Genomic DNA, 143,264 nt, shown 5'->3' on the forward strand with positions numbered 1-143,264 from the left:
CAGGCCTCCTCCGGACTTCCCGAGGATCTGGGTACCTTCCAAACCTCCCAGCCGCCCATTCTGTGCTCCAACTAGAGCTCAACCGCCACGGGTGCTGAGCTGGGAGCCCTCCAAGGACGAGTCACCTGTTCATCTTTGTGACCCTCAGAATCCGCCGCTGCCCCACGTCACCCCCACGCATGTCCCAGGGAGGAGCAAAGGCCCACAGACTCCCACAGACTCCACAGTCACCCCACTTGGGAAGGGGTGACCCTCGACAGCTGGGCTATGTGGAAGCAACGTGGATCCACAGAGCAGGCTGGGCGTCCTGAGGTCCACAGATGACCCAAGGAGGGGCCGGGATCAGCACTGCTGGGGGCGGAGAGCAGGGACATGGCTGGCTTCATGTCTTCAGTCTGCAGCAGAGTGGAGGTGCCCCCTCCGTGGGGGCTGGTCGACATCAGCCCCCAGAGTCTGACACCCTTAGGGTAGCCCCAGGGGGCTGGGATACATGCAGGGAGCAGGGGAGGGCTGAGGCCCCCAGGGAGCCAGCCAGAGGGAGGACGGTCCTGCGGGGACCAGTGGAGTGCGGATGGTGGAGCTCAATCCCAGGATAAGGGACGGCTCTGCCAGGCCGGGCAGAACCCTTCTAGCAGGACCCCCAGGGACAACGAAGGGGAGCTGGAGACGGACCCTGACCGCCGCATGTGGGCCCAGGGCTGGGACTTGATGCAGGCAGCAGAGATGTGAAGGAGTGGAGACTATTGTGCTGTTTTGGTTGTTTTAGGTGCAGGGGATACAAGCTGTAACGTTAGTGTCAGGGACACAACACAGTGGTGCAACAAGTGTGCATGTTACACTGCGGTCACATGAGCATGGCTGCCATCTTATCACCACTTCACTTCACTGTGACAACAGCACTGACTGTGTTCCCGTGCTGTGCCGTTCCCTCCTGGGACTTATTCATCCCATTCCTGGAAACCGGACTTCCCTCTCCCCATTGTCCATCCCTCTCTTCCCTCCCCTCCACAACCACCAGTCTGTTCTCTGTACTCAGGGCTCTGTTTCTCCTCTTGTTTTGCGTTTGAGATACCACAAAATCTTAAAGTATTTCTTCTCGGATTGACTATGTCACTTAACATAATACCTCCTTAGCTCCATCCATGTCCTTGCAAATGACAAGATTTCATTCCAGAATTGATGGCTGAGTAATATTCTGCTCTGTATATACCACACCTTCATTATCCATTCATCCATCAGTGGACACTTGCCTTGCTTCCCTACCCTGGCTACTGTAGATAACGCTGCCATGAACATCGGGGTGCAAGTTATCTTTTTGAATTAGTGTTGTCATTTGCTTTAGGTAAATACCTAGTAGCACAATTGCTGGATCATCAGATAGCTCTATTTTTAACACCTTAAGGAACCTCCATACTGTTTTCCAGAATGCCTACACCAGCTTGCATTCCCACCAACAATGTAGGAGGGATCCCCTTTCTCTGCATCCTTGCCAACATCTGTCGTTTCCTGACTTGTTAATTTTAGGCATTCTGTCTGGTGGGAGGTACTCTCTCTCTGTGGTATTGATTTGTACTTCCCTGATGCTGAGCGATGTTGAAAATTTTTTCATGTGTGTGTTGACCATTTGGACGTCTTCTTTGGAGAAATGTCTGTTCATGTTTTCTGCCCATATCTTGACTGTATTATTTATTCTTTGGGTGTTGTATGAGTTCTTCATATACTTTGGATATTAACCCCAGAGACTGAGACTTGAACAAAGGCATGACTGAGAGCAGATCGGTATCTCAGCCCCTTCACACCCAGGCAGTGGACGCACTTCCACTGAGCCCTCAGGAGGCAGAAAGACCATCAGAAATGCCTCCCGGACCCCAGCTGCACCAGGATCTGCAAGATGGTTTGTGAAAGGCAGACCCACAGACTAGGCACTCTCTGGGTGGGTGGGGGAAGGGCTGTCCTCCTGGAAAGCTCTCCAAACAGCTCTGAGCAGCCAGTCTGGCTCCTGAGAGGGCCAGTAGTTGAGGTATGTGGAGTCTCAAGGCTGCAGGAGAAGTTACTGCATGAATTCAGATGCATGAATTCAGATATCAAAGGGACTGCGGCTGAGGGGAGGGGAAGGGGTTAAGAGAGGCGTCGAGGACAGCTGCCAGGTTTGAGCGCTGAGCCTGCACACAGAGAGAGGGGACGTGGTGAAGACCGGCCTGGGGACCAGTCCCAGTGTAGCAGGTAGATACGATGAGTCTAAGACCTCAGGACACCGAGGCCAGGTGGGGGAGACCAGCTGGAGAGCCAAGTTGAAGCCATGATGTCCTGAGCTGCATGAATGCACAAAGGTGGCAGCTGAAGGCGCAGCTGGACAGCCTCCTGGGAACAAACACAGAGAGAGGATGACACATGCCTCAGACAGAAGCGGGCACTAGGGGCATGAGAACACAAGATGGCCTGAGCAAGGCTGCAGAGGCAAGGGGAGGCGTCTCAGCCACCAGGGCAGGCGGCTGGGCAAAGGCGCAATATGCAGCCGCTGGCTGCAGAGGAAGGATCCGGGACAGCTACAGGGCTGGACTGGCCTGGGGGAGCCTGCCTCCCCATGTGTCAGGGGGAGGCTGCAGCAAATGTGCACTGCCCATTCATAGTGCTGCATGGGGACAGAAGATCACAGGGCACAAGCCATACCTGCATTCGGGCCAAGGGAGGGACTTTCCTGTTACCATATTAAAAATTGAGAGTGAAAGAGATCTGAACCCATGTCCACACAGCAGGGAGAAAGAAAGACTGCAAATGAGTAGCAGATGGGGAAGCAGGTGTGTGGTGGAGAGAGGATCCAGCCCTACAGGAGGGCCTTGACTTCCACCAAGACAAGAAAGGGTTTTTCAGAACCCCCACTGCGGAAAGGGTGGTCCCCATGGTGTATCCACTAGCTCATGGGTACCTCCCCGGGAGCCATCCCTCCCTCTGCAAAGTATGACCAGGAGCCTCTCTTCCCATCAAGGCACCTGTGCCCAGCTCTCCTAGAGCACCCTTCACCCTGGCAGTGTTGTGCTCTGCCTCACAGCCTCTGCCACTGGGCTGTGAACTCCTGGGGTTGGAGAACCATGTCTTATCCTTCACTTCCAGCATGCCACAGGCGCTGCTAATGCAGGACAGAGAGAGGGAGGGTGAGAGGGAAGGAGGGAAGGATAGAGGGAGGGAGGGAGGATGAATGGGAGGATGGATGGTTGGAGCATGGATGGAGGATGGATGGGTGGGTGGGCGGGTGGGAGGAGGGTGGATGCATGGATAGATGGATGGGTGGATGAATGGATGGAGGATGTTGGATGAGGGGACGGTGGAGGATGGATGGACGGGTAGGTGGATGGATGGGTGGGGGGGATGAGGGGATGGATGGATGGATGGAGGATGGTAGATGGATGAGTAGGGTCGGTGAGAAGACAGATAGATGGTGGATGGGGGGATGATGGACGGGTGGGGTGGTGGGTGGGTGAATGGATGGATGGACAGATCAATGACGGATGGGTGGATGGGGGATGATGGAGGGTGAATGGATGGGTAGGTGGGTAGATGGATGGATGGGGGATAGATGGATGGTGGGAGGATGGATGGATGGATGGATGGTGGACGGATGGATTTCACAGATGAGGGAGGCACTAAGTGCTCTCCCCTAGCAGAGACAGGCTTTCTCCTACACCTTCTTACCCCCTCCCTTCTTCCACCCTGAGTGGACTGAATTCCTTAATTTTTTTACAACCTTCTTCCCATCCATACCTGCACAGAACGCCCCCTCCTCCGCCCTCTGCAACATAGGGCCAGAGGTGGGTCTGGGTTGGGACTGGACTGAGTCATGTGTTTCTCTCTCAAACACACACTCTTTGGGCAGTCACACCCGCTAACAAATGAGCCACAGTGATCATCAATCACAGGCACAAACCCTCAGCTTGTCACACCCCCTGCCCCAGGCAGAGAGCTATTCTCCAAGAGAGGAGAGATAACCCTCTCAGGTGAGTGCTGAGCCTCTGTGGGTGCCAGCCCTGGATCCATCAGAATGACTCCTGTTCTCACAATAAATAGGACAACTATGCTGTGAGGACAGAGGAATTTCCTCAGGGACCCAGCTCTGTGCTCTCCTTACTTATTCCTTCCCTGCCCCCCTCCCCTGCCTACGAGGGACCACAGTTAGCTTGTGTATCCCTGCATCCAGACAGTCCGAGACTCAAGATGCCACTGGCCAGGCCCAAACAGACAGGAGTGAAGAGCCAGCTGTCAGAAAGTAGGGTGGTGCGGCACCTGGGTGGCTCAGTGGATTAAAGCCTCTGCCTTCAGCTCGGGTCATGATCCCAGAGTCCTGGGACTGAGCCCTGCATCGGGCTCTCTGCTCTGCAGAGAGCCTGCTTCCCCATCTCTCTCTGCCTGCCTCTCTGCCTACTTGTGATCTCTGTCTTGTCAAATAAATTTAAAAGAAAGAAAGAAAGAAAGAAAGAAAGAATGAACGAAAGAAAGAAAGGAAGGAAGAAAGAAAGAAAGGGGGATGGTGTAAGAAGAGCCCTCGGTTCACTCTGGACACCTCATCCCATCAAGCAAGGCCACCATCTTCCATGTCTTGCCAGAGCTCCATATGCCACTCTTCAAAGTACCCTGGAGGGTCAGTGACAGTCCCCAGCCTCAGCCACATCTCCACAGGCTGCTCTGGCATTTCCTGTAACATGGGGATCCATCCACCAGACGCACACCCATGCGGGGGTAGTTGGCCTGCTCAGAGGGTCTGGCTCTGGGAACCTGCCCACCTGGGCTCCAAATTCTGCTTTACAATCCAGCAGCCACATCTTAGGAAGGAAACAGTGTTCACAGGATGATTTCTAATGTTTCTTTTGGGGGACGTGGAAGGAAAAGGGAAGATCCCATTTTAGTAAGTCCCGGAGAGAGTATCCCCTAACAGTTCCTCCTAAATTCAATCCAGAACACAACACGTATGTACAAGAGACATTTCATATATGTCAACTTTACTGGGCCTGGGGTACCCAGACATTTGGTCCCACAGTATTCTCGGTGTGTCTGCGGGGTGCTTCCGGATGAGATCACCACTGGAGTCAGTAGACTGAGTAAAGCAGACTGCCCTCCCTGACACGAGTGGGCCTCATCCAATCTTGTGACCTGAATAGAAGTAAAGATTGAGTAAGAAAGACTTCTTTCTCTCTGTCTGCATACTCGGGCTGACACATCAGTCCTCCTGCCTTCAGACTCAGACACAGGCTGGAGCGCACATCAGCAGCCCTCCTGGGCCTCCGGCTCACCAAGCGGAACTTGGACTTCCCATCCTGCATCCCTGTGTCAGCCGGTCCCTGGTTGTGTGCGTGTGCGTGTGTGCATGTGTGCGAGAGAAGGAGCTAGTGCTCCTCCTTGGCCCTGTGTTCTCTGGCGAGCCCAGACACATGCAGTCTTCCTAAAGATACACAGGCAAAGACATGAATGCCAGCCGTCCCCACACCCCAGGAGACACTATTTCTCTCTGGACCCAAGTTCTGGGAAGCAGCCTGCAGGGTGGGGCAGCGCTGGGTGCCTGGGTCTGCAAGCCCATCCCAGAATCCCAGCCTGGGACACCCTCCTAGACCCTGGCATCTGTGACCGCCCGAGAGGTCAGAGCTAGGACTGTAACTTGGGTTTGGCTTCGGGCAGAAGGTGAGATCTCCTCTTTCCCTTTCCTTCCGACTAAAAGCAGGGGCAGTGACAGGAATGTGGGTTCTTCACCCCAGAGAATGGCGTCCCAACCTGAGGCTCATTAGGAGGTTTTGAGCCCTCAGGTCTGGGGACTTCGGAGTCTGTTGAAACCCACCAGACCGTTTTACTGTGAGCAACATAAGAGTCGCTGGAAAGAATCATAAAAATAAAAGCGGTGTGAAAAGCAATCTTTGGGCTTATGATAACTGAAAAGTCCTATTCGAGGAAGGAAGACTGTATCAAATGCAGCCAAATCAATATAGAAGTCGGGGTGGTTTCCATTTCTCTGTACACTGCTGGGTGAGTCTTTGGAGGAAGGAACAGAGTAGAGACAGAGAAATTGACTGTGTATGCACTGACTTGGGGAGAGGGTGTTGGGGCGGGTAAGAAAAGGGCATTCCTGCCAAGGTGAAGCTCACATGTCTGCACATCTGAGCCATATTCCGGAGCCCCCCACACTCACAGTCTGCCCCACGGGTGGGCATGGGACCACCGACAGGCCGGGGTCTAAGCCCTGCCGCACCCTGGAGAGGACGCTGGAGGTGGGGGGTCCAGTACGGTCACTGGGGCCATCTGGCCTGGGGCTCACAGCCACCCCCACTGCTGCCCCAGCAGGCCTTTCATGCAGCGGGGTCACACATCGTCACGGCTTTGCAAGCGCTTCAAGGGAAAGGACAATTTGTCAACGCTTTGGTGTCTCCATACCTGTTCAGAAAGGACTGAGCAAACAGCTGTGGGGAAGGGTTCATCACCACACAGAAAAGTATCCTCGTGGTTCCCCCACCCTGACACCTCCTGGTGCACCGTCTCAGGGAGATGGGGCTGGGGAACCTTTTGCGTGACCTGACACATGCCAACTTGGGGAGCCGGCCATGGAGACCCCACTGACAACAGTACAGTATGGACGACCTGGGTGGTGAGAGCCTCAGGAGAGGTCGTAGCTTGGGGCCCAGGGAGAAGCTCCTGACCCAGAAGCAGCCAGGCAAGGCGCCAGACTCCCGCCCTTGGGGGCCCGGAGTAAAGGCAGGGCAGCCCAATGACCATGCGTAAACCAGACAGTCCCTTCAAGCAACACGACGGCTTCCGTCTGGCGGATCCGAACACACCTGGCGCCTCCTGCACAGTTTCTGCTTCTTCTCCTCACCAGTGAGGGGGACATAGTCTCTGAGATGCTAATGAGTGCGACGGGGCTGTGTCTCAGCCAGGGAGGAGCCCTTCCTCCTGTCATGTCAGGGGAAGACTCTCAGAATGCCTTTTCTAAGTTTAAAGACCCTGGAAACTTAGGCACCTGGCTTGTGGAGCCAACATGAAGCCACTAGGCAGGTCCTCAGGGCCTGCGGGATAGGGATGCCTCCAACCACCTCCGTACCACCACAGACGCCCACTTGGGCTTACCTCTGCCGCAGAAATCCCATCTCCATGTGGCCTTTACTGATTATTCCAATGCAGGTGGGTATGGAGAGCCTGCCTTATTCCAGAAGCCACCAGAGCAGGGGGTGTGTCTAAAACAAGGCATTACCAATGACAAGAGCCACAGAGACAATGCTGAGGCAATGACGTCAGGCAAAACCTAACCAGCAAATCCATCAACCTTCAACACCAAATTTCTCAAGCGCAATGCCCTACACAGATGGTGGTCAGGGAACCCGGAACCACGCACTTGCCAGAAGTTTCCAGCCACCTACTTGTTGTGCACACAAGCTGTACAGAGCCAACCAAACACCATCTACACATTTGGGAGGCCCATCCTCGGCAGGGTCATCCTCGGACACTTGGAGGGACCCTCCCCCGCCGCTGATGACAGACATCTTCCACGGAGTGTTGGAAGGACCGAGCAAGGTGGCCCCGGGCTACTGTGGGAGCTGAGCCCACCCTGGGCCTACCACCTTGCCAGAAGTCAGGTGGGACACAGAAGACCCTCACAGGAGTTGGAATGCAGGAAAAACAGCAAATTAAAATTTAACACTGTTAAAATTATAATTAAAATCAATGTGAAAATGGAATTTGCTTTATAAAAATTCACTTATAACCCATATTTCCGCAACAAAATTATTATTAAGTGGTTCTTGACCTTCTGTCTTCCAGTCCAGATGATACCCATGTTTGGCCGAAATTTCAGCTCTTTGTTTTTAAAAGGAAAAGGGAAGGAGAAGAGGAGGGGTTATTATAACCTATATACACACTCATTGGGTCAACATCCAGTGCCAGGCACTGGGGGAAAGCTGCCGACAGGCATTCACTCAACAAACCATGGGAGCCCGCCACCCCCCACCGACCCTGGAAAGTGAGCTTACATCGAGGACTGACTAGAGTTTCTGATCTGCAGGTCACAGACTCACAGCAAGACACAAAATAGATTTTAAGGGTCACAACAGGCACTTTTGGGAAACAAAGTAAAGAGAAAAAAATCAGAGTACATTCCACACAGTAAGGGGGAGAACTCTTTCGTTTTATTAGTTGTTAATCTGCAGTGGAAACTAGATTTGTTTCCACAGTTCACAGGCAAAAAAGGTTTGAAAGACCCTGCTTTAAACATACCCTACCCTGTCATTCTATATGCACACATAAATTTCCTTAAATAACATAGACACTCCAGGTTGTGGAGGGAGGCTGTGCGCTCTGTAGCCTGACCCAGCCATTCTTCTAGCTGTGTGCTCTCGGGTAAGTTAATTCACCTCTCTGCGTCACAGCTCTGCTTCTAGAGCTACTGACAGATAGAAGTAGCATGACAACCAGCACATGGAAAGTTCACAACAAGCATAGATAACATCACTAATATGTTAACGTCATTAATATTCAACCAGTTCCCTCAAGAACAAAAACATCTCACTTCACAAAGGGCAATCGCCAGATTTCCTAGAACCACCTTCATTTCCAAAAATATTCGGGCTCTTTTCTGAACTTGCCCTAGAGATGTCTGCCAATTTTGGCTGTCGAGCGTCAGAAGGACAACAAATACTCCCAGAATGCCGTCCTCAGGAAAGTCAAGAGAGTCACACAAAGCCCTGGAGTTGGCCTTTTGTATCTCATGAGCCAGACTTGGAGCAGAGGGCGGTGGGCAGCACGAGATGGCAGTCAGGCTCCCCGGCGTGGGCACAACGATGGGCATGCTCCTGGGGACCAGCGAGTCAGATGGAAACCAAACAGAACACATGCAGAAAGCACTTGATTCAAGAATGGGTTTGGGACAGATTTTCTGATACCAGATAAAAAATGCAACAAAGGCAATCAAAGCCGTCTAAGTTAATTTTGTCTGTGAATATGGCATATCATCGTGCCACAGTTCAACAAGGCCTCCCTTTACATATTTAACAAACATCTGGAATAAAGGAACACTGATCACTGCTACTATTTATTAAGCTAAAGAGACTTCACTGAAAAAGCAGGATCCCCTGGGGAACACAGCCACAAGGCCAAAAAGCAAGACCAGGCGCGTGACCATGGAGCTGCTTCTGTGTCCCAGCATGGTGCCCTGCTGATCACAGAAGAGTCACACCCACCACATGGTGTGCACACCCACCGCCCGAAGCCCCTGTGGCCTGGGGACATGGCTCCTGCCAGGCCCCAGCCCACACCCGGCACTCCGCAGGGAAGCAACTCTTCCCCTGGAAACCGTGAGAATGCTTCCCCGTTTCAAGAAGTATCCAGAGATGAATACAAAGTCAGCTGTGTCACAGCATCTAAGTAAATGCAGCAAAAGTAAATCTTAATAGCATAATTTAGACTTGATTAAAATGCATAAAGACCACAGATGTGGAAGTCGACGCTCTCTCCATCTGATGCCAAAACTGATATTTTCCCCCTCTTGATTAATTCGCTTGGATTACCCAATTATTCCAAAACCCTCTCACTCGGTTTCAGCTCCTACAAAACCGATAACAGTGCTAATGCCTAACATGCTTTCCACTCCAGTTTCAATACTGCTCCATAAATGTGCGACCAACACGACAGAATTACTCCAGACTGCATCCCAACATGGAGGAAAAGAACAGGCCTTCCTATAGAAAACCACCCATCAGAATAACCCGAGGGCCTCGTCTATCAACCAGAGATGGGGCACTCATACCTCATCCCTGACATAAACCTCGGGGTTATTAGCTGACGGCATCCCACAAACACGTGGATAAATTACAAAGCTGATTAGTAAGTTGAAAATGGCAGGGGGGGGCGCCTGGGTGGCCGTTGGTTAAATGTCTGCCTTGGGCTCAGGTCATGATCCTGGTGTCCTGGGATTGAGTCCCACGTCAGGCTCCCTGCTCCACGGGGAGCCTGGCTCTCCCTCTGCCTGCCCCTCCCTGTGCTCGTGCGTGTGCGTGCTCTCTCTCTGATAAATAAAATATTTAAAAATATTTTGAAAACTACAAAATAATATGTATGTATGTATCAGCTGAAGCTTTTTAACTACACACAATTTACAGAATGTTCTTGCTGGAAGGAATCTTAAAATTCACCCAAAATAATTTCCCTCATTTTATAGCTGAGAAATCTGAGACCAAAAAGTTTAACGGAGTGTGCAGACTCACGCAGCTCTGAATGAGGGGGCCCAGGTCTGCATCTGATCGGGGAGGCCACGGTGCGGCACCCCCAACAATGGGCACCCTGACCAATGAATCTGTACCTCCGGCCACTGCCAAAACTGACCTCCAACACACACATAGGGGTCAAGGCGTTGAATAGAAGGCTCTCCTCTGGGTTAGGATGACAACATGAATTCGTTCCAACAAACTCGCATAGTCTGCCACTCTGTCATTCTTTTCTGACCGTAAGATGCAGGCACATGACCCTTCTGATGCTCTGTCCCTCCATCAGCCACCTCCAAGCATGAAGGGCAAGGCCGGCCTTAAACAGCTTCCTGCCACAGGTCAACAGGGCTGCAGGGTAAAACGAAAACAAGGAGGTGGCAGGGTACACACGCCCTCACTGTCCCACAGGTCCCCACACCCGCGTGTGGACCACTCCTTCCTTTTGCACCTTGCCCTATGCTGTCTACCCTTCCCCAGCTGCCTCTGTCCCAGGGACAGCCGTGGGAACAGGGGCATGTAGGGGCCAGGGAAGCAGGACTGGCATCATGATCAGCTTTGGGGGATGCAGCCTGAGCCCTCCAGGAGGAGCCAGGCCTATGACACGGGCCTGGGCAACCCCAGAAGGCAACGTGGCAGCCGCCAAGGATGGACAACCCAGGGTTCTCCCTGCCAGCACCACGGGAAGCCCGGTGGCTGCCTGGCCCAAGGACCATGGAACGACTGTGGAAGGAGCACCCCAGCCAGGCAGTGAGTGGCTCTGAGGATGTCACATTTAATCTAGAAAAATGCAGGAATCTGCCACATCTGAGCCCTCTGTCTCCCCGCAGAGCCTCATCCCCGGTACAGACGTCTGGGGCAAGAGAGAAGGAGCCGACCCCCACGGCGGCTACTCCAAGATACACCAGACTCAGGTGAAAGGCATCCCCGAGCACAAGAGGTACCCAACCAGTAACTGGTGTTTGCGTCTGAGCCCAACAGACCTTTGACAGGCAGGCTTTTCTGATCTTATTTGTCCTTCATGAAACACAGGAAATCGGGGTTCCCCGTGTGATCTTTCTCATCACACCCCCAACGTCTGGCCGCCGAGTTCTAAACCCATCCACACAAGAGCTCCAGCACCAGGAGTGCCTGAAAGGGAGGGGAGGGCCTCCCTCGGGGCCTGGTGGTGGAGAGACGGAGGGGAACGTCCCGGGTGCATGCAGGAAAAGGCTGTGTCCCACTTCAGGGAGTCCTGGGGTCCTGCAAGGCTCCCCCATCTCTGGGGGCGGGCAGGCCCTGGGTTGGTGCCGTTCCGCAAATGGGGAGGGCAGCAATTCAGATCCGACCTCAGCGGCACCCCGCAACTGTTCCTTCAGCACGGCTGGCCAGCTGTGATGCTCCGGCCTCGCTACAGCAAGCCAGTGTGCTCCCTATCACCCTCCTCCCGGGAACCCTCACATGCCTGCCTGCCCCACAGCACTTCCCCAGGAGCCCCCACACAGCAGGCCCCCAAACCTCCAGCGTCGCTAGTGATCCGTTCACACCACGCAAGGCTCTCAAGATCTTCTGATCATTAAATGTGGGTGATTATGAGACAATTCCCTGCATAGTTAATTTAAAAAACCACAAAATAGCATACACATCATGATCCTTGTTTTTAACATACAAAAAGCACACGTGTGTGTGGAGAAAGACAGATGCCCCATCTGTTCAGGACTGATGAGCAACTTTTATAGTCTTCTTTATGCATTTCTGTGTTTTCCAAATTCTCTATGATGAACGCTTATAATCAAGAAGCCCACGTTATGTTTTAATGAACCCTGGTGGGAAGGGAGTATCGGACTGGGGCGGGTAAGAGCCGGCCCAAGGGGATCTTGGCAAAGTCACTGTCTCAGAGATGGACAGAGTGAAATGGGCTCTCCCGAGGCAGCACATACGAGGACAGGCTCTGTATTGGCGGGTAGTAAATCTACCCAGGTGCCTGCAGACCACATACCTCCCTCGAGTGGTATCCCTAAATCATCTCCCCACTGGGGGAGTGGTGCTGACTCAGCTCCCCGGGCCCCCGCAGGTTTATAGGGAGCGTCCCCCGGCCACGGGCACTGAGATGCCATGGGCGTGATTGACAGGTCTCATTCCGGGATGGGGTCCTGCACGCTGAAAACCGGTGGCCGCAGGCGGGGCAGGCACTGGGAGACCACGAGAGCAAAACAGATGGATGCCGGGGATAAAAGTGCTGTCTGGCCGACATTGAGAATAAACCGTTACATCCTATCCGAATTACTAAATTTCTGAAACTGTGTTATAAATATGCTGTCAGTGGGCTTAGCTGGGGAAGAAAGGAGACGGAGAAGAAACCGGGCTAATGGAACACCACCCCTTCCCAAAACAAACATCAATCTCTCTGATCTCAGCAACACACTACCTTGGAGGATGAAGGGAAATGCTACACATGATGCAGGCTGTTCTGCTCAGCCTGGGGTTGCTAATGAGCAGCTTTGCTTTCAAAAAAATCACACTCACTAAAGGGCATCGAAAGACACCCCGTTCATCACAGATTTCCACCCTCACCCACAGCGTGAAATGTTGCCTTACTGTATTACCGCAGGGATGGTGGGGGTTTGTGAACAGTCCGGGTGGGAACACAGTAATTTCAGATGAACGCAAAGGGGGAAAAAATGCAGCAGGTGTTTGTTGACTCAGAAAGAGCTCGGGGTTTGTTATTATTTTTCTTGCAAAATTTTATAAGCTCCCCAAACCTCTACGATACAGAAGCAAACTAGGCTTTCCTTCCTAGTGCCAAGATGCAGTCCATACTGTTGTCATAGGCCAGACCCCAGAACAAAGTGGGAGGAACTGCACTGAGGATGGGGGTGAACCTAAGGCTTGCACTGTTCCTCTGTGACCGTTGCTAAAACAGCAGCATCTGGGGTCTGGGATTCCGCATCTGGCTAATCTTCCCCCGGCTCACATCACCTGCTCCTTCCACCTCCTTGCTAGTATTCCAAAGACAAGCTGCAGGTGCTTCCCCTACCTGAACGGCATTATTAATTAGAGCTACCAGGCTGAGCAGGCATCCCGTGCTTCATGAACATGATGACTGGTTCGGGTTGGGAATGCCAGTGCTCAGAATAATTCACTCTGGCCATCCCGAAAACACAGCAGGACTATGCTTACATTTCAGGGTTCTTGGGCGCTACAGGCCCCAAAAGCCCTAGCTGGAGCTGCCTGCAAATGAGGTCATCATGATCTCAAAGTTGGAGAGGAAGAAAATGAAGCAGCTGCTGTTTAATTTTTTTATGGAGCCTACAATTGGTCTCATTAGCTGGCAAATAGGACGGGCTGGGCACGAAAGAAGCTCTGGCCTCAAGTCTGCATGCGGAAAACCAATCCACATGCAATCACTCATGGGGCTTAGGGTTGGTGTACCCAGTGGCAGCTACCTGTTCTAGCACCTCAGGGACACGTCTCCTTCAGCAAATTGCATCAGCTTCCAGAGCCTTGTTACTATCTGTAAAAAAGAGAGATCTGGAATTACCTTGCCTGTCTTGAACCTCTGGGGGGTGGCAAGGGGAGCAAAGACCCCTAACTTCTCTGAAAACTCTGAAAGGCTATCCGAATGTAATTTGAGAAGGACCTGGACTGGTAAACTGAGGTCCCAGAACAGTACGGCTAGATGCCTGGGCCCCCAATCACCCTGGTCTGCTCCCCATGTCCCCGGTCCCCGTGTCCCCAGGCGGCTGGAGAGAGGCGGGATGACAGTGTTTCCAGGATCACTGCAACTCAGAAGCACGGTATGTTACCCAGAGGCAGGCGGTGGTAGCCTGCTGACGAGGTCGAGGACCGCCATGAATGTAAAAAACAAAAATATATTTGTGTGCTTGAAAGTTTGAAAGGATTTTACCAATATCTGAGAAAGAGATGGATAGAAGGGAATTACTTTTTGCTGTATACCTGTCTATGATATTTGTTTTTACTACAAGTAAGAATCAGATTGTAAAATAAAGAAAAATGTAAACCTAGAAAAAAATCTCTAAGTGCACAAAAGATATACATAGGAAAATGGATATTTATATTTTCCAGTATGCTTTTTAAAATCTACTATCTAGAATTTTATATCATGAGACATATTATATATATGTAATTTCAATAAAGTAAATTTTCTAAAAAAAAAAAAAAGAGTGCATGCAGAGGGGGCAGAGGGAGAGAAGGAATCTCAAGCAGACTCCATTGAGCGTGGAGCCCAATGCAGAGCTCAATCCAACGACCCCGAGATCATGACCTGAGCCAAAATCAAGAGCTGGACACTGAACAGACTGAGACACCCAGGCACCCCCCAGAGGCAACTTTAGATCCTTATCAGTGACCCTGAGCCAGCATGTCTCACCCTCAAAGTCACCCCACCCTGGACTCTGCAAACTGCTTCTCTGTTCACTAGGTGGCTGGGAGCTGAACTCTGTTGCATGAGCTATGGACACGTATACACTCATTCACATGCAGAGACGATCACACTCACAGGCAGACACACATGATCACATACGTACACACACGACCCACATGCTCACTTGGAGATACACGTGTACATGTACACACATGTCCCCATGCACTAACACACAGACACAAACACACGGGTATGTGCATGTTCACGCTCACACACACATGATCAAAGTCACACACACCGGCACCTACTCAGAGGTCTGTCCAGCTCCACAATACAGACAGGAGGGTGGGTCTTGTGGGCATCCTGAAGGCTGCGGAGGCCCCTCCCTCCAGAGCCCAGGCTTTGTTCCCCCATCTGTGCTGCCTTTAATGCTCTCAGGTTTAAACCCCCTTGGCTGGAGGACAGCTGGACAGTCAGTGCTCACTCTCAGGTGAGTCCTTCTGTCCCGGGTGACCCGTTTGGCCGGGTCAGTGCCCTCCAGGAGACCCACGCCTGCTGCCTTGGGAAGTTGTTCATTTGGGCTTCACGATGGGAGGAAGCTGAACAATCATAAGAATGCGTTTCTGCAAATTTTGGATTTACCTAAAGACACAAGCATGTGCCTATTAGGCATGGGGGAAATTATCAGCGAATGTTTTAAAAGAACCAATAAAAAGGAAAATATCATTGCTCGTTGTTTTTTATGGATCCTAATGTTTCTTTCTTTTTTTATTTTTTTTCTAATGGAAACATCAACAAACTCCCCTCCTAGATGCCGGCCACTAAATGACACAGCCAGCACACGGTAATGCAGGCACGCGGGTACCCGCCTGTCATAATTCATCTTCAAAACTGTAATTGGCCCAACAAAGAGCACAAAATCACTGCAAAGAGCAGATTCAATAAAAAACCGATTTCACTCTCTTTTCCAAAGCAACAAGCCGGGGACGGGAGCTCTTAAGTACATATCAGGTCGCTTCTCCGATTGCCACTCCCACCCCAATTTGATGAATTCTCAGCTATTTACTGAGGACCTACTCCACTGGAATCATTAGTTAGGTACTGGAGGAAAGCAAAGTTTGAGGCAAATTCCCCATGGCCAGGAAGCACAGTCAGGTGGGGAAGGAGATAAGTTACACTGTTATGAAAGCCCCAGAAGAGAGGCAGTGTGGGTGACTCCTGCCAGGGAATCAGGGAGGGCTTTATGGAGGAGGTGGCATTTACAGGTGATGGAGAGGCAGGAAGAGGGTGGGCAGGAGCTCAGACTAGCACGGGGGCAGTTTTAGCGGAGTGCAGGGGGTAGTGCGGGAGCGTGCAGAAAGGCAGGTGGAAGGTCCCTGATTGTGGAAGAAGCAGGTGTTGAAATTTGTAGGTGAAACCTGAGCCCCCTTCCCCTCCTACGGTGTGGTAGGACAGCAACCTGCCCCCTGCCAGGCCCTGGGTGGTCCAGCTCCCTTGGCTGCAGGCCTGCCCCCAGGAGCCCAGAAGGGCAATGCAAAGGACTCAGCCAATGCTGCTAATCAGAGGAGGCGGGGGCGGGGGGGCCTTGGGGGGGCTGTCACTGGGGTCACTGCTCACATGGGGCACAGGCCCCACAGTCAACCCCACAGCAGATGGCTCCCGGTGCTTCCAAGGCAAAAGATTTTGGAGCATTTACTGTTCAGTGATTCTCTCCACCTCTGCTGCTGACATTCCCCTCCTTGAATGTTCGAATGTGCCAGGAAGAGACACTGAAGAGAAATGTTCAGGGGCACAGGAGGGAAATGCTAATGAGAGCCACAAAGCAGAATCCCAGGGAAGGGGAAGTCTCCTGAAGGAGTGGCAACCTGGTTGCTCCCTAACAGGGAAGTCAATTTGGTGACTGGGCAAGAGACTGTCAGAAAAGCGGGGCCCGGGGAACAGAGGCCGGGTGGCAGCCAAGGGTGTTGGGAAGGAGACCCACGCTGGTGCAGGTCTGCTCGCCCGCCGGCCATCCAGACCTCCCAGGGGTATTTGCTAACAGACCGACTGACTGTGGGGAAACTAGGGGTCACAGCTTCTCTGCAGGGGAAGGCAGGTGCTGCTGGGACCTTTCCATCTCGGAGGATCTTGGCAACATGTGGAATGTGTCCCTCAGGAACGCCCCACCTACACCTGTGGCTCTCACCTTTCTGGGGCAGAAACCCGGACTAGGGGGATCTGGGAGACATTTGCCCTTTCCCTCCCCATGCACATTCCACCTGTTGCCCACTCCGTGTGTCCCCTCTGCTTCTCCTGCGTTTCTCTGCTTCCCCTACCCCACCCAACGACCCCATGGATTCCTCTGGGACAGACTGAATCTCCAGTTTGGAGGATTCACTGCCTCATTCTAGATCTTACTTCTCAGCCTTCCCCCAGCCCCATGCCCCTCCCAAGACCCCCAGCCCCTCCCCCCCACCCCACAGCCCTTTTCCCAGGCACCACAGCGCCTCCCCAATCCCCAAAGCCCTTGCCCAGGCACCACAGCCCCACCCCTGGCCCCATGCCCTTCCCAGGCCCTCAGCCCCTCCCCCCACCCCACAGCCCTTCCCCCCAGCCCTTGCCCAGGCACCACAGTCCCTCCACACCACCCTAAAGCCCTTTCCCAGGCACCACAGCCCCTCCCCCATCCCCAGAGCCCCAAGGCCAGGCCCTGCTCCCTCCCTGCCCTTGGGAGGGAAATGCACCATGGTGGTCCACATGGGTGGACCATGTGACCTGTCTGGGCTAATGAGCTATTATTGATGCAATGCCTCCAGAGGCTTGCCACGTCCTTGTGCCCTGGAGTTGGGCAAGCTTTCATTCCTGGGATCCCCCAAGAAGGTTATGCACCAGGCAGAGGCGTCACTTCAGATATGGCCTCTGCAGAAAGCTGAGGAAAAGACCCAAGTCTATTCAGGAGCCTAAAGAATGACCCGCTCGCCCGCCCCAGAATGAGGGTAGCCCAGATCAGCTGTAGCGAGGTGAACCCGCAGAGCCCTGGTCATGAGAGGAAATAGCCTTTGTCTCAAGTCACGGAGGGTCGGATGCTTTGTTACATGGCGTGGCTGCTCTGTTTGCGGGCTGATGCAACCCTGGTCATCCAAGCTCCCCCCCTTCCTCCTTAAGCCCAACTGTCATAGGGATGCTCGCTGTAGCAGGAAAGACTTCCCCATGAGAGAGATTCTGACTTTCTTCCAGAGGCTTATTCCTTAGTTCACGTGCCAACATACGGAGATCCATGCTCAGCCTTAGCAGGGGCGACAAGAGGCAAGAGCGGGGTGGTTCTGCAGGAGGCTGAGACATACGCCCTTTCTTCGAGAGTGAGAGAGCAGGGCCAGAAGCCAGCAATCACATGGCAGGGTACCGGCCAAGTTTCTGACCCAAGAGCAGACCACGGGGAGACAAAGTCATCATTCTGCAGATGCCCGTGTTTCTTCTTAAAGACAAATTATCTCTATTTTTTAAAAAATCCCCAGTAATTACGAGTATCCCTTCTTCTGCACACACCGCATGAGCCAGTGAGGAACTGGAATGCAACACAGCCTTCCCATATGTCAGTACCAGTTACGCCTTCTTTTAAAGCGTGTTCTGTGCATCCTTCTGGAAGGAGGTGAATGAAATGTTCTTGTAAATGGACAAACGATTCACGGGATCATGACTACTTCTCACCAGCTGCATCAATTCTAGGCAGCGATGGGACTTGGTGAGATATTATTTACAACTTGTTAAAAACACTCCTTGAGACACTTCGGGCCTTGTTTGGTCCTGGTGAGCTCAGCTGCACGTGGCTGGGATGGCAGTCGGCCGAAACTGGTCCTCCCGGCACACCCACGCTGCCTGGGCCCAGAGGAACTGCATGCCGGCGTGGGGAGGCTTCTGGAACTCTTTCCTCTGAGAGGGAGGACGGGGAAGCCTGAGACATGCACGGGACTTTACTGGGCCATCAACGAGGCATTCGATCAGGCATCGATCCAAGTGACATTCTGTCTGGTGATGGGGTCACAGCTACACAGGGCAAAGGACAAACACACAGTCCTGCTCTCAGGTTGCCTATGGTCTCACAGAGATACGGTTCCCCGTCTATTAGGTAGTCTTCAGGAAAGAAATGACCTGGCTTGCCTGTCCCTTAATCTCCTCCTCCGTCAAATTATGAAAATGAAAATGGTCATCACATCCCAGGACGGTGGGGACAGCCATGTCAGCCAACACATGTCCACCATACCCCCTTGTTCCCTGAGAGGACCCTGAGCTTGTTGGGGCGGCCATGCTTCCTGATGACGGCTCACCTTCTCAGGCTCCCTGCGGCCACGTGGGCCACGCGCCCCGGTTCCTGTCTGTGAGCACAGATAGAAATTTTGGTGAGCGCATTCCTTTCTGAGTAAAAGGACAAAGTTTCGCGAGAGACGCTGCTCATTTGCCTTCTCTCCAGAAACACCTGAATGGAACCTCTGACCACGTGGGACCAAGGGGACAGTGACGGGCTGGAGGGGCCTTGGGCTCCGGACGTGCTCCTGGGCACCTGTCAGCCGTGTTCTACTTAGTTCCAGACAGCTCTTGCTTCAGCAGCTGTCTCACGGGCGAACGTGCTCTGGACAGTGTGAGCCCACAGACTGCAAGGTGTGCAGAAAGTATTCCTTGGGGCCGCACTGTGTGGTTACAGATGCGGTGAGCACCCAGGACGGTGGCGTGGTGAGCGGGTGCGGACGCCAGATGTTTCACAGGGTCTGCAGTCCCAGCCAGTGCCACGGGCTCTGAGCCTCAGAGGTCTTTCCAGGCGGACCCCTCTGCTCCTCCCAGCTGTCCTGCCCTCCACGGGGCTTCTACATTGGCCGTTCCAGGAGGATCCAAGCCGGAGCCCTGGCTTCCGTCCTGCACGAATCGTCCGCCTCACTTATTTCCAATGGGAGTCTGCTCCCAGCTCACTCCCAGATGAGAACCTCCCGGAGGGACCCCTCACCATCAGTAGCCCTTTGACGTTCCCGTCCTTCGGGCCCGAGTGCCGACACTGCCACGGACATTTCAGCAAGGCCTGGGGAGACACAAAACATACCTCACTTTCAAAAATTCAATCCTAAGAAAAAAAAAAAGAACCATGCAATGTTTGCTTTTTTACTGTGATATATTCTTGTTAACTTCAATATAAAAATGTTTTAACTTCCCTGCTGATGGAAAGAATTAATTGTATTCGAGGAAGATGCTGGGTGTTCAGCCGCAGTTTTGCGCGCCCCCTCAGAGGGCGTTCGGGAGCTCCCTGTCCTGTCGTCCATGGGACGTGGGTGCCCTCCTGTGACCCCTTGTTCCACACACCGTCCCGTCCTCATGGAGCGTCGTACCTCCCTGGCCACTGGCAAACTCCCGGGTGTGCTCCCGTCTGAGAGAGCCCAGCAGGCCGGCTGTGTTAACCGCTTAGGCCTCTGGTCCCACCACACACCTGTCAAGCACAGGGAACATTCTGTTCATCGTGGAAGGCTTCCAGTTACTCGTGTGTGACCAACGATCCCCACACCTAGAGACCCCTCCTCCCGAGGGGGACAGGTGCCCCAGGAGCAAGCGGGCACCAGCTGCCTGGACGTGCCTCGGTACCACAAGCGGGGAGGCGTGAGGACAAAGAGAGCGTCTGAGAACGGATGTGCCGGCCGGTGACGTCCCCACGCACCCTCGCAAGCCGTCTCTGCCCCGCACCCGAGTGTGGAGGTTGAGGCTGGGGCAGGAGGGCAGGGAGGGACCTGCTTGCTGCTGGGAGGGACCCGGCACGGAGGGACCCGTCTCCCGCTCCCCGTCCCTGGTATTTCTTATCCCCAACCCCACACGGGAAACAGAGTGCTTGGTGTTCATTCTGAGCGCAGGTCAGTGGTCTGTACAGGAAACCGGGATGGGCTCTGGTGTTGGCCACATCCCCGCAGAGCCACTTCTGTGTCTCCCACTCTCAGGGGCCCAGCAGAACAAGGGGGGCTCTAGGCGTCTCCCGCAAGCCCCTCCCCTCTGAGCTCTGGAGGGGCAGGCTGCCCTCCGGGATCTGTCCATGGCTGTGGGCTAAGTGTCCGAGGTCTAACAGCCCCTCGTCTGCCATTAAGAGCTCCGTTATGGGAGCCTTCATAGCAGGTGTCATTGAACAGACATTAAGACCCAACTGGCCATGGTTAAGGGGACCATTAGCACATGCCTGATGTTTGCCCTGACAAAGGGTGACCCAGCCAAGCACTCATGTGATAATGGGCTGGGAAACACTCCCTGGGGCGAAGAAACAGGATGGGGGTGCGGGGTGTGCACGCCCTGCCTGGGGCCCTCAGAGCATCTGAGGACTCTAAGTCAGCCTCGCCCTGGCCTCCCTGGGTCTCTGGCGCTCGACCAAGGAGGTGGGGACCGCTGCCTGCCCCACCAGCCAGAGCATGCTCCGGGGAAGCCTGCCTTGTGACGGCAGGACAAAGGGTCACGCTGCCTCAGTTTCCCCTGAGCTGACGGGTCTTTGGGAGCCGAGACCAGCGTCAAAGCGAGCTGAGCTCATTTATGCTTCTGTGGGTCTGAAGGGGGCAGGCCCGTCAGGGCACCGACACCCCACCTCCAGCAGAACTGTGCATCCGCACAGGTGGCCGGCCCCACCAACCCACTCTCCCACCTGCAGCCTTCCATGACCAGGAGGCGGCGCAGTGTGGGGTGCAGATGGGCGCTTTGGGTTCAGGTCTCCCTGGGTTCGACGCCCAGCTCTGCCCCCTGCGAGTCAGGCTCCTCTTTTCTGTTCCCTTGGGGCGCTGCGCATACCATCCCTCTGGCCGCCCAGTTCCCTCTGCTCTGTGTTCATGCCTGCACCTGCTGGAGAGTGGAGAGCCCAGGGTCTCCTGGACCCTGCCACTCCCCAAGGGAGCAGACACCCCCTAAATCACGTTCCATCCATGAAGGTCCTTCCCCTGGGCCACGCCCGATGGCGAGCACAGCCGGAGACTATCCGCAAAGCCACCAACCTGCCCGCTGACCAGACCTTGCGCCCCCACCTGCGTACCCAGCCCCGGCCATGCGCTCAGCTCATTCCTGCCATGCTTTCTGCTCCCAGCGCCCCAGGTACCACTTTCTCCTACCTGCTCCTCCTCCTCCCCTTTCTGAGCCCTTCCCTGCCCCCACCCTGCCTCCTCCCAGGCGGTCCCTCCCCCTGAACCTATGGCTCCCCATAGCCTCTATGTCCCTCAGCCTGTAGGCCCCTTCTGCGGGGCATGTGCCTTCAGGAACCTGCCTCGGGCAGCCAGGTCCTCCTCCTCCTCTCTCTCTGCCATGTGCTGTGGTGACCAGCAGTGTATGTGAACGTGCTCTTGCCAGACTCATCCCAGCCCTAACTGAACGTCAGGTGCACTCTACCCGCCCGCTGAGCCAGTCCCAGGGCTGCGCCCTGCCGAAGGGGTGGGAAGGTCAGCACACCTCGTGCCGGGCCTGTAACCTTGCACACTTAGCCCCCAGCCACGGACAGTCTATACTCCCCCGTGCCTGGAGTGCAGGGTACTCCCACGGGCCGCGGCCAGCCAAGCCCGCAGTGTTTCCTGTGGGTCATCCAGCCCCTCTCACGTGCACAAGTGCCTCCTCTAAGATTTCTCGTTCCCCGTGAGTGGTGGCGCTTTTACTCTTAGGACCGCACTCACTGCGTCAGACATCGCGGTCCGGAAGGGGCTGAACAGTGGCTGCTAGAGAGGCACGTCTGCGTTCGCGACTCTGCAACCTGTGGCGGATACCTTTAACGGGTCTTGCCTAATGTAAATAAACGAAGGATCTCAACATGAGACGGTCCTGGATCATCCCCCAACCCAGACACAAGCGTCCTTTCCAGATACACACACACAGGACAGGACACACGGACACAGAGACAGATGGAGGGACGCAGCCATAACCACGGACCCTGGGGCCACAGCGGCTGTGCAGGGCCAGACAGACCCTGCCTCAGAGCCTGGCCTGAGTGGCTGCTGTGGCCTCGCCTCGCGCATGGACATACGGCCCCCCCGGACACTGATTCCGGATGCCCCACGGACACTTAAGGGGCAGCGGGCAGCTTGTTAGAGTCTCGTGGGTACTGAGGGGCTGAGTCCCAGCCTCCCCGTGAAATGGGGGGGGGGTAGTTGGTAAAAACAACCGTTTGCCGCTTGGGTTGCTGTGGACTTAAGGGTGTAGAAGAATGGACCCATGGACAGCAGGGAGGGCCCACGTGGGACACAGCATGTGCGTGGAAGGCACCTGCTGTAAAAGTCCGTCTGCGGGGTCCCCAGCTCAAGCGCTCTGGTCTCCGGGGTCTCCGGGCTCACACGCTCTGGTCTGAGGGATTCCCCTTCTCATGCACTGTGGTCTGCAGGTTCACCCAGTCTCGTGCTCTTGTCTGTGAGGTCTCCCGCTCATGCACTCTGGTGTGCGGGGTATCCTGGGCTCCCGGTCTCTGGTCTGTAGGGACCCTGGCTCACCCGTACTGATCTGCAGAGTCCTCTGCTCATGAGCCCTGGTCTAGTGGGTCCACTGCTCACATGATCGAGTCTGTAAGGTCTCCGGCTCGTAAGCTCTGGTCCGCGAGGTCTCCCCGACTCTGCACTCTGGTCTGCGGAATTTCCGTGGCTCATGCGCACTGGTCTGTGGGGTCTCCCCCTCACGAACCCTGGTCTGCAGCTCCTCCCTGCCTTGGGCGCTCTGGACTGTGGGGTCCCCTGCTCACGAACCCTGGTCTGTGGGGGTCTCCTGCTAACGCACTCTCATCTGTGGGGTCTCCCCAGCTCTCGTGCTCTAGTCTGGGGGGTCTCCCCAGCTCTACACTCTGGTCTATGGGGTCTCCCCAGCTCATAAGCTCTAGTCGGCAGGGTCTCCCCAGCTCACTCACTCTGGTCTGCGGGGTCTCCCCCTCATGCACTCTGTGTCGACCCCGCCACACAGCATGTGTTTCCCAGCCACCACACTGCTGACACTCCCTGCTGAGAGGCTGTCCTGGGCTCTGTAAGATTTGAGTGGTGTCCTTCCACTGCATTCGCCCCGGCTTGGCTCCCTGTCATGCGGAACGACCCTGGCTCACTCTGGCCCAGGTTGGGAGACACCGCTGCCCTGGTGGAGAATAGCCTACTAGGTGGAGGGGCCAGGACTTCAGAACCTGGTGCTCCTGAGTGCAGTGGGCTTGGGATGCAGGCAGGGGTGCCGGGTGGAGCACTGGAGCCGGCAGAGGGTTAGCAAAGTCCCCGGGGTGGGCAGGCCATGCAGGCGGTACACAGACAGGGACCCGGATCGCCCTGGACAGTGGCACCAGCTGCACGGTGACTGCAGGTGCTTCGTGAAGCTGCGATGTGACGGGAGCCATCTGCCCGTCACGGGGTTGGCTGCCCCGTGGCTGTTCCTGCTGTTCCAGCCAGCTGAGTAAACCCTTAATGGGATGCGGGACAAAACATCTCTTCACGGGGCTGCAAAGCCTCCCAATCAACTCTTCAAATAAGAGTCACACGCCCAGGATGGGGGTGGGAGTGTGCAGTGTGATTTGGAGCAGTGTCTCTGCCAGGGCTGAGATTTCTGTCGTGGTGATAGAGGTTCCTAAAGACCAGGGTCCCCCCGGCCTGGGATGACGATACTGGCTGTTGACAGACAAAGCTGAATTGGAAAAAGAGAGACCACGCTTGGGGAATGTCACTTCATTTTCCTTTCCTGTGACTGCGGTCCAATCCACGACGGTGCCAGCCCCTCCCCGCGGAGCTCCAGGGTGGCCCTTTCCCCCTCACCTGTCCTCTGCCTAGAAACTGAGGGGAAGAAGCACGAAGTCCCTCAGACTCTGGAGGTCTGAGCCCATGCGACTCTGCCCTTTGCTGCTGTGTGACTTCAGGCCATGCGAGCCTGGCCCACCTTTCTGAACAGGACAAGGGTGGCCACGATGATACCACGCCTGCTTACTAGTGGCTTATTCCAGAGCCCACAGGAGTCACGATAGCACTCTGAGGGCGTGTTCTTACTACTCCCATCTTACAAAAGAGAGAGAGGCTTCGAGAGGTCAGACAGTTTGCCAAGGCCAAGCACCTCATCAGGGCCACCCTGTGTGGTTGTTCCGGTTGTGTACTGCAAAAAGGAGCTCCACCTAGGGCGACAGTTACACTGCCGATGAATGCTGACGTCCAAGACAGCATGAAGAGGGCACAGGGCTCCCAGCGTGGCACTGGGCATGTCCGAGAACGATTTCCTTCACGACCCACCCACACGCCCATGCCCGGATCCCCATGCAGGAGCACAGGAGCTCACGCTCCCTCTTGGCCTGACACCTGCTGTGGAGCAGACCCTGAGTCGGCTCTGGCTGCCTGGCTGGAGGATGGAGCAGGTGCATGCTGGTGTCCATGAGACTGGGAGCCCAAGGGAACAGCAGGTGGACGTGGGGCACCAAGCAGGACCCTGCCCAAGGACCAGGACCACAAACACTGCTCTCTAGCAGTCGGGAGGGTAGACATCCCAAGGCAACCTTGCTGGCTGGACCCAGGAATCACAGGGCTAGCCTCCCTGGCCTGACCTGTTTCATGCCTTTTCCAACCTGCCCTTCTGCGCCCCAGGATCTCAGGATGGCCCAAAGACAGAAGGGAGCCTCACATGAGGCCTGTCCTCCAGGGCCCGGGTGGGTCCCACCTGCTTGCTCAGTGAGGAGCATGGGAGGGGCGTCAGCTCTCACCAGGCCTCGAGATTTCTGTAGGTGGATGTGTCCCTAAATGTTCCCTGACTCCTGCCCAACATGTTCCTCTGGTGCTTCAGCAACCCCTCCGAACCGCCCTCCAGCAAGCATGTCGGGCTCCAACTGCAGCACGATGTGCGAGTTCTCCACACACCATGCTGCACCACACGGGACGGGGACTTCATGCCAGCGGCCTCTGTCAGTACTGTGCACGACCCACTCTTCCCTTTGCACGACTGCCACTGATGATGAAGTCCTTGAGACTGTGCTAGGGTCACCTCCACCAGGAAGCCCTCTCTGATTACTCAGGAGTCGCCCTGAAGATTCTCACCCTCTCTATGTCAAATGACAGTCCTCAGCTCCGTGGCCTGTGCCCAGGTGCCTGCACTCCCCTCTGTCATGACGTGTACCACTCTTGGGTGCTCACCTTCTCCACCAGACTTTGATCTTTTCCACGCTGTGGACTCTATCAGCAGGGACTTGACCAACTGAGAAAAGCTTTCTCAAGGTCTGGTGTGGACCATAGCCAGGGACTCACAAGTCCTTGTGACTCTGCTAAGTCGGGAGCTCCTCACCAGGCCACCGCCAGCAATGTCCGAGGCTCCCCATCCCCCGCACCTCTGGCCCCCCTTCTGGTCCTGAGCTTATCTGGGACAGGGCAGCTCCTCACAGACGTGCTCTCAAACCCTCCAGCAGGCGCCGAGTGCTACCCATTCTTCCCAGGGATACCGTGAGCGTTCCTGTGCCAGGACGGAGCATGCGAGAATCTGATGTGACACGCTCGCCATCCTCAGAGAAGGTTCTGACCAGTGAGGAATGGGCCGCAAGGCAAACCACTGGAACAAGACGTGTTTGCATTGGGTCGAGCAAAGCGCTGTGCAACGCGGTCCTGAGACGGGCTGGCCCTACATGGAGGAGAAGGGGTTGGCTCTGGCCGAGAACAGCGCACGCGAGTTTGGTCCCAAACTGCACAGCACCAGAGCGCCTGACCAGCCCTCCATGCGTCACGCAGGATGCAGGGAAGAGGGATATCCAGAAGAGCCCAGCCCTGGAAGAAAGGCATCTTCACCGCCTGGACAAGGGACCTAGAATTTGCCCTGCATGCGACAGGTGCCAGGACAGTCCCGTACTTCATAGAGACACCACCTTCTTGGGACCTGAGCCAGCGCCCCAGCAGCTGATGCCTTGCTGGCTCTGAGCTCCTCCGGCAGCAGAAAGGACAGACAACCAGGAAGGCCCAGGAGGTGGGAGACCGGGGGCAGCTGTCCTTCTGATGGGGATGTCCTCTTCTTGGCCAGAACCTTCTGCAGCCCTCAAAGCAGAAGCTCATCAAGGATCAGACAGAGTGACCGGGCCATGGACACCTCCTGGATCCTGGGAGCATGCTCAGGTCCGGGCGAGATGGCGCAGAGGTCAGAGAGAACATGGCCTCACTGGGTCGAGGATGCGGCCCTTCCTTCCAAGGAAGCCTCGGTCTCCACATCCAAACCATCTGAACAGCTTCCCAGGCTTGTGGTCGGGATGCAGCCCTCGAGCACGGAGGGAGGGACGAAGGAATCAGATGCTGCCAGGCCTCTCCCCCAGCACCATGCACGCCATCCCCAGGACCGACCGGGGAGCCCCAGGCCAGGGCAAGCTCCTGCCCTGGACATGAGGACCTGGGCCCAGCCCTGGGGAAGCAGGACGGAGAGGAAGACTACGTTCTTGGTGCTGGTCCTGCCGGCCTGCTGGTCATCCCCTCAGGACCAAGGGGCAAGAAAGAGCAAAAGACAGAGTTCTCATCCCCAGGGATTCTCAGTCCACACAGCAAGAAAGACCCAAAGGAGCACCCCAGCTCATGGCCCCAAAGCCACTGGAATGTCACAGTGTCTAGCCCCTCCTTGGTTCTCCTGCACGAGTGGGAGACACAGCTCCTCTGAGAGACCCCCGCGTCCATGGCGATGCTCCCTTCCCGCATCCATGGCGACGCTCCCTTGCCTGTGATCCTCCACACCCGTCTGAGCTGGGCCTGCAGCCCAAACCATGCAAAGATCAGCTTTTTCTCAAAACAAGGAGTTCCCTGAGGCCGGTGGCTTTGTCAAGCCCCAGGCATGGCCTGCAGCAGGTGCACGGTCCCTAGTCCTGAACTGCAGAAACACGTGCCATTAGGCCACCGTAGAAGCTCATGCGGTGGGTGCGCCACCTGCCCTAGATCCTTCCAAGCTGCTCTCTGAGATGCAGGACCTTAGCACCTGGATGAGCAAAGATCACTGACAGTCTTTGCCCAATGGAGGACCCTCCTTTCTCAGGGAAGTAGGTCCTTGGTGGCCAGTCACATCCCCTGGTCAAACCATGGGGCAACCGCTCCCTGAGCACAGCTGATGCACCCCCACCCCCACCAGGCACCCTGGAGTGTAGGACATGTACGGGCTGGGGCGAGCCTCCAGCGCTGGAGGCCAGTGGGTGACCAGCACACAAAGGCTCTGGGGGCATCCAGGAGTGGGCAGCCCACAAGAACCATTCCCCCGGTCTCATGGAAACTGTCCACGTGGCGGAGAACCTCGTGAGGCCAGCCCGTGATGGTCCGCCAGCGAAGGAATTAGTTTAAGTCTGATGTCTGCTCTTCATTCCAGGAGACGGAAACTGGGACCGCACGGTGGAAAGCTATTTCTGAACACTCAGAGTGGATGGTGGCTTCCAGTCCACTGCCATCCACGTCACCCTGAGGTCACGGTCAGCACCGAGACGCACTGCTCACAGCCCGTCTCCCTCTTGAACTAGAGGCAGGCTCTCATGCCTCTAACGGGTTTCCCGCGGCCACCGGGAAAAGTCACCACACGCTCTCTTGTAGCTCTGGAGTCACGAGGTCTAAATTCGGGGCCGTGCTCCCCAGGCAAGTGTGTTCTCTTGTCTCCGAGGAGTCCAGACACAACTGTGCCCTTGCCCCTTGGGCCCTCCTCCACCTCCAGCAGCGCCTGCAATCCTCTACCTGCTTCCCTCGCTCCCGGTCTGTCTCTTCCACACACAAGCCCACACACAGCAACATATACACGTGTGCACACACATGCCTCTGCTTCCCTTGTCTCACCTCATCTGAGGCAGACCCACCTGCCCCCACATAGGAAGCTCCTCACACGGAGCTGGTGTGTGGCCCAACAATCCAGGATCACCCCACCCCCAGTGAGAACCTTGAACCAGTCACATCGGCGAAGCCCCTCCTGCAAGGGGATGTCACACATTCCCAGCTTGGGGGCAGCAGGACGTGGCATCTTCTGGAGGCCGGGACCCCACCTGGCCCAAGCCCCGGCCAGCTCCTCAGGTGCAGCTTCTAAAGCCCCTCGGGCCTTGGCCTGACCACCCCCCACCCCAGACAGAAGCCTATCTGTGTGGCTCTGAGCAGTGTGCCACCCCCGCCGCCCGGCCCTCAGTTTCCCGTGTGTGCAGGGCCATGGGCTTCCAGTTCTGCCATCCAGCCGCAAGACCGCTTGGCACATAGGCTGAGCAGGGAGGGCCCGGCCGTTCGCTAGCAGCACGGCAGTGAGGACACCTGTGTCCAGAGAGAGAAGCCGCTCACCCAGGACCCAGTCATGGAACGTGAAGAAGTCCCTCAGCTTGCGTGTTCTAATTGAATCAGCACAGATTTAACTCGGGTGTGACGTTCAGAACATGACCCATAAAAACATCCACCAGTGCTGCTCTACGGGGCCTCCCGGAGGAAAGATGCCCTCGGGGGGTTCAGGAAAGGGCCACCTGGCTGGGGCTGTTAGCCGGAGGCTGGGAAGGGCTGGCGGGAAGCGTGTGAGGAAGGATCTACGACAGGCCAGAAGATGTCACCCTCCCACCTGGACGTCCCGAAGCAGAGGACGGGGTGTAGCGAGGGTGACCAAGCTGGCCACGGGTCCGAGGCTCAGTGTTCTTGGCTCCAAGATGCCTGTGCCCCTCAGCATGGCTCTGAGATGGGTTGAAGGCAAACCCCTCGTGCTGATCGGCCAGCAACAACCTCCAACGACAAGTGTCCACTAGACCTCCTGACCTCCGTCTGACCAGCCTTCGCCCAACCCCAGAAACACTCTTACTGGTTCCCACTCTGCTAGTGAGGAAAAAGCCCTCCTAATAAAAGCTCCTCACTAATAACAAGAATCCTCTCTTGTGGAAATTTGGCACACATTCTTCAACAACAAAAAGGAAAACAGGATGTATGCTTTGCAGCACTTACCAGCCCTGAGAAGGAGACGTGGTAGACTCTGACTCATTTTTCCAACCACGCTGGGGAACGGAGATGCTGTCAATGTGAGCGTGAAGGAGCTGTGGGGACAGAAGTTAGAGATGAAGTCCGTGAGAGTCTAACAGATGTTATTTTTGGAACTGGATGTGGGGCAGCAGATAGAACCGTCCCTGCTGGGGCTGTGAAGGTCACACCTGTGCTAGGACACCAGGGGCCCCAGTGTCAGAAGCAGAGCTTCCAAGGGCCAGGACCTCCCCATCCCTCACATGGAGGATTTCCTCTAAGAACACCTCCATCCTCACATGAGGGTCCATGTCCACACAGGACGGATGAGAAAGGCTGACACAGAGAGGAGCTTGTGGGAATGGGGACAGAGGTTCAAGCCACCGGCCAAACGTGGCACGTAGCCACCAGGTAAAGCGGCGTGTGGTGCCAGGAAGGTGCCATCAGACGTCCTGGCAGAGAGGATTGGAGAGACCACCTCCCCTGCGGACGCAGGGTGTGGGCAGGAGGCCAGGGTCACCTGTGTACTGGACTTCCAACTCCTGAGGGCTGGCTACAATCTGTCTTGTCCATGCCTCTGTGCCCCATGCAGAGAAACGGGCCCAGCAGAGAGCAGGTCCTCACAACATGGTAGCTGGCTGAAGGAACCATGAATGAGTGAGTTCCTAAGCACACGGCGCTGAACCAGCTCAGAGCTGGGCCCTCGGGACTCCAGCGCACTCTGCTGGGGGATCACCCAAGCCAGGCCGCCTCGAGGACCCCCTCAACCAGCTGCCCTCTACGCAGACTCCTCTGGCTTCTCTGGGACTCCTTTACTCAGCCCTCCCTGATGGCCGGCTGGCCACGAGGTGGGACACAACCCAATGCAGGGGCTCCTGGGGTTCCCCGGACGGCTCCCTCCCAGCCCCGCAGACTTTTGGCCACCAAGCCCTCCTCATTCCACCTTCCATCCTCCTTCTGCCTTACAGCTAGCTCCCTCCGTCTCGGCCGGGCCTGCATCCTGCCCTGCGTCCTGGCCCTCTGGCCAGGGGGCCCGACCCGCCTCTGCTGCACTAACAAGCAAGCCCCATTCCAGAGCCTGTGGTACCATCACTGTCACCCGAGGCAACCACAGTACGGCCACTCTCCCACCACAGGGCCCAGCATTCAGGGAGGGGAAGTCCCGTCTGAGATACTGCGTTTTCACGGTAGAAAGAGAAGCCAAGCCAGGAGTGGAAAAACTCAGTGCCTCCGGGATGGTGCCATAGCTGGTCCCCAAGTGTCTGATGCCCCTCCCTCCATAAGACGGAGTTAAGGGCCCCACTCTAGGTGAGTGGGACTGCGGGCCCGCTGCAGCCAGCAAATGTCTGCCCGGGTTTCCTGGGATCCCTAGGGTGTGGCTGCAGGGTCCCCAGGCAGCGTGCTGGCCTCCACCTGTGCCCACAGGGCTCTATCTCCACCGTCTGGGTGACCTGGACATCCACCACGGGAGGATGGGGTGCAGGGCATTGCCTGAACCCTACACCAGCAACGGGCGCAGAAATGTGTGCAGAGAGGCGGGACAGCAGGCCTGCGGCGAGGTTGGGAAATACGGCTCACCCCCCAGTAGACTGCCGCCTGGGAGTGGAAGACCGGGATCTAGGTGATGCCCGTGTCCCCAGCAGAGGGGGGCTCCCCAACGACCCCTTCAGTCTCCCCTCACAGCACCCCTTCCCCTGCCTCTCACCTCAGGACACACAGTCAACCTGCCAGATCAGGTACATAGACTTATCACAAACCCATGTCAAAGGCAGCACACCTTCCCTGTAAAACCTGCTGTGGCTCCCCGTTCCAGTCGCCCAATGCGGCTCCAGCATCTGGGGGCTAGGAACCAAAGGCTCAGGTCATCTCCCGTGAGTGTGGATTGACGGTGCAGGGACACATGCACAGCGGCCCTCTGCTGGCCGGCAGGGGTCGGGAGCTCTCCTACACGCTGGGCAGACATCCAGCAGGCAGAGCCTGCTGTCTGTCCTCCCCGAGGGCCTCTCTTTGCAGGTGGCCCCTCCCCCCAGCAGCATGGGGGCAGGATTGCAGGGAAGTGGGAGCATGGGATGGACCCTCAGGGGTCAGCCCTGAACAACACAGTGTCACTTCTGGCACATTCTTCACATCCAAAAAGACCGCAGGGCAGTCAAGTGCTACAGGAGGGCATGAGATCTGTCCTCGGTCGGGCAGGAGGAACAGCGTGTGCCTTTGTGGAGGGGGGACTCCCTGGGATCCATGCTGGGATGCTGCATCTCATCACAATCTGAGAACAGGGTGCTCGGTATCCACACACTACAGAGATGACTTGGGTCATCTCAGGAGGGTCTACATAGGGTTGACCCCAAAGTCACACACTCCGGAGGTCTGCCCAGGGAGACTTGGGATGCTGAGACGAGGTCCCATAGGCACAGACCATGAGCAGGTGCAGGGAGAACTCCATGGGGAAGGAGGACCCCCAGGTCTGGGTGGAAACTGACACCTGGCTGCACTGGCTGGTGCGGGCAGACAGACGGACCAGAAGGAGGAACAACTGGTGAGTGATGCCTGGTGCCCACAGGAGGGGAGTCTCTAGAAAGAGCCATCAAGGGCCACAAAGAGCTCAAGGGCACTGAGAACAGATGACTCCACAGTGTCCGTGGGTTGGCACTCCCACATCCTCCCAGGGCAACACCTCCCAGGAGAATTTCGGAGCCATGGGGGCTGGAAGCACACTGCGGCGGGTCAAAGAGGGAGCTGGGAGTGAGGAAAGAGACTCGGTTCTGTCCCGGGCTGGCCGAGGAGGACCGCTGTGGAGGAACCTGTCCTCACACCCCGTGACTCTTGCCGTTCTGGGACGCCAGGAGCTTCATAAGCCTGAGAGCGGCACATCCATGGGCCAAGAAATGTGTGGGCCAAACCTCACAGCCCCTAAGGCCCGCCGCCATGACCCTCGCCCAGGGCACACCTGCCCCGGGCGATGGCCCACAAGCCTCCTGCACTAATCATGCTCCCTAAGGAGGACTCCATGGTCTCAACCGGGGCTGTGACATGCTTGTCTGCACCACAATATCATGCATCCCACAGGAAGAAGGTACAAGAAGCCAGGCAGCCTATGCTGTCCATCGCTCCCCTTGCCATGACAGCCCAGTACTAGGAACTCCACCCTGCCTCTGCAATGGACAGCTCAGGCTCTAGAAACTTCTGGAAGCCTCCAAGGGGCCACTTCAGCCGACGGGGGAAAGCCACCCCTCATGGTATGGAGCCAGCCAGGGTGCTGGCTGGCTCCATGATCTGCATCACCCTTGCATTGGGGAAGAGGCAAGAAGGCACACGGGTGCAGAGAAGGCCTTCTGGAGGTGAGCACGGGACTGGGAAGCTTACTCCTTCAAACCCTCACTCACGCGCAGGCCTAACGATGGCCCTGCTCTCCCAGGAGGTGAACCCTCCAGGGGCTCTAGCAGGAAGACCTCCCCACAGGAGGTACACAAGGCCGGCTGTGACCTACAGGTGCTCGGGGAGGGAGAGCACAAGTGAGGCAGGCCTACCTTGGGAGAGACTCCCCTGCAGGAGACTTGCTTAAATTTCCTGTCTCAGAAATGCAGAAGGACCCCAGACAAAGACGCGCAACCTCCTCCATCTGACTCCCGTGCGCAAGGCAGCCTTCTGATGGCCGCGCGTCGGTGCCTTCTGCTCTAGGAGAAGGAATGAAAGCAGCACTGATGGCAAAGATACCCGGGTTTGATGCACACAGTCCTCATCTCACAGCCAGCCACAATCCGGTAACTCGCAGAGATGCTGCTGTCAGTCTATACACCCAGGGGTGCGTACAAGAACCACAGCCGCACTGGGCCTGCCTGGCCCCCGTCACAGGGTCGTGTCGCCCTCCCCAACCCCGGCTACCTCCGGAACCCGCCACGCAGAGCCAGATGCCTGTCCGGTACTTGGCAGGCCATGGGCTCCGCCGCACTTAGCAAGCTGGATCGTGATTCAGCATCAGGCGCCGGCAGCCTCCACCGGAGCGAGGCAGACGCTTAAAAATAGCAGAGCTGTGGCTGCATCCACCAGTGGGGGGCTGCTAGCCCCCATCCAAGACCAACCTCCCCAGCCCCCCAGAGCAGTGAGCGGGGTTCCCATCAATCCCCCCAAAAATCCAGGGAACCCTGGGCAGGGAGCGGGGTTCCCATCAAGCCCCCCAAGAATGCCAGGGTCCCCTGAGCAATGAGCTCACAGGTCATGAGCTGTGCAGCTGGGATTTGGAGATGGGCTCCAGGCTCTCCCTGAGTCCCACCTCGGCCCAGGGAGCCATTGGTGAATTCCCGGTCTTTAGTCTTCTCTCTGGGCCACAAACACTGATCACAATTACTGCTTCCCAGAAGAAGACTAGAAATCTGCCTTCACAGCACCAATGTGTCTCCCCACCTGTCCCTTTGTCCTCATTCTCATACACCTGCTGGGCTGTTCTACCTGTCGAACACAGATGTCTTGGGACCAAATTCACCATCTTCCTAATAGGAACTCTTCTCCCCGACTTTCCATTCCACATACGGACGCTCGTCACGAGAACTCCGACTACCGCTCCTCCCTTGCTTCATGGCATCTTTTTGGCTTCCTGTCCCCTCCGCCCCAGCCACCGGTGTCCAACACAGCCAGACCATATTCCAGAGCAGCTCTTCCCAGCCTCGGGCCCAGGGCTGAGCTGGGCTGTGCGCCTCCGCGTGGTTCCACCCGGTGCATGGGCCGGGGTCAGCGGCACCCCTAGTGTCTGCCCTCTGGACGCCAATCCCAGTCACGGCAACCGCTGTGTCTCAGACAGCGTCCAACACCTGAGGACAGATATGCTACAAAGCATGGCTCAAACATGCTGCTCCTTCCAGGGTCCCGCAAGGGCTCGCCGAGGGCTTCCCGAGGAGTTCTTGGGAAGGAAACGGTGTTCAGGGTATTATGCTTCTGGTTCGTCATTTCCTTCCTCTGGGGTTTTGGGCTTAACCTCCCTCAGGCTGGCAAGTCCCTCAAAGGCTCTGGGGCTGAGTGCCCCAGCAGGGAGGCCGTGGGGCCACGGGCCAGGATGGGACCCCAGCCCCACCACCCTAGCCCGCCTGTATCCCAATACTGCAGTTTGAGGTCTGAAAATGGAGATGAACACAGTACCTGAGTACGAATTAATATGTGGAAAGCACGTAAACCATGCATAAAGCAGCCAACCACTACACGCTGGCCTATGGCCACCACGTCACCATCGTCATGCTCACCATCCTGGCAATGCTTCGTGTCTCTTACCTACATGTCTCCAAAACACACTCGCAGTTCAGGCCAGAGTGAGGCCCCCCCAAGCAGCACCAAGCCTCACACTTTGCCCAGGGACAGCGCTGCCTTTGTCCCCTGCCCTCCACCCGTGTTTCTACTCCTGGACCCCACGGTGCTGCCTGCACTCAACACAGAACTTCCCCATCACTGCGGCAGGAGACAGAATTACCTCCCGTCAAACTGTGTCCCAACCCCCGGGGGATGGAATCCCAGCTCGAGGTCCCAGGGAAAGCCGGTGACGGTGCCTGGTGCACAGTGAGTCCTTGGTGATTCTCATGGGAATGCTCTTCCCAATACTGTGATAACTCTTCGCAGAGGGGTATCCCAAGGCAGAGCTGGACACTTGTGCTAAGGTATTCTCCTAAAAGTACAGGGTGAGGACAGGTTTCAAACTCTCGGTTCTTATGTGCAAGGTCAGAAGCATGGCAAGACACTCTGCTGGTGTAGTGTGTGCAGAGTTCATTCATTTTCTCCCAGAAATCAGCAATTGCTTCATCACAGTTCAGCCTTGGTATTGGCTTTAATGACTTATCCATGGTCAGGAGAGTGAAACCCCATGGACTGTGCTCGGGACCATGACTTTCCCAACATGACGGGTTCCCCACGACACCTGCTCCCTGGTCTCAGCGTGAACAGGTCTGGCTCGGGAACCGTGTTCACTGGGAGCTGTCATTTCTTCACTCAGGCCTCGGGACCCATCACCCCGTGTGTTGGGAAACCCTGGTAGCGCCACCAACCACATTCCCCACACCCTCAGAAAGGGACCTGCCATGCCAGCTGTGGACAGCTGACTGCCAATGCCCCACAACCCTTCCTCCGGGGGCTGGAACCTCAGGCCCCAGGGGACAGACCTAGCACAGGGACAGATGAGGACACATGGGGCAGACAGATCCTCCACGAGGTCAAGAACAGCTGCATAGTAAAGTATGCAAGAAAGTACCAGCTTATCCGAGTACCCCCCAACCATGAATGTGTCCAAGGGAAATTTAAGAGAGGACAGAGTTGCTCGTGAATGCACAAAGTCTAAAACCCAAGATGTGAGGGAAAGCACCTGCCCAAGGCAGGCTGAAGTGGATTCGTGGAGAATGAGATGCACAGGAGGTACGGATGGCTCGCAGCCACGGAGCTCGCATGCTGGCCCGGACACCGCTGTAAGTGCTTTTCCACATGTGACCTCGTCTAAGCCAGAGAACCCCTGGGAGGTGGCCACCGTTACAGCCCCCACCTATCTGCAGGAAGGCAAGTGACATCACAGGGAAGACCTCAGGGAGAGGAAATCAGGGTCACCATCCTGGCTCCACTGCCAGCCTGCTGGGAGACCCCCAGTCCACCTGCTGAGCGATGATTAATCCGCCCTCCGAGGTCCCTGCAGCATGGGTGCTGGGGGAGCAGGCGGCTGGGCGCAGGCCGGCCGGGCGCCTCAGGGACATCCTGCTCCGCAGCTTACCACGCTCCCTGTGAGCGCCTGCGGACGTTGCCGGCGTATTTCCGGCACTTCCGGCGTCCTGCCCGCACTTCCGGCTGCGCCCATCCCATGCGGCCGGCTGGCCTGGATACTTAAGGCACTTCCGGGCCGGCCCTCTGATGCCCCTAGCGGGTGTGGACTCCCCTGCACTTCCAGCAGTGTGGGGAGGACCGGCTGCTGCTGTGGTCCCGCCTCTTTGTGTTCATAGAAATTTTGTGTTCCATAGAAACACAAAATGTCTGGGACGCCTGAGTGGCTCTGAGGGTTAAGCCTCTGCCTTCAGATCAGGTCATGATCTCAGGGTCCTGGGATCAAGTCCTGCATCAGGCTCTCTGCTCGGAAGCAGGGAGCCTGCTTTCCCCTCTGTCTCTCTGCCTGCCTCTCTGCCTACTTGTCATCCCTCTCTCTCTCTGTCAAATAAATAAGTTAAAAAATGTTAAAAAAAAAAAAAAGAAAAGAAACACAAAATGTCTTTGTGTTCCATAGAAGTTTTAGGACTGTTTCGAGCAGCTCTGTGAAATCTGCTGATGGAATTCTGTTAGGGATTGCATTAAATTTTTTAAGAAGATTTTATTTATTTCTTTAACAGAGAAAAATCACAAGTAGGCATAGAGACAGGCAAAGGGCGGGGGAGGGGGGAATCAGGCTCCCCACTGAGAGAGAGCCTGATGCAGGCCTCGAGAACCCTAAGATCCCGACCTGAGTTAAAGGCAGAGGCTTAACACTGAGCCACTCAGGCACCCTAGACATTTAATGGATCTAACTGACTTCCATATCGAGCAGGTGCTAGGTTCTCGCTTAGTCCAAAGTGCCTAATTTAATTAATTATATAACAAAACATCTTTTGAATCAATAAAGTAAATTCAAATGGTTTTCTGATTCTTGACATTCTGACACTTTGTGGTGTGTAAAGCAGTTAAGTTAAAGTCAGTTTTTTTATTTTTTCTGTCTAATAATGGAGTCACCTAACCTTTCATCCATAGAGTGAAAATTCAGGAAATCTGCCATGATCAGGGAAGGTCTTTGGCAGCCACAGTCTCCCACCTTTCCGTCTTTGCCTGGATGAGCAGCCAGCCAGAAGTTGTTTGGGTCTTTTTCATCTTCATAGGGATCTTGATGAGGATGCCCTTCAATTATCCCTGTGAAGGTTTCTAACCTTTGCCAAACTTCAGCACCTCCAACCACACCATGTAGTTATTTCTTATCCCTACAGCTAAATGAAGCCAACCATATCAATTTTATTCTCAGGGCATTTTTACAGCAATGCCAAGTGCTAGCAAACATAAGAGTCAGCTTTTGAGGCAAAAGAGGGGGAAAAGGTGAATGTCTTTCAGGGAAAAACATTTCCTTGTATAGCCTCATTGACACCAGAGACAAGGACAGAGAAACATGCTTCTGTCAACACGAGTTTAATTGGGTGATATTGATCCCGAGAAAAAGAATGCAAAGGACCCTGCAACAAATCACCCAAAAGGAGGCGGATGTTACTTTCCTGAGACATGTACTCTGTCCTCTTTACTTGCTCAAGCAGCTGCATAAACCAGGGAGAAGAGGTTGACACAAAAATCTTATTTGGAATTGACTGAATTTTGGCAGAAAACATGTCCCAAGATAACTATTTCATGATGGTCTTTGGTTGTCTTGGGGAAAATTTAGTTTCGCTGAGAGGGCCCAAGAATATGTTGATGGTGGAGTGCTTCTTCAGAACTTCAAATTGTGAGAAAGGTAGCTCTTCAAACTTCATTGATTTTATTCATGCTAATTTATTAATTAATGCTGATTTTAGTCAGTAACTTGAAATATCATTTTTCCTCACTGGCTATATGATGGTTAGTTTTATGTGTCAGCTTAGTTGGGGTCTAGGACCCACCTATTTATTCAGGCACAATCCAGGTGGTGCTGTGAAGTTGTTTGGTAGATGTGGTTAATAACAACAATAAGTTGACTTGAAATGAAAGAGATTGTTCTCAATAATGGAGATGGGCTTCATCCAATCAGCCAAAGGGACTTAAGAGCAAAAACTGAGGTTTCTCAAAGAGGAAAGAATTCTGTGGGTCATGACCACAGCATCAAACCCCACCTGAGTCTCCAGAATGATGGCCTATCCTATGGATTTTCATGTGCCAACCCCACATCCCATAAGCCAATCCCTTGACTCTTTTCATTTGGAGAATCCTGATACAGTTGCTATCCAGCATGTTTTTTTAAGAAGTTACCACTACTTACACATAAATGGAATGATAAACCATACTCACAGATTGGAAGAATTAATATTAAAATGTGGATACTACCCAAAGCCATCTAGAGATTCAGTGCAATCCCTATCAAAATACCAATAGTACTTTTGACAGAACTAGATTGAAGTATCCTGAACTTTGTATGGAACCACAAAATACCCCAAATAGCTAAAACAATATGACAAAGAAGAACAAAGCTGAAGGCATCACAGTCCCAGAGTTCAAGATAAATTGCAAAGCCATCATAATCAGGGCAGCATGACCTTGACACAGAAACACACACTCTTTTTTTTTTTAATTTGATTTAATTCTTTCAGTGTTCCAAGATTCATTGTTTATGCACCACACCCAGTGCTCCATGCAATACATGCCATCCTTAATACCCACCACCAGGCTCACTCAACCCCCAACCTCCTCCCCTCCAAAACCTTTAGTTTGTTTCTCAGAGTCCACAGTCTCTCATGGTTTGCCTCCCTCTCCAATTTCCCCCAAATCCATTCTCCTCCCCTTCTCCCAATGTACTCTCTGTTATTCCTTATGCTCCACAAGTAAGTGAATCCATGATAACTGACTCTCTCTGCTTGACTAATTTATTCAGCATAATCTCCTCCAGTCCCATCCATGTTGATAAAAAGTTGGGTATTCATTCTTTCTGATGGAGGCATAATACTCCATAGTGTATGTGTGTGTGTGTGTGTGTGTGTGTGTGTGTGTGAAAGAGACAGAAAGGGATGAAGGCAGAATGGACGTTGCACAGGGATGACAACTCCCGAGGCCGCAGTGAGCCAGGCTGGCACACGGGGACGCGTGGGGCTCTGGCCAAGTACATTTATACGCACACATCTATTTTTGAAGGATAGACCAACAACCTGGTTCAAGACCTCATGATTTCTGTTGCTTTATCCACTGCCCCCAGCTCAGCTGCAGGGAACACAGGCTCCAGAGGCGTCTACTCTCAGTACAAGCGCACAGACATCAGAAAACACAATCCGTACCTTTGAAGAAGCCGCCAGAGCTTTTCCTTTCAAAGCATAAACTCCGTCACAAAGCGAGGCATCCGTTCTGGGCTTGCTGACATGTGTGTGGGGCTGCCTGATGCCAGTGCCAGAGAGGCCTGATCTCAGAAGATGCCCCGCGGCCCATGGAGGACAGGAGGCCCCACATGGCAGAAAGAGCCGCCATAGCCAAAGAGATGGAGCGTCCGGACATGTCATGTCACCCTTGAGGTGTCCATCCGGGCCTGTGAGAGGAGACACAAGCCTGGCCAGGCTCTGCACCATGATGGGGACATGGGGTGCCAGGGGGGCAGTGAGCGGCTCTTGTCCGCCACACATCCCCTGAGGTGGAGAGCTCCACAGGGTCAGCAGCCAGTCTAGAAAGATGAACCCCTTCCTACGTGTTAGTGCTTCCAAATTGTTTGACTCTGCAAGAAAAGGTTATAAAAACATCACACTGCTTGCCCACGAGGCTGCAAAGTGATCAGAACAAGCTAGTTAGGTGACGCACCCTGACGATAACACGCGCGAGCTCTGACAGGACAGGGACCCATGTCGAGGTCCCAGTGCACCCGTTTCCCAGCTATGTCACTTGCTGAGTTTCTGGAACTTTACAAGCCCAGGCTGGCCCATCTGTGAAGTGCGTCAAAACCAGCGCCTGCCTCACAAGGCGCTAAGTGGCTTGCCACATCAACCCTCTGGCCACATGCTAAGCTCTCAGAACCAATGGCATCACTGGTGCTGCTGAGCACCTCCTCCTGACACGTGGGATTCACCTTCCACGCGAGCACCAGAACACCCTGGACGATCCCGAGTGTGCACAGAAGTGTGGGTACTGGGCTCACATGGCCACGCCCAGGTTCTCACTTATTTACTTAATGTGCCTCTGCACAGAATTCCAAGAAGAATGATAACAGTGGCCCTGGAGGGAACACCCAGCATGTGCCACAAGCCTCCCTAAATGTGTGATGTCCATGCTGGATTCTCACGGTGTCAGGAGGAGCGATGACCATCTGCCCCATGTGACAGGTGAGGGAACAGGGCTGACAGAGCTAAGTGATGCACCCCACGGCAAAGCCATCGTGTGGGAACCTACGATGTGAGCCCAACCAGTCAGACGTCAGTCCACGCTCTTGCTCAACATTGCACGCTGCCTCCCGACCCACTTGGGGACCCCATCTCCTGGCTGTTGGTGGGTGTGGAGAAGGCTTGGGGTGGGGACCACAGCCGACGCACTGGTGGGTCCCGGGGAGCCCCAAAACAGGAGGGAACCACTTTCCTGGCACAGCCAACCAGACCCAGGCGCTCAGGGGGCAGATCACCCCTACATTTAAAAGCCCCTGAAGGCTCCATGCTTCCCAGCACCATGCAGTGGATTTCCCTGGGACATCAAGAAAAATCAGACTGTGTGCTAAGAAAGATGGGAAACTGAAGGGGGAACCAGATGACAGAGGGCAAGGGGCAGAGTCCCTGGGGATGACAACGGGTGCCCCGTGACAGCATGACTCCTCCTTTCAAAGACCGCATATGATTCCAGTAAGGCTGAGGAAACAGCAACATCTGATGCATCTGGATAATCTTCCATGAATCCTTGCCTGGTACCCCGAACCATCGTTCAACCTGGCCCCGTTTCTATCAAGTCTCGAAACACAAAAATCCTTCAGTCGGCGCTGTGCCTCTTGGTTCTGAATCACAGTTTTGGCATCTTTGCCCAGTTAGCAGTTCAAGATCCCACGAGTGCTTCCACCAGATACTTTACAGGGAGAGCAGACATGCGAGGATTATTAAACACATACACATGGTGTACATACATGTGTACATGTGCATGTGTACACACACACACATGCACGCAGCCATGCATGCGCACACTCGCACACCAAAACCTCAGAGGAAAGGCCACTGTGGCCTTTGTGGCAGCGGTCACTCTGGCCATAGCCCTTGCTGGCGGAGGACGAGGCTACACTCCAGTTCTATGTTCCAACCTTAGCTACCAGCTACTAACACTAGGGTCTGTTTCATTTGCTCCCTGCAGATCCTCCAGACTCCACAGAAACAGCTCTCAAAGCTTCAAAATGAAGCTTATCGGAAGGTAACCGATTGAAAAACATTTAAACAAAACTTGTCAAAATCTTGAAACAGGCATCTTGGACTGATAGAATCGTAATCATGACACCGTCCACCCAATCTAGTTCTGGCTTTCTGAGCAACGAGACACCCCCAGGCCCAGAGGAGCCCCTTTCCTTATGGCCCAGGCTCACCTCTACCTGCCTGCACTTCTGGACATGGGGGACACCGCATCCCTGCAGGTGAGGGTCCCCAGAGTTAACAGGTGAAAGTACTGGGTGCTCAGTTATATTTGAATTGAGAATTTAACAAATGAGTTAAGTCCCATGCAATATTGAGAGTACGCTCAAATTAAGAAATGATTTGTCATTTATCTGAAATTCAGCTTTTACCAGGCATACCGTGTCTTACCTGACACATGCACTGGAGGCCCAACCCCAGGGACCTGGGACGGGTGGGGGCCGGACTCACGAGAGCATGCCTGCTGCTGTCCCAGGGGCCCCCACTTGCCCTTCCCCCAGCACTGCTTTAGGACGCCCCCCTGGCCTCTTTTGGCTGTCAGCACTCCACACAACCCATGGTCCAGCGGCGTCTTCCCTGCTGCATGCACACCCTTGAAAGAACATCATGTGGTCGTGTCTTGTTTCCAGGAAAAGCTCCAGGGGCCTCCTAACTGGAGCCTGCTTTTGTTTTCCTCTTCCCCCTCGTAGACCCGTCCTGCACGCTGTGCTCAGAGGCCCACATGCAAATCAGTGTGTGTGCGTCAGTCATAATTTCAAGACCCACATGAAACTGAGAGCTGAACCAGTATGCCCACCTTCGCTAGCAGGAAACCCCTCAGACCCCGACCTGCTGCTGTCCCTGGATGCCCTGTCCCCTCACTACTGCGAACCACTGCTCAGGGAAATGACACACATTCGAGGAGAACAGGAAGAAAGGAGCCCTCAGCTCCAGGCTTCCCAGCGTGTGCCAGCCACGGCTCAAGCCCAGCCATAAAATGCACAGGAACAGGGAGAAGCACGGACAACACAATAAAGCAAGGAGAAAATGAATGACGCCATAATACAGTCTGTTTTCATTTCGTGCAGAGAAAATTAATTTTTTAGGACATTTCACTTAACTTGGCAATATTTTACGGTTTAACCTCTGATGCCTGAAGCGCCTCTCTTTCATGCCCTTCAGCCTCAGACGGGGGAAGCCCGTTTTACGACTAGCTGTACGTCCTGCCTCTTGGGGGATGACCAGCCTCATGGCCCAGCTCAGGGCCGTGTGCACTCAAAGGAAGGGGAGTTGCGCTGACCAGGATTCCCAGCTCATCACCTCCCGCAGGAGCACCCGCTGTAACTGTGAGTCACCCTCCTGAAGAGTGGACACATTACTTTCCAGAGCAAGGAACCGGCGTGGGCTGGTCGACCAGATGAGGCTGTGTAGGCACTCGAGGTGCTCGGCCGCCTCCAACTTGTACCCAGGGCAGCAGTGGTAGGAGATGACATCCCCACGGGGAAGGAGGTCTGCAACTCGGAGATGTTCGCGTAGCCATTGGAAGAGGCAAGAGGTCTCAGGCAGCCTGTGGCGAGGAAAAGAGGAGGGATGGTCGCACTTGGTCCCCTCTGCACCAACGAGACCCGCAAAACCCTGGCCCCCTGCCCGCCACCAAGGGCTCTTCAGCCAGACGCCCGTAACCACTTTCCTGTTCGATTCATGTCGCAGAATTTGGCGTCATGCTTGCAAACCACACAGAGAGGCCCAGGGGAAGAGGGAGGAAGTGAGGGGGGTACAGCTGGGATCAGGGAGCACCAGACACACCTCAGAATCATCCGGGAACCTTTAAGCAACACAATCCTGGCTGCGAGCCCTAGGTCTATGCACAGCCAGGGCACCCCGAATTTTTTAAATCTCCCCAGGTGATGCTAACATGCTCCTGGGGGAGAGAAGCACTGAGGTGCTGTGCAGCAAACATACACCCCAACTGTAAGAAAACCTGTTAGAAAACCAGAGAAAGCCAAAATGGGTCCCTAGGATGAAGCAAGTATACGCTCACTAATCCTGAGACGTGCACGCCCCAAAAGCTCCCCCATGCTCCAGATGTCCAGATCTTTCCGCACAATGCCTGAGACCTGGATTCCTCTGCGGTCCCTCCCCACCCCCCTTTACTAGTTTTCCACTCATGTCTCTCCTTGTTCCCCTTCACTCTCTGAACAGCAATATTTTAAATGGGAAATGGTTTATCCATAGCAATCAATACCTGCTTTTCCACCAATTATCACTTATTTATATATGAACAGTAGTTCAGCTGGGAAACATAGGAGTCTGCCCTTTCACAGGGGCACATGAGCAAGCTCTCTCAGAAATCCGGAAGGGACAGCAATCAGCTCCCAAATGCAGCCAGGACTCCCTCCTCCCTCTCCTCCACCAAGGCAGACAGAGCTCCCTCCCCCAGATCCCAAAACACAGAGGGTCAGCCACGGATGGGGACCAAGGCTCTGCATATTCTTTCAGCCAGCTCCCACTTCCCACGGATGCACTCGACTGCATTCCCCTGGAAATCAGACATGGAGATACAAAGCCATCCCCCAGAAGCACCCCTGACGGGACCCTCTGTGCCCAAGCCCGGCCCCCATACACCCGCACAGCAGTGCAGGAACTCAGCACCTCCAGAGGTAAGAGAAAGTGAACTTCCTGACAGACCCGTCCCTCTGCCAGACTAGCCTGTTCCTCAGACATTTCACACTCACAAGGAGGATGGGTGGGGGGCGGGGGGGGGCAAACTGACCCGGCTTCTATCTGACAGCTGACACCTGGTCCCTGTCCACTGAGGGTTCCGACACCATGCACAGGCCCACAAACACGCGCTCAGCTCAGAAGTGCCCTCTCCCTCTCTCTGGCTCGCCCGCGGCCCAAGTGAGGGTAATGGGCCCGCTCATTTTGCCCCATTCGGAGGAGCCTGGCTGCGGGCCGCTGGGCAGCTCCAGGCACCATGGGGCTGTGCATGCACCCTGGGCGCGCCGCGCGCAGGCATCGGAGAAACGCCGGGGGTCCCGGCGGAGGGTGGTCTCCTGTTGGCGCCCACCCCCGCGCCGTGGACCCTGAGGTCACTCACCGCCCGTAAGCTGTGCGGGGCCGAAGCACAGAGCCAGCTGGATCTACAGGACCACGGCCAGCAGCCTGCGAGGGGGCAGCGGCTGCTGCTGCTGCTGCTTCTCCAGAAATCCGTCTCCCGGGCTCCGGTTCATTCCATGATGCATCTTTCGTCCAGGCACCGCACCCGGCTCACAGGCGCCTGCAATCAGGAGCGGACGCGGCGGTGCCTGAGCCTCGGGGCCGCGGGGCAGCGGGGCCTCCCCTCCTCCATCCCCTTCCCTGCGGGAACCCCCCTCCCGGCCCCCACTGGCATCACCACCCACCCCCCTACCCGCCGCGCGCAACCGGCGGCAGCGCCCCGAGGCGCCGCGCGGGTGGACGGCGGGGGAGGGGCGGCCTGGCCGGGATTGCGCCAGAACCTTGGCCACTAAGTCCGAAGCATCCCCGCGTCTCCTGCTGGACCCGCACTTTTGCCGGGGCCTATGCGTTTTCACTCTCGGGCACCTCGCGGCGTGGCAGCGGGTCCCCGCGCGACCTACCCCACCTCCGGGCTCTCGGTCGTGCCCCGAGGTCGCGGGGGTTCCCGGCGCGGCGGACCCTCCCTGGCCCGCGGGCTCCCGCGCTTACCTACGGGGCTTCCCTGGCAGCTTCCTTCCCGCTTCTGCCGCCTCCCTGCGCAGCTCTGACCCGCAACGGTGCGGGACCTCTGCGCCGCCACTGCGCTAGCCAGAGGGAAGCCTCGGCAGCGCCAGACCCCCGCCCGCGCCCCGCCTCCGGCTCCCGCGGCACCGGGACCAATCAGAATCCCGCGCGCCTGCACCTGCCTGCCCCGCGGCCAGGCGGCCTCCAACCCACGCGGCGGGCCCGCGACATGTCAGCCCTCGGTCCCCGCGAAGGTTCCGCGCGTCCCTTTGGGGCCCGAGTGGCGACCGAAGCGGCTGAGACCCTCCCCATCCCAGGGCATCCCAGCGTTTGCCCTTCAGGATCCGCGGGTACTCCGATCCGAGGCCTGTGCCTTGGAACTGCCCTGGCCTCTCCCAGCGTCTGCGCCGCTTGCGCGGGTGTCCCGCGGGGGGCCTGTGCGGGGTGGGGGTGCGATCCTTGCAGCTGAAGAAGCCTGGGTACCCGGGAAAGGGAGGCCTCTGGAGGGGTGGGGCCTCAACCCGAGGGGTTCGGGTGTTGGCTCCCAGTCCTCAGGGGGTAGCCTGAGCCTCCACGTGGTTCTTGGAGCACAACCCGGCACCCGCATAGGGGTGGCCCACTCCCCCGACCCCTTTCTCCTCCGCCCACCGTTCCGCCCGAGGCTGGTCTCCCTCTAGTTGAAGGGTGAACTAAGGAGGTGGTGCAGGCAGGCGGCAATTCACTTCCGGGGCTCCCCGTTTTGCCGCTGCAGTTTGCGCCCTGAAAACCATTTTCCTGATACCAACAGCAAATCATCCCGATTCTATCGGGTTTGGATTTATTTCTGTGTTTAGGCTTTATCAAATTGAGATGGCCGCTTTGCACACCGTAGGTTTGACACTTTGGCACAAGTTAATTCCTGCTAATACGGTCTCACTTTGGGGGTTCTGGAATCTGAGTTGGGCACCATTCCACCTTTCGGAGGTCCTATAACTGACCTCTGCCGTTTGAATATTTACTCCCATTTTTTTCCCCCTCAGTAAGCCATCAAATCAGCAAAGCTGAGAAATAGTTGACCATGCACGTTTTTACCGTAGTAAGAGGTCTACCTGTATGTATATTCTACTGAACTCTGTTCTTCAACCAATGCGCAACCCATTTGTACAGACACCATCAGGATCAAAAGGAACACACACGTTTTTCTGTCCAAACACGGGATCTAGGCTGGAGTCCCCTGACATTTCTAATAAGCGGTCATTCCGCCTCATGGAATACTTCCTGAGGGGGCCTGGTACATTCGCCAACACCTCTCTTAGAAAAGCCTCTCCAGCAAATATAGTTTCTGACCCACACATGATGCAACAGAGAAGTTATTCTGAATAATTTGCTTCTGTTCATGCAACATAAGAAAAACAAACATTAGGGTGGCCACCGCAACACCCCAGCTGTGAGTTTTCTATAGGACCTTTTGTGTTGGTCTGCTAAAACAGCCCTAACCACGTAGCCCTTGCGGGGTCATGACCAAGACAGGTCTATCTTCTCAGTTTTGGAGGCCAGCCACTCAAGATCAAGGTGTCAGCACGTTTGGTTTCTCCTGAGGCCTGTCTCCCCAGCATGAGGGGAGTGGCTTTGTGCCCATGTCACTGACTGACCACAGTGCAGTGGCCCGACTTCAACTCTGCGGTCCCTGTGCTATTTTCCCTTCCATCCCCCAGCCTCTCCCTGCCCACTATGAGACATTTTTCAAAACGTAGTGAATCTCTTTTGGGGGGAAAAATTATGATTTCACTTTCAGTGGCCAGCAGTATTTCCCTCAGGATGTGTTAGTTGAGCACCAGCTGTGAACAGGATGAGAAAGTGATCACAGAACACAAAACTTCTGTGCCCTTTGAGAACTTACGTTCCGGTGAAGGAAGACACAAGAAGCCAACAAAGGAAAGCACTGTGTCTGTCTGGAGCTGTTAAGTGCTGGGCAGAATAATAAATATGTAATATGATAGATATATAATAAATATAAATCATAAATTGGGGAATGGGTGGAGGATGGATGGAGGTGAAGTCCAGGCTAAGTCAGTATAATGAAGCGATCCAGTACACAGTCACTTGGACTGGTTACTCTTCTCTCTCGGCATCTCTGCTCCACAGTCACTCAGGTGCCCGGATACCTTTTGCATCGTTGCTCTGCCCTCCCCCTAAGATAACGTCTTCGTGCATATAGCTGTAGCCGGATCTCTGGCATGTTCAGGTTTCAGCCTGAGGAAAGTGGTCAAGAAGGGAAGCCTAAGGCCAACATTTCCTTCCAGGGGAGTGAGTTACACCAGTCACTCACGGGAACCTGCTCACGAGGCTGTACCTGCTTGCAAGGGAAGTGGAGAAGGTCGTCTTCATCAGGCAACCAGGTGACCAGAAAGAAGAGAGGGGCCTGGTGTGGTCAGGGGGAGCTTCCAGTCCAGCCCATGTTCTTTGTGAGTAAAGATTTGGGATTTTTTTTTAAATAAACAGGGGAGTTGGGGGTACTTTCAAGGGAAGACCTGGAAGAAGTAAAGGAGGGAGCCATACAGTTTTCTGACAGGAAAGAGACACATGCAGGAAACAGGAGGGACATGGGGGGCGGTGGCAGGGAGACCAGAGACGAAGGTCAGAGAAGTCACCTGACCAAGGAGGCCTCTAAGGCCTTGGCCGTGGTCCATCTTTCAATCAGAGTGGCAAGAGAAGCCACGGGAGATCTGCAAGCAGGAGTCTTGAACAAGAAGGGGCCATAAGACCTAATGTCCAGCATCAGGCTGACCGACACTCCCCACCACTCCACGCCCTGTGATCCCTTCTGCCTCCCTCCTGCATCATCTCAGAGCCCCAAGGCTCAACCCTCACCACAAGACACCACCTCCAAGAGATAGAACACCGGTTTTCCAACACCCACCTTCCAACCCTTCATGACTGCACGTGGCACAGACTGTGACAGGGGCTTGCCTGCCCATGCCTCTGACTAGATCATGAGTTCTCAGTGCAAGAACTTTGCTCACCTTCTCACAAAACAAACTGAGGGTTGCTTGGGGGAGAGGGTTTGGGAGAAGGGGGTTGGGATTATGGACATTGGGGAGGGTATGTGCTTCGGTGAGTGCTGTAAAGTGTGTAAACCTGGCGATTCACAGACCTGTACCCCTGGGGATAAAAATATATGTTTATAAAAATTATAAAAAATTAAAAATTAAAAAAAGTAAATAAAGAGACTGTCTTTTTCCATTGGAAAAAAAAAAAAAAAAGAACTGTGCTCACCTGTTTGGTCCACCTGTGGCTGAGTACACAGCTGTGAACCCAGTAGAGAAATCAGAACTTGTCTTCCCGAATTATTTAATTACTATTAGAAGGAAAAAGGACTATGCCAACCAAGCTCTCCCTGACATTGAAAACCAGAGCCTGGAGCCCATTGACCTGCCTTCTCTCTGAGTTTCCTGAATCCTGCACCTCCAGAGAAACGTACATCCAACCACAACCCATGAAAAAGCTCAGAACATGCCAGAACATTAACCTAGCTCTGCATGGAAGCCATGCTTGAATGGAGATCTAGAATTTTCAAAGAACCTGATGCGCCCTCTGAGAGGAGCTACAGCCTGGGGTGGGGAACAGGAGGAGTGCACTCACTTGGCTGCCATGCCAAGTGTCCTATTGGGTACTGATGCATTCCACCAGTGCACTAGGAATGGAGGCTACAGGTGGGGAGAAGATACAGTCTTTGTCTTCAAAAGTCTATAGTCCATGGAGATGCTGACAAATAAATATGCAGTTAGTGTCATGGGACAGATGTAAGACTGGAGGGCACATAGGACCTGTGTGAATAACTTGGAGGGGAGTCAGGAAGGGACTGTTCCCCACTGGCCCGCAGGTACATGGAAAGCACCCAGCATCATGAATCTATCACAGTACGCCAACGATGACAACAGAGATGGCTTCACCCATATCATCACACAGGTTTCAAATATAAGTGTGACCACACTGGGTGTTTGGGGACAACACAGCAAAAAGGGAATTCCCATGTTGCTGCTGTAGCAGCGTACGTTGCTGTGTATTAACCACGTCTTTGTTTTCCGTGTTCCGGCATGTTGACACGGGGCCTTGCTGACCATGGAGAGACAGCCCCTCCCCAAGATTAGTAAACCAGAGCCCACACACCCCACCACCTCCTCTACATGCTCTCACACTCTGGCCACTCCTGGCCTCCCCGCCTCCCAGCCACCTGGGGCTGCCCTGTGTGTCTCTTGAGACTTCCATGACTCCTGTTTCTAGAAAACCATGAGTGGGACAAGCTGCTTCTGCCTGATGGTCATTTCCTCCATCTGTGCATCCAACCACAGTGCACAGCCACAAAGCCTGGGCTCCCTTAAAGCATGCATGCCCCTTGGAGGGCGGCAGGCCAAGCCTCAGCTCCCAGAAGCAGCTCTGGTAGCTAAACAATGAGGCTCACACCTGGGAAGCAGCTGGGATGGGTCCCATTCTTAACTGGTCACATTCATGGCAGGTATTCTATGATGGTGGGAAATTTGGAGCAGCCTGGTGCAGGGGAAGGCACTCGGGGGAGCCCTGCAGCCCCCATCTAAGCATATCTCCCTAATGGACGAGCTGAGACACGACGGGGCCAAGGCCACAGGAGTGGTTTCCTCTCTCCCCGCCAGCCTGGGGCAGTGATGCCCAGCAAGGGAACCTCGGAGGTAAGGTCCACCTCCTCCATGGTGGTCATTCAGGGACATAGGCACAAAGACACTTAACTATCTGAAGTTCGTGGCTTTCAGGAGCCTCTGGTAGTGCTTTCAGAAAGACCTTCAGGGGTTAATTACATTAAAAGTGTTATCTTCCTGACCTTTTTTTCATCTCATCACCTTGCCTTTTCTCCTGTTTTAAGATTCTTCCCTTTAAAGCCACCCTCAGCGCAGCACAAACCAGTTACTCAACGTTCACCCAGCATTCATTCAGCTTCCTTACAAACCTAGCCCTGTAGCACTTACACGTGGCTTCTGCTTATTCGTTCAGCAAATATGTTTTCCGTCCCAGTGCGGAAGATGCTCTCCGGGCCATGGAGAACTAGGACGGAACAAACCAATGATGCTGGTCTTCCTGGAGCGCACATTCCACAGAGGGACACTGCCGTGACTCATCCCCACTCCCCATGCTTCCAGCCCGGAAAGGATGTCCTTCACCTGGGACGTTCCTGATGTTTCAGGACTTTTCTTCTGGAAATGGTTGCCATCTACTGGGAATCTCTAAATTGACAGAGAGCAGGAACAAGGTCTTAATCTTCACATCCATCATGATGCCAAGGGCAACGATTATCCGCTGAATGAAGGAAGGGCGTGTCTTTCCACAGAAACACAACCAGTGTGGCCAAAGCAGGCACTGGACGTGCTTCAGTGAGTGATGGGGACATTTTCTCAGGGGACTTCCTGGCAGAGGACTTTGTAAATATTCACAAAGCCCCCATGTGTAACCCTGCAGTGGACCTGGGACCACCAAGGACAGGGGTGGGTGCAATCATGGGGCTGTCCTCAGTGGGAATGAGAGTTCTCAGTGGGGATGTCCTTCTGGTCAGGGAGGTAAGAGAAGACTTCAAGAAGAAGTCTTGGGACCAAGACTTCAAGAAGAAGCCCCGTTCCTTTGGGGGGGGGGGAACAGTTACTGATGTTGCCCAGAACAGTGGCCATGTAGAGACCCAGATGGATAGACCAAGGTGCCTCTAGCCACCTCCTACTGATAGTAGCCTGGCCGAGACCCTGCCCCAGCTCTCCATGTGGGTGCCCGGGCTGGAACTGGGGGCTAGGGGAGGGCCGAGGGTGCGCACCTACTGATAGTAGCCTGGCCGAGACCCTGCCCCAGCTCTCCATGTGGGTGCCCGGGCTGGAACTGGGGGCTAGTGGAGGGCCGAGGGTGCGCACCCAGCTGCTAACTCCAGCAAAGGGCTCACGTACACGGGCATTATGCTACACGCAGACCCAGTGGACCACCCCGGCCAGATCCCCATGGCACAGCGGTCCCCCTTGTTCAGAGCTTCCTGAAAAACACTTTTCCTTTGAAGTTAAAAACCCCAGGCTCAACTGTAACCAACCAGGGGAGGGAAAGACAGACTTTAAAAACTCCATGCTTTTTTTAAAAGTTTTAACAAACTTAAACTTCAGAAAAACTTCAACAAAATGCCTGTTCTCTTGAGGATGAAAAAGTGACCCCTTACCGGGTACATGATGACATGCAACTCTTCCCCCCACGTTTCTACCAGAAAAACCTCTCCGGATGTTTAGCATTGCAAACTCTTTCCAATAAGATTCCAAAAGTAAGTAACTGTGCCGTTTTGCGTGTCTGGGTCACCATTAGCTCGGAAAGTGCTATTTTGACTCTTTCTTTTCTTCACAAGAATTGGCTAATTACCATCTGCTTTTAATTGCACAAAGGTGACAAATGGGAAAACCATCAAAATCCTGAAGTGCCGCTCCACCGCCAATGCCTAAAATCCTCTCCTGCCCCCCTTGACCACACTGGATTCCACAGCTCTGGTTTGGGTCCTCACTCCATCACCACGGGATGCCCCATCTGTGCCCCCTGTGTAGTACATCCCGTGTGTGCCCGCCGGAGGCCAGCCCCACCTGCGCGGCAGCCGCATGGGGTTGGCAGGGACCACGCTCACAGGGATGCTTCCGCATCCACTCCACCTGCTTACGTGCGGAAGCTCCCACGTGGAAGGTTCGAACCGTGCCTAAATGCTGGTCTCCATGGAAACCCGACTTTCATGGTGCCAGGCTCCTATCCCACTATTTTCTTTTCTTAAAGAAGTTTACAGACTACAGCTTTCATTCTTCGTAGGGCATGAGCCTAAGGTTTCCGCTGACCGCCCGGGGTGCTCACATGAGATTGGTTTTCCTTCACTGTTTGGTGGCTCTTGGATTGTTAGTGCGTCCGTGTCTTGCGTGCGCGCTTGGAGAGTGGCGCTGTGCCATATTTGTAGATACTGTTACTCTGGGGCATCTGTGTTCTTGGGCGAGGTGAAGAAAACATGGGGAGGGCATGAAATACTGAATTTCTGTGAAACTATTCCAAAGCTGCATTTGGAAAATTCATAATTTACCCTCATATCCAGCCAGTGAGAAAAACACCTTGGACCCAGAAATTATCTTCTTAAAAAAGGCGATCTCAAAGGAATGCAATAGAAATATACCATGATATATATTATATATGGGGCAATTTTAAATTTACTAGTAGCCACATTAAAACAAGCAATATGTGAAATTAACTTTGACAATGTATTTTCTTTAATTTAAGAGAGAGAGAAAGAGAGAACAGGCAGGGGAAGTAGCAGGCAGGGAAAGAACCAGATTCCCCACTGAGCAGGGAGACGGATCTGGGGCGCGATCCCAGGACCCTGGGATCATGACTTGAGCCGAAGGCAGAGGCTTAACCATCTGAGCCACCCAGACACCCCAATAATGTATCTTCTTTAGTTCCTTTTTGTGTTTGAAATAGCATCTCGGGGCGCTTGAGGGGCTCCATTTGTGAAGCGTCTGCCTTCAGCTCAGGTTGATCCCAGGATCCTGGGTGGGAGCCTGGCATTGGGCTCCCGGCTCAGCGGGGAGTCTGCTTCCCCCTCTCCCTCTGCCTGCTCATGCTCTCTCTCACTCTTTCTCTCAAATAAATAAATAAAATATTAAAAAAAAATAGCATCTCGGGGTGCCTGGGTGACTCAGTGGGTTAAAGCCTCTGCCTTCGGCTCAGGTCATGATCCCAGGGTCCTAGAATCGAGCCCCGAATAGGGCTCTCTGCTCAGCGGGGAGCCTGCTTTCCCTCTCTCTCTCTCTGCCTGCCTCTCTGCCTACTCATGATCTCTGTCAAATAGATAAATAAAATATTAAAAAAAAAAAGCATCTCAAGTAACCAGTATACAAAAGTGTTGACATATTTGGTCTACTCTCTCACAGTCAGTTTTTGAACTCCAGCATGCATTCTAGAACACTTGACAGTTGGAACCAGCCATAAAGTAGCTCTAAGAGCCAGGAGCGGTGCTCAGAGAGAACTTGAAGTGGCCAGAGCCAGCTTCCCAGGAAGCACGTAGAGCATACTCCCATTTCTGAGAGTAATCTGAATTGTGTGGTCTGAGCACGTTTGCCATATTTTCCAAAACTCCAACAAATGAAAAACAGGGGTCCCAGATCTTTATTTGGCAGAAGGCCCAAATTCTGGGGCATCAGGGAAATGCATTAGGGATTTTCCTGCCAAATAAAAAGAAAGTTGATTGTTTGCAGTATGGAGGAATGCTTGGCAGCTTAGCATTAGGAAAATATCTCTTTCATCTTCCCTGGGGGGCGGGGTGGGCATCAACTCCCCAGGGCTCCATCCAATGCCTGCCCCCTTCTGCTATGCTCCAAGCTCTCTAGCCTCCTTGGCAGCCCTCAGAGGAAATGTGTCTCCTCCCCCACCTCAGTCCAGTCCCTTCCAGGTATTTTATCTGTTGTTCCTCATCTCCAAGACTGTTGCTCCATGGAGCTGGTCACTACCATTCACTCCTGCCCAGGCTTCTCCAGGAGGAATCCACCCTCAGGTCCTGGTCCCTCGACCTCTGACCTGACCCCTCCTGGCCCCCAGCCTCTGTCCAGGCTCACCTTCCTTTTTGCTCACCTGGATCACCGAACCGATCTCCTTGCTCGTCCCTCTCCAATCCTCACTTCTCCCCAGTTTGCCCCCCACACTGCTGCCAGGCTGAGTTGCAAAACATAGACCCACTCAGGTCACTTCTTTCAGCTTCCAGACACTTCTGGACCCCTCCCTGTTGTCTACACAGTAGATTTTCAGCTCTCTCTATAAGTAGAACTCCAGTTCTCCTCAATGAGGTGTTACCAAGAGCCCCAGGCTGTAGAGCAGGTAAAGCGTGAGCTGCTCCGGGGGGCAGAGAGGCAGAGGAGGGGCTGGGACAGAGGCCTCTGGGCTGCAAAGCTGCCCACCGGGCCTGGGGCCCACGGTAGCTGCCGCAATCCTGGAGTGGGAAGCTCTGCTCCCAGCCAGACATGGAGGTCCTCATGGAAGCCAGGCGTGGCCACAGTCCTGATGTCTTCACGTGGTGTCCCGGCTGCCCCTAACTTTCATGCCAACAGCACCTTGCGTGGAACCCTCCTGACTGACAACCCAGATGAACTCATCTTCTGAACTGGGCCTCTCTCTTCTAGGGATTCTGTTAAAGTCACTAACCACTTGTCACGTCTGTGCCCCAGATGTGTTTCTCCTGGCAACGAGGTGGGCAAGGGCTCCAGATGAACTTCTAACCCTGTGCCACGATCAAGTTAAGACTGTGAGCACCAGGAATGCCCACTTGGACCTTCACCCTGTTGCTGGATTAATCAAAATGGGTAAAGAACCCTAAAGGTCTTCAGAGCATCTCCTAGAGGCCAGAGTCGCACCACATGTGAGCCCACCGTCCAAGATGTCACCCAGAACCAAAGGGCCTGACACCCAGAGAAGGAGGCAATGCAGGCACTTGCCCAGGGAAGAGAAAATGCATGTAGCCCTGCCATGCCCGGCTGATGGGTCTGCAGGGGCGCGGCTATGGGACCAACTCTTGTCCCTTAGTGCTTCAGGCCCAGCCAGGGGAGAATGCTGGCACCCACTGCACTCCCGTTCCCCTTCCTCAGTTCAGCCTCCAAGCCCAAGAGATCTGTGAATCCCCCAAGGGTTGGGAACGAGGGAGTTGACCCCCCCATGGCGCCTCTGCAGGCCTGATTCTTGCACTGGGCGGTGACCCAACAGAAGCTGTGCACGTGCACAGGGGTTCCTGCACGCGCGCTCACTCCTCAGGTTCCAGGTTCTAAAGCTGTGTCCTGGCAACAGGCCCCGCATTGTGCTCTAGGCCTTCAGCCGTGACTTGGCAGCTGAAGGAGAGCGCTGCGAGCCTAGTTCGCTATCCTCAGCGTCTGACCTTACCGGACTGCTCTATGGGCAACTCCTGGAGCAGGCCATGCCCCTCCCCCCATCCCCGGGCTCTGCGGGGTCCGCACCTGCCAGGAGGGCTGGTCCGCCCTCACCGGGCTCACTGTGGCCGCAGACAACTCTTGGAGGCCAGGGCTCACCCGGCGGTCCACGCCCCGGGGTCCACTCACAGGCGGTCTTCCAAGTACCCGGCAAGTTGGCATCCGCGCTCCGTCCTAGCAGCTTGGAGAAGGTACTCAGGGACCCTGGCGACCCCGCGCTTTCTTCTGGGGCTTCTTACCTCCTCCTGTAGGTGGGGCTGCCGGCTGAAATCAGTGCTGTCAGATGCCAGATCACAGATGTCCTGCCGCTGCCGCTCCGAGTCCATCGAGGACACGGTCACCCCCTGTCTGCTGCAGAAGCGGGTCATCACTGGGCTGCGGCCCTCAACACCCAGAAATGACCATGGTGACTCCACAGCGGAGCAGGTGTGCAGAAATCCCAGACAGAACGGCAAAGGGACAGCCCAGATAGAGACTCACAGAAAGGACCCTAAAGGCACTGAGGCCCCACAGGGGGCATTTAGGCGCCTGGGGGTCCACGGAGGCCTCTCTCCCTTTGTGCCCAGGCCTGGGCCTCTGCCGAGAGCCGTCCCCCGGAAAGAGAGCTCAGAAGACCCATACAGTAAGAAGTCCCCCAGCTCCCACAGGAGCTCCTGCCCCACTCGAAATGCCATCACCAGTTCTTACAGTTCCACCAGGGGCTGCCACCCGGTCCAGAAAAAGAGGCGTCTGGCCACAAGTCAGGCCTCGCAGCCCCCGAGGTCCCCCAAAAAAGTCAGCCAAGAGAGCCTCTTGTGTCCAGCCAGAGTGCCTGCACTCTGCCAAAAGAACCAGCCGGAAAAGGCTGCCGATACCACCACGGGGCAGAAGGCAGCGCAGAGGAACTATTCATCCCCAGCTGACTGTTCCAGGCCCCGAAAACGCAAGTTTCCTCTGCTGCCACACAGGCGAGGGGAGCCTCTGAGGCTGCCATCACCCCCTGAGCCGGGGTTTCGAGTGACGGTTGAGGACCTGGACCGGGAAAGAAAAGCTGCTCTCCAGCGCATCCAAGATGCTCTTCGAGGGGACACAGAGGCCACCTGCAGCTGTGGCCAAGCTAGCCCATCCAGTGCCTTGGCCCTGCCTGCTGCAGTGGCTGCTCCGCTGCCAGCCTCTGACTCCCAGGTCACCTCCAGGGACTGCTCCAGTTCTTCCCAGCCTCTCCCTTTGGGGTCTCACTCTGGCTGCAGTGGGAGCAACGTTGCATCTACCCAGGCCCCCTCGATGCCGTCCGGGGACATCACAGCCTCAGTCACAGTCCCCCCAGGGCTGCCTGCACTGCCTGGAGGTAGGGGCAACCCGGGATCCACTGCCCAGGCCCCACTCGGGGCTGTTGGTGGGCAGTGGCCCGGAGCCAGCACCCTTCAAATCTCTCCCGTGCATGGACAGCCGGCAGCTCAGGCTCCAGACCCACTCCAGGCCCTGAGCACGGCAGTAGTCCAGCTGTCCTTGGGCAGTGGCACCCAGGTAGGTTATGTGGTTCCCTTACCCACATCTGCCTCCCGGGGGACCCGTGCCAGTGCCCAGCCAGGCTCGGTAACCTCCTCTGCTGTCCTCGCCCCTGGCGCAGCTGCTGCCCCTGGCTTGACAGCGGCCCCCCAGTTGCCCAGCGCTGTGCCCCATGCTGGGCCCAACAACCAGCACCCCGGCCCCCCAACTGGCACCACAATGCCGGCCCCCATCAGCATGGGGCTTTCGGCAGCACCCACAGTTTTGGGGAGAGGAGATTATGTTGCAGGCCTGTGCACCAGATTAGGGGCTCTCTGCATCACAGCAGCAACAAGCAGGGCCCCAAATGGCCCACAGGGCTCCAGGGCAAGCCTGGGCCCAAACACAGGGGGCCGCCCATGCCAGAGCACCTTGTCGGGGACCGCTGGAGCCAGCACGACGAACCAGCCTGTGTCGGGAGCCCCGAGTTTCCCTCCCTTCAGTCACATCCCCAGGAACCTGAGCCGGAAGAGGTCCAGATCGGACGGCTACAGCACTTCCAGCAAGGCCGCCTGCAGGGATGGGAGCATCCTGGCCTTTCCTCCTAGTGGCTCCACGTCTCTGGTCAGCAAGGCCCAGAGCAGCCTTGCCACCAAGACCCCCTCATCCCCTGCCCTGCGACTGATTAAGTGCAAAAGAGCTGCAACATGTAATAATCCATCTTCGGCCACATCACAGTCCACTGCAGCTGCCCCTGGCTTGGCGGTTGCCGCCCAGGTACTTGGCACCGTGTCCCATGCTGGGCCCAAAAGCCAGCACCCCGGCCCCCCAATTGGGACCGCAATGCAGGCCACCATCAGCATGGGGCTTTCGGCAGCACCCCCAGTTTGGGGGAGAGGGGATGATGTTGCCGATCTGTGCTCCAGATTTGGAGCACTCTGCATCTCAGCATCAACGAGCAGGGCCCCAGGTGGCCCGCAGGGCTCCAGGGCAAGCCTGGGCCCGAACACAGGGGGCCGCCCACGCCAGAGCACCCTGTCGGGGACCACGGGAGCCAGCACAATGAACCAGCCTGTGTCGGGAGCCCCGAGTGCTCCTCCTCCTAGTCACATCCCCAGGCACAAGACCAAGGGGAGGTCCAGATCGGAGGGCGGCACTTCCAGCAGGGTTGCCCACGGGGACGGGGGCGTCCTGGCCACTCCTCCTAGCACCATCGCCTTTGTGGTCAGCACGGCCCACACCAGCCTTGCCACCAAGACCCCCTCATCCCCTGCCCAGAGATTGACTAGGTGCAGAAGAGCTTCAGCGGGCAACAAGATATCTTCCTGCACATCCCAGCCGACTGCCGCTGCCCCTGCCTTCACAGCGGCCCCCCAAATGCCCAGCACTGTGTCCCATGCTGGGCCCAACAGCCAGCACCCCGGCCTCCAAACTGACACCACAATGCCGGCCACCATCAGCATGAGGCTTTCGGCAGCGCCCCCAGTTTTGGGGAGAGGGGATGATATTGCCGATCTGTGCTCCAGATTTGGGGCACTCTGCATCTCAGCATCAACGAGCAGGGCCCCAGGTGGCCCGCAGAGCTCCAGGGCAAGCCTGGGCCCGAACACAGGGGGCCGCCCACGCCAGAGCACCCTGTCGGGGACCACGGGAGCCAGCACAATGAACCAGCCTGTGTCGGGAGCCCCGAGTGCTCCTCCTCCTAGTCACATCCCCAGGCACAAGACCAAGGGGAGGTCCAGATCGGAGGGCGGCACTTCCAGCAAGGCTGCCCACGGGGACGGGGGCGTCCTGGCCACTCCTCCTAGCACCACCGCCTTTGTGGTCAGCACGGCCCACACCAGCCTTGCCACCAAGACCCCCTCATCCCCTGCCCAGAGATTGACTAGGTGCAGAAGAGCTTCAGCGGGCAACAAGATATCTTCCTGCACATCCCAGCCGACTGCCGCTGCCCCTGCCTTCACAGCGGCCCCCCAAATGCCCAGCACTGTGTCCCATGCTGGGCCCAACAGCCAGCACACCGGCCCCCAAACTGACACCACAATGCCGGCCACCATCAGCATGGGGCTTTCGGCAGCACCCCCAGTTTTGGGGAGAGGGGATGATGTTGCCGATCTGTGCTCCAGATTTGGGGCACTCTGCATCGCAGAAGCAACGAGCAGGGCCCCAAGTGGCCTGTAGGGCTCCAGGGCAAGCCTGGGCCCGAACACAGGGGGCCGACCACACCAGAGCACCCTGTCGGGGTCCACGGGAGCCAGCACAACGAACCAGCCTCTGTCGGGAGCCCTGAGTGCTCCTCCCTCTAGTCACATCCCCAGGCACCAGACCAAGGAGAGGTCCAGATCGGCCGGCGGCTTTTCCAGCACGGCTGCCCACGGGGACGGGGGCGTCCTGGCCTCTCCTCCTAGCACCACCATTTTTGTGGTCAGCACGGCCCACACCAGCCTTGCCACCAAGAACCCGTCATCCCGTGCCCAGCACCTAAGAGGACGTAAAAGAGCTGCAGCGTGCAAGAAACCATCTTCTCCCCCATCATAGCCCACCTCTTAAGGGCCCAAAGGGAGAGGCTTGGCTGAGCCAATAACTACCTGGAGACATATCTAGTGGTGTACTTCCACCTTCCAACATTGGGAAAACTTCCCAATCCCTGACCTACCATTTTTAAGGAAGGTGGGGGCCTGAAGCCTCGTCTGTGATCCCAGGGGCCATGGGCCTTCGGACAGTACACGGTAATCGGGTCCCTTGGGCCTCCAGTCCCACAGCTCCTGGGACTCCTGCCGCTGCCCACAGATTTCCCCTCCCCTCTCCCCACGTTCCTCTCAGAACCTTTAGGTAGTGTTCATTTCATTAATAAAAGCCTGTTCTAGTTTCTCTGCATAGCTCTCTTGAGTCTCCTCTGTGGGTCATGTGGGCAAAAGTTGGGGGCCGAATGGAGGCTGGCATGGGAAGCCAGACGCCACCGTTTCCAGGTTCCCGTGGCCCAGCGGAGCGGGTAGGGCTGGAAGGACAGACCCTTGAAGAGTGAGAGTAGGTTTTCCGTTTTGGGGATGGGCCTGGGAGAACACTGGCCTGGGGAGGGCAAACTGGGGAGACTCACCCTTGCCTATTGGAAGCGCTGCTCCTCTCTCACTGGGGACTCCACGGAATCTTCTTGCTTCACAGCCCTAGGGCGATGTAAAGACACTCCTGGCCTAGAGTATGGGTCTGGCATCCACGACTGTGGCTCAGGGCAAAGGAGGACAGCTTTGCCTTGAGGGTCTGACAGCTCCCTGAGCGATGAGTGACATCCCACTTCATACAAGCACCAGGCCTCCCTCCGTGCATCTCTTCCCTCTGCCAGGCATTTGGGGGCCCCTTCCGGATGGCACTCAGGAGAAGAATGAGGAAGAAACAAGTCACCTGGGAGAGGGAGGGAGCAAGGACGACGCTGAAAGAACTGTCACCCCCAAAACTCCTCAGTCCCATATTGATTAGATACAAGATCACAGCCAACGAACGAGGAGGTTATACATTAGTCTTGGGTCTTGTAGGTCAACCAGAAGGAATGGGAGTCCTACATCGACCATAGTCTTGCCGGTAAACAGAGTAGGCTGTGCCTGGCCCAGCAGCATGGAATTTTTGGCGGAGAAAAACTCACTCATATGTTTTTAGCTAAGTTTTATCAAGGCCTGAGACAAAATTAAGGAGAAATTATGCCATAAACTAGAAATTCCCAATCTATCAGGGTAGCACACCCATCAAGGACAACACAATTATTAGTAGATCAGAACATTCTGCGGGTACCGCCCATTATCTGTGTTGAATAAATGGAAGATAACAAGAGTCAGGTGGAGCTCTCTACTACTTTGTTGAATCCTTAAAAGGGACACTTGAAAACAGGTGCCAGAAGCAGTAGGAAGCCTGATACCTTCGAAATTCACCAGCGGATAAGAAAGGCAAGCATCCTAACTGCACCCCTCCTCTGTTTCAGTGCATTGCTGCAAGAAAAACTTTAGAAATTTCCTTTGCTTTTTTTGGATAGCCCAGATATCCATTACACACTCCTTGTAAAACCCCTCATCCAAGATCCACTCCACTAAGGAGCACACTCCCAAAGCAAGAGTTAGCTACACTCCCAGTCTAAAATTATTTACTCCCCTAATTGAAATATTTACTGAATCTGAACAACAGTGTAACCACTTTATAGTTGTCATATCCTTTTATGAGGTCAAGAAGAACACAGAATTGCCTAACTAGACGAGAGCCTAGAACAGTATCATCAAAACCAAGTATTCAAGGAAAACACCCACCAACTGTTCAAAAGTACAAGGTCACGAGTATAAAATAAAGGGCAGCTGTCCTAAGACCATATGCTAATGAAGCCATGTCCTGTATTTATTGTACATGGAGTTTGGGGCTTGTCAAAACAAAGCCCTCCTGCCCACCAACCCAGGTTCTTCCTTGTGGCTGATGGCATCTTGTTAGAAAACATCTTAAATTTTTAAAATGCCCATCACCTGCTGCCAAACAAGCCTGATAGTTTCAAGTGAACTGAGCTACACCACATAGTTCTGAGCGTGGAACAGGAAAAGGACAATTTTAAGAAATAAAGTGGAATCCTCAAAAAATTCCACAGGGAGTGAGCAGTCAATCTAGATAACTTTCCATCTGCCCAGCTCAGACATAATCTTTAAAAAAAATTAGTTTTACATGGCTTTCTGGTTTGTTGACACAAGTAACTTAATAAAATTGTTCTGCTAAAACCCTGATTTTTTTCCCCTTTGAACTCACACAGTATCTACATATTCCATTAGTTGCTTTTAATACTTCACTTGTCCTTTAAAAAAATCTTTTAAAAGGAAGAGAGGGGTGTAAAGATATGCAGGTAAATACAATAAGTGCTTTTCTCTAAATAAGCTGCCAGCATGTTCATTGCTGTATTGCTTTTATTAGTAAAATATTGGAAGCACCTTAAAGAGTTTTCATGAGGGAACTAGCTAAATAGTTATTGATATATAAAGGACTGCAATACAACTATTTTTTTTTAAGTAGCTCTATCTGTACTATCATGAAAGATTTCCATTACAGCATTCAGTGAAAAAATTAAGTGACAGAACAACATGTATAAATGTGAAACCATGAATGTAAAAAACAAAAATATATTTGTGTGCTTGAAAGTTTGAAAGGATTTTACCAATATCTGAGAAAGAGATGGATAGAAGGGAATTACTTTTTGCTGTATACCTGTCTATGATATTTGTTTTTACTACAAGTAAGAATCAGATTGTAAAATAAAGAAAAATGTAAACCTAGAAAAAATCTCTAAGTGCACAAAAGATATACATAGGAAAATGGATATTTATATTTTCCAGTATGCTTTTTAAAATCTACTATCTAGAATTTTATATCATGGGACATATTATATATATGTAATTTCAATAAAGTAAATTTTCTAAAAAAAAAAAAAAAGAGTGCATGCAGAGGGGGCAGAGGGAGAGAAGGAATCTCAAGCAGACTCCATTGAGCGTGGAGCCCAATGCAGAGCTCAATCCAACGACCCCGAGATCATGACCTGAGCCAAAATCAAGAGCTGGACACTGAACAGACTGAGACACCCAGGCACCCCCCAGAGGCAACTTTAGATCCTTATCAGTGACCCTGAGCCAGCATGTCTCACCCTCAAAGTCACCCCACCCTGGACTCTGCAAACTGCTTCTCTGTTCACTAGGTGGCTGGGAGCTGAACTCTGTTGCATGAGCTATGGACACGTATACACTCATTCACATGCAGAGACGATCACACTCACAGGCAGACACACATGATCACATACGTACACACACGACCCACATGCTCACTTGGAGATACACGTGTACATGTACACACATGTCCCCATGCACTAACACACAGACACAAACACACGGGTATGTGCATGTTCACGCTCACACACACATGATCAAAGTCACACACACCGGCACCTACTCAGAGGTCTGTCCAGCTCCACAATACAGACAGGAGGGTGGGTCTTGTGGGCATCCTGAAGGCTGCGGAGGCCCCTCCCTCCAGAGCCCAGGCTTTGTTCCCCCATCTGTGCTGCCTTTAATGCTCTCAGGTTTAAACCCCCTTGGCTGGAGGACAGCTGGACAGTCAGTGCTCACTCTCAGGTGAGTCCTTCTGTCCCGGGTGACCCGTTTGGCCGGGTCAATGCCCTCCAGGAGACCCACGCCTGCTGCCTTGGGAAGTTGTTCATTTGGGCTTCACGATGGGAGGAAGCTGAACAATCATAAGAATGCGTTTCTGCAAATTTTGGATTTACCTAAAGACACAAGCATGTGCCTATTAGGCATGGGGGAAATTATCAGTGAATGTTTTAAAAGAACCAATAAAAAGGAAAATATCATTGCTCGTTGTTTTTTATGGATCCTAATGTTTCTTTCTTTTTTTTTTTTTTTTCTAATGGAAACATCAACAAACTCCCCTCCTAGATGCCGGCCACTAAATGACACAGCCAGCACACGGTAATGCAGGCACGCGGGCACCCGCCTGTCATAATTCATCTTCAAAACTGTAATTGGCCCAACAAAGAGCACAAAATCACTGCAAAGAGCAGATTCAATAAAAAAACGATTTCACTCTCTTTTCCAAAGCAACAAGCCGGGGACGGGAGCTCTTAAGTACATATCAGGTCGCTTCTCCGATTGCCACTCCCACCCCAATTTGATGAATTCTCAGCTATTTACTGAGGACCTACTCCACTGGAATCATTAGTTAGGTACTGGAGGAAAGCAAAGTTTGAGGCAAATTCCCCATGGCCAGGAAGCACAGTCAGGTGGGGAAGGAGATAAGTTACACTGTTATGAAAGCCCCAGAAGAGAGGCAGTGTGGGTGACTCCTGCCAGGGAATCAGGGAGGGCTTTATGGAGGAGGTGGCATTTACAGGTGATGGAGAGGCAGGAAGAGGGTGGGCAGGAGCTCAGACTAGCACGGGGGCAGTTTTAGCGGAGTGCAGGGGGTAGTGCGGGAGCGTGCAGAAAGGCAGGTGGAAGGTCCCTGATTGTGGAAGAAGCAGGTGTTGAAATTTGTAGGTGAAACCTGAGCCCCCTTCCCCTCCTATGGTGTGGTAGGACAGCAACCTGCCCCCTGCCAGGCCCTGGGTGGTCCAGCTCCCTTGGCTGCAGGCCTGCCCCCAGGAGCCCAGAAGGGCAATGCAAAGGACTCAGCCAATGCTGCTAATCAGAGGAGGCGGGGGCGGGGGGGGGGCCTGGGGGGGCTGTCACTGGGGTCACTGCTCACATGGGGCACAGGCCCCACAGTCAACCCCACAGCAGATGGCTCCCGGCGCTTCCAAGGCAAAAGGTTTTGGAGCATTTACTGTTCAGTGATTCTCTCCACCTCTGCTGCTGACATTCCCCTCCTTGAATGTTCGAATGTGCCAGGAAGAGACACTGAAGAGAAATGTTCAGGGGCACAGGAGGGAAATGCTAATGAGAGCCACAAAGCAGAATCCCAGGGAAGGGGAAGTCTCCTGAAGGAGTGGCAACCTGGTTGCTCCCTAACAGGGAAGTCAATTTGGTGACTGGGCAAGAGACTGTCAGAAAAGCGGGGCCCGGGGAACAGAGGCCGGGTGGCAGCCAAGGGTGGTGGGAAGGAGACCCACGCTGGTGCAGGTCTGCTCGCCCGCCGGCCATCCAGACCTCCCAGGGGTATTTGCTAACAGACCGACTGACTGTGGGGAAACTAGGGGTCACAGCTTCTCTGCAGGGGAAGGCAGGTGCTGCTGGGACCTTTCCGTCTCGGAGGATCTTGGCAACATGTGGAATGTGTCCCTCAGGAACGCCCCACCTACACCTGTGGCTCTCACCTTTCTGGGGCAGAAACCCGGACTTGGGGGATCTGGGAGACATTTGCCCTTTCCCTCCCCATGCACATTCCACCTGTTGCCCACTCCGTGTGTCCCCTCTGCTTCTCCTGCGTTTCTCTGCTCCCCCTACCCCACCCAACGACCCCATGGTTTCCTCTGGGACAGACTGAATCTCCAGTTTGGAGGATTCACTGCCTCATTCTAGATCTTACTTCTCAGCCTTCCCCCAGCCCCATGCCCCTCCCAAGACCCCCAGCCCCATCCCCCCACCCCACAGCCCCTCCCCCCAGCCCTTGCCCAGGCACCACAGCCCCTCCCCCCCCACCCCACAGCCCTTTTCCCAGGCACCACAGCCCCTCCCCCATCCCCAGAGCCCTTCCCAGGCACCAAAGCCCCACCCCTGGCCCCATGCCCTTCCCAGGCCCTCAGCCCCTCCCCCCACCCCACAGCCCTTCCCCCCAGCCCTTGCCCAGGCACCACAGCCCCTCCACCCCACCCTAAAGCCCTTTCCCAGGCACCACAGCCCCTCCCCCATCCCCAGAGCCCCAAGGCCAGGCCCTGCTCCCTCCCTGCCCTTGGGAGGGAGGTGCACCATGGTGGTCCACATGGGTGGACCATGTGACCTGTCTGGGCTAATGAGCTATTCTTGATGCAATGCCTCCGGAGGCTTGCCACGTCCTTGTGCCCTGGAGTTGGGCAAGCTTTCATTCCTGGGATCCCCCAAGAAGGTTATGCACCAGGCAGAGGCGTCACTTCAGATATGGCCTCTGCAGAAAGCTGAGGAAAAGACCCAAGTCTATTCAGGAGCCTAAAGAATGCCCCGCTCGCCCGCCCCAGAATGAGGGTAGCCCAGATCAGCTGTAGCGAGGTGAACCCGCAGAGCCCTGGTCATGAGAAGAAATAGCCTTTGTCTCAAGTCACGGAGGGTCGGATGCTTTGTTCCATGGCGTGGCTGCTCTGTTTGCGGGCTGGTGCAACCCTGGTCATCCAAGCTCCCCCCCTTCCTCCTTAAGCCCAACTGTCATAGGGATGCTCGCTGTAGCAGGAAAGACTTCCCCATGAGAGAGATTCTGACTTTCTTCCAGAGGCTTATTCCTTAGTTCACGTGCCAACATACGGAGATCCATGCTCAGCCTTAGCAGGGGCGACAAGAGGCAAGAGCGGGGTGGTTCTGCAGGAGGCTGAGACATACGCCCTTTCTTCGAGAGTGAGAGAGCAGGGCCAGAAGCCAGCAATCACATGGCAGGGTACCGGCCAAGTTTCTGACCCAAGAGCAGACCACGGGGAGACAAAGTCATCATTCTGCAGATGCCCGTGTTTCTTCTTAAAGACAAATTATCTCTATTTTTTAAAAAATCCCCAGTAATTACGAGTATCCCTTCTTCTGCACACACCGCATGAGCCAGTGAGGAACTGGAATGCAACACAGCCTTCCCATATGTCAGTACCAGTTACGCCTTCTTTTAAAGCGTGTTCTGTGCATCCTTCTGGAAGGAGGTGAATGAAATGTTCTTGTAAATGGACAAACGATTCACGGGATCATGACTACTTCTCACCAGCTGCATCAATTCTAGGCAGCGATGGGACTTGGTGAGATATTATTTACAACTTGTTAAAAACACTCCTTGAGACACTTCGGGCCTTGTTTGGTCCTGGTGAGCTCAGCTGCACGTGGCTGGGATGGCAGTCGGCCGAAACTGGTCCTCCCGGCACACCCACGCTGCCTGGGCCCAGAGGAACTGCATGCCGGCGTGGGGAGGCTTCTGGAACTCTTTCCTCTGAGAGGGAGGACGGGGAAGCCTGAGACATGCACGGGACTTTACTGGGCCATCAACGAGGCATTCGATCAGGCATCGGTCCAAGTGACATTCTGTCTGGTGATGGGGTCACAGCTACACAGGGCAAAGGACAAACACACAGTCCTGCTCTCAGGTTGCCTATGGTCTCACAGAGATACGGTTCCCCATCTATTAGGTAGTCTTCAGGAAAGAAATGACCTGGCTTGCCTGTCCCTTAATCTCCTCCTCCGTCAAATTATGAAAATGAAAATGGTCATCACATCCCAGGACGGTGGGGACAGCCATGTCAGCCAACACATGTCCACCATACCCCCTTGTTCCCTGAGAGGACCCTGAGCTTGTTGGGGCGGCCATGCTTCCTGATGACGGCTCACCTTCTCAGGCTCCCTGCGGCCACGTGGGCCACGCGCCCCGGTTCCTGTCCATGAGCACAGATAGAAATTTTGGTGAGCGCATTCCTTTCTGAGTAAAAGGACAAAGTTTCGCGAGAGACGCTGCTCATTTGCCTTCTCTCCAGAAACACCTGAATGGAACCTCTGACCACGTGGGACCAAGGGGACAGTGACGGGCTGGAGGGGCCTTGGGCTCCGGACGTGCTCCTGGGCACCTGTCAGCCGTGTTCTACTTAGTTCCAGACAGCTCTTGCTTCAGCAGCTGTCTCACGGGTGAACGTGCTCTGGACAGTGTGAGCCCACAGACTGCAAGGTGTGCAGGAAGTACTCCTTGGGGCCGCACTGTGTGGTTACTGATGCTGTGAGCACCCAGGACGGTGGCGTGGTGAGCGGGTGCGGACGCCAGATGCTTCACGGGGTCTGCAGTCCCAGCCAGTGCCACGGGCTCTGAGCCTCAGAGGTCTTTCCAGGCGGACCCCTCTGCTCCTCCCAGCTGTCCTGCCCTCCACGGGGCTTCTACATTGGCCGTTCCAGGAGGATCCAAGCCGGAGCCCTGGCTTCCGTCCTGCACGAATCGTCCGCCTCACTTATTTCCAATGGGGGTCTGCTCCCAGCTCACTCCCAGATGAGAACCTCCCGGAGGGACCCCTCACCTTGACGTTCCCGTCCTTCGGGCCCGAGTGCCGACACTGCCACGGACATTTCAGCAAGGCCTGGGGAGACACAAAACATACCTCACTTTCAAAAATTCAATCCTAAGAAAAAAAAAAGAACCATGCAATGTTTGCTTTTTTACTGTGATATATTCTTGTTAACTTCAATATAAAAATGTTTTAACTTCCCTGCTGATGGAAAGAATTAATTGTATTCGAGGAAGATGCTGGGTGTTCAGCCGCAGTTTTGCGCGCCCCCTCAGAGGGCGTTCGGGAGCTCCCTGTCCTGTCGTCCATGGGATGTGGGTGCCCTCCTGTGACCCCTTGTTCCACACACCGTCCCGTCCTCATGGAGCGTCGTACCTCCCTGGCCACTGGCAAACTCCCGGGTGTGCTCCCGTCTGAGAGAGCCCAGCAGGCCGGCTGTGCTAACCGCTTCGGCCTCTGGTCCCACCACACACCTGTCAAGCACAGGGAACATTCTGTTCATCGTGGAAGGCTTCCAGTTACTCGTGTGTGACCAACGATCCCCACACCTAGAGACCCCTCCTCCCGAGGGGGACAGGTGCCTCAGGAGCAAGCGGGCACCAGCTGCCTGGACGCGCCTCGGTACCACAAGCGGGGAGGCGTGAGGACAAAGAGAGCGTCTGAGAACGGATGTGCCGGCCGGTGACGTCCCCACGCACCCTCGCAAGCCGTCTCTGCCCCGCACCCGAGTGTGGAGGTTGAGGCTGGGGCAGGAGGGCAGGGAGGGACCTGCTTGCTGCTGGGAGGGACCCGGCACGGAGGGACCCGTCTCCCGCTCCCCGTCCCTGGTATTTCTTATCCCCAACCCCACACGGGAAACAGAGTGCTTGGTGTTCATTCTGAGCGCAGGTCAGTGGTCTGTACAGGAAACCGGGATGGGCTCTGGTGTTGGCCACATCCCCCCAGAGCCACTTCTGTGTCTCCCACTCTCAGGGGCCCAGCAGAACAAGGGGGGCTCTAGGTGTCTCCCCAAGCCCCTCCCCTCGGCCCTCTGGAGGGGCAGGCTGCCCTCCGGGATCTGTCCATGGCTGTGGGCTAAGTGTCCGAGGTCTAACAGCCCCTCGTCTGCCATTAAGAGCTCCGTTATGGGAGCCTTCATAGCAGGTGTCATTGAACAGACATTAAGACCCAACTGGCCATGGTTAAGGGGACCATTAGCCCATGCCTGATGTTTGCCCTGACAAAGGGTGACCCAGCCAAGCACTCATGTGATAATGGGCTGGGAAACACTCCCTGGGGCGAAGAAACAGGATGGGGGGGGCGGGAAGGGCACGCCCTGCCTGGGGCCCTCAGAGCATCTGAGGACTCTAAGTCAGCCTCGCCCTGGCCTCCCTGGGTCTCTGGCGCTCGACCAAGGAGGTGGGGACCGCTGCCTGCCCCACCAGCCAGAGCATGCTCCGGGGAAGCCTGCCTTGTGACGGCAGGACAAAGGGTCACGCTGCCTCAGTTTCCCCTGAGCTGACGGGTCTTTGGGAGCCAAGACCAGCGTCAAAGCGAGCTGAGCTCATTTATGCTTCTGTGGGTCTGAAGGGGGCAGGCCCGTCAGGGCACCGACACCCCACCTCCAGCAGAACTGTGCATCCGCATAGGTGGCCGGCCCCACCAACCCACTCTCCCACCTGCAGCCTTCCATGACCAGGAGGCGGCGCAGTGTGGGGTGCAGATGGGCGCTTTGGGTTCAGGTCTCCCTGGGTTCGACGCCCAGCTCTGCCCCCTGCGAGTCAGGCTCCTCTTTTCTGTTCCCTTGGGGCGCTGCGCATACCATCCCTCTGGCCGCCCAGTTCCCTCTGCTCTGTGTTCATGCCTGCACCTGCTGGAGAGTGGAGAGCCCAGGGTCTCCTGGACCCTGCCACTCCCCAAGGGAGCAGACACCCCCTAAATCACGTTCCATCCATGAAGGTCCTTCCCCTGGGCCACGCCCGATGGCGAGCACAGCCGGAGACTATCCGCAAAGCCACCAACCTGCCCGCTGACCAGACCTTGCGCCCCCACCTGCGTACCCAGCCCCGGCCATGCGCTCCGCTCACTCCTGCCATGCTTTCTGCTCCCAGCGCCCCAGGTACCACTTCCTCCTACCTGCTCCTCCTCCTCCCCTTTCTGAGCCCTTCCCTGCCCCCACCCTGCCTCCTCCCAGGCGGTCCCTCCCCCTGAACCTATGGCTCCCCATAGCCTCTATGTCCCTCAGCCTGTAGGCCCCTTCTGCGGGGCACGTGCCTTCAGGAACCTGCCTCGGGCAGCCGGGTCCTCCTCCTCCTCTCTCTCTGCCATGTGCTGTGGTGACCAGCAGTGTATGTGAACGTGCTCTTGCCAGACTCATCCCAGCCCTAACTGAACGTCAGGTGCACTCTACCCGCCCGCTGAGCCAGTCCCAGGGCTGCGCCCTGCCGAAGGGGTGGGAAGGTCAGCACACCTCGTGCCGGGCCTGTAACCTTGCACAATTAGCCCCCAGCCACGGACAGCCTATACTCCCCCGTGCCTGAAGTGCAGGGTACTCCCACGGGCCGCGGCCAGCCAAGCCCGCAGTGTTTCCCGTGGGTCATCCAGCCCCTTTCACGTGCACAAGTGCCTCCTCTAAGATTTCTCGTTCCCCGTGAGTGGTGGCGCTTTTACTCTTAGGACCGCGCTCACTGCGTCAGACATCGCGGTCCGGAAGGGGCTGAACAGTGGCTGCTAGAGAGGCACGTCTGCGTTCGCGACTCTGAAACCTGTGGCGGATACCTTTAACGGGTCTTGCCTAATGTAAATAAACGAAGGATCTCAACATGAGACGGTCCTGGATCATCCCCCAACCCAGACACAAGCGTCCTTTCCAGATACACACACACAGGACAGGACACACGGACACAGAGACAGATGGAGGGACGCAGCCATAACCACGGACACTGGGGCCACAGCGGCTGTGCAGGGCCAGACAGACCCTGCCTCAGAGCCTGGCCTGAGTGGCTGCTGTGGCCTCGCCTCGCGCATGGACATACGGCCCCCCCGGACACTGATTCCGGATGCCCCACGGACACTTAAGGGGCAGCGGGCAGCTTGTTAGAGTCTCGTGGGTACTGAGGGGCTGAGTCCCAGCCTCCCCGTGAAATGGGGGGGGGGGTAGTTGGTAAAAACAACCGTTTGCCCCTTGGGTTGCTGTGGACTTAAGGGTGTAGAATGGACCCATGGACAGCAGGGAGGGCCCACGTGGGACACAGCATGTGCGTGGAAGGCACCTGCTGTAACAGTCCGTCTGCGGGGTCCCCAGCTCAAGCGCTCTGGTCTCCGGGGTCTCCGGGCTCACACGCTCTGGTCTGAGGGATTCCCCTTCTCATGCACTGTGGTCTGCAGGTTCACCCAGTCTCGTGCTCTTGTCTGTGAGGTCTCCCGCTCATGCACTCTGGTGTGCGGGGTATCCTGGGCTCCCGATCTCTGGTCTGTAGGGACCCTGGCTCACCCGTACTGATCTGCAGAGTCCTCTGCTCATGAGCCCTGGTCTAGTGGGTCCACTGCTCACATGATCGAGTCTGTAAGGTCTCCGGCTCATAAGCTCTGGTCCGCGAGGTCTCCCCGACTCTGCACTCTGGTCTGCGGAATTTCCGTGGCTCATGCGCTCTGGTCTGTGGGGTCTCCCCCTCACGCACCCTGGTCTGCAGCACCTCCCTGCCTTGGGCGCTCTGGACTGTGGGGTCCCCTGCTCACGAACCCTGGTCTGTGGGGGTCTCCTGCTAACGCACTCTCATCTGTGGGGTCTCCCCAGCTCTCGTGCTCTAGTCTGGGGGGTCTCCCCAGCTCTACACTCTGGTCTATGGGGTCTCCCCAGCTCATAAGCTCTAGTCGGCAGGGTCTCCCCAGCTCACTCACTCTGGTCTGCGGGGTCTGCCCCTCATGCACTCTGTGTCCACCCCGCCACACAGCATGTGTTTCCCAGCCACCACACTGCTGACACTCCCTGCTGAGAGTCTGTCCTGGGCTCTGTAAGATTTGAGTGGTGTCCTTCCACTGCATTCGCCCCGGCTTGGCTCCCTGTCATGCGGAACGACCCTGGCTCACTCTGGCCCAGGTTGGGAGACACCGCTGCCCTGGTGGAGAATAGCCTACTAGGTGGAGGGGCCAGGACTTCAGAACCTGGTGCTCCTGAGTGCAGTGGGCTTGAGATGCAGGCAGGGGTGCCGGGTGGAGCACTGGAGCCGGCAGATGGTTAGCAAAGGCCCTGGGGTGGGCAGGCCATGCAGGCGGTACACAGACAGGGACCCGGATCGCCCTGGACAGTGGCACCAGCTGCACGGTGACTGCAGGTGCTTCGTGAAGCTGCGATGTGACGGGAGCCATCTGCCCGTCACGGGGTTGGCTGCCCCGTGGCTGTTCCTGCTGTTCCAGCCAGCTGAGTAAACCCTTAATGGGATGCGGGACAAAACATCTCTTCACGGGGCTGCAAAGCCTCCCAATCAACTCTTCAAATAAGAGTCACACGCCCAGGATGGGGGTGGGAGTGTGCAGTGTGATTTGGAGCAGTGTCTCTGCCAGGGCTGAGATTTCTGTCGTGGTGATAGAGGTTCCTAAAGACCCGGGTCCCCCCGGCCTGGGATGACGATACTGGCTGTTGACAGACAAAGCTGAATTGGAAAAAGAGAGACCACGCTTGGGGAATGTCACTTCATTTTCCTTTCCTGTGACTGCGGTCCAATCCACGGCGGTGCCAGCCCCTCCCCGCGGAGCTCCAGGGTGGCCCTTTCCCCCTCACCTGTCCTCTGCCTAGAAACTGAGGGGAAGAAGCACGAAGTCCCTCAGACTCTGGAGGTCTGAGCCCATGTGACTCTGCCCTTTGCTGCTGTGTGACTTCAGGCCATGCGAGCCTGGCCCACCTTTCTGAACAGGACAAGGGTGGCCACGATGATACCACGCCTGCTTACTAGTGGCTTATTCCAGAGCCCACAGGAGTCACGATAGCACTCTGAGGGCGTGTTCTTAGTACTCCCATCTTACAAAAGAGAGAGAGGCTTCGAGAGGTCAGACAGTTTGCCAAGGCCAAGCACCTCATCAGGGCCACCCTGTGTGGTTGTTCCGGTTGTGTACTGCAAAAAGGAGCTCCACCTAGGGCGACAGTTACACTGCCGATGAATGCTGACGTCCAAGACAGCATGAAGAGGGCACAGGGCTCCCAGCGTGGCACTGGGCATGTCCGAGAACGATTTCCTTCACGACCCACCCACACGCCCATGCCCGGATCCCCATGCAGGAGCACAGGAGCTCACGCTCCCTCTTGGCCTGACACCTGCTGTGGAGCAGACCCTGAGTCGGCTCTGGCTGCCTGGCTGGAGGATGGAGCAGGTGCATGCTGGTGTCCATGAGACTGGGAGCCCAAGGGAACAGCAGGTGGACGTGGGGCACCAAGCAGGACCCTGCCCAAGGACCAGGACCACAAACACTGCTCTCTAGCAGTCGGGAGGGTAGACATCCCAAGGCAACCTTGCTGGCTGGACCCAGGAATCACAGGGCTAGCCTCCCTGGCCTGACCTGTTTCATGCCTTTTCCAACCTGCCCTTCTGCGCCCCAGGATCTCAGGATGGCCCAAAGACAGAAGGGAGCCTCACATGAGGCCTGTCCTCCAGGGCCCGGGTGGGTCCCACCTGCTTGCTCAGTGAGGAGCATGGGAGGGGCGTCAGCTCTCACCAGGCCTCGAGATTTCTGTAGGTGGATGTGTCCCTAAATGTTCCCTGACTCCTGCCCAACATGTTCCTCTGGTGCTTCAGCAACCCCTCCGAACCGCCCTCCAGCAAGCATGTCGGGCTCCAACTGCAGCACGATGTGCGAGTTCTCCACACACCATGCTGCACCACACGGGACGGGGACTTCATGCCAGCGGCCTCTGTCAGTACTGTGCACGACACACTCTTCCCTTTGTACGACTGCCACTGATGATGAAGTCCTTGAGACTGTGCTAGGGTCACCTCCACCAGGAAGCCCTCTCTGATTACTCAGGAGTCGCCCTGAAGATTCTCACCCTCTCTATGTCACATGGCAGTCCTCAGCTCCGTGGCCTGTGCCCAGGGGCCTGCACTCCCCTCTGTCATGACGTGTACCACTCTTGGTGCTCACCTTCTCCACCAGAATTTGATCTTTTCCACGCTGTGGACTCTATCAGCAGGGACTTGACCAACTGAGAAAAGCTTTCTCAAGGTCTGGTGTGGACCAGAGCCAGGGACTCACAAGTCCTTGTGACTCTGCTAAGTCGGGAGCTCCTCACCAGGCCACCGCCAGCAATGTCCGAGGCTCCCCATCCCCCGCACCTCTGGCCCCCCTTCTGGTCCTGAGCTTATCTGGGACAGGGCAGCTCCTCACAGACGTGCTCTCAAACCCTCCAGCAGGCGCCGAGTGCTACCCATTCTTCCCAGGGATACCGTGAGCGTTCCTGTGCCAGGACGGAGCATGCGAGAATCTGATGTGACACGCTCGCCATCCTCAGAGAAGGTTCTGACCAGTGAGGAATGGGCCGCAAGGCAAACCACTGGAACAAGACGTGTTTGCATTGGGTCGAGCAAAGCGCTGTGCAACGCGGTCCTGAGACGGGCTGGCCCTACATGGAGGAGAAGGGGTTGGCTCTGGCTGAGAACAGCGCACGCGAGTTTGGTCCCAAACTGCACAGCACCAGAGCGCCTGACCAGCCCTCCATGCGTCACGCAGGATGCAGGGAAGAGGGATATCCAGAAGAGCCCAGCCCTGGAGGAAAGGCATCTTCACCGCCTGGACAAGGGACCTAGAATTTGCCCTGCATGCGACAGGTGCCAGGACAGTCCCGTACTTCATAGAGACACCACCTTCTTGGGACCTGAGCCAGCGCCCCAGCAGCTGATGCCTTGCTGGCTCTGAGCTCCTCCGGCAGCAGAAAGGACAGACAACCAGGAAGGCCCAGGAGGTGGGAGACCGGGGGCAGCTGTCCTTCTGATGGGGATGTCCTCTTCTTGGCCAGAACCTTCTGCAGCCCTCAAAGCAGGAGCTCATCAAGGAACAGACAGAGTGACCGGGCCATGGACACCTCCTGGATCCTGGGAGAATGCTCAGGTCCGGGCGAGATGGCGCAGAGGTCAGAGAGAACATGGCCTCACTGGGTCGAGGATGCGGCCCTTCCTTCCAAGGAAGCCTCGGTCTCCACATCCAAACCATCTGAACAGCTTCCCAGGCTTGTGGTCGGGATGCAGCCCTCGAGCACGGAGGGAGGGACGAAGGAATCAGATGCTGCCAGGCCTCTCCCCCAGCACCATGCACGCCATCCCCAGGACCGACCGGGGAGCCCCAGGCCAGGGCAAGATCCTGCCCTGGACATGAGGACCTGGGCCCAGCCCTGGGGAAGCAGGACGGAGAGGAAGACTACGTTCTTGGTGCTGGTCCTGCCGGCCTGCTGGTCATCCCCTCAAGACCAAGGGGCAAGAAAGAGCAAAAGACAGAGTTCTCATCCCCAGGGATTCTCAGTCCACACAGCAAGAAAGACCCAAAGGAGCACCCCAGCTCATGGCCCCAAAGCCACTGGAATGTCACAGTGTCTAGCCCCTCCTTGGTTCTCCTGCACGAGTGGGAGACACAGCTCCTCTGAGAGACCCCCGCGTCCATGGCGATGCTCCCTTCCCGCATCCATGGCGACGCTCCCTTGCCTGTGATCCTCCACACCCGTCTGAGCTGGGCCTGCAGCCCAAACCATGCAAAGATCAGCTTTTTCTCAAAACAAGGAGTTCCCTGAGGCCGGTGGCTTTGTCAAGCCCCAGGCATGGCCTGCAGCAGGTGCACGGTCCCTAGTCCTGAACTGCAGAAACACGTGCCATTAGGCCACCGTAGAAGCTCATGCGGTGGGTGCGCCACCTGCCCTAGATCCTTCCAAGCTGCTCTCTGAGATGCAGGACCTTAGCACCTGGATGAGCAAAGATCACTGACAGTCTTTGCCCAATGGAGGACCCTCCTTTCTCAGGGAAGTAGGTCCTTGGTGGCCAGTCACATCCCCTGGTCAAACCATGGGGCAACCGCTCCCTGAGCACAGCTGATGCACCCCCACCCCCACCAGGCACCCTGGAGTGTAGGACATGTACGGGCTGGGGCGAGCCTCCAGCGCTGGAGGCCAGTGGGTGACCAGCACACAAAGGCTCTGGGGGCGTCCAGGAGTGGGCAGCCCACAAGAACCATTCCCCCGGTCTCATGGAAACTGTCCACGTGGATGAGAACCTCGTGAGGCCAGCCCGTGATGGTCCGCCAGCGAAGGAATTAGTTTAACTCTGATGTCTGCTCTGCATTCCAGGAGACGGAAACTGGGACCGCACGGTGGAAAGCTATTTCTGAACACTCAGAGTGGATGGTGGCTTCCAGTCCACTGCCATCCACGTCACCCTGAGGTCACGGTCAGCACCGAGACGCACTGCTCACAGCCCGTCTCCCTCTTGAACTAGAGGCAGGCTCTCATGCCTCTAACGGGTTTCCCGCGGCCACCGGGAAAAGTCACCACACGCTCTCTTGTAGCTCTGGAGTCACGAGGTCTAAATTCGGGGCCGTGCTCCCCAGACAAGTGTGTTCTCTTGTCTCCGAGGAGTCCAGACACAACTGTGCCCTTGCCCCTTGGGCCCTCCTCCACCTCCAGCAGCGCCTGCAATCCTCTACCTGCTTCCCTCGCTCCCGGTCTGTCTCTTCCACACACAAGCCCACACACAGCAACATATACACGTGTGCACACACATGCCTCTGCTTCCCTTGTCTCACCTCATCTGAGGCAGACCCACCTGCCCCCACGTAGGAAGCTCCTCACACGGAGCTGGTGTGTGGCCCAACAATCCAGGATCACCCCACCCCCAGTGAGAACCTTGAACCAGTCACATCGGCGAAGCCCCTCCTGCAAGGGGATGTCACACATTCCCAGCTTGGGGGCAGCAGGACGTGGCATCTTCTGGAGGCCGGGACCCCACCTGGCCCAAGCCCCGGCCAGCTCCTCAGGTGCAGCTTCTAAAGCCCCTCGGGCCTTGGCCTGACCACCCCCCACCCCAGACAGAAGCCTATCTGTGTGGCTCTGAGCAGTGTGCCACCCCCGCCGCCCGGCCCTCAGTTTCCCGTGTGTGCAGGGCCATGGGCTTCCAGTTCTGCCATCCAGCCGCAAGACCGCTTGGCACATAGGCTGAGCAGGGAGGGCCCGGCCGTTCGCTAGCAGCACGGCAGTGAGGACACCTGTGTCCAGAGAGAGAAGCCACTCACCTAGGACCCAGTCATGGAACGTGAAGAAGTCCCTCAGCTTGCGTGTTCTAATTGAATCAGCACAGATTTAACTCGGGTGTGACGTTCAGAACATGACCCATAAAAACATCCACCAGTGCTGCTCTACGGGGCCTCCCGGAGGAAAGATGCCCTCGGGGGGTTCAGGAAAGGGCCACCTGGCTGGGGCTGTTAGCCAGAGGCTGGGAAGGGCTGGCGGGAAGCATGTGAGGAAGGATCTACGACAGGCCAGAAGATGTCACCCTCCCACCTGGACGTCCCGAAGCAGAGGACGGGGTGTAGCGAGGGTGACCAAGCTGGCCACGGGTCCGAGGCTCAGTGTTCTTGGCTCCAAGATGCCTGTGCCCCTCAGCATGGCTCTGAGATGGGTTGAAGGCAAACCCCTCGTGCTGATTGGCCAGCAACAACCTCCAACGACAAGTGTCCACTAGACCTCCTGACCTCCGTCTGACCAGCCTTCGCCCAACCCCAGAAACACTCTTACTGGTTCCCACTCTGCTAGTGAGGAAAAAGCCCTCCTAATAAAAGCTCCTCACTAATAACAAGAATCCTCTCTTGTGGAAATTTGGCACACATTCTTCAACAACAAAAAGGAAAACAGGATGTATGCTTTGCAGCACTTACCAGCCCTGAGAAGGAGACGTGGTAGACTCTGACTCATTTTTCCAACCACGCTGGGGAACGGAGATGCTGTCAATGTGAGCGTGAAGGAGCTGTGGGGACAGAAGTTAGAGATGAAGTCCGTGAGAGTCTAACAGATGTTATTTTTGGAACTGGATGTGGGGCAGCAGATAGAACCGTCCCTGCTGGGGCTGTGAAGGTCACACCTGTGCTAGGACACCAGGGGCCCCAGTGTCAGAAGCAGAGCTTCCAAGGGCCAGGACCTCCCCATCCCTCACATGGAGGATTTCCTCTAAGAACACCTCCATCCTCACATGAGGGTCCATGTCCACACAGGACGGATGAGAAAGGCTGACACAGAGAGGAGCTTGTGGGAATGGGGACAGAGGTTCAAGCCACCGGCCAAACGTGGCACGTAGCCACCAGGTAAAGCGGCGTGTGGTGCCAGGAAGGTGCCATCAGACGTCCTGGCAGAGAGGATTGGAGAGACCACCTCCCCTGCGGATGCAGGGTGTGGGCAGGAGGCCAGGGTCACCTGTGTACTGGACTTCCAACTCCTGAGGGCTGGCTACAATCTGTCTTGTCCATGCCTCTGTGCCCCATGCAGAGAAACGGGCCCAGCAGAGAGCAGGTCCTCACAACATGGTAGCTGGCTGAAGGAACCATGAATGAGTGAGTTCCTAAGCACACGGCGCTGAACCAGCTCAGAGCTGGGCCCTCGGGACTCCAGCGCACTCTGCTGGGGGATCACCCAAGCCAGGCCGCCTCGAGGACCCCCCCAACCAGCTGCCCTCTACGCAGACTCCTCTGGCTTCTCTGGGACTCCTTTACTCAGCCCTCCCTGATGGCCGGCTGGCCACGAGGTGGGACACAACCCAATGCAGGGGCTCCCGGGGTTCCCCGGACGGCTCCCTCCCAGCCCCGCAGACTTTTGGCCACCCAGCCCTCCTCATTCCACCTTCCATCCTCCTTCTGCCTTACAGCTAGCTCCCTCCGTCTCGGCCGGGCCTGCATCCTGCCCTGCGTCCTGGCCCTCTGGCCAGGGGGCCCGACCCGCCTCTGCTGCACTAACAAGCAAGCCCCATTCCAGAGCCTGTGGTACCATCACTGTCACCCGAGGCAACCACAGTACGGCCACTCTCCCACCACAGGGCCCAGCATTCAGGGAGGGGAAGTCCCGTCTGAGATACTGCGTTTTCACGGTAGAAAGAGAAGCCAAGCCAGGAGTGGAAAAACTCAGTGCCTCCGGGATGGTGCCATAGCTGGTCCCCAAGTGTCTGATGCCCCTCCCTCCATAAGACGGAGTTAAGGGCCCCACTCTAGGTGAGTGGGACTGCGGGCCCGCTGCAGCCAGCAAATGTCTGCCCGGGTTTCCTGGGATCCCTAGGGTGTGGCTGCAGGGTCCCCAGGCAGCGTGCTGGCCTCCACCTGTGCCCACAGGGCTCTATCTCCACCGTCTGGGTGACCTGGACATCCACCACGGGAGGATGGGGTGCAGGGCATTGCCTGAACCCTACACCAGCAACGGGCGCAGAAATGTGTGCAGAGAGGCGGGACAGCAGGCCTGCGGCAAGGTTGGGAAATACGGGTCACCCCCCAGTAGACTGCCGCCTCGGAGTGGAAGACCGGGATCTAGGTGATGCCTGTGTCCCCAGCAGAGGGGGGCTCCCCAACGACCCCTTCAGTCTCCCCTCACAGCACCCCTTCCCCTGCCTCTCACCTCAGGACACACAGTCAACCTGCCAGATCAGGTACATAGACTTATCACAAACCCATGTCAAAGGCAGCACACCTTCCCTGTAAAACCTGCTGTGGCTCCCCGTTCCAGTCGCCCAATGCGGCTCCAGCATCTGGGGGCTAGGAACCAAAGGCTCAGGTCATCTCCCGTGAGTGTGGATTGACGGTGCAGGGACACATGCACAGCGGCCCTCTGCTGGCCGGCAGGGGTCGGGAGCTCTCCTACACGCTGGGCAGACATCCAGCAGGCAGAGCCTGCTGTCTGTCCTCCCCGAGGACAGGTGGCCCCTCCCCCCAGCAGCATGGGGGCAGGATTGCAGGGAAGTGGGAGCATGGGATGGACCCTCAGGGGTCAGCCCTGAACAACACAGTGTCACTTCTGGCACATTCTTCACATCCAAAAAGACCGCAGGGCAGTCAAGTGCTACAGGAGGGGATGAGATCTGTCCTCGGTCGGGCAGGAGGAATAGCGTGTGCCTTTGTGGAGGGGGGACTCCCTGGGATCCATGCTGGGATGCTGCATCTCATCACAAGCTGAGAACAGGGTGCTCGGTATCCACACACTACAGAGATGCCTTGGGTCATCTCAGGAGGGTCTACATAGGGTTGACCCCAAAGTCACACACTCCGGAGGTCTGCCCAGGGAGACTTGGGATGCTGAGACGAGGTCCCATAGGCACAGACCATGAGCAGGTGCAGGGAGAACTCCATGGGGAAGGAAGACCCCCAGGTCTGGGTGGAAACTGACACCTGGCTGCACTGGCTGGTGCGGGCAGACAGACGGACCAGAAGGAGGAACAACTGGTGAGTGATGCCTGGTGCCCACAGGAGGGGAGTCTCTAGAAAGAGCCATCAAGGGCCACAAAGAGCTCAAGGGCACTGAGAACAGATGACTCCACAGTGTCCGTGGGTTGGCACTCCCACATCCTCCCAGGGCAACACCTCCCAGGAGAATTTCGGAGCCATGGGGGCTGGAAGCACACTGCGGCGGGTCAAAGAGGGAGCTGGGAGTGAGGAAAGAGACTCGGTTCTGTCCCGGGCTGGCCGAGGAGGACCGCTGTGGAGGAACCTGTCCTCACACCCCGTGACTCTTGCCGTTCTGAAACGCCAGGAGCTTCATAAGCCTGAGAGCGGCACATCCATGGGCCAAGATATGTGTGGGCCAAACCTCACAGCCCCTAAGGCCCGCCGCCATGACCCTCGCCCAGGGCACACCTGCCCCGGGCGATGGCCCACAAGCCTCCTGCACTAATCATGCTCCCTAAGGAGGACTCCATGGTCTCAACCGGGGCTGTGACATGCTTGTCTGCACCACAATATCATGCATCCCACAGGAAGAAGGTACAAGAAGCCAGGCAGCCTATGCTGTCCATCGCTCCCCTTGCCATGACAGCCCAGTACTAGGAACTCCACCCTGCCTCTGCAATGGACAGCTCAGGCTCTAGAAACTTCTGGGAGCCTCCAAGGGGCCACTTCAGCCGACGGGGGAAAGCCACCCCTCATGGTATGGAGCCAGCCAGGGTGCTGGCTGGCTCCATGATCTTCATCACCCCTGCATTGGGGAAGAGGCAAGAAGGCACACGGGTGCAGAGAAGGCCTTCTGGAGGTGAGCACGGGACTGGGAAGCTTACTCCTTCAAACCCTCACTCACGCGCAGGCCTAACGATGGCCCTGCTCTCCCAGGAGGTGAGCCCTCCAGGGGCTCTAGCAGGAAGACCTCCCCACAGGAGGTACACAAGGCCGGCTGTGACCTACAGGTGCTCGGGGAGGGAGAGCACAAGTGAGGCAGGCCTACCTTGGGAGAGACTCCCCTGCAGGAGACTTGCTTAAATTTCCTGTCTCAGAAATGCAGAAGGACCCCAGACAAAGACGCGCAACCTCCTCCATCTGACTCCCGTGCGCAAGGCAGCCTTCTGATGGCCGCGCGTCGGTGCCTTCTGCTCTAGGAGAAGGAATGAAAGCAGCACTGATGGCAAAGTTACCCGGGTTTGATGCACACAGTCCTCATCTCACAGCCAGCCACAATCCGGTAACTCGCAGAGATGCTGCTGTCAGTCTATACACCCAGGGGTGCGTACAAGAACCACAGCCGCACTGGGCCTGCCTGGCCCCCGTCACAGGGTCGTGTCGCCCTCCCCAACCCCGGCTACCTCCGGAACCCGCCACGCAGAGCCAGATGCCTGTCCGGTACTTGGCAGGCCATGGGCTCCGCCGCACTTAGCAAGCTGGATCGTGATTCAGCATCAGGCGCCGGCAGCCTCCACCGGAGCGAGGCAGACGCTTAAAAATAGCAGAGCTGTGGCTGCATCCACCAGTGGGGGGCTGCTAGCCCCCAGCCAAGACCAACCTCCCCAGCCCCCCAGAGCAGTGAGCGGGGTTCCCATCAATCCCCCCAAAAATCCAGGGAACCCTGGGCAGGGAGCGGGGTTCCCGTCAAGCCCCCCAAGAATGCCAGGGTCCCCTGAGCAATGAGCTCACAGGTCATGAGCTGTGCAGCTGGGATTTGGAGATGGGCTCCAGGCTCTCCCTGAGTCCCACCTCGGCCCAGGGAGCCATTGGTGAATTCCCGGTCTTTAGTCTTCTCTCTGGGCCACAAACACTGATCACAATTACTGCTTCCCAGAAGAGGACTAGAAATCTGCCTTCACAGCACCAATGTGTCTCCCCACCTGTCCCTTTGTCCTCATTCTCATACACCTGCTGGGCTGTTCTACCTGTCGAACACAGATGTCTTGGGACCAAATTCACCATCTTCCTAATAGGAACTCTTCTCCCCGACTTTCCATTCCACATACGGACGCTCGTCACGAGAACTCCGACTACCGCTCCTCCCTTGCTTCATGGCATCTTTTTGGCTTCCTGTCCCCTCCGCCCCAGCCACCGGTGTCCAACACAGCCAGACCATTTTCCAGAGCAGCTCTTCCCAGCCTCGGGCCCAGGGCTGAGCTGGGCTGTGCGCCTCCGCGTGGTTCCACCCGGTGCATGGGCCGGGGTCAGCGGCACCCCTAGTGTCTGCCCTCTGGACGCCAATCCCAGTCACGGCAACCGCTGTGTCTCAGACAGCGTCCAACACCTGAGGACAGATATGCTACAAAGCATGGCTCAAACATGCTGCTCCTTCCAGGGTCCCGCAAGGGCTCGCCGAGGGCTTCCCGAGGAGTTCTTGGGAAGGAAACGGTGTTCAGGGTATTATGCTTCTGGTTCGTCATTTCCTTCCTCTGGGGTTTTGGGCTTAACCTCCCTCAGGCTGGCAAGTCCCTCAAAGGCTCTGGGGCTGAGTGCCCCAGCAGGGAGGCCGTGGGGCCACGGGCCAGGATGGGACCCCAGCCCCACCACCCTAGCCCGCCTGTATCCCAATACTGCAGTTTGAGGTCTGAAAATGGAGATGAACACAGTACCTGAGTACGAATTAATATGTGGAAAGCACGTAAACCATGCATAAAGCAGCCAACCACTACACGCTGGCCTATGGCCACCACGTCACCATCGTCATGCTCACCATCCTGGCAATGCTTCGTGTCTCTTACCTACATGTCTCCAAAACACACTCGCAGTTCAGGCCAGAGTGAGGCCCCCCCAAGCAGCACCAAGCCTCACACTTTGCCCAGGGACAGCGCTGCCTTTGTCCCCTGCCCTCCACCCGTGTTTCTACTCCTGGACCCCACGGTGCTGCCTGCACTCAACACAGAACTTCCCCATCACTGCGGCAGGAGACAGAATTACCTCCCGTCAAACTGCGTCCCAACCCCCGGGGGATGGAATCCCAGCTCGAGGTCCCAGGGAAAGCCGGTGACGGTGCCTGGTGCACAGTGAGTCCTTGGTGATTCTCATGGGAATGCTCTTCCCAATACTGTGATAACTCTTCGCAGAGGGGTATCCCAAGGCAGAGCTGGACACTTGTGCTAAGGTATTCTCCTAAAAGTACAGGGTGAGGACAGGTTTCAAACTCTCGGTTCTTATGTGCAAGGTCAGAAGCATGGCAAGACACTCTGCTGGTGTAGTGTGTGCAGAGTTCATTCATTTTCTCCCAGAAATCAGCAATTGCTTCATCACAGTTCAGCCTTGGTATTGGCTTTAATGACTTATCCATGGTCAGGAGAGTGAAACCCCATGGACTGTGCTCGGGACCATGACTTTCCCAACATGACGGGTTCCCCACGACACCTGCTCCCTGGTCTCAGCGTGAACAGGTCTGGCTCGGGAACCGTGTTCACTGGGAGCTGTCATTTCTTCACTCAGGCCTCGGGACCCATCACCCCGTGTGTTGGGAAACCCTGGTAGCGCCACCAACCACATTCCCCACACCCTCAGAAAGGGACCTGCCATGCCAGCTGTGGACAGCTGACTGCCAATGCCCCACAACCCTTCCTCCGGGGGCTGGAACCTCAGGCCCCAGGGGACAGACCTAGCACAGGGACAGATGAGGACACATGGGGCAGACAGATCCTCCACGAGGTCAAGAACAGCTGCATAGTAAAGTATGCAAGAAAGTACCAGCTTATCCGAGTACCCCCCAACCATGAATGTGTCCAAGGGAAATTTAAGAGAGGACAGAGTTGCTCGTGAATGCACAAAGTCTAAAACCCAAGATGTGAGGGAAAGCACCTGCCCAAGGCAGGCTGAAGAGGATTTGTGGAGAATGAGATGCACAGGAGGTACGGATGGCTCGCAGCCGCGGAGCTCGCATGCTGGCCCAGACACCGCTGTAAGTGCTTTTCCACATGTGACCTCGTCTAAGCCAGAGAACCCCTGGGAGGTGGCCACCGTTACAGCCCCCACCTATCTGCAGGAAGGCAAGTGACATCACAGGGAAGACCTCAGGGAGAGGAAATCAGGGTCACCATCCTGGCTCCACTGCCAGCCTGCTGGGAGACCCCCAGTCCACCTGCTGAGCGATGATTAATCCGCCCTCCGAGGCCCCTGCAGCATGGGTGCGTGTCCAGGGCCCACGCTGGGTAGGCCACGGGTTTGAACGACCAAGACATTTACTATGTTGCTAATAGCCATCATGGGAAACAAAAACAAAAACACGGTTTCTCCTATGCCACGAAGCTATCCGTTTATAACAATAGCAGATAATCACACTTAGAAAGCCCATAATACTTCAATGTGTCCTAACGACGTGCTGAATTACAGAGATAACTAAGACAGAAGCATCATTTTTGCCATTTATTGGAGTATTTCTCACTCTACGCCCATTTTCACGGGGGGAGAAATAAAGATGACTATTTCCCACATGTGACTTTCCAGACAACGCAGGCCTTGGGTCCTGCCTGTTGTTCATCTCTGACTCCCACCCTGGCTGGCCCAGAGCCTCGCACATCAGAACGACTCAGAATATTCTTGCTCAGCAAATGATCGCTGCCTCTTCGAGGCTTACTTATTGTTTTACTATTTAGAGTGAAACGGCTGGACAGCAGTCTTTCTAAATTGCGGCTTGTGCCACAGCCAGGGGAGCGAGAGGTTTAACCGCGGGGCGACTCCAAAGGCACCTGCCCATCCCGGTGAGCCCGGCCCCTCCACCCAAAGGTCCCCAGCACATTCTGGTCCCAAGCCCAGGCATTTAAGTCCAAAACTTCAAAAACAAGGAAACCCTAAGTATGAGAAACAGTTTCCCAAGCCCCTGGCCACCGTGTCCTCCCTTGCCTGAGCAAGGGCCCTGAGCAGTTGGCCCTGAGCCTGGGATGTTCTGGACTCTTTTCGGGTAACGAATGCATGTGAGGCTCCTCACACCAGTCTGCACACACCCCTGCGCCGGAGTGGGGCCACCCACATCTGGAAGCTAGAATGTGGGTGGAGACAGAGGGCTCCCAGGAGGCAGTGAGTAGACGGGTGACTGTGGGGAGCCCGACCTCAGCTGGCCTGGCCACCGCCCACCCCATCGGCCTGGAGGAGGCCCCTGAAGAGCTCAGGCCCAGCCACCACACCCGGACCCACAGGTAGGTCAGAAGCCCTGTGCGCTTCAACTGGGAATGTTGGAAGGAGGAGGGGAGGAACAAAGTAAAGGTCCGACTGGGAGAGGAGAAACCGCCCCGGGAGAGATAGATGCAAAGCGACTTAAAATGCAATCCGAGCCAACTTCATACTACTGTAGGTATTAACCCATCACTACTCCGCAGGCCCACTCCAGCAGTAATTCAATGTTTACCTGACCTAAGCCAGACGTGGCCTACTTGGTGGCCCGGGGACCCACTTGCAATTGATTGTTTTAGGGGCCAGCAGCTGTAATCAAATACTGGGAGTGTCTAGCAGTTGGCTGATGAGGTTAGAGCAAACATTACAGCCTGTAATTTGGGAAACTGCACATGTGAGCTTCCGGATCATCCCCGGGCCCCACATCAGTGTCTCCAAGTTCTGTGTAGAGCAAACCACGGGGAACGTTCAGGGAATGACTTAAGAAAACACACGAATTGGAAAACAGCAGATTGTTAACACCCCCCTTCTCTCTCACACACACACACACGCACATTTGCACACATGCCACTCTTCCTTCAGAGCTCCGCTCTGGATCACCTCCTCCTGGAAGCCTTCTCTGCTCTCCCCTGAGCTCTGAGGCCTCACAGTACCCCTTCATCAAAATTCACACTGGTCTGTCTCAGGTACCTGCCAAGGGCTGACTTCTGTCCCCCCTTACCCCCAGACTCATATGTTGAAACCCAAATCCCCCTGAGCGACTGGAGGAGGGGACTCAGATTAACAGAGGTCATGAGGGTGGAGCCCTGAGCCACTATGGCTGGTGTCCTCGTGAGAAGGGACTCCGGGGAGCTCCCTCTCCCCACTCCCTCTACCCACCACACACGGCAGGAATGGCCACTTGGGGCCCCAGCAAGAAGGCGGCCATCTGCATGGACCTCGCTGGCCCCTGACCTCTGATGGCCAGCCTCCAGAACTGCAAGAACATGAAGTGCTGTCTTTTAAGCCACAGGTCTGTGGACTGCCCACACCTGACGCCAGGTCCTCTCCCCCATGTCTCGTCTGAGCTCCTAAAGCAGGACTTACACACAGTAAGCACTTACTAAGTTCCTTTGGTTAGGAGGAACCATGCAACGGGAGGCAGGCAGAGGCTGGCAAGACCACCTCAGTTCCTCACCCACAGCAGCTCAAAGCCCTGCTTGAATCCGGCGGGCTACAGTGAGGAAAATCTCGGGCCCTTCAGGGCTGCATTGGCCGAGGGCAGGACAGGGTTGAAGACTAAACCAGTGTCCTTCTTGCCAGTGACACAGGCATCCAAAGCCAAAGGGAAGGAAGAGTCAGAAGTAAAAATTCTCGATTCAACAGTATCTCTTAATCCCATGGTCTCAGATCTTGGCTGCCAAACCACTAAGGAGCCTATTGACCCGCCGACCAGCCACGAGGCCAGAACAGACTCCGTCCCTCTGTGCTTCCAGAGCTCAGGAGAGCCAGCCCGCCTGGAGACCACCCTGGAAAAGGAACCTAACATTCCCTGCAGAGGCCCAATGCCAGGGCTGCCCTTGGTCCCAGTGCACAACACTGCTCAGGAGAAACCGTTACAATGTTTCTAGAACACACAGAGTGCAGTTGGGTCAAGAGTCAGTGGGATCCTGGCATGGTAAGTGAAGATGCTAGGCGCAGCAACCACAGACTGGCACTGGACACGGACAAAGCCCTTGGTGACTCCTGGATCCAAACACAACCCCCTGCCCCCCGTGTCCCACTGGCCCAGTGCCTCCAGCAGCTGAGGTGGTGCCTGGGATAAAGGGAGACAGAGGGGGCATGTGGAGGAACCCCTCCCCTGCTGCAGACTCATTGGGGCTGTCCGGAGTTCTGTGGTGCCTTCCCTCTCCTCCCCCCAGGGAAAGAGAGAAAACCTCCCTGGTCATAAGCCCAAGGCAGCCTTCCAGACTGACATGGACTGAGCGAGCCTTGACCACGTCGGCTGCAGCACGTGCACCCCACTGACAGCACACAAGCCTCCCGGGACCACCAAAGGGTAAGCAGGAACGTCTGCTGGACAGAGGCCAGCTCTGGGATGGGTGGCGGTGGATCCCATCAGAGTCTGCAGAGTACGCAGCAAGAACCCAGGGCTGAGGGGCACCTGGGAAGGAAGGACCACCCACCCATGCCAGGGTGCTGCCAGCAGAGTCCCCGAGAATCCCCGAAGCGTCCCAAAGAGAGAGGACCAGCTTGGACGCAGCCCACCCCGAGCCCCAGCCCCCGGGGGCTGCCCTCCTTCAGCTCCCCCAGTGGTGGAGAGGGGGCGTCCTTGGCCCCTGTTGCCCACGCAGCTGTCGCACCCCACGGGATACCGGGCTGAATGGGGGCTGGAGATGCAGCTGGACACCAGTGAGAGCAGTGGAAGGTCCGGCGCACACCCACCTTGGACGGCAGTTCCTCAGAATCAGGGAGCACCGCGCAGAGCCGTCAGCATACCGGGCGCACGCATTTCCCGTCTCTCGCGGCCTCGGGGGCGTGGGCTCTGCAGACTCTGGAGCAAGTCCATCCCGCAGGCCGCAGGACCTAAGCCCAGCTCTGCCGCCTCAGCCACGCCAATGGAGGCGAAGTGCGCAGCCGCCCGTGACACCCACCAACGCGGGGCTCGAAAAAGAGTCACGGGGTGATTCAACGGGCTGAGCTGGAAGGCGTGGGGTGTCCTTAGGCGAGCTCTCTCAGCGCCTTGGCAGCCGGCCTGGGGGAGCAGGCGGCTGGGCGCAGGCCGGCCGGGCGCCTCAGGGACATCCTGCTCCGCAGCTTGCCACGCTCCCTGTGAGCGCCTGCGGACGTTGCCGGCGTATTTCCGGCACTTCCGGCGTCCTGCCCGCACTTCCGGCTGCGCCCATCCCATGCGGCCGGCTGGCCTGGATACTTAAGGCACTTCCGGGCCGGCCCTCTGATGCCCCTAGCGGGTGTGGACACCCCTGCACTTCCAGCAGCGTGGGGAGGAAGGGCTGCTGCTGTTGTCCCGCCTCTTTGTGTCCATAGAAATTCTGTGTTCCATAGAAACACAAAATGTCTGGGACGCCTGAGTGGCTCAGAGGGTTAAGCCTCTGCCTTCAGATCAGGTCATGATCTCAGGGTCCTGGGATCAAGTCCTGCATCAGGCTCTCTGCTCGGGCTCTCTGCTCGGAAGCAGGGAGCCTGCTTTCCCCTCTGTCTCTCTGCCTGCCTCTCTGCCTACTTGTCATCCCTCTCTCTCTCTGTCAAATAAATAAGTTAAAAAATGTTAATAAAAAAAAAGAAAAAAAAGAAACACAAAATGTCTTTGTGTTCCATAGAAGTTTTAGGACTGTTTCGAGCAGCTCTGTGAAAACTGCTGATGGAATTCTGTTAGGGATTGCATTAAATTTTTTAAGAAGATTTTATTTATTTATTTAACAGAGAAAAATCACAAGTAGGCATAGAGACAGGCAAAGGGCGGGGGAGGGGGGAATCAGGCTCCCCACTGAGAGAGAGCCTGATGCAGGCCTCGAGAACCCTAAGATCCCGACCTGAGTTAAAGGCAGAGGCTTAACACTGAGCCACTCAGGCACCCTAGACATTTAATGGATCTAACTGACTTCCATATCGAGCAGGTGCTAGGTTCTCGCTTAGTCCAAAGTGCCTAATTTAATTAATTATATAACAAAACATCTTTTGAATCAATAAAGTAAATTCAAATGGTTTTCTGATTCTTGACATTCTGACACTTTGTGGTGTGTAAAGCAGTTAAGTTAAAGTCAGTTTTTTTATTTTTTCTGTCTAATAATGGAGTCACCTAACCTTTCATCCATAGAGTGAAAATTCAGGAAATTTGCCATGATCAGGGAAGGTCTTTGGCAGCCACAGTCTCCCACCTTTCCGTCTTTGCCTGGATGAGCAGCCAGCCAGAAGTTGTTTGGGTCTTTTTCATCTTCATAGGGATCTTGATGAGGATGCCCTTCAATTATCCCTGTGAAGGTTTCTAACCTTTGCCAAACTTCAGCACCTCCAACCACACCATGTAGTTATTTCTTATCCCTACAGCTAAATGAAGCCAACCATATCAATTTTATTCTCAGGGCATTTTTACAGCAATGCCAAGTGCTAGCAAACATAAGAGTCAGCTTTTGAGGCAAAAGAGGGGGAAAAGGTGAATGTCTTTCAGGGAAAAACATTTCCTTGTATAGCCTCATTGACACCAGAGACAAGGACAGAGAAACATGCTTCTGTCAACACGAGTTTAATTGGGTGATATTGATCCCGAGAAAAAGAATGCAAAGGACCCTGCAACAAATCACCCAAAAGGAGGCGGATGTTACTTTCCTGAGACATGTACTCTGTCCTCTTTACTTGCTCAAGCAGCTGCATAAACCAGGGAGAAGAGGTTGACACAAAAATCTTATTTGGAATTGACTGAATTTTGGCAGAAAACATGTCCCAAGATAACTATTTCATGATGGTCTTTGGTTGTCTTGGGGAAAATTTAGTTTCGCTGAGAGGGCCCAAGAATATGTTGATGGTGGAGTGCTTCTTCAGAACTTCAAATTGTGAGAAAGGTAGCTCTTCAAACTTCATTGATTTTATTCATGCTAATTTATTAATTAATGCTGATTTTAGTCAGTAACTTGAAATATCATTTTTCCTCACTGGCTATATGATGGTTAGTTTTATGTGTCAGCTTAGTTGGGGTCTAGGACCCACCTATTTATTCAGGCACAATCCAGGTGGTGCTGTGAAGTTGTTTGGTAGATGTGGTTAATAACAACAATAAGTTGACTTGAAATGAAAGAGATTGTTCTCAATAATGGAGATGGGCTTCATCCAATCAGCCAAAGGGACTTAAGAGCAAAAACTGAGGTTTCTCAAAGAGGAAAGAATTCTGTGGGTCATGACCACAGCATCAAACCCCACCTGAGTCTCCAGAATGATGGCCTATCCTATGGATTTTCATGTGCCAACCCCACATCCCATAAGCCAATCCCTTGACTCTTTTCATTTGGAGAATCCTGATACAGTTGCTATCCAGCATGTTTTTTTAAGAAGTTACCACTACTTACACATAAATGGAATGATAAACCATACTCACAGATTGGAAGAATTAATATTAAAATGTGGATACTACCCAAAGCCATCTAGAGATTCAGTGCAATCCCTATCAAAATACCAATAGTACTTTTGACAGAACTAGATTGAAGTATCCTGAACTTTGTATGGAACCACAAAATACCCCAAATAGCTAAAGCAATATTGACAAAGAAGAACAAAGCTGAAGGCATCACAGTCCCAGAGTTCAAGATAAATTGCAAAGCCATCATAATCAGGGCAGCATGACCTTGACACAGAAACACACACTCTTTTTTTTTTTAATTTAATTTAATTCTTTCAGTGTTCCAAGATTCATTGTTTATGCACCACACCCAGTGCTCCATGCAATATATGCCCTCCTTAATACCCACCACCAGGCTCACTCAACCCCCAACCTCCTCCCCTCCAAAACCTTTAGTTTGTTTCTCAGAGTCCACAGTCTCTCATGGTTTGCCTCCCTCTCCAATTTCCCCCAAATCCATTCCATTCTCCTCCCCTTCTCCCAATGTACTCTCTGTTATTCTTATGCTCCACAAGTAAGTGAAACCATGATAACTGACTCTCTCTGCTTGACTAATTTATTCAGCATAATCTCCTCCAGTCCCATCCATGATGATAAAAAGTTGGGTATTCATTCTTTCTGATGGAGGCATAATACTCCATAGTGTGTGTGTGTGTGTGTGTGTGTGTGTGTGTGTGTGTGTGAAAGAGACAGAAAGGGATGAAGGCAGAATGGACGTTGCACAGGGATGACAACTCCCGAGGCCGCAGTGAGCCAGGCTGGCACACGGGGACCCGTGGGGCTCTGGCCAAGTACATTTATACGCACACATCTATTTTTGAAGGATAGACCAACAACCTGGTTCAAGACCTCATGATTTCTGTTGCTTTATCCACTGCCCCCAGCTCAGCTGCAGGGAACACAGGCTCCAGAGGCGTCTACTCTCAGTACAAGCGCACAGACATCAGAAAACACAACCCGTACCTTTGAAGAAGCCGCCAGAGCTTTTCCTTTCAAAGCATAAACTCCGTCACAAAGCGAGGCATCCGTTCTGGGCTTGCTGACATGTGTGTGGGGCTGCCTGATGCCAGTGCCAGAGAGGCCTGATCTCAGAAGATGCCCCGCGGCCCATGGAGGACAGGAGGCCCCACATGGCAGAAAGAGCCGCCATAGCCAAAGAGATGGAGCGTCCGGACACGTCATGTCACCCTTGAGGTGTCCATCCGGGCCTGTGAGAGGAGACACAAGCCTGGCCAGGCTCTGCACCATGATGGGGACATGGGGTGCCAGGGGGGCAGTGAGCGGCTCTTGTCCGCCACACATCCCCTGAGGTGGAGAGCTCCACAGGGTCAGCAGCCAGTCTAGAAAGATGAACCCCTTCCTACGTGTTAGTGCTTCCAAATTGTTTGACTCTGCAAGAAAAGGTTATAAAAACATCACACTGCTTGCCCACGAGGCTGCAAAGTGATCAGAACAAGCTAGTTAGGTGACGCACCCTGACGATAACACGCGCGAGCTCTGACAGGACAGGGACCCATGTCGAGGTCCCAGTGCACCCGTTTCCCAGCTATGTCACTTGCTGAGTTTCTGGAACTTTACAAGCCCAGGCTGGCCCATCTGTGAAGTGCGTCAAAACCAGCGCCTGCCTCACAAGGCGCTAAGTGGCTTGCCACATCAACCCTCTGGCCACATGCTAAGCTCTCAGAACCAATGGCATCACTGGTGCTGCTGAGCACCTCCTCCTGACACGTGGGATTCACCTTCCACGCGAGCACCAGAACACCCTGGACGATCCCGAGTGTGCACAGAAGTGTGGGTACTGGGCTCACATGGCCACGCCCAGGTTCTCACTTATTTACTTAATGTGCCTCTGCACAGAATTCCAAGAAGAATGATAACAGTGGCCCTGGAGGGAACACCCAGCATGTGCCACAAGCCTCCCTAAATGTGTGATGTCCATGCTGGATTCTCACGGTGTCAGGAGGAGCGATGACCATCTGCCCCATGTGACAGGTGAGGGAACAGGGCTGACAGAGCTAAGTGATGCACCCCACGGCAAAGCCATCGTGTGGGAACCTACGATGTGAGCCCAACCAGTCAGACGTCAGTCCACGCTCTTGCTCAACATTGCACGCTGCCTCCCGACCCACTTGGGGACCCCATCTCCTGGCTGTTGGTGGGTGTGGAGAAGGCTTGGGGTGGGGACCACAGCCGACGCACTGGTGGGTCCCGGGGAGCCCCAAAACAGGAGGGAACCACTTTCCTGGCACAGCCAACCAGACCCAGGCGCTCAGGGGGCAGATCACCCCTACATTTAAAAGCCCCTGAAGGCTCCATGCTTCCCAGCACCATGCAGTGGATTTCCCTGGGACATCAAGAAAAATCAGACTGTGTGCTAAGAAAGATGGGAAACTGAAGGGGGAACCAGATGACAGAGGGCAAGGGGCAGAGTCCCTGGGGATGACAACGGGTGCCCCGTGACAGCATGACTCCTCCTTTCAAAGACCGCATATGATTCCAGTAAGGCTGAGGAAACAGCAACATCTGATGCATCTGGATAATCTTCCATGAATCCTTGCCTGGTACCCCGAACCATCGTTCAACCTGGCCCCGTTTCTATCAAGTCTCGAAACACAAAAATCCTTCAGTCGGCGCTGTGCCTCTTGGTTCTGAATCACAGTTTTGGCATCTTTGCCCAGTTAGCAGTTCAAGATCCCACGAGTGCTTCCACCAGATACTTTACAGGGAGAGCAGACATGCGAGGATTATTAAACACATACACATGGTGTACATACATGTGTACATGTGCATGTGTACACACACACACATGCACGCAGCCATGCATGCGCACACTCGCACACCAAAACCTCAGAGGAAAGGCCACTGTGGCCTTTGTGGCAGCGGTCACTCTGGCCATAGCCCTTGCTGGCGGAGGACGAGGCTACACTCCAGTTCTATGTTCCAACCTTAGCTACCAGCTACTAACACTAGGGTCTGTTTCATTTGCTCCCTGCAGATCCTCCAGACTCCACAGAAACAGCTCTCAAAGCTTCAAAATGAAGCTTATCGGAAGGTAACCGATTGAAAAACATTTAAACAAAACTTGTCAAAATCTTGAAACAGGCATCTTGGACTGATAGAATCGTAATCATGACACCGTCCACCCAATCTAGTTCTGGCTTTCTGAGCAACGAGACACCCCCAGGCCCAGAGGAGCCCCTTTCCTTATGGCCCAGGCTCACCTCTACCTGCCTGCACTTCTGGACATGGGGGACACCGCATCCCTGCAGGTGAGGGTCCCCAGAGTTAACAGGTGAAAGTACTGGGTGCTCAGTTATATTTGAATTGAGAATTTAACAAATGAGTTAAGTCCCATGCAATATTGAGAGTACGCTCAAATTAAGAAATGATTTGTCATTTATCTGAAATTCAGCTTTTACCAGGCATACCGTGTCTTACCTGACACATGCACTGGAGGCCCAACCCCAGGGACCTGGGACGGGTGGGGGCCGGACTCACGAGAGCATGCCTGCTGCTGTCCCAGGGGCCCCCACTTGCCCTTCCCCCAGCACTGCTTTAGGACGCCCCCCTGGCCTCTTTTGGCTGTCAGCACTCCACACAACCCATGGTCCAGCGGCGTCTTCCCTGCTGCATGCACACCCTTGAAAGAACATCATGTGGTCGTGTCTTGTTTCCAGGAAAAGCTCCAGGGGCCTCCTAACTGGAGCCTGCTTTTGTTTTCCTCTTCCCCCTCGTAGACCCGTCCTGCACGCTGTGCTCAGAGGCCCACATGCAAATCAGTGTGTGTGCGTCAGTCATAATTTCAAGACCCACATGAAACTGAGAGCTGAACCAGTATGCCCACCTTCGCTAGCAGGAAACCCCTCAGACCCCGACCTGCTGCTGTCCCTGGATGCCCTGTCCCCTCACTACTGCGAACCACTGCTCAGGGAAATGACACACATTCGAGGAGAACAGGAAGAAAGGAGCCCTCAGCTCCAGGCTTCCCAGCGTGTGCCAGCCACGGCTCAAGCCCAGCCATAAAATGCACAGGAACAGGGAGAAGCACGGACAACACAATAAAGCAAGGAGAAAATGAATGACGCCATAATACAGTCTGTTTTCATTTCGTGCAGAGAAAATTAATTTTTTAGGACATTTCACTTAACTTGGCAATATTTTACGGTTTAACCTCTGATGCCTGAAGCGCCTCTCTTTCATGCCCTTCAGCCTCAGACGGGGGAAGCCCGTTTTACGACTAGCTGTAGGTCCTGCCTCTTGGGGGATGACCAGCCTCATGGCCCAGCTCAGGGCCGTGTGCACTCAAAGGAAGGGGAGTTGCGCTGACCAGGATTCCCAGCTCATCACCTCCCGCAGGAGCACCCGCTGTAACTGTGAGTCACCCTCCTGAAGAGTGGACACATTACTTTCCAGAGCAAGGAACCGGCGTGGGCTGGTCGACCAGATGAGGCTGTGTAGGCACTCGAGGTGCTCGGCCGCCTCCAACTTGTACCCAGGGCAGCAGTGGTAGGAGATGACATCCCCACGGGGAAGGAGGTCTGCAACTCGGAGATGTTCGCGTAGCCATTGGAAGAGGCAAGAGGTCTCAGGCAGCCTGTGGCGAGGAAAAGAGGAGGGATGGTCGCACTTGGTCCCCTCTGCACCAACGAGACCCGCAAAACCCTGGCCCCCTGCCCGCCACCAAGGGCTCTTCAGCCAGACACCCGTAACCACTTTCCTGTTCGATTCATGTCGCAGAATTTGGCGTCATGCTTGCAAACCACACAGAGAGGCCTAGGGGAAGAGGGAGGAAGTGAGGGGGGTACAGCTGGGATCAGGGAGCCCCAGACACACCTCAGAATCATCCGGGAACCTTTAAGCAACACAATCCTGGCTGCGAGCCCTAGGTCTATGCACAGCCAGGGCACCCCGAATTTTTTAAATCTGCCCAGGTGATGCTAACATGCTCCTGGGGGTGAGAAGCACTGAGGTGCTGTGCAGCAAACATACACCCCAACTGTAAGAAAACCTGTTAGAAAACCAGAGAAAGCCAAAATGGGTCCCTAGGATGAAGCAAGTATACGCTCACGAATCCTGAGACGTGCACGCCCCAAAAGCTCCCCCATGCTCCAGATGTCCAGATCTTTCCGCACAATGCCTGAGACCTGGATTCCTCTGCGGTCCCTCCCCACCCCCCTTTACTAGTTTTCCACTCATGTCTCTCCTTGTTCCCCTTCACTCTCTGAACAGCAATATTTTAAATGGGAAATGGTTTATCCATAGCAATCAATACCTGCTTTTCCACCAATTATCACTTATTTATATATGAACAGTAGTTCAGCTGGGAAACATAGGAGTCTGCCCTTTCACAGGGGCACATGAGCAAGCTCTCTCAGAAATCCGGAAGGGACAGCAATCAGCTCCCAAATGCAGCCAGGACTCCCTCCCTCCCTCTCCTCCACCAAGGCAGACAGAGCTCCCTCCCCCAGATCCCAAAACACAGAGGGTCAGCCACGGATGGGGACCAAGGCTCTGCATTTTCTTTCAGCCAGCTCCCACTTCCCACGGATGCACTCGACTGCATTCCCCTGGAACTCAGACATGGAGATACAAAGCCATCCCCCAGAAGCACCCCTGACGGGACCCTCTGTGCCCCAGCCCGGCCCCCATACACCCGCACAGCAGTGCAGGAACTCAGCACCTCCAGAGGTAAGAGAAAGTGAACTTCCCGACAGACCCGTCCCTCTGCCAGACTAGCCTGTTCCTCAGACATTGCACACTCACAAGGAGGATGGGTGGGGGGCGGGGGGGGCAACCTGACCCGGCTTCTATCTGACAGCTGACACCTGGTCCCTGTCCACTGAGGGTTCCGACACCATGCACAGGCCCACAAACACGCGCTCGGCTCAGAAGTGCCCTCTCCCTCTCTCTGGCTCGCCTGTGGCCCAAGTGAGGGTAATGGGCCCGCTCATTTTGCCCCATTCGGAGGAGCCTGGCTGCGGGCCGCTGGGCAGCTCCAGGCACCATGGGGCTGTGCATGCACCCTGGGCGCACCGCGCAGGCATCGGAGAAACGCCGGGGGTCCCGGCGGAGGGTGGTCTCCTGTTGGCGCCCACCCCCGCGCCGTGGACCCTGAGGTCACTCACCGCCCGTAAGCTGTGCGGGGCCGAAGCACAGAGCCAGCTGGATCTACAGGACCACGGCCAGCAGCCTGCGAGGGGGCAGCGGCTGCTGCTGCTGCTGCTTCTCCAGAAATCCGTCTCCCGGGCTCCGGTTCATTCCATGATGCATCTTTCGTCCAGGCACCGCACCCGGCTCACAGGCGCCTGCAATCAGGAGCAGACCCGGCGGTGCCTGAGCCGCGGGGCCGCGGGGCAGCGGGGCCTCCCCTCCTCCATCCCCCTCCCTGCGGGAACCCCCCTCCCGGCCCCCACTGGCATCACCACCCACCCCCCTACCCGCCGCGCGCAACCCGCGGCAGCGCCCCGAGGCGCCGCGCGGGTGGACGGCGGGGGAGGGGCGGCCTGGCCGGGATTGCGCCGGAACCTTGGCCACTAAGTCCGAAGCATCCCCGCGTCTCCTGCTGGACCCGCACTTTTGCCGGGGCCTATGCGTTTTCACTCTCGGGCACCTCGCGGCGTGGCAGCGGGTCCCCGCGCGACCTACCCCACCTCCGGGCTCTCGGTCGTGCCCCGAGGTCGCGGGGGTTCCTGGCGCGGCGGACCCTCCCTGGCCCGCGGGCTCCCGCGCTTACCTACGGGGCTTCTCTGGCAGCTTCCTTCCCGCTTCTGCCGCCTCCCTGCGCAGCTCTGACCCGCAACGGTGCGCGACCTCTGCGCCGCCACTGCGCTAGCCAGAGGGAAGCCTCGGCAGCGCCAGACCCCCGCCCGCGCCCCGCCTCCGGCTCCCGCGGCACCGGGACCAATCAGAATCCCGCGCGCCTGCACCTGCCTGCCCCGCGGCCAGGCGGCCTCCAACCCACGTGGCGGGCCCGCGACATGTCAGCCCTCGGTCCCCGCGAAGGTTCCGCGCGTCCCTTTGGGGCCCGAGTGGCGACCGAAGCGGCTGAGACCCTCCCCATCCCAGGGCATCCCAGCGTTTGCCCTTCAGGATCCGCGGGTACTCCGATCCGAGGCCTGTGCCTTGGAACTGCCCTGGCCTCTCCCAGCGTCTGCGCCGCTTGCGCGGGTGTCCCGCGGGGGGCCTGTGCGGGGTGGGGGTGCGATCCTTGCAGCTGAAGAAGCCTGGGTACCCGGGAAAGGGAGGCCTCTGGAGGGGTGGGGCCTCAACCCGAGGGGTTCGGGTGTTGGCTCCCAGTCCTCAGGGGGTAGCCTGAGCCTCCACGTGGTTCTTGGAGCACAACCCGGCACCCGCATAGGGGTGGCCCACTCCCCCGACCCCTTTCTCCTCCGCCCACCGTTCCGCCCGAGGCTGGTCTCCCTCTAGTTGAAGGGTGAACTAAGGAGGTGGTGCAGGCAGGCGGCAATTCACTTCCGGGGCTCCCCGTTTTGCCGCTGCAGTTTGCGCCCTGAAAACCATTTTCCTGATACCAACAGCAAATCATCCCGATTCTATCGGGTTTGGATTTATTTCTTTGTTTAGGCTTTATCAAATTGAGATGGCCGCTTTGCACACCGTAGGTTTGACACTTTGGCACAAGTTAATTCCTGCTAATACGGTCTCACTTTGGGGGTTCTGGAATCTGAGTTGGGCACCATTCCACCTTTCGGAGGTCCTATAACTGACCTCTGCCGTTTGAATATTTACTCCCATTTTTTCCCCCTCAGTAAGCCATCAAATCAGCAAAGCTGAGAAATAGTTGACCATGCACGTTTTTACCGTAGTAAGAGGTCTACATGTATGTATATTCTACTGAACTCTGTTCTTCAACCAATGCGCAACCCATTTGTACAGACACCATCAGGATCAAAAGGAACACACACGTTTTTCTGTCCAAACACGGGATCTAGGCTGGAGTCCCCTGACATTTCTAATAAGCGGTCATTCCGCCTCATGGAATACTTCCTGAGGGAGCCTGGTACATTCGCCAACACCTCTCTTAGAAAAGCCTCTCCAGCAAATATAGTTTCTGACCCACACATGATGCAACAGAGAAGTTATTCTGAATAATTTGCTTCCGTTCATGGAACATAAGAAAAACAAACATGAGGGTGGCCACCGCAACACCCCAGCTGTGAGTTTTCTATAGGACCTTTTGTGTTGGTCTGCTAAAACAGCCCTAACCACGTAGCCCTTGCGGGGTCATGACCAAGACAGGTCTATCTTCTCAGTTTTGGAGGCCAGCCACTCAAGATCAAGGTGTCAGCACGTTTGGTTTCTCCTGAGGCCTGTCTCCCCAGCATGAGGGGAGTGGCTTTGTGCCCATGTCATTGACTGACCACAGTGCAGTGGCCCGACTTCAACTCTGCGGTCCCTGTGCTATTTTCCCTCACTTTTCCCTTCCATCCCCCAGCCTCTCCCTGCCCACTATGAGACATTTTTCAAAACGTAGTGAATCTCTTTTGGGGGGAAAAATTATGATTTCACTTTCAGTGGCCAGCAGTATTTCCCTCAGGATGTGTTAGTTGAGCACCAGCTGTGAACAGGATGAGAAAGTGATCACAGAACACAAAACTTCTGTGCCCTTTGAGAACTTACGTTCCGGTGAAGGAAGACACAAGAAGCCAACAAAGGAAAGCACTGGGTCTGTCTGGAGCTGTTAAGTGCTGGGCAGAATAATAAATATGTAATATGATAGATATATAATAAATATAAATCATAAATTGGGGAATGGGTGGAGGATGGATGGAGGTGAAGTCCAGGCTAAGTCAGTGTAATGCAGCGATCCAGTACACAGTCACTTGGACTGGTTACTCTTCTCTCTCAGCATCTCTGCTCCACAGTCACCCAGGTGCCCCGATACCTTCTGCATCGTTGCTCTGCCCTCCCCCTAAGACAACGTCTTCGTGCATATAGCTGTAGCCGGATCCCAGGCATGTCCAGGTTCCAGCCTGAGGAAAGTGGTCAAGAAGGGAAGCCTAAGGCCAATGATCCGTCACCTATGCGGAAGAAATGGATGGAGGAGATCGAAGGATGGCATGGACCTGGTTGGAGGGGGTCGAGGCTAGAACCGGGAGGAAGCGATGAAGGAAGGAGGAGGCCCAGCCCCATTTGTGCCCTCCTGCCCATGCTCCCACACACCCCAGAAGCAGAGCTAACTCTGGAGCAGCACAGAGGGGCCAACCAGTTCCCCTCAGACGGCACAGTGGCTGCCCTGACCTCCCATTTGACCATGTCCTCTGTGAAAAGGACACCTACCTCAGACACATTTCTATAGAACTAAGAGCACCCAAAAGTCACCCCCTGTTAGAAAACCAGAGAAAGCCAAAATGGGTCCCTAGGATGAAGCAAGTATCCGCTCACGAATCCTGAGACGTGCACGCCCCAAAAGCTCCCCCATGCTCCAGATGTCCAGATCTTTCCGAACAATGCCTGAGACCTGGATTCCTCTGCGGTCCCTCCCCACCCCCCTTTACTAGTTTTCCACTCATGTCTCTCCTTGTTCCCCTTCACTCTCTGAACAGCAATATTTTAAATGGGAAATGGTTTATCCATAGCAATCAATACCTGCTTTTCCACCAATTATCACTTATTTATATATGAACAGTAGTTCAGCTGGGAAACATAGGAGTCTGCCCTTTCACAGGGGCACATGAGCAAGCTCTCTCAGAAATCCGGAAGGGACAGCAATCAGCTCCCAGATGCAGCCAGGACTCCCTCCCTCCCTCTCCTCCACCAAGGCAGACAGAGCTCCCTCCCCCAGATCCCAAAACACAGAGGGTCAGCCACGGATGGGGACCAAGGCTCTGCATTTTCTTTCAGCCAGCTCCCACTTCCCACGGATGCACTCGACTGCATTCCCCTGGAAATCAGACATGGAGATACAAAGCCATCCCCCAGAAGCACCCCTGACGGGACCCTCTGTGCCCCAGCCCGGCCCCCATACACCCGCACAGCAGTGCAGGAACTCAGCACCTCCCGAGGTAAGAGAAAGTGAACTTCCCGACAGACCCGTCCCTCTGCCAGACTAGCCTGTTCCTCAGACATTTCACACTCACAAGGAGGATGGGTGGGGGGCGGGGGGGGCAACCTGACCCGGCTTCTATCTGACAGCTGACACCTGGTCCCTGTCCACTGAGGGTTCCGACACCATGCAAAGGCCCACAAACACGCGCTCAGCTCAGAAGTGCCCTCTCGCTCTCTCTGGCTCGCCCGCGGCCCAAGTGAGGGTAATGGGCCCGCTCATTTTGCCCCATTCGGAGGAGCCTGGCTGCGGGCCGCTGGGCAGCTCCAGGCACCATGGGGCTGTGCATGCACCCTGGGCGCGCCGCGCGCAGGCATCGGAGAAACGCCCGGGGGTCCGGCGGAGGGTGGTCTCCTGTTGGCGCCCACCCCCGCGCCGTGGACCCTGAGGTCACTCACCGCCCGTAAGCTGTGCGGGGACGAAGCACAGAGCCAGCTGGATCTACAGGACCACGGCCAGCAGCCTGGGAGGGGGCAGCGGCTGCTGCTGCTGCTGCTTCTCCAGAAATCCGTCTCCCGGGCTCCGGTTCATTCCATGATGCATCTTTCGTCCAGGCACCGCACCCGGCTCACAGGCGCCTGCAATCAGGAGCGGACGCGGTGGTGCCTGAGCCGCGGGGCCGCGGGGCAGCGGGGCCTCCCTTCCTCCATCCCCCTCCCTGCGGGAACCCCCCTCCCGGCCCCCACTGGCATCACCACCCACCCCCCTACCCGCCGCGCGCAACCCGCGGCAGCGCCCCGAGGCGCCGCGCGGGTGGACGGCGGGGGAGGGGCGGCCTGGCCGGGATTGCGCCGGAACCTTGGCCACTAAGTCCGAAGCATCCCCGCGTCTCCTGCTGGACCCGCACTTTTGCCGGGGCCTATGCGTTTTCACTCTCGGGCACCTCGCGGCGTGGCAGCGGGTCCCCGCGCGACCTACCCCACCTCCGGGCTCTCGGTCGTGCCCCGAGGTCGCGGGGGTTCCCGGCGCGGCGGACCCTCCCTGGCCCCCGGGCTCCCACGCTTACCTACGGGGCTTCTCTGGCAGCTTCCTTCCCGCTTCTGCCGCCTCCCTGCGCAGCTCTGACCCGCAACGGTGCGCGACCTCTGCGCCGCCACTGCGCTAGCCAGAGGGAAGCCTCGGCAGCGCCAGACCCCCGCCTGCGCCCCGCCTCCGGCTCCCGCGGCACCGGGACCAATCAGAATCCCGCGCGCCTGCACCTGCCTGCCCCGCGGCCAGGCGGCCTCCAACCCATGCGGCGGGCCCGCGACATGTCAGCCCTCGGTCCCCGCGAAGGTTCCGCGCGTCCCTTTGGGGCCCGAGTGGCGACCGAAGCGGCTGAGACCCTCCCCATCCCAGGGCATCCCAGCGTTTGCCCTTCAGGATCCGCGGGTACTCCGATCCGAGGCCTGTGCCTTGGAACTGCCCTGGCCTCTCCCAGCGTCTGCGCCGCTTGCGCGGGTGTCCCGCGGGGGGCCTGTGCGGGGTGGGGGTGCGATCCTTGCAGCTGAAGAAGCCTGGGTACCCGGGAAAGGGAGGCCTCTGGAGGGGTGGGGCCTCAACCCGAGGGGTTCGGGTGTTGGCTCCCAGTCCTCAGGGGGTAGCCTGAGCCTCCACGTGGTTCTTGGAGCACAACCCGGCACCCGCATAGGGGTGGCCCACTCCCCCGACCCCTTTCTCCTCCGCCCACCGTTCCGCCCGAGGCTGGTCTCCCTCTAGTTGAAGGGTGAACTAAGGAGGTGGTGCAGGCAGGCGGCAATTCACTTCCGGGGCTCCCCGTTTTGCCGCTGCAGTTTGCGCCCTGAAAACCATTTTCCTGATACCAACAGCAAATCATCCCGATTCTATCGGGTTTGGATTTATTTCTTTGTTTAGGCTTTATCAAATTGAGATGGCCGCTTTGCACACCGTAGGTTTGACACTTTGGCACAAGTTAATTCCTGCTAATACGGTCTCACTTTGGGGGTTCTGGAATCTGAGTTGGGCACCATTCCACCTTTCGGAGGTCCTATAACTGACCTCTGCCGTTTGAATATTTACTCCCATTTTTTTCCCCCTCAGTAAGCCATCCAATCAGCAAAGCTGAGAAATAGTTGACCATGCACGTTTTTACCGTAGTAAGAGGTCTACATGTATGTATATTCTACTGAACTCTGTTCTTCAACCAATGCGCAACCCATTTGTACAGACACCATCAGGATCAAAAGGAACACACACGTTTTTCTGTCCAAACACGGGATCTAGCCTGGAGTCCCCTGACATTTCTAATAAGCGGTCATTCCGCCTCATGGAATACTTCCTGAGGGAGCCTGGTACATTCACCAACACCTCTCTTAGAAAAGCCTCTCCAGCAAATATAGTTTCTGACCCACACATGATGCAACAGAGAAGTTATTCTGAATAATTTGCTTCCGTTCATGGAACATAAGAAAAACAAACATTAGGGTGGCCACCGCAACACCCCAGCTGTGAGTTTTCTATAGGACCTTTTGTGTTGGTCTGCTAAAACAGCCCTAACCACGTAGCCCTTGTGGGGTCATGACCAAGACAGGTCTATCTTCTCAGTTTTGGAGGCCAGCCACTCAAGATCAAGGTGTCAGCACGTTTGGTTTCTCCTGAGGCCTGTCTCCCCAGCATGAGGGGAGTGGCTTTGTGCCCATGTCACTGACTGACCACAGTGCAGTGGCCCGACTTCAACTCTGCGGTCCCCGTGCTATTTTCCCTCACTTTTCCCTTCCATCCCCCAGCCTCTCCCTGCCCACTATGAGACATTTTTCAAAACGTAGTGAATCTCTTTTGGGGGGAAAAATTATGATTTCACTTTCAGTGGCCAGCAGTATTTCTCTCAGGATGTGTTAGTTGAGCACCAGCTGTGAACAGGATGAGAAAGTGATCACAGAACACAAAACTTCTGTGCCCTTTGAGAACTTACGTTCCGGTGAAGGAAGACACAAGAAGCCAACAAAGGAAAGCACTGGGTCTGTCTGGAGCTGTTAAGTGCTGGGCAGAATAATAAATATGTAATATGATAGATATATAATAAATATAAATCATAAATTGGGGAATGGGTGGAGGATGGATGGAGGTGAAGTCCAGGCTAAGTCAGTGTAATGAAGCGATCCAGTACACAGTCACTTGGACTGGTGACTCTTCTCTCTCAGCATCTCTGCTCCACAGTCACTCAGGTGCCCCGATACCTTCTGCATCGTTGCTCTGCCCTCCCCCTAAGATAACGTCTTCGTGCATATAGCTGTAGCTGGATCCCTGGCATGTCCAGGTTCCAGCCTGAGGAAAGTGGTCAAGAAGGGAAGCCTAAGGCCAACGATCCGTCACCTATGCGGAAGAAATGGATGGAGGAGATGGAAGGATGGCATGGACCTGGTTGGAGGGGTCGAGGCTAGAACCGGGAGGAAGCGATGAAGGAAGGAGGAGGCCCAGCCCCATTTGTGCCCTCCTGCCCATGCTCCCACACACCCCAGAAGCAGAGCTAACTCTGGAGCAGCACAGAGGGGCCAACCAGATCCCCTCAGACGGCACAGTGGCTGCCCTGACCTCCCATTTGACCATGTCCTCTGTGAAAAGGACACCTACCTCAGACACATTTCTATAGAACTAAGAGCACCCAAAAGTCACCCCCTGTTAGAAAACCAGAGAAAGCCAAAATGGGTCCCTAGGATGAAGCAAGTATCCGCTCACGAATCCTGAGACGTGCACGCCCCAAAAGCTCCCCCATGCTCCAGATGTCCAGATCTTTCCGCACAATGCCTGAGACCTGGATTCCTCTGCGGTCCCTCCCCACCCCCCTTTACTAGTTTTCCACTCATGTCTCTCCTTGTTCCCCTTCACTCTCTGAACAGCAATATTTTAAATGGGAAATGGTTTATCCATAGCAATCAATACCTGCTTTTCCACCAATTATCACTTATTTATATATGAACAGTAGTTCAGCTGGGAAACATAGGAGTCTGCCCTTTCACAGGGGCACATGAGCAAGCTCTCTCAGAAATCCGGAAGGGACAGCAATCAGCTCCCAAATGCAGCCAGGACTCCCTCCCTCCCTCTCCTCCACCAAGGCAGACAGAGCTCCCTCCCCCAGATCCCAAAACACAGAGGGTCAGCCACGGATGGGGACCAAGGCTCTGCATTTTCTTTCAGCCAGCTCCCACTTCCCACGGATGCACTCGACTGCATTCCCCTGGAAATCAGACATGGAGATACAAAGCCATCCCCCAGAAGCACCCCTGACGGGACCCTCTGTGCCCCAGCCCGGCCCCCATACACCCGCACAGCAGTGCAGGAACTCAGCACCTCCAGAGGTAAGAGAAAGTGAACTTCCCGACAGACCCGTCCCTCTGCCAGACTAGCCTGTTCCTCAGACATTTCAAACTCACAAGGAGGATGGGTGGGGGGCGGGGGGGGGCAACCTGACCCGGCTTCTATCTGACAGCTGACACCTGGTCCCTGTCCACTGAGGGTTCCGACACCATGCACAGGCCCACAAACACGCGCTCGGCTCAGAAGTGCCCTCTCCCTCTCTCTGGCTCGCCCTCGGCCCAAGTGAGGGTAATGGGCCCGCTCATTTTGCCCCATTCGGAGGAGCCTGGCTGCGGGCCGCTGGGCAGCTCCAGGCACCATGGGGCTGTGCATGCACCCTGGGAGCGCTGCGCGCAGGCATCGGAGAAACGCCGGGGGTCCCGGCGGAGGGTGGTCTCCTGTTGGCGCCCACCCCCGCGCCGTGGACCCTGAGGTCACTCACCGCCCGTAAGCTGTGCGGGGCCGAAGCACAGAGCCAGCTGGATCTACAGGACCACGGCCAGCAGCCTGCGAGGGGGCAGCGGCTGCTGCTGCTGCTGCTTCTCCAAAAATCCGTCTCCCGGGCTCCGGTTCATTCCATGATGCATCTTTCGTCCAGGCACCGCACCCGGCTCACAGGCGCCTGCAATCAGGAGCGGACGCGGCGGTGCCTGAGCCGCGGGGCCGCGGGGCAGCGGGGCCTCCCCTCCTCCATCCCCCTCCCTGCGGGAACCCCCCTCCCGGCCCCCACTGGCATCACCACCCACCCCCCTACCCGCCGCGCGCAACCCGCGGCAGCGCCCCGAGGCGCCGCGCGGGTGGACGGCGGGGGAGGGGCGGCCTGGCCGGGATTGCGCCGGAACCTTGGCCACTAAGTCCGAAGCATCCCCGCGTCTCCTGCTGGACCCGCACTTTTGCCGGGGCCTATGCGTTTTCACTCTCGGCCACCTCGCGGCGTGGCAGGGGTCCCCGCGCGACCTACCCCACCTCCGGGCTCTCGGTCGTGCCCCGAGGTCGCGGGGGTTCCCGGCGCGGCGGACCCTCCCTGGCCCGCGGGCTCCCGCGCTTACCTACGGGGCTTCTCTGGCAGCTTCCTTCCCGCTTCTGCCGCCTCCCTGCACAGCTCTGACCCGCAACGGTGCACGACCTCTGCGCCGCCACTGCGCTAGCCAGAGGGAAGCCTCGGCAGCGCCAGACCCCCGCCCGCGCCCCGCCTCCGGCTCCCGCGGCACCGGGACCAATCAGAATCCCGCGCCTGCACCTGCCTGCCCCGCGGCCAGGCGGCCTCCAACCCACGCGGCGGGCCCGCGACATGTCAGCCCTCGGTCCCCGCGAAGGTTCCGCGCGTCCCTTTGGGGCCCGAGTGGCGACCGAAGCGGCTGAGACCCTCCCCATCCCAGGGCATCCCAGCGTTTGCCCTTCAGGATCCGCGGGTACTCCGATCCGAGGCCTGTGCCTTGGAACTGCCCTGGCCTCTCCCAGCATCTGCGCCGCTTGCGCGGGTGTCCCGCGGGGGGCCTGTGCGGGGTGGGGGTGCGATCCTTGCAGCTGAAGAAGCCTGGGTACCCGGGAAAGGGAGGCCTCTGGAGGGGTGGGGCCTCAACCCGAGGGGTTCGGGTGTTGGCTCCCAGTCCTCAGGGGGTAGCCTGAGCCTCCACGTGGTTCTTGGAGCACAACCCGGCACCCGCATAGGGGTGGCCCACTCCCCCGACCCCTTTCTCCTCCGCCCACCGTTCCGCCCGAGGCTGGTCTCCCTCTCGTTGAAGGGTGAACTAAGGAGGTGGTGCAGGCAGGCGGCAATTCACTTCCGGGGCTCCCCGTTTTGCCGCTGCAGTTTGCGCCCTGAAAACCATTTTCCTGATACCAACAGCAAATCATCCCGATTCTATCGGGTTTGGATTTATTTCTTTGTTTAGGCTTTATCAAATTGAGATGGCCGCTTTGCACACCGTAGGTTTGACACTTTGGCACAAGTTAATTCCTGCTAATACGGTCTCACTTTGGGGGTTCTGGAATCTGAGTTGGGCACCATTCCACCTTTCGGAGGTCCTATAACTGACCTCTGCCGTTTGAATATTTACTCCCATTTTTTTCCCCCTCAGTAAGCCATCCAATCAGCAAAGCTGAGAAATAGTTGACCATGCACGTTTTTACCGTAGTAAGAGGTCTACATGTATGTATATTGTACTGAACTCTGTTCTTCAACCAATGCGCAACCCATTTGTACAGACACCATCAGGATCAAAAGGAACACACACGTTTTTCTGTCCAAACACGGGATCTAGGCTGGAGTCCCCTGACATTTCTAATAAGCGGTCATTCCGCCTCATGGAATACTTCCTGAGGGAGCCTGGTACATTCGCCAACACCTCTCTTAGCAAAGCCTCTCCAGCAAATATAGTTTCTGACCCACACATGATGCAACAGAGAAGTTATTCTGAATAATTTGCTTCTGTTCATGCAACATAAGAAAAACAAACATTAGGGTGGCCACCGCAACACCCCAGCTGTGAGTTTTCTATAGGACCTTTTGTGTTGGTCTGCTAAAACAGCCCTAACCACGTAGCCCTTGCGGGGTCATGACCAAGACAGGTCTATCTTCTCAGTTTTGGAGGCCAGCCACTCAAGATCAAGGTGTCAGCACGTTTGGTTTCTCCTGAGGCCTGTCTCCCCAGCATGAGGGGAGTGGCTTTGTGCCCATGTCACTGACTGACCACAGTGCAGTGGCCCGACTTCAACTCTGTGGTCCCTGTGCTATTTTCCCTCACTTTTCCCTTCCATCCCCCAGCCTCTCCCTGCCCACTATGAGACATTTTTCAAAACGTAGTGAATCTCTTTTGGGGGGAAAAATTATGATTTCACTTTCAGTGGCCAGCAGTATTTCCCTCAGGATGTGTTAGTTGAGCACCAGCTGTGAACAGGATGAGAAAGTGATCACAGAACACAAAACTTCTGTGCCCTTTGAGAACTTACGTTCCGGTGAAGGAAGACACAAGAAGCCAACAAAGGAAAGCACTGGGTCTGTCTGGAGCTGTTAAGTGCTGGGCAGAATAATAAATATGTAATATGATAGATATATAATAAATATAAATCATAAATTGGGGAATGGGTGGAGGATGGATGGAGGTGAAGTCCAGGCTAAGTCAGTGTAATGCAGCGATCCAGTACACAGTCACTTGGACTGGTGACTCTTCTCTCTCAGCATCTCTGCTCCACAGTCACTCAGGTGCCCCGATACCTTCTGCATCGTTGCTCTGCCCTCCCCCTAAGATAACGTCTTCGTGCATATAGCTGTAGCCGGATCCCTGGCATGTCCAGGTTCCAGCCTGAGGAAAGTGGTCAAGAAGGGAAGCCTAAGGCCAACGATCCGTCACCTATGCGGAAGAAATGGATGGAGGAGATGGAAGGATGGCATGGACCTGGTTGGAGGGGTCGAGGCTAGAACCGGGAGGAAGCGATGAAGGAAGGAGGAGGCCCAGCCCCATTTGTGCCCTCCTGCCCATGCTCCCACACACCCCAGAAGCAGAGCTAACTCTGGAGCAGCACAGAGGGGCCAACCAGATCCCCTCAGACGGCACAGTGGCTGCCCTGACCTCCCATTTGACCATGTCCTCTGTGAAAAGGACACCTACCTCAGACACATTTCTATAGAACTAAGAGCACCCAAAAGTCACCCCCTGTTAGAAAACCAGAGAAAGCCAAAATGGGTCCCTAGGATGAAGCAAGTATCCGCTCACGAATCCTGAGACGTGCACGCCCCAAAAGCTCCCCCATGCTCCAGATGTCCAGATCTTTCCGCACAATGCCTGAGACCTGGATTCCTCTGCGGTCCCTCCCCACCCCCCTTTACTAGTTTTCCACTCATGTCTCTCCTTGTTCCCCTTCACTCTCTGAACAGCAATATTTTAAATGGGAAATGGTTTATCCATAGCAATCAATACCTGCTTTTCCACCAATTATCACTTATTTATATATGAACAGTAGTTCAGCTGGGAAACATAGGAGTCTGCCCTTTCACAGGGGCACATGAGCAAGCTCTCTCAGAAATCCGGAAGGGACAGCAATCAGCTCCCAAATGCAGCCAGGACTCCCTCCCTCCCTCTCCTCCACCAAGGCAGACAGAGCTCCCTCCCCCAGATCCCAAAACACAGAGGGTCAGCCACGGATGGGGACCAAGGCTCTGCATTTTCTTTCAGCCAGCTCCCACTTCCCACGGATGCACTCGACTGCATTCCCCTGGAAATCAGACATGGAGATACAAAGCCATCCCCCAGAAGCACCCCTGACGGGACCCTCTGTGCCCCAGCCCGGCCCCCATACACCCGCACAGCAGTGCAGGAACTCAGCACCTCCAGAGGTAAGAGAAAGTGAACTTCCCGACAGACCCGTCCCTCTGCCAGACTAGCCTGTTCCTCAGACATTTCACACTCACAAGGAGGATGGGTGGGGGGCGGGGGGGGGGGGCAACCTGACCCGGCTTCTATCTGACAGCTGACACCTGGTCCCTGTCCACTGAGGGTTCCGACACCATGCACAGGCCCACAAACAGGCGCTCGGCTCAGAAGTGCCCTCTCCCTCTCTCTGGCTCGCCCGCGGCCCAAGTGAGGGTAATGGGCCCGCTCATTTTGCCCCATTCGGAGGAGCCTGGCTGCGGGCCGCTGGGCAGCTCCAGGCACCATGGGGCTGTGCATGCACCCTGGGCGCGCCGCGCGCAGGCATCGGAGAAACGCCGGGGGTCCCGGCGGAGGGTGGTCTCCTGTTGGCGCCCACCCCCGCGCCGTGGACCCTGAGGTCACTCACCGCCCGTAAGCTGTGCGGGGCCGAAGCACAGAGCCAGCTGGATCTACAGGACCACGGCCAGCAGCCTGCGAGGGGGCAGCGGCTGCTGCTGCTGCTGCTTCTCCAGAAATCCTTCTCCCGGGCTCCGGTTCATTCCATGATGCATCTTTCGTCCAGGCACCGCACCCGGCTCACAGGCGCCTGCAATCAGGAGCGGACGCGGCGGTGCTTGAGCCGCGGGGCCGCGGGGCAGCGGGGCCTCCCCTCCTCCATCCCCCTCCCTGCGGGAACCCCCCTCCCGGCCCCCACTGGCATCACCACCCACCCCCCTACCCGCCGCGCGCAACCCGCGGCAGCGCCCCGAGGCGCCGCGCGGGTGGACGGCGGGGGAGGGGCGGCCTGGCCGGGATTGCGCCGGAACCTTGGCCATTAAGTCCGAAGCATCCCCGCGTCTCCTGCTGGACCCGCACTTTTGCCGGGGCCTATGCGTTTTCACTCTCGGCCACCTCGCGGCGTGGCAGCGGGTCCCCGCGCGACCTACCCCACCTCCGGGCTCTCGGTCGTGCCCCGAGGTCGCGGGGGTTCCTGGCGCGGCGGACCCTCCCTGGCCCGCGGGCTCCCGCGCTTACCTACGGGGCTTCTCTGGCAGCTTCCTTCCCGCTTCTGCCGCCTCCCTGCGCAGCTCTGACCCGCAACGGTGCGCGACCTCTGCGCCGCCACTGCGCTAGCCAGAGGGAAGCCTCGGCAGCGCCAGACCCCCGCCCGCGCCCCGCCTCCGGCTCCCGCGGCACCGGGACCAATCAGAATCCCGCGCGCCTGCACCTGCCTGCCCCGCGGCCAGGCGGCCTCCAACCCACGCGGCGGGCCCGCGACATGTCAGCCCTCGGTCCCCGCGAAGGTTCCGCGCGTCCCTTTGGGGCCCGAGTGGCGACCGAAGCGGCTGAGACCCTCCCCATCCCAGGGCATCCCAGCGTTTGCCCTTCAGGATCCGCGGGTACTCCGATCCGAGGCCTGTGCCTTGGAACTGCCCTGGCCTCTCCCAGCGTCTGCGCCGCTTGCGCGGGTGTCCCGCGGGGGGCCTGTGCGGGGTGGGGGTGCGATCCTTGCAGCTGAAGAAGCCTGGGTACCCGGGAAAGGGAGGCCTCTGGAGGGGTGGGGCCTCAACCCGAGGGGTTCGGGTGTTGGCTCCCAGTCCTCAGGGGGTAGCCTGAGCCTCCACGTGGTTCTTGGAGCACAACCCGGCACCCGCATAGGGGTGGCCCACTCCCCCGACCCCTTTCTCCTCCGCCCACCGTTCCGCCCGAGGCTGGTCTCCCTCTAGTTGAAGGGTGAACTAAGGAGGTGGTGCAGGCAGGCGGCAATTCACTTCCGGGGCTCCCCGTTTTGCCGCTGCAGTTTGCGCCCTGAAAACCATTTTCCTGATACCAACAGCAAATCATCCCGATTCTATCGGGTTTGGATTTATTTCTTTGTTTAGGCTTTATCAAATTGAGATGGCCGCTTTGCACACCGTAGGTTTGACACTTTGGCACAAGTTAATTCCTGCTAATACGGTCTCACTTTGGGGGCTCTGGAATCTGAGTTGGGCACCATTCCACCTTTCGGAGGTCCTATAACTGACCTCTGCCGTTTGAATATTTACTCCCATTTTTTTCCCCCTCAGTAAGCCATCAAATAAGCAAAGCTGAGAAATAGTTGACCATGCACGTTTTTACCGTAGTAAGAGGTCTACATGTATGTATATTCTACTGAACTCTGTTCTTCAACCAATGCGCAACCCATTTGTACAGACACCATCAGGATCAAAAGGAACACACACGTTTTTCTGTCCAAACACGGGATCTAGGCTGGAGTCCCCTGACATTTCTAATAAGCGGTCATTCCGCCTCATGGAATACTTCCTGAGGGAGCCTGGTACATTCGCCAACACCTCTCTTAGAAAAGCCTCTCCAGCAAATATAGTTTCTGACCCACACATGATGCAACAGAGAAGTTATTCTGAATAATTTGCTTCCGTTCATGGAACATAAGAAAAACAAACATTAGGGTGGCCACCGCAACACCCCAGCTGTGAGTTTTCTATAGGACCTTTTGTGTTGGTCTGCTAAAACAGCCCTAACCACGTAGCCCTTGCGGGGTCATGACCAAGACAGGTCTATCTTCTCAGTTTTGGAGGCCAGCCACTCAAGATCAAGGTGTCAGCACGTTTGGTTTCTCCTGAGGCCTGTCTCCCCAGCATGAGGGGAGTGGCTTTGTGCCCATGTCACTGACTGACCACAGTGCAGTGGCCCGACTTCAACTCTGCGGTCCCTGTGCTATTTTCCCTCACTTTTCCCTTCCATCCCCCAGCCTCTCCCTGCCCACTATGAGACATTTTTCAAAACGTAGTGAATCTCTTTTGGGGGGAAAAATTATGATTTCACTTTCAGTGGCCAGCAGTATTTCCCTCAGGATGTGTTAGTTGAGCACCAGCTGTGAACAGGATGAGAAAGTGATCACAGAACACAAAACTTCTGTGCCCTTTGAGAACTTACGTTCCGGTGAAGGAAGACACAAGAAGCCAACAAAGGAAAGCACTGGGTCTGTCTGGAGCTGTTAAGTGCTGGGCAGAATAATAAATATGTAATATGATAGATATATAATAAATATAAATCATAAATTGGGGAATGGGTGGAGGATGGATGGAGGTGAAGTCCAGGCTAAGTCAGTGTAATGCAGCGATCCAGTACACAGTCACTTGGACTGGTGACTCTTCTCTCTCAGCATCTCTGCTCCACAGTCACTCAGGTGCCCCGATACCTTCTGCATCGTTGCTCTGCCCTCCCCCTAAGATAACGTCTTCGTGCATATAGCTGTAGCCGGATCCCTGGCATGTCCAGGTTCCAGCCTGAGGAAAGTGGTCAAGAAGGGAAGCCTAAGGCCAACGATCCGTCACCTATGCGGAAGAAATGGATGGAGGAGATGGAAGGATGGCATGGACCTGGTTGGAGGGGTCGAGGCTAGAACCGGGAGGAAGCGATGAAGGAAGGAGGAGGCCCAGCCCCATTTGTGCCCTCCTGCCCATGCTCCCACACACCCCAGAAGCAGAGCTAACTCTGGAGCAGCACAGAGGGGCCAACCAGATCCCCTCAGACGGCACAGTGGCTGCCCTGACCTCCCATTTGACCATGTCCTCTGTGAAAAGGACACCTACCTCAGACACATTTCTATAGAACTAAGAGCACCCAAAAGTCACCCCCTGTTAGAAAACCAGAGAAAGCCAAAATGGGTCCCTAGGATGAAGCAAGTATCCGCTCACGAATCCTGAGACGTGCACGCCCCAAAAGCTCCCCCATGCTCCAGATGTCCAGATCTTTCCGCACAATGCCTGAGACCTGGATTCCTCTGCGGTCCCTCCCCACCCCCCTTTACTAGTTTTCCACTCATGTCTCTCCTTGTTCCCCTTCACTCTCTGAACAGCAATATTTTAAATGGGAAATGGTTTATCCATAGCAATCAATACCTGCTTTTCCACCAATTATCACTTATTTATATATGAACAGTAGTTCAGCTGGGAAACATAGGAGTCTGCCCTTTCACAGGGGCACATGAGCAAGCTCTCTCAGAAATCCGGAAGGGACAGCAATCAGCTCCCAAATGCAGCCAGGACTCCCTCCCTCCCTCTCCTCCACCAAGGCAGACAGAGCTCCCTCCCCCAGATCCCAAAACACAGAGGGTCAGCCACGGATGGGGACCAAGGCTCTGCATTTTCTTTCAGCCAGCTCCCACTTCCCACGGATGCACTCGACTGCATTCCCCTGGAAATCAGACATGGAGATACAAAGCCATCCCCCAGAAGCACCCCTGACGGGACCCTCTGTGCCCCAGCCCGGCCCCCATACACCCGCACAGCAGTGCAGGAACTCAGCACCTCCAGAGGTAAGAGAAAGTGAACTTCCCGACAGACCCGTCCCTCTGCCAGACTAGCCTGTTCCTCAGACATTTCACACTCACAAGGAGGATGGGTGGGGGGCGGGGGGGGGGCAACCTGACCCGGCTTCTATCTGACAGCTGACACCTGGTCCCTGTCCACTGAGGGTTCCGACACCATGCACAGGCCCACAAACAGGCGCTCGGCTCAGAAGTGCCCTCTCCCTCTCTCTGGCTCGCCCGCGGCCCAAGTGAGGGTAATGGGCCCGCTCATTTTGCCCCATTCGGAGGAGCCTGGCTGCGGGCCGCTGGGCAGCTCCAGGCACCATGGGGCTGTGCATGCACCCTGGGAGCGCTGCGCGCAGGCATCGGAGAAACGCCGGGGGTCCCGGCGGAGGGTGGTCTCCTGTTGGCGCCCACCCCCGCGCCGTGGACCCTGAGGTCACTCACCGCCCGTAAGCTGTGCGGGGCCGAAGCACAGAGCCAGCTGGATCTACAGGACCACGGCCAGCAGCCTGCGAGGGGGCAGCGGCTGCTGCTGCTGCTGCTTCTCCAGAAATCCGTCTCCCGGGCTCCGGTTCATTCCATGATGCATCTTTCGTCCAGGCACCGCACCCGGCTCACAGGCGCCTGCAATCAGGAGCGGACGCGGCGGTGTCTGAGCCGCGGGGCCGCGGGGCAGCGGGGCCTCCCCTCCTCCATCCCCCTCCCTGCGGGAACCCCCCTCCCGGCCCCCACTGGCATCACCACCCACCCCCCTACCCGCCGCGCGCAACCCGCGGCAGCGCCCCGAGGCGCCGCGCGGGTGGACGGCGGGGGAGGGGCGGCCTGGCCGGGATTGCGCCGGAACCTTGGCCACTAAGTCCGAAGCATCCCCGCGTCTCCTGCTGGACCCGCACTTTTGCCGGGGCCTATGCGTTTTCACTCTCGGGCACCTCGCGGCGTGGCAGCGGGTCCCCGCGCGACCTACCCCACCTCCGGGCTCTCGGTCGTGCCCCCAGGTCGCGGGGGTTCCCGGCGCGGCGGACCCTCCCTGGCCCGCGGGCTCCCGCGCTTACCTACGGGGCTTCTCTGGCAGCTTCCTTCCCGCTTCTGCCGCCTCCCTGCGCAGCTCTGACCCGCAACGGTGCGCGACCTCTGCGCCGCCACTGCGCTAGCCAGAGGGAAGCCTCGGCAGCGCCAGACCCCCGCCCGCGCCCCGCCTCCGGCTCCCGCGGCACCGGGACCAATCAGAATCCCGCGCGCCTGCACCTGCCTGCCCCGCGGCCAGGCGGCCTCCAACCCACGCGGCGGGCCCGCGACATGTCAGCCCTCGGTCCCCGCGAAGTTTCCGCGCGTCCCTTTGGGGCCCGAGTGGCGACCGAAGCGGCTGAGACCCTCCCCATCCCAGGGCATCCCAGCGTTTGCCCTTCAGGATCCGCGGGTACTCCGATCCGAGGCCTGTGCCTTGGAACTGCCCTGGCCTCTCCCAGCGTCGGCGCCGCTTGCGCGGGTGTCCCGCGGGGGGCCTGTGCGGGGTGGGGGTGCGATCCTTGCAGCTGAAGAAGCCTGGGTACCCGGGAAAGGGAGGCCTCTGGAGGGGTGGGGCCTCAACCCGAGGGGTTCGGGTGTTGGCTCCCAGTCCTCAGGGGGTAGCCTGAGCCTCCACGTGGTTCTTGGAGCACAACCCGGCACCCCATAGGGGTGGCCCACTCCCCCGACCCCTTTCTCCTCCGCCCACCGTTCCGCCCGAGGCTGGCCTCCCTCTAGTTGAAGGGTGAACTAAGGAGGTGGTGCAGGCAGGCGGCAATTCACTTCCGGGGCTCCCCGTTTTGCCGCTGCAGTTTGCGCCCTGAAAACCATTTTCCTGATACCAACAGCAAATCATCCCGATTCTATCGGGTTTGGATTTATTTCTTTGTTTAGGCTTTATCAAATTGAGATGGCCGCTTTGCACACCGTAGGTTTGACACTTTGGCACAAGTTAATTCCTGCTAATACGGTCTCACTTTGGGGGTTCTGGAATCTGAGTTGGGCACCATTCCACCTTTCGGAGGTCCTATAACTGACCTCTGCCGTTTGAATATTTACTCCCATTTTTTTCCCCCTCAGTAAGCCATCAAATCAGCAAAGCTGAGAAATAGTTGACCATGCACGTTTTTACCGTAGTAAGAGGTCTACATGTATGTATATTCTACTGAACTCTGTTCTTCAACCAATGCGCAACCCATTTGTACAGACACCATCAGGATCAAAAGGAACACACACGTTTTTCTGTCCAAACACGGGATCTAGGCTGGAGTCCCCTGACATTTCTAATAAGCGGTCATTCCGCCTCATGGAATACTTCCTGAGGGAGCCTGGTACATTCGCCAACACCTCTCTTAGAAAAGCCTCTCCAGCAAATATAGTTTCTGACCCACACATGATGCAACAGAGAAGTTATTCTGAATAATTTGCTTCTGTTCATGCAACATAAGAAAAACAAACATGAGGGTGGCCACCGCAACACCCCAGCTGTGAGTTTTCTATAGGACCTTTTGTGTTGGTCTGCTAAAACAGCCCTAACCACGTAGCCCTTGCGGGGTCATGACCAAGACAGGTCTATCTTCTCAGTTTTGGACGCCAGCCACTCAAGATCAAGGTGTCAGCACGTTTGGTTTCTCCTGAGGCCTGTCTCCCCAGCATGAGGGGAGTGGCTTTGTGCCCATGTCACTGACTGACCACAGTGCAGTGGCCCGACTTCAACTCTGCGGTCCCCGTGCTATTTTCCCTCACTTTTCCCTTCCATCCCCCAGCCTCTCCCTGCCCACTATGAGACATTTTTCAAAACGTAGTGAATCTCTTTTGGGGGGAAAAATTATGATTTCACTTTCAGTGGCCAGCAGTATTTCCCTCAGGATGTGTTAGTTGAGCACCAGCTGTGAACAGGATGAGAAAGTGATCACAGAACACAAAACTTCTGTGCCCTTTGAGAACTTACGTTCCGGTGAAGGAAGACACAAGAAGCCAACAAAGGAAAGCACTGGGTCTGTCTGGAGCTGTTAAGTGCTGGGCAGAATAATAAATATGTAATATGATAGATATATAATAAATATAAATCATAAATTGGGGAATGGGTGGAGGATGGATGGAGGTGAAGTCCAGGCTAAGTCAGTGTAATGCAGCGATCCAGTACACAGTCACTTGGACTGGTGACTCTTCTCTCTCAGCATCTCTGCTCCACAGTCACTCAGGTGCCCCGATACCTTCTGCATCATTGCTCTGCCCTCCCCCTAAGATAACGTCTTCGTGCATATAGCTGTAGCCGGATCCCTGGCATGTCCAGGTTCCAGCCTGAGGAAAGTGGTCAAGAAGGGAAGCCTAAGGCCAACGATCCGTCACCTATGCGGAAGAAATGGATGGAGGAGATGGAAGGATGGCATGGACCTGGTTGGAGGGGTCGAGGCTAGAACCGGGAGGAAGCGATGAAGGAAGGAGGAGGCCCAGCCCCATTTGTGCCCTCCTGCCCATGCTCCCACACACCCCAGAAGCAGAGCTAACTCTGGAGCAGCACAGAGGGGCCAACCAGATCCCCTCAGACGGCACAGTGGCTGCCCTGACCTCCCATTTGACCATGTCCTCTGTGAAAAGGACACCTACCTCAGACACATTTCTATAGAACTAAGAGCACCCAAAAGTCACCCCCTGTTAGAAAACCAGAGAAAGCCAAAATGGGTCCCTAGGATGAAGCAAGTATCCGCTCACGAATCCTGAGACGTGCACGCCCCAAAAGCTCCCCCATGCTCCAGATGTCCAGATCTTTCCGCACAATGCCTGAGACCTGGATTCCTCTGCGGTCCCTCCCCACCCCCCTTTACTAGTTTTCCACTCATGTCTCTCCTTGTTCCCCTTCACTCTCTGAACAGCAATATTTTAAATGGGAAATGGTTTATCCATAGCAATCAATACCTGCTTTTCCACCAATTATCACTTATTTATATATGAACAGTAGTTCAGCTGGGAAACATAGGAGTCTGCCCTTTCACAGGGGCACATGAGCAAGCTCTCTCAGAAATCCGGAAGGGACAGCAATCAGCTCCCAAATGCAGCCAGGACTCCCTCCCTCCCTCTCCTCCACCAAGGCAGACAGAGCTCCCTCCCCCAGATCCCAAAACACAGAGGGTCAGCCACGGATGGGGACCAAGGCTGTGCATTTTCTTTCAGCCAGCTCCCACTTCCCACGGATGCACTCGACTGCATTCCCCTGGAAATCAGACATGGAGATACAAAGCCATCCCCCAGAAGCACCCCTGACGGGACCCTCTGTGCCCCAGCCCGGCCCCCATACACCCGCACAGCAGTGCAGGAACTCAGCACCTCCAGAGGTAAGAGAAAGTGAACTTCCCGACAGACCCGTCCCTCTGCCAGACTAGCCTGTTCCTCAGACATTTCACACTCACAAGGAGGATGGGTGGGGAGCGGGGGGGGGGGGGGGGGGGGGGGGGGCAACCTGACCCGGCTTCTATCTGACAGCTGACACCTGGTCCCTGTCCACTGAGGGTTCCGACACCATGCACAGGCCCACAAACAGGCGCTCGGCTCAGAAGTGCCCTCTCCCTCTCTCTGGCTCGCCCGCGGCCCAAGTGAGGGTAATGGGCCCGCTCATTTTGCCCCATTCGGAGGAGCCTGGCTGCGGGCCGCTGGGCAGCTCCAGGCACCATGGGGCTGTGCATGCACCCTGGGAGCGCTGCGCGCAGGCATCGGAGAAACGCCGGGGGTCCCGGCGGAGGGTGGTCTCCTGTTGGCGCCCACCCCCGCGCCGTGGACCCTGAGGTCACTCACCGCCCGTAAGCTGTGCGGGGCCGAAGCACAGAGCCAGCTGGATCTACAGGACCACGGCCAGCAGCCTGCGAGGGGGCAGCGGCTGCTGCTGCTGCTGCTTCTCCAGAAATCCGTCTCCCGGGCTCCGGTTCATTCCATGATGCATCTTTCGTCCAGGCACCGCACCCGGCTCACAGGCGCCTGCAATCAGGAGCGGACGCGGCGGTGCCTGAGCCGCGGGGCCGCGGGGCAGCGGGGCTTCCCCTCCTCCATCCCCCTCCCTGCGGGAACCCCCCTCCCGGCCCCCACTGGCATCACCACCCACCCCCCTACCCGCCGCGCGCAACCCGCGGGAGCGCCCCGAGGCGCCGCGCGGGTGGACGGCGGGGGAGGGGCGGCCTGGCCGGGATTGCGCCGGAACCTTGGCCACTAAGTCCGAAGCATCCCCGCGTCTCCTGCTGGACCCGCACTTTTGCCGGGGCCTATGCGTTTTCACTCTCGGCCACCTCGCGGCGTGGCAGCGGGTCCCCGCGCGACCTACCCCACCTCCGGGCTCTCGGTCGTGCCCCGAGGTCGCGGGGGTTCCCGGCGCGGCGGACCCTCCCTGGCCCGCGGGCTCCCGCGCTTACCTACGGGGCTTCTCTGGCAGCTTCCTTCCCGCTTCTGCCGCCTCCCTGCGCAGCTCTGACCCGCAACTGTGCGCGACCTCTGCGCCGCCACTGCGCTAGCCAGAGTGAAGCCTCGGCAGCACCAGACCCCTGCCCGCGCCCCGCCTCCGGCTCCCGCGGCACCGGGACCAATCAGAATCCCGCGCGCCTGCACCTGCCTGCCCCGCGGCCAGGTGGCCTCCAACCCACGTGGCGGGCCCGCGACATGTCTGCCCTCGGTCCCCGCGAAGGTTCCGCGCGTCCCTTTGGGGCCTGAGTGGCGACCGAAGCGGCTGAGTCCCTCCCCATCCCAGGGCATCCCAGCGTTTGCCCTTCAGGATCCGCGGGTACTCCGTCCGAGGCCTGTGCCTTGGAACTGCCCTGGCCTCTCCCAGCGTCTGCGCCGCTTGCGCGGGTGTCCCGCGGGGGGCCTGTGAGGGGTGGGGGTGCGATCCTTGCAGCTGAAGAAGCCTGGGTACCCGGGAAAGGGAGGCCTCTGGAGGGGTGGGGCCTCAACCCGAGGGGTTCGGGTGTTGGCTCCCAGTCCTCAGGGGGTAGCCTGAGCCTCCACGTGGTTCTTGGAGCACAACCCGGCACCCGCATAGGGGTGGCCCACTCCCCCGACCCCTTTCTCCTCCGCCCACCGTTCCGCCCGAGGCTGGTCTCCCTCTAGTTGAAGGGTGAACTAAGGAGGTGGTGCAGGCAGGCGGCAATTCACTTCCGGGGCTCCCCGTTTTGCCGCTGCAGTTTGCACCCTGAAAACCATTTTCCTGATACCAACAGCAAATCATCCCGATTCTATCGGGTTTGGATTTATTTCTTTGTTTATGCTTTATCAAATTGAGATGGCCGCTTTGCACACCGTAGGTTTGACACTTTGGCACAAGTTAATTCCTGCTAATACGGTCTCACTTTGGGGGCTCTGGAATCTGAGTTGGGCACCATTCCACCTTTCGGAGGTCCTATAACTGACCTCTGCCGTTTGAATATTTACTCCCATTTTTTTCCCCCTCAGTAAGCCATCAAATCAGCAAAGCTGAGAAATAGTTGACCATGCACGTTTTTACCGTAGTAAGAGGTCTACATGTATGTATATTCTACTGAACTCTGTTCTTCAACCAATATGCAACCCATTTGTACAGACACCATCAGGATCAAAAGGAACACACACGTTTTTCTGTCCAAACACGGGATCTAGGCTGGAGTCCCCTGACATTTCTAATAAGCGGTCATTCCGCCTCATGGAATACTTCCTGAGGGAGCCTGGTACATTCGCCAACACCTCTCTTAGAAAAGCCTCTCCAGCAAATATAGTTTCTGACCCACACATGATGCAACAGAGAAGTTATTCTGAATAATTTGCTTCTGTTCATGCAACATAAGAAAAACAAACATTAGGGTGGCCACCGCAACACCCCAGCTGTGAGTTTTCTATAGGACCTTTTGTGTTGGTCTGCTAAAACAGCCCTAACCACGTAGCCCTTGCGGGGTCCTGACCAAGACAGGTCTATCTTCTCAGTTTTGCAGGCCAGCCACTCAAGATCAAGGTGTCAGCACGTTTGGTTTCTCCTGAGGCCTGTCTCCCCAGCATGAGGGGAGTGGCTTTGTGCCCATGTCACTGACTGACCACAGTGCAGTGGCCCGACTTCAACTCTGCGGTCCCTGTGCTATTTTCCCTCACTTTTCCCTTCCATCCCCCAGCCTCTCCCTGCCCACTATGAGACATTTTTCAAAACGTAGTGAATCTCTTTTGGGGGGAAAAATTATGATTTCACTTTCAGTGGCCAGCAGTATTTCCCTCAGGATGTGTTAGTTGAGCACCAGCTGTGAACAGGATGAGAAAGTGATCACAGAACACAAAACGTCTGTGCCCTTTGAGAACTTACGTTCCGGTGAAGGAAGACACAAGAAGCCAACAAAGGAAAGCACTGGGTCTGTCTGGAGCTGTTAAGTGCTGGGCAGAATAATAAATATGTAATATGATAGATATATAATAAATATAAATCATAAATTGGGGAATGGGTGGAGGATGGATGGAGGTGAAGTCCAGGCTAAGTCAGTGTAATGCAGCGATCCAGTACACAGTCACTTGGACTGGTGACGCTTCTCTCTCAGCATCTCTGCTCCACAGTCACTCAGGTGCCCCGATACCTTCTGCATCGTTGCTCTGCCCTCCCCCTAAGATAACGTCTTCGTGCATATAGCTGTAGCCGGATCCCTGGCATGTCCAGGTTCCAGCCTGAGGAAAGTGGTCAAGAAGGGAAGCCTAAGGCCAACGATCCGTCACCTATGCGGAAGAAATGGATGGAGGAGATGGAAGGATGGCATGGACCTGGTTGGAGGGGTCGAGGCTAGAACCGGGAGGAAGCGATGAAGGAAGGAGGAGGCCCAGCCCCATTTGTGCCCTCCTGCCCATGCTCCCACACACCCCAGAAGCAGAGCTAACTCTGGAGCAGCACAGAGGGGCCAACCAGATCCCCTCAGACGGCACAGTGGCTGCCCTGACCTCCCATTTGACCATGTCCTCTGTGAAAAGGACACCTACCTCAGACACATTTCTATAGAACTAAGAGCACCCAAAAGTCACCCCCTGTTAGAAAACCAGAGAAAGCCAAAATGGGTCCCTAGGATGAAGCAAGTATCCGCTCACGAATCCTGAGACGTGCACGCCCCAAAAGCTCCCCCATGCTCCAGATGTCCAGATCTTTCCGCACAATGCCTGAGACCTGGATTCCTCTGCGGTCCCTCCCCACCCCCCTTTACTAGTTTTCCACTCATGTCTCTCCTTGTTCCCCTTCACTCTCTGAACAGCAATATTTTAAATGGGAAATGGTTTATCCATAGCAATCAATACCTGCTTTTCCACCAATTATCACTTATTTATATATGAACAGTAGTTCAGCTGGGAAACATAGGAGTCTGCCCTTTCACAGGGGCACATGAGCAAGCTCTCTCAGAAATCCGGAAGGGACAGCAATCAGCTCCCAAATGCAGCCAGGACTCCCTCCCTCCCTCTCCTCCACCAAGGCAGACAGAGCTCCCTCCCCCAGATCCCAAAACACAGAGGGTCAGCCACGGATGGGGACCAAGGCTCTGCATTTTCTTTCAGCCAGCTCCCACTTCCCACGGATGCACTCGACTGCATTCCCCTGGAAATCAGACATGGAGATACAAAGCCATCCCCCAGAAGCACCCCTGACGGGACCCTCTGTGCCCCAGCCCGGCCCCCATACACCCGCACAGCAGTGCAGGAACTCAGCACCTCCAGAGGTAAGAGAAAGTGAACTTCCCGACAGACCCGTCCCTCTGCCAGACTAGCCTGTTCCTCAGACATTTCACACTCACAAGGAGGATGGGGGGGGGGCGGGGGGGGGGGCAACCTGACCCGGCTTCTATCTGACAGCTGACACCTGGTCCCTGTCCACTGAGTGTTCCGACACCATGCACAGGCCCACAAACAGGCGCTCGGCTCAGAAGTGCCCTCTCCCTCTCTCTGGCTCGCCCGCGGCCCAAGTGAGGGTAATGGGCCCGCTCATTTTGCCCCATTCGGAGGAGCCTGGCTGCGGGCCGCTGGGCAGCTCCAGGCACCATGGGGCTGTGCATGCACCCTGGGCGCGCCGCGCGCAGGCATCGGAGAAACGCCGGGGGTCCCGGCGGAGGGTGGTCTCCTGTTGGCGCCCACCCCCGCGCCGTGGACCCTGAGGTCACTCACCGCCCGTAAGCTGTGCGGGGCCGAAGCACAGAGCCAGCTGGATCTACAGGACCACGGCCAGCAGCCTGCGAGGGGGCAGCGGCTGCTGCTGCTGCTGCTTCTCCAGAAATCCGTCTCCCGGGCTCCGGTTCATTCCATGATGCATCTTTCGTCCAGGCACCGCACCCGGCTCACAGGCGCCTGCAATCAGGAGCGGACGCGGCGGTGCCTGAGCCGCGGGGCCGCGGGGCAGCGGGGCCTCCCCTCCTCCATCCCCCTCCCTGCGGGAACCCCCCTCCCGGCCCCCACTGGCATCACCACCCACCCCTGGCCGGGATTGCGCCGGAACCTTGGCCACTAAGTCCGAAGCATCCCCGCGTCTCCTGCTGGACCCGCACTTTTGCCGGGGCCTATGCGTTTTCACTCTCGGCCACCTCGCGGCGTGGCAGCGGGTCCCCGCGCGACCTACCCCACCTCCGGGCTCTCGGTCGTGCCCCGAGGTCGCGGGGGTTCCTGGCGCGGCGGACCCTCCCTGGCCCGCGGGCTCCCGCGCTTACCTACGGGGCTTCTCTGGCAGCTTCCTTCCCGCTTCTGCCGCCTCCCTGCGCAGCTCTGACCCGCAACGGTGCGCGACCTCTGCGCCGCCACTGCGCTAGCCAGAGGGAAGCCTCGGCAGCGCCAGACCCCCGCCCGCGCCCCGCCTCCGGCTCCCGCGGCACCGGGACCAATCAGAATCCCGCGCCTGCACCTGCCTGCCCCGCGGCCAGGCGGCCTCCAACCCACGCGGCGGGCCCGCGACATGTCAGCCCTCGGTCCCCGCGAAGGTTCCGCGCGTCCCTTTGGGGCCCGAGTGGCGACCGAAGCGGCTGAGACCCTCCCCATCCCAGGGCATCCCAGCGTTTGCCCTTCAGGATCCGCGGGTACTCCGATCCGAGGCCTGTGCCTTGGAACTGCCCTGGCCTCTCCCAGCATCTGCGCCGCTTGCGCGGGTGTCCCGCGGGGGGCCTGTGCGGTGTGGGGGTGCGATCCTTGCAGCTGAAGAAGCCTGGGTACCCGGGAAAGGGAGGCCTCTGGAGGGGTGGGGCCTCAACCCGAGGGGTTCGGGTGTTGGCTCCCAGTCCTCAGGGGGTAGCCTGAGTCTCCACGTGGTTCTTGGAGCACAACCCGGCACCCGCATAGGGGTGGCCCACTCCCCCGACCCCTTTCTCCTCCGCCCACCGTTCCGCCCGAGGCTGGTCTCCCTCTCGTTGAAGGGTGAACTAAGGAGGTGGTGCAGGCAGGCGGCAATTCACTTCCGGGGCTCCCCGTTTTGCCGCTGCAGTTTGCGCCCTGAAAACCATTTTCCTGATACCAACAGCAAATCATCCCGATTCTATCGGGTTTGGATTTATTTCTTTGTTTAGGCTTTATCAAATTGAGATGGCCGCTTTGCACACCGTAGGTTTGACACTTTGGCACAAGTTAATTCCTGCTAATACGGTCTCACTTTGGGGGTTCTGGAATCTGAGTTGGGCACCATTCCACCTTTCGGAGGTCCTATAACTGACCTCTGCCGTTTGAATATTTACTCCCATTTTTTTCCCCCTCAGTAAGCCATCCAATCAGCAAAGCTGAGAAATAGTTGACCATGCACGTTTTTACCGTAGTAAGAGGTCTACATGTATGTATATTGTACTGAACTCTGTTCTTCAACCAATGCGCAACCCATTTGTACAGACACCATCAGGATCAAAAGGAACACACACGTTTTTCTGTCCAAACACGGGATCTAGGCTGGAGTCCCCTGACATTTCTAATAAGCGGTCATTCCGCCTCATGGAATACTTCCTGAGGGAGCCTGGTACATTCGCCAACACCTCTCTTAGCAAAGCCTCTCCAGCAAATATAGTTTCTGACCCACACATGATGCAACAGAGAAGTTATTCTGAATAATTTGCTTCTGTTCATGCAACATAAGAAAAACAAACATTAGGGTGGCCACCGCAACACCCCAGCTGTGAGTTTTCTATAGGACCTTTTGTGTTGGTCTGCTAAAACAGCCCTAACCACGTAGCCCTTGCGGGGTCATGACCAAGACAGGTCTATCTTCTCAGTTTTGGAGGCCAGCCACTCAAGATCAAGGTGTCAGCACGTTTGGTTTCTCCTGAGGCCTGTCTCCCCAGCATGAGGGGAGTGGCTTTGTGCCCATGTCACTGACTGACCACAGTGCAGTGGCCCGACTTCAACTCTGCGGTCCCTGTGCTATTTTCCCTCACTTTTCCCTTCCATCCCCCAGCCTCTCCCTGCCCACTATGAGACATTTTTCAAAACGTAGTGAATCTCTTTTGGGGGGAAAAATTATGATTTCACTTTCAGTGGCCAGCAGTATTTCCCTCAGGATGTGTTAGTTGAGCACCAGCTGTGAACAGGATGAGAAAGTGATCACAGAACACAAAACGTCTGTGCCCTTTGAGAACTTACGTTCCGGTGAAGGAAGACACAAGAAGCCAACAAAGGAAAGCACTGGGTCTGTCTGGAGCTGTTAAGTGCTGGGCAGAATAATAAATATGTAATATGATAGATATATAATAAATATAAATCATAAATTGGGGAATGGGTGGAGGATGGATGGAGGTGAAGTCCAGGCTAAGTCAGTGTAATGAAGCGATCCAGTACACAGTCACTTGGACTGGTGACTCTTCTCTCTCAGCATCTCTGCTCCACAGTCACTCAGGTGCCCCGATACCTTCTGCATCGTTGCTCTGCCCTCCCCCTAAGATAACGTCTTCGTGCATATAGCTGTAGCCGGATCCCTGGCATGTCCAGGTTCCAGCCTGAGGAAAGTGGTCAAGAAGGGAAGCCTAAGGCCAACGATCCGTCACCTATGCGGAAGAAATGGATGGAGGAGATGGAAGGATGGCATGGACCTGGTTGGAGGGGTCGAGGCTAGAACCGGGAGGAAGCGATGAAGGAAGGAGGAGGCCCAGCCCCATTTGTGCCCTCCTGCCCATGCTCCCACACACCCCAGAAGCAGAGCTAACTCTGGAGCAGCACAGAGGGGCCAACCAGATCCCCTCAGACGGCACAGTGGCTGCCCTGACCTCCCATTTGACCATGTCCTCTGTGAAAAGGACACCTACCTCAGACATATTTCTATAGAACTAAGAGCACCCAAAAGTCACCCCCTGTTAGAAAACCAGAGAAAGCCAAAATGGGTCCCTAGGATGAAGCAAGTATCCGCTCACGAATCCTGAGACGTGCACGCCCCAAAAGCTCCCCCATGCTCCAGATGTCCAGATCTTTCCGCACAATGCCTGAGACCTGGATTCCTCTGCGGTCCCTCCCCACCCCCCTTTACTAGTTTTCCACTCATGTCTCTCCTTGTTCCCCTTCACTCTCTGAACAGCAATATTTTAAATGGGAAATGGTTTATCCATAGCAATCAATACCTGCTTTTCCACCAATTATCACTTATTTATATATGAACAGTAGTTCAGCTGGGAAACATAGGAGTCTGCCCTTTCACAGGGGCACATGAGCAAGCTCTCTCAGAAATCCGGAAGGGACAGCAATCAGCTCCCAAATGCAGCCAGGACTCCCTCCCTCACTCTCCTCCACCAAGGCAGACAGAGCTCCCTCCCCCAGATCCCAAAACACAGAGGGTCAGCCACGGATGGGGACCAAGGCTCTGCATTTTCTTTCAGCCAGCTCCCACTTCCCACGGATGCACTCGACTGCATTCCCCTGGAAATCAGACATGGAGATACAAAGCCATCCCCCAGAAGCACCCCTGACGGGACCCTCTGTGCCCCAGCCCGGCCCCCATACACCCGCACAGCAGTGCAGGAACTCAGCACCTCCCGAGGTAAGAGAAAGTGAACTTCCCGACAGACCCGTCCCTCTGCCAGACTAGCCTGTTCCTCAGACATTTCACACTCACAAGGAGGATGGGTGGGGGGCGGGGGGGGCAACCTGACCCGGCTTCTATCTGACAGCTGACACCTGGTCCCTGTCCACTGAGGGTTCCGACACCATGCAAAGGCCCACAAACACGCGCTCAGCTCAGAAGTGCCCTCTCGCTCTCTCTGGCTCGCCCGCGGCCCAAGTGAGGGTAATGGGCCCGCTCATTTTGCCCCATTCGGAGGAGCCTGGCTGCGGGCCGCTGGGCAGCTCCAGGCACCATGGGGCTGTGCATGCACCCTGGGCGCGCCGCGCGCAGGCATCGGAGAAACGCCCGGGGGTCCGGCGGAGGGTGGTCTCCTGTTGGCGCCCACCCCCGCGCCGTGGACCCTGAGGTCACTCACCGCCCGTAAGCTGTGCGGGGACGAAGCACAGAGCCAGCTGGATCTACAGGACCACGGCCAGCAGCCTGGGAGGGGGCAGCGGCTGCTGCTGCTGCTGCTTCTCCAGAAATCCGTCTCCCGGGCTCCGGTTCATTCCATGATGCATCTTTCGTCCAGGCACCGCACCCGGCTCACAGGCGCCTGCAATCAGGAGCGGACGCGGTGGTGCCTGAGCCGCGGGGCCGCGGGGCAGCGGGGCCTCCCTTCCTCCATCCCCCTCCCTGCGGGAACCCCCCTCCCGGCCCCCACTGGCATCACCACCCACCCCCCTACCCGCCGCGCGCAACCCGCGGCAGCGCCCCGAGGCGCCGCGCGGGTGGACGGCGGGGGAGGGGCGGCCTGGCCGGGATTGCGCCGGAACCTTGGCCACTAAGTCCGAAGCATCCCCGCGTCTCCTGCTGGACCCGCACTTTTGCCGGGGCCTATGCGTTTTCACTCTCGGGCACCTCGCGGCGTGGCAGCGGGTCCCCGCGCGACCTACCCCACCTCCGGGCTCTCGGTCGTGCCCCGAGGTCGCGGGGGTTCCCGGCGCGGCGGACCCTCCCTGGCCCCCGGGCTCCCACGCTTACCTACGGGGCTTCTCTGGCAGCTTCCTTCCCGCTTCTGCCGCCTCCCTGCGCAGCTCTGACCCGCAACGGTGCGCGACCTCTGCGCCGCCACTGCGCTAGCCAGAGGGAAGCCTCGGCAGCGCCAGACCCCCGCCTGCGCCCCGCCTCCGGCTCCCGCGGCACCGGGACCAATCAGAATCCCGCGCGCCTGCACCTGCCTGCCCCGCGGCCAGGCGGCCTCCAACCCATGCGGCGGGCCCGCGACATGTCAGCCCTCGGTCCCCGCGAAGGTTCCGCGCGTCCCTTTGGGGCCCGAGTGGCGACCGAAGCGGCTGAGACCCTCCCCATCCCAGGGCATCCCAGCGTTTGCCCTTCAGGATCCGCGGGTACTCCGATCCGAGGCCTGTGCCTTGGAACTGCCCTGGCCTCTCCCAGCGTCTGCGCCGCTTGCGCGGGTGTCCCGCGGGGGGCCTGTGCGGGGTGGGGGTGCGATCCTTGCAGCTGAAGAAGCCTGGGTACCCGGGAAAGGGAGGCCTCTGGAGGGGTGGGGCCTCAACCCGAGGGGTTCGGGTGTTGGCTCCCAGTCCTCAGGGGGTAGCCTGAGCCTCCACGTGGTTCTTGGAGCACAACCCGGCACCCGCATAGGGGTGGCCCACTCCCCCGACCCCTTTCTCCTCCGCCCACCGTTCCGCCCGAGGCTGGTCTCCCTCTAGTTGAAGGGTGAACTAAGGAGGTGGTGCAGGCAGGCGGCAATTCACTTCCGGGGCTCCCCGTTTTGCCGCTGCAGTTTGCGCCCTGAAAACCATTTTCCTGATACCAACAGCAAATCATCCCGATTCTATCGGGTTTGGATTTATTTCTTTGTTTAGGCTTTATCAAATTGAGATGGCCGCTTTGCACACCGTAGGTTTGACACTTTGGCACAAGTTAATTCCTGCTAATACGGTCTCACTTTGGGGGTTCTGGAATCTGAGTTGGGCACCATTCCACCTTTCGGAGGTCCTATAACTGACCTCTGCCGTTTGAATATTTACTCCCATTTTTTTCCCCCTCAGTAAGCCATCCAATCAGCAAAGCTGAGAAATAGTTGACCATGCACGTTTTTACCGTAGTAAGAGGTCTACATGTATGTATATTCTACTGAACTCTGTTCTTCAACCAATGCGCAACCCATTTGTACAGACACCATCAGGATCAAAAGGAACACACACGTTTTTCTGTCCAAACACGGGATCTAGCCTGGAGTCCCCTGACATTTCTAATAAGCGGTCATTCCGCCTCATGGAATACTTCCTGAGGGAGCCTGGTACATTCACCAACACCTCTCTTAGAAAAGCCTCTCCAGCAAATATAGTTTCTGACCCACACATGATGCAACAGAGAAGTTATTCTGAATAATTTGCTTCCGTTCATGGAACATAAGAAAAACAAACATTAGGGTGGCCACCGCAACACCCCAGCTGTGAGTTTTCTATAGGACCTTTTGTGTTGGTCTGCTAAAACAGCCCTAACCACGTAGCCCTTGTGGGGTCATGACCAAGACAGGTCTATCTTCTCAGTTTTGGAGGCCAGCCACTCAAGATCAAGGTGTCAGCACGTTTGGTTTCTCCTGAGGCCTGTCTCCCCAGCATGAGGGGAGTGGCTTTGTGCCCATGTCACTGACTGACCACAGTGCAGTGGCCCGACTTCAACTCTGCGGTCCCCGTGCTATTTTCCCTCACTTTTCCCTTCCATCCCCCAGCCTCTCCCTGCCCACTATGAGACATTTTTCAAAACGTAGTGAATCTCTTTTGGGGGGAAAAATTATGATTTCACTTTCAGTGGCCAGCAGTATTTCTCTCAGGATGTGTTAGTTGAGCACCAGCTGTGAACAGGATGAGAAAGTGATCACAGAACACAAAACTTCTGTGCCCTTTGAGAACTTACGTTCCGGTGAAGGAAGACACAAGAAGCCAACAAAGGAAAGCACTGGGTCTGTCTGGAGCTGTTAAGTGCTGGGCAGAATAATAAATATGTAATATGATAGATATATAATAAATATAAATCATAAATTGGGGAATGGGTGGAGGATGGATGGAGGTGAAGTCCAGGCTAAGTCAGTGTAATGAAGCGATCCAGTACACAGTCACTTGGACTGGTGACTCTTCTCTCTCAGCATCTCTGCTCCACAGTCACTCAGGTGCCCCGATACCTTCTGCATCGTTGCTCTGCCCTCCCCCTAAGATAACGTCTTCGTGCATATAGCTGTAGCCGGATCCCTGGCATGTCCAGGTTCCAGCCTGAGGAAAGTGGTCAAGAAGGGAAGCCTAAGGCCAACGATCCGTCACCTATGCGGAAGAAATGGATGGAGGAGATGGAAGGATGGCATGGACCTGGTTGGAGGGGTCGAGGCTAGAACCGGGAGGAAGCGATGAAGGAAGGAGGAGGCCCAGCCCCATTTGTGCCCTCCTGCCCATGCTCCCACACACCCCAGAAGCAGAGCTAACTCTGGAGCAGCACAGAGGGGCCAACCAGATCCCCTCAGACGGCACAGTGGCTGCCCTGACCTCCCATTTGACCATGTCCTCTGTGAAAAGGACACCTACCTCAGACACATTTCTATAGAACTAAGAGCACCCAAAAGTCACCCCCTGTTAGAAAACCAGAGAAAGCCAAAATGGGTCCCTAGGATGAAGCAAGTATCCGCTCACGAATCCTGAGACGTGCACGCCCCAAAAGCTCCCCCATGCTCCAGATGTCCAGATCTTTCCGCACAATGCCTGAGACCTGGATTCCTCTGCGGTCCCTCCCCACCCCCCTTTACTAGTTTTCCACTCATGTCTCTCCTTGTTCCCCTTCACTCTCTGAACAGCAATATTTTAAATGGGAAATGGTTTATCCATAGCAATCAATACCTGCTTTTCCACCAATTATCACTTATTTATATATGAACAGTAGTTCAGCTGGGAAACATAGGAGTCTGCCCTTTCACAGGGGCACATGAGCAAGCTCTCTCAGAAATCCGGAAGGGACAGCAATCAGCTCCCAAATGCAGCCAGGACTCCCTCCCTCCCTCTCCTCCACCAAGGCAGACAGAGCTCCCTCCCCCAGATCCCAAAACACAGAGGGTCAGCCACGGATGGGGACCAAGGCTCTGCATTTTCTTTCAGCCAGCTCCCACTTCCCACGGATGCACTCGACTGCATTCCCCTGGAAATCAGACATGGAGATACAAAGCCATCCCCCAGAAGCACCCCTGACGGGACCCTCTGTGCCCCAGCCCGGCCCCCATACACCCGCACAGCAGTGCAGGAACTCAGCACCTCCAGAGGTAAGAGAAAGTGAACTTCCCGACAGACCCGTCCCTCTGCCAGACTAGCCTGTTCCTCAGACATTTCAAACTCACAAGGAGGATGGGTGGGGGGCGGGGGGGGGCAACCTGACCCGGCTTCTATCTGACAGCTGACACCTGGTCCCTGTCCACTGAGGGTTCCGACACCATGCACAGGCCCACAAACACGCGCTCGGCTCAGAAGTGCCCTCTCCCTCTCTCTGGCTCGCCCTCGGCCCAAGTGAGGGTAATGGGCCCGCTCATTTTGCCCCATTCGGAGGAGCCTGGCTGCGGGCCGCTGGGCAGCTCCAGGCACCATGGGGCTGTGCATGCACCCTGGGAGCGCTGCGCGCAGGCATCGGAGAAACGCCGGGGGTCCCGGCGGAGGGTGGTCTCCTGTTGGCGCCCACCCCCGCGCCGTGGACCCTGAGGTCACTCACCGCCCGTAAGCTGTGCGGGGCCGAAGCACAGAGCCAGCTGGATCTACAGGACCACGGCCAGCAGCCTGCGAGGGGGCAGCGGCTGCTGCTGCTGCTGCTTCTCCAGAAATCCGTCTCCCGGGCTCCGGTTCATTCCATGATGCATCTTTCGTCCAGGCACCGCACCCGGCTCACAGGCGCCTGCAATCAGGAGCGGACGCGGCGGTGCCTGAGCCGCGGGGCCGCGGGGCAGCGGGGCCTCCCCTCCTCCATCCCCCTCCCTGCGGGAACCCCCCTCCCGGCCCCCACTGGCATCACCACCCACCCCCCTACCCGCCGCGCGCAACCCGCGGCAGCGCCCCGAGGCGCCGCGCGGGTGGACGGCGGGGGAGGGGCGGCCTGGCCGGGATTGCGCCGGAACCTTGGCCACTAAGTCCGAAGCATCCCCGCGTCTCCTGCTGGACCCGCACTTTTGCCGGGGCCTATGCGTTTTCACTCTCGGCCACCTCGCGGCGTGGCAGGGGTCCCCGCGCGACCTACCCCACCTCCGGGCTCTCGGTCGTGCCCCGAGGTCGCGGGGGTTCCCGGCGCGGCGGACCCTCCCTGGCCCGCGGGCTCCCGCGCTTACCTACGGGGCTTCTCTGGCAGCTTCCTCCCCGCTTCTGCCGCCTCCCTGCACAGCTCTGACCCGCAACGGTGCACGACCTCTGCGCCGCCACTGCGCTAGCCAGAGGGAAGCCTCGGCAGCGCCAGACCCCCGCCCGCGCCCCGCCTCCGGCTCCCGCGGCACCGGGACCAATCAGAATCCCGCGCCTGCACCTGCCTGCCCCGCGGCCAGGCGGCCTCCAACCCACGCGGCGGGCCCGCGACATGTCAGCCCTCGGTCCCCGCGAAGGTTCCGCGCGTCCCTTTGGGGCCCGAGTGGCGACCGAAGCGGCTGAGACCCTCCCCATCCCAGGGCATCCCAGCGTTTGCCCTTCAGGATCCGCGGGTACTCCGATCCGAGGCCTGTGCCTTGGAACTGCCCTGGCCTCTCCCAGCATCTGCGCCGCTTGCGCGGGTGTCCCGCGGGGGGCCTGTGCGGGGTGGGGGTGCGATCCTTGCAGCTGAAGAAGCCTGGGTACCCGGGAAAGGGAGGCCTCTGGAGGGGTGGGGCCTCAACCCGAGGGGTTCGGGTGTTGGCTCCCAGTCCTCAGGGGGTAGCCTGAGCCTCCACGTGGTTCTTGGAGCACAACCCGGCACCCGCATAGGGGTGGCCCACTCCCCCGACCCCTTTCTCCTCCGCCCACCGTTCCGCCCGAGGCTGGTCTCCCTCTAGTTGAAGGGTGAACTAAGGAGGTGGTGCAGGCAGGCGGCAATTCACTTCCGGGGCTCCCCGTTTTGCCGCTGCAGTTTGCGCCCTGAAAACCATTTTCCTGATACCAACAGCAAATCATCCCGATTCTATCGGGTTTGGATTTATTTCTTTGTTTAGGCTTTATCAAATTGAGATGGCCGCTTTGCACACCGTAGGTTTGACACTTTGGCACAAGTTAATTCCTGCTAATACGGTCTCACTTTGGGGGCTCTGGAATCTGAGTTGGGCACCATTCCACCTTTCGGAGGTCCTATAACTGACCTCTGCCGTTTGAATATTTACTCCCATTTTTTTCCCCCTCAGTAAGCCATCAAATAAGCAAAGCTGAGAAATAGTTGACCATGCACGTTTTTACCGTAGTAAGAGGTCTACATGTATGTATATTCTACTGAACTCTGTTCTTCAACCAATGCGCAACCCATTTGTACAGACACCATCAGGATCAAAAGGAACACACACGTTTTTCTGTCCAAACACGGGATCTAGGCTGGAGTCCCCTGACATTTCTAATAAGCGGTCATTCCGCCTCATGGAATACTTCCTGAGGGAGCCTGGTACATTCGCCAACACCTCTCTTAGAAAAGCCTCTCCAGCAAATATAGTTTCTGACCCACACATGATGCAACAGAGAAGTTATTCTGAATAATTTGCTTCCGTTCATGGAACATAAGAAAAACAAACATTAGGGTGGCCACCGCAACACCCCAGCTGTGAGTTTTCTATAGGACCTTTTGTGTTGGTCTGCTAAAACAGCCCTAACCACGTAGCCCTTGCGGGGTCATGACCAAGACAGGTCTATCTTCTCAGTTTTGGAGGCCAGCCACTCAAGATCAAGGTGTCAGCACGTTTGGTTTCTCCTGAGGCCTGTCTCCCCAGCATGAGGGGAGTGGCTTTGTGCCCATGTCACTGACTGACCACAGTGCAGTGGCCCGACTTCAACTCTGCGGTCCCTGTGCTATTTTCCCTCACTTTTCCCTTCCATCCCCCAGCCTCTCCCTGCCCACTATGAGACATTTTTCAAAACGTAGTGAATCTCTTTTGGGGGGAAAAATTATGATTTCACTTTCAGTGGCCAGCAGTATTTCCCTCAGGATGTGTTAGTTGAGCACCAGCTGTGAACAGGATGAGAAAGTGATCACAGAACACAAAACTTCTGTGCCCTTTGAGAACTTACGTTCCGGTGAAGGAAGACACAAGAAGCCAACAAAGGAAAGCACTGGGTCTGTCTGGAGCTGTTAAGTGCTGGGCAGAATAATAAATATGTAATATGATAGATATATAATAAATATAAATCATAAATTGGGGAATGGGTGGAGGATGGATGGAGGTGAAGTCCAGGCTAAGTCAGTGTAATGCAGCGATCCAGTACACAGTCACTTGGACTGGTGACTCTTCTCTCTCAGCATCTCTGCTCCACAGTCACTCAGGTGCCCCGATACCTTCTGCATCGTTGCTCTGCCCTCCCCCTAAGATAACGTCTTCGTGCATATAGCTGTAGCCGGATCCCTGGCATGTCCAGGTTCCAGCCTGAGGAAAGTGGTCAAGAAGGGAAGCCTAAGGCCAACGATCCGTCACCTATGCGGAAGAAATGGATGGAGGAGATGGAAGGATGGCATGGACCTGGTTGGAGGGGTCGAGGCTAGAACCGGGAGGAAGCGATGAAGGAAGGAGGAGGCCCAGCCCCATTTGTGCCCTCCTGCCCATGCTCCCACACACCCCAGAAGCAGAGCTAACTCTGGAGCAGCACAGAGGGGCCAACCAGATCCCCTCAGACGGCACAGTGGCTGCCCTGACCTCCCATTTGACCATGTCCTCTGTGAAAAGGACACCTACCTCAGACACATTTCTATAGAACTAAGAGCACCCAAAAGTCACCCCCTGTTAGAAAACCAGAGAAAGCCAAAATGGGTCCCTAGGATGAAGCAAGTATCCGCTCACGAATCCTGAGACGTGCACGCCCCAAAAGCTCCCCCATGCTCCAGATGTCCAGATCTTTCCGCACAATGCCTGAGACCTGGATTCCTCTGCGGTCCCTCCCCACCCCCCTTTACTAGTTTTCCACTCATGTCTCTCCTTGTTCCCCTTCACTCTCTGAACAGCAATATTTTAAATGGGAAATGGTTTATCCATAGCAATCAATACCTGCTTTTCCACCAATTATCACTTATTTATATATGAACAGTAGTTCAGCTGGGAAACATAGGAGTCTGCCCTTTCACAGGGGCACATGAGCAAGCTCTCTCAGAAATCCGGAAGGGACAGCAATCAGCTCCCAAATGCAGCCAGGACTCCCTCCCTCCCTCTCCTCCACCAAGGCAGACAGAGCTCCCTCCCCCAGATCCCAAAACACAGAGGGTCAGCCACGGATGGGGACCAAGGCTCTGCATTTTCTTTCAGCCAGCTCCCACTTCCCACGGATGCACTCGACTGCATTCCCCTGGAAATCAGACATGGAGATACAAAGCCATCCCCCAGAAGCACCCCTGACGGGACCCTCTGTGCCCCAGCCCGGCCCCCATACACCCGCACAGCAGTGCAGGAACTCAGCACCTCCAGAGGTAAGAGAAAGTGAACTTCCCGACAGACCCGTCCCTCTGCCAGACTAGCCTGTTCCTCAGACATTTCACACTCACAAGGAGGATGGGTGGGGGGCGGGGGGGGGCAACCTGACCCGGCTTCTATCTGACAGCTGACACCTGGTCCCTGTCCACTGAGGGTTCCGACACCATGCACAGGCCCACAAACAGGCGCTCGGCTCAGAAGTGCCCTCTCCCTCTCTCTGGCTCGCCCGCGGCCCAAGTGAGGGTAATGGGCCCGCTCATTTTGCCCCATTCGGAGGAGCCTGGCTGCGGGCCGCTGGGCAGCTCCAGGCACCATGGGGCTGTGCATGCACCCTGGGAGCGCTGCGCGCAGGCATCGGAGAAACGCCGGGGGTCCCGGCGGAGGGTGGTCTCCTGTTGGCGCCCACCCCCGCGCCGTGGACCCTGAGGTCACTCACCGCCCGTAAGCTGTGCGGGGCCGAAGCACAGAGCCAGCTGGATCTACAGGACCACGGCCAGCAGCCTGCGAGGGGGCAGCGGCTGCTGCTGCTGCTGCTTCTCCAGAAATCCGTCTCCCGGGCTCCGGTTCATTCCATGATGCATCTTTCGTCCAGGCACCGCACCCGGCTCACAGGCGCCTGCAATCAGGAGCGGACGCGGCGGTGTCTGAGCCGCGGGGCCGCGGGGCAGCGGGGCCTCCCCTCCTCCATCCCCCTCCCTGCGGGAACCCCCCTCCCGGCCCCCACTGGCATCACCACCCACCCCCCTACCCGCCGCGCGCAACCCGCGGCAGCGCCCCGAGGCGCCGCGCGGGTGGACGGCGGGGGAGGGGCGGCCTGGCCGGGATTGCGCCGGAACCTTGGCCACTAAGTCCGAAGCATCCCCGCGTCTCCTGCTGGACCCGCACTTTTGCCGGGGCCTATGCGTTTTCACTCTCGGGCACCTCGCGGCGTGGCAGCGGGTCCCCGCGCGACCTACCCCACCTCCGGGCTCTCGGTCGTGCCCCCAGGTCGCGGGGGTTCCCGGCGCGGCGGACCCTCCCTGGCCCGCGGGCTCCCGCGCTTACCTACGGGGCTTCTCTGGCAGCTTCCTTCCCGCTTCTGCCGCCTCCCTGCGCAGCTCTGACCCGCAACGGTGCGCGACCTCTGCGCCGCCACTGCGCTAGCCAGAGGGAAGCCTCGGCAGCGCCAGACCCCCGCCCGCGCCCCGCCTCCGGCTCCCGCGGCACCGGGACCAATCAGAATCCCGCGCGCCTGCACCTGCCTGCCCCGCGGCCAGGCGGCCTCCAACCCACGCGGCGGGCCCGCGACATGTCAGCCCTCGGTCCCCGCGAAGTTTCCGCGCGTCCCTTTGGGGCCCGAGTGGCGACCGAAGCGGCTGAGACCCTCCCCATCCCAGGGCATCCCAGCGTTTGCCCTTCAGGATCCGCGGGTACTCCGATCCGAGGCCTGTGCCTTGGAACTGCCCTGGCCTCTCCCAGCGTCGGCGCCGCTTGCGCGGGTGTCCCGCGGGGGGCCTGTGCGGGGTGGGGGTGCGATCCTTGCAGCTGAAGAAGCCTGGGTACCCGGGAAAGGGAGGCCTCTGGAGGGGTGGGGCCTCAACCCGAGGGGTTCGGGTGTTGGCTCCCAGTCCTCAGGGGGTAGCCTGAGCCTCCACGTGGTTCTTGGAGCACAACCCGGCACCCCATAGGGGTGGCCCACTCCCCCGACCCCTTTCTCCTCCGCCCACCGTTCCGCCCGAGGCTGGCCTCCCTCTAGTTGAAGGGTGAACTAAGGAGGTGGTGCAGGCAGGCGGCAATTCACTTCCGGGGCTCCCCGTTTTGCCGCTGCAGTTTGCGCCCTGAAAACCATTTTCCTGATACCAACAGCAAATCATCCCGATTCTATCGGGTTTGGATTTATTTCTTTGTTTAGGCTTTATCACATTGAGATGGCCGCTTTGCACACCGTAGGTTTGACACTTTGGCACAAGTTAATTCCTGCTAATACGGTCTCACTTTGGGGGTTCTGGAATCTGAGTTGGGCACCATTCCACCTTTCGGAGGTCCTATAACTGACCTCTGCCGTTTGAATATTTACTCCCATTTTTTTCCCCCTCAGTAAGCCATCAAATCAGCAAAGCTGAGAAATAGTTGACCATGCACGTTTTTACCGTAGTAAGAGGTCTACATGTATGTATATTCTACTGAACTCTGTTCTTCAACCAATGCGCAACCCATTTGTACAGACACCATCAGGATCAAAAGGAACACACACGTTTTTCTGTCCAAACACGGGATCTAGGCTGGAGTCCCCTGACATTTCTAATAAGCGGTCATTCCGCCTCATGGAATACTTCCTGAGGGAGCCTGGTACATTCGCCAACACCTCTCTTAGAAAAGCCTCTCCAGCAAATATAGTTTCTGACCCACACATGATGCAACAGAGAAGTTATTCTGAATAATTTGCTTCTGTTCATGCAACATAAGAAAAACAAACATGAGGGTGGCCACCGCAACACCCCAGCTGTGAGTTTTCTATAGGACCTTTTGTGTTGGTCTGCTAAAACAGCCCTAACCACGTAGCCCTTGCGGGGTCATGACCAAGACAGGTCTATCTTCTCAGTTTTGCAGGCCAGCCACTCAAGATCAAGGTGTCAGCACGTTTGGTTTCTCCTGAGGCCTGTCTCCCCAGCATGAGGGGAGTGGCTTTGTGCCCATGTCACTGACTGACCACAGTGCAGTGGCCCGACTTCAACTCTGCGGTCCCCGTGCTATTTTCCCTCACTTTTCCCTTCCATCCCCCAGCCTCTCCCTGCCCACTATGAGACATTTTTCAAAACGTAGTGAATCTCTTTTGGGGGGAAAAATTATGATTTCACTTTCAGTGGCCAGCAGTATTTCCCTCAGGATGTGTTAGTTGAGCACCAGCTGTGAACAGGATGAGAAAGTGATCACAGAACACAAAACTTCTGTGCCCTTTGAGAACTTACGTTCCGGTGAAGGAAGACACAAGAAGCCAACAAAGGAAAGCACTGGGTCTGTCTGGAGCTGTTAAGTGCTGGGCAGAATAATAAATATGTAATATGATAGATATATAATAAATATAAATCATAAATTGGGGAATGGGTGGAGGATGGATGGAGGTGAAGTCCAGGCTAAGTCAGTGTAATGCAGCGATCCAGTACACAGTCACTTGGACTGGTGACTCTTCTCTCTCAGCATCTCTGCTCCACAGTCACTCAGGTGTCCCGATACCTTCTGCATCATTGCTCTGCCCTCCCCCTAAGATAACGTCTTCGTGCATATAGCTGTAGCCGGATCCCTGGCATGTCCAGGTTCCAGCCTGAGGAAAGTGGTCAAGAAGGGAAGCCTAAGGCCAACGATCCGTCACCTATGCGGAAGAAATGGATGGAGGAGATGGAAGGATGGCATGGACCTGGTTGGAGGGGTCGAGGCTAGAACCGGGAGGAAGCGATGAAGGAAGGAGGAGGCCCAGCCCCATTTGTGCCCTCCTGCCCATGCTCCCACACACCCCAGAAGCAGAGCTAACTCTGGAGCAGCACAGAGGGGCCAACCAGATCCCCTCAGACGGCACAGTGGCTGCCCTGACCTCCCATTTGACCATGTCCTCTGTGAAAAGGACACCTACCTCAGACACATTTCTATAGAACTAAGAGCACCCAAAAGTCACCCCCTGTTAGAAAACCAGAGAAAGCCAAAATGGGTCCCTAGGATGAAGCAAGTATCCGCTCACGAATCCTGAGACGTGCACGCCCCAAAAGCTCCCCCATGCTCCAGATGTCCAGATCTTTCCGCACAATGCCTGAGACCTGGATTCCTCTGCGGTCCCTCCCCACCCCCCTTTACTAGTTTTCCACTCATGTCTCTCCTTGTTCCCCTTCACTCTCTGAACAGCAATATTTTAAATGGGAAATGGTTTATCCATAGCAATCAATACCTGCTTTTCCACCAATTATCACTTATTTATATATGAACAGTAGTTCAGCTGGGAAACATAGGAGTCTGCCCTTTCACAGGGGCACATGAGCAAGCTCTCTCAGAAATCCGGAAGGGACAGCAATCAGCTCCCAAATGCAGCCAGGACTCCCTCCCTCCCTCTCCTCCACCAAGGCAGACAGAGCTCCCTCCCCCAGATCCCAAAACACAGAGGGTCAGCCACGGATGGGGACCAAGGCTGTGCATTTTCTTTCAGCCAGCTCCCACTTCCCACGGATGCACTCGACTGCATTCCCCTGGAAATCAGACATGGAGATACAAAGCCATCCCCCAGAAGCACCCCTGACGGGACCCTCTGTGCCCCAGCCCGGCCCCCATACACCCGCACAGCAGTGCAGGAACTCAGCACCTCCAGAGGTAAGAGAAAGTGAACTTCCCGACAGACCCGTCCCTCTGCCAGACTAGCCTGTTCCTCAGACATTTCACACTCACAAGGAGGATGGGTGGGGAGCGGGGGGGGGGGGGGGGGGGGGCAACCTGACCCGGCTTCTATCTGACAGCTGACACCTGGTCCCTGTCCACTGAGGGTTCCGACACCATGCACAGGCCCACAAACAGGCGCTCGGCTCAGAAGTGCCCTCTCCCTCTCTCTGGCTCGCCCGCGGCCCAAGTGAGGGTAATGGGCCCGCTCATTTTGCCCCATTCGGAGGAGCCTGGCTGCGGGCCGCTGGGCAGCTCCAGGCACCATGGGGCTGTGCATGCACCCTGGGAGCGCTGCGCGCAGGCATCGGAGAAACGCCGGGGGTCCCGGCGGAGGGTGGTCTCCTGTTGGCGCCCACCCCCGCGCCGTGGACCCTGAGGTCACTCACCGCCCGTAAGCTGTGCGGGGCCGAAGCACAGAGCCAGCTGGATCTACAGGACCACGGCCAGCAGCCTGCGAGGGGGCAGCGGCTGCTGCTGCTGCTGCTTCTCCAGAAATCCGTCTCCCGGGCTCCGGTTCATTCCATGATGCATCTTTCGTCCAGGCACCGCACCCGGCTCACAGGCGCCTGCAATCAGGAGCGGACGCGGCGGTGCCTGAGCCGCGGGGCCGCGGGGCAGCGGGGCTTCCCCTCCTCCATCCCCCTCCCTGCGGGAACCCCCCTCCCGGCCCCCACTGGCATCACCACCCACCCCCCTACCCGCCGCGCGCAACCCGCGGGAGCGCCCCGAGGCGCCGCGCGGGTGGACGGCGGGGGAGGGGCGGCCTGGCCGGGATTGCGCCGGAACCTTGGCCACTAAGTCCGAAGCATCCCCGCGTCTCCTGCTGGACCCGCACTTTTGCCGGGGCCTATGCGTTTTCACTCTCGGCCACCTCGCGGCGTGGCAGCGGGTCCCCGCGCGACCTACCCCACCTCCGGGCTCTCGGTCGTGCCCCGAGGTCGCGGGGGTTCCCGGCGCGGCGGACCCTCCCTGGCCCGCGGGCTCCCGCGCTTACCTACGGGGCTTCTCTGGCAGCTTCCTTCCCGCTTCTGCCGCCTCCCTGCGCAGCTCTGACCCGCAACTGTGCGCGACCTCTGCGCCGCCACTGCGCTAGCCAGAGTGAAGCCTCGGCAGCGCCAGACCCCTGCCCGCGCCCCGCCTCCGGCTCCCGCGGCACCGGGACCAATCAGAATCCCGCGCGCCTGCACCTGCCTGCCCCGCGGCCAGGTGGCCTCCAACCCACGTGGCGGGCCCGCGACATGTCTGCCCTCGGTCCCCGCGAAGGTTCCGCGCGTCCCTTTGGGGCCTGAGTGGCGACCGAAGCGGCTGAGTCCCTCCCCATCCCAGGGCATCCCAGCGTTTGCCCTTCAGGATCCGCGGGTACTCCGTCCGAGGCCTGTGCCTTGGAACTGCCCTGGCCTCTCCCAGCATCTGCGCCGCTTGCGCGGGTGTCCCGCGGGGGGCCTGTGAGGGGTGGGGGTGCGATCCTTGCAGCTGAAGAAGCCTGGGTACCCGGGAAAGGGAGGCCTCTGGAGGGGTGGGGCCTCAACCCGAGGGGTTCGGGTGTTGGCTCCCAGTCCTCAGGGGGTAGCCTGAGCCTCCACGTGGTTCTTGGAGCACAACCCGGCACCCGCATAGGGGTGGCCCACTCCCCCGACCCCTTTCTCCTCCGCCCACCGTTCCGCCCGAGGCTGGTCTCCCTCTAGTTGAAGGGTGAACTAAGGAGGTGGTGCAGGCAGGCGGCAATTCACTTCCGGGGCTCCCCGTTTTGCCGCTGCAGTTTGCGCCCTGAAAACCATTTTCCTGATACCAACAGCAAATCATCCCGATTCTATCGGGTTTGGATTTATTTCTTTTTATTGAGATGGCCGCTTTGCACACCGTAGGTTTGACACTTTGGCACAAGTTAATTCCTGCTAATACGGTCTCACTTTGGGGGCTCTGGAATCTGAGTTGGGCACCATTCCACCTTTCGGAGGTCCTATAACTGACCTCTGCCGTTTGAATATTTACTCCCATTTTTTTCCCCCTCAGTAAGCCATCAAATCAGCAAAGCTGAGAAATAGTTGACCATGCACGTTTTTACCGTAGTAAGAGGTCTACATGTATGTATATTCTACTGAACTCTGTTCTTCAACCAATATGCAACCCATTTGTACAGACACCATCAGGATCAAAAGGAACACACACGTTTTTCTGTCCAAACACGGGATCTAGGCTGGAGTCCCCTGACATTTCTAATAAGCGGTCATTCCGCCTCATGGAATACTTCCTGAGGGAGCCTGGTACATTCGCCAACACCTCTCTTAGAAAAGCCTCTCCAGCAAATATAGTTTCTGACCCACACATGATGCAACAGAGAAGTTATTCTGAATAATTTGCTTCTGTTCATGCAACATAAGAAAAACAAACATTAGGGTGGCCACCGCAACACCCCAGCTGTGAGTTTTCTATAGGACCTTTTGTGTTGGTCTGCTAAAACAGCCCTAACCACGTAGCCCTTGCGGGGTCCTGACCAAGACAGGTCTATCTTCTCAGTTTTGCAGGCCAGCCACTCAAGATCAAGGTGTCAGCACGTTTGGTTTCTCCTGAGGCCTGTCTCCCCAGCATGAGGGGAGTGGCTTTGTGCCCATGTCACTGACTGACCACAGTGCAGTGGCCCGACTTCAACTCTGCGGTCCCTGTGCTATTTTCCCTCACTTTTCCCTTCCATCCCCCAGCCTCTCCCTGCCCACTATGAGACATTTTTCAAAACGTAGTGAATCTCTTTTGGGGGGAAAAATTATGATTTCACTTTCAGTGGCCAGCAGTATTTCCCTCAGGATGTGTTAGTTGAGCACCAGCTGTGAACAGGATGAGAAAGTGATCACAGAACACAAAACGTCTGTGCCCTTTGAGAACTTACGTTCCGGTGAAGGAAGACACAAGAAGCCAACAAAGGAAAGCACTGGGTCTGTCTGGAGCTGTTAAGTGCTGGGCAGAATAATAAATATGTAATATGATAGATATATAATAAATATAAATCATAAATTGGGGAATGGGTGGAGGATGGATGGAGGTGAAGTCCAGGCTAAGTCAGTGTAATGCAGCGATCCAGTACACAGTCACTTGGACTGGTGACGCTTCTCTCTCAGCATCTCTGCTCCACAGTCACTCAGGTGCCCCGATACCTTCTGCATCGTTGCTCTGCCCTTCCCCTAAGATAACGTCTTCGTGCATATAGCTGTAGCCGGATCCCTGGCATGTCCAGGTTCCAGCCTGAGGAAAGTGGTCAAGAAGGGAAGCCTAAGGCCAACGATCCGTCACCTATGCGGAAGAAATGGATGGAGGAGATGGAAGGATGGCATGGACCTGGTTGGAGGGGTCGAGGCTAGACCCGGGAGGAAGCGATGAAGGAAGGAGGAGGCCCAGCCCCATTTGTGCCCTCCTGCCCATGCTCCCACACACCCCAGAAGCAGAGCTAACTCTGGAGCAGCACAGAGGGGCCAACCAGATCCCCTCAGACGGCACAGTGGCTGCCCTGACCTCCCATTTGACCATGTCCTCTGTGAAAAGGACACCTACCTCAGACACATTTCTATAGAACTAAGAGCACCCAAAAGTCACCCCCTGTTAGAAAACCAGAGAAAGCCAAAATGGGTCCCTAGGATGAAGCAAGTATCCGCTCACGAATCCTGAGACGTGCACGCCCCAAAAGCTCCCCCATGCTCCAGATGTCCAGATCTTTCCGCACAATGCCTGAGACCTGGATTCCTCTGCGGTCCCTCCCCACCCCCCTTTACTAGTTTTCCACTCATGTCTCTCCTTGTTCCCCTTCACTCTCTGAACAGCAATATTTTAAATGGGAAATGGTTTATCCATAGCAATCAATACCTGCTTTTCCACCAATTATCACTTATTTATATATGAACAGTAGTTCAGCTGGGAAACATAGGAGTCTGCCCTTTCACAGGGGCACATGAGCAAGCTCTCTCAGAAATCCGGAAGGGACAGCAATCAGCTCCCAAATGCAGCCAGGACTCCCTCCCTCCCTCTCCTCCACCAAGGCAGACAGAGCTCCCTCCCCCAGATCCCAAAACACAGAGGGTCAGCCACGGATGGGGACCAAGGCTCTGCATTTTCTTTCAGCCAGCTCCCACTTCCCACGGATGCACTCGACTGCATTCCCCTGGAAATCAGACATGGAGATACAAAGCCATCCCCCAGAAGCACCCCTGACGGGACCCTCTGTGCCCCAGCCCGGCCCCC

The 143,264-nt window shown here is 56.3% G+C and overlaps 1 long non-coding RNA gene across 1 annotated transcript; it reads right to left on the reverse strand.

Moving 5' to 3' along the window:
* Positions 1–67,719: 67,719 nt before the first annotated feature.
* Positions 67,720–87,560, reverse strand: LOC309850439. The gene is made up of 3 exons (XR_014304236.1): positions 87,293–87,560; positions 77,222–77,310; positions 67,720–67,812 (listed from the first exon to the last, which is right to left on the reverse strand). It is a non-coding gene; the product is annotated as an uncharacterized lncRNA (long non-coding RNA).
* Positions 87,561–143,264: the final 55,704 nt, after the last annotated feature.

This window comes from Mustela nivalis, assembly GCF_964662115.1.
Source record: "Mustela nivalis genome assembly, chromosome: 16".
Lineage (NCBI taxonomy): Eukaryota > Metazoa > Chordata > Mammalia > Carnivora > Mustelidae > Mustela > Mustela nivalis.